This window comes from Gossypium hirsutum, chromosome A01 (assembly GCF_007990345.1).
Source record: "Gossypium hirsutum isolate 1008001.06 chromosome A01, Gossypium_hirsutum_v2.1, whole genome shotgun sequence".
Lineage (NCBI taxonomy): Eukaryota > Viridiplantae > Streptophyta > Magnoliopsida > Malvales > Malvaceae > Gossypium > Gossypium hirsutum.
Window position 1 is genome coordinate 60,836,091 of NC_053424.1, and position 144,179 is coordinate 60,980,269.

A 144,179-nucleotide genomic window follows, 5' to 3' on the forward strand; every position below is an offset into this window, starting at 1 on the left:
TTAGGCATTCATCGGGTGTACAAGATAGCTCATCGAGTACCCGGATAGTGTTGTCCAACCAAAATTCAGCTTGCTCGGCATCGTCGCTATCCGTAGCCTTAAATTCAGTAGCCCCATGTTTTCGGATTCTGTCAACTGGGGGCTTATTTGACCTTATTTGGTCAGTTACCAGAGGTATTGTAGGTGCGGGGGTGGTATTTGTCGGGAATGGAGGTTGTGGAACAGCCGTATTAGTTCGAATGTATTGGTTGAACCAATCATTCATCACGCTATAGAAAGCTTGTCTAGCTTCATCATTCGGATTACTAGCATTAGGTTGAGAGTCCGCCGGCGCTGTCCCTTGTGCGGGAGCGGGCGCTACACTCTCAAGATCATCAGCTACCGCTCGGTCGGGATCGGGATCCATTACTATAAATAAACACATTTGCGAATGTCAGAAATCACCCCACTATCAAATAATCACATAAAATGGCATGTATAGCTAGACCCAACGCATTACGGTAGTCCTAGAATCGACTAAACCGTAGCTATGATACCAATCAAATGTAACACCCCGAACCCGAGACCGTCGCCGGAGTCGAACCCGAGGTGTTAACAGACTTCAAACCACTTATTAAAATTTTTCCAGACAAGCTGCCAATCTGCGTACTAGTCACTTTAAAAATCATGTCTTGAGCTCTGGAACTCGAAATCCAGTTCCGTGAATTTTCCCTGAAACTAGACTCATATGCCCTTCTACATATTTTTTTCTAGAATTTTTGGTCAGGCCAATTAGTACAGTTTATTAGTCAAAGTCTCCCATGTTACTGGGGTCGACTACACTGACCTTTGCGCATTACAACCTCGATATCTCCCTGTACAGAGCTTCAATACTGATGCCGTTTGTTTCTATAGAAACTAGACTCAGAGAGGAATCCATACATATAAGGCATGATTTCTAATTATCTCTGGAAAATTTATGGTGAATTTTCAAAGTCGAAACAGGAGATCCAGAAACCGCTCTGGCCCTGTTTCACGAGAACTTTAATATCTCTTAATATACTGTTCATATGATTGTTTCGTTACTTTCATATGAAAATAGATTCATCAAGGTTCGATTACATAATTTATTCACTATTTAATTCCATTCCTACAAATTTTTGTGATTTTTCAAATCCACACCACTGCTGCTGTCAGCATCTGTTTTCAAGGTAAACTTTACCTATTTCGTGGTTACCATGGACCAACTAGGGTTTTGTCATACATAGGTCCACATATGATCATATTTAGCCATTCCAATGGCTGATCATTTGCCCAACACTTCCATTCCAAACCATAGTCACATCATGAAACCATATATACATACATAAACACAAATGGTCTAATGCCATACTCCACTTCTACAAGCCATTTTCGCATGGCTGTACACACATACATCACAAAAAGTGCTTAAAACAACAAGGGGTAGTCCTATACATGCCATATCCAGAGTTCAACTAAAAGAGTACCAAAAGAGCTTTGATAGTGTGGATGACTTCGACTTCGATGATCCCGAATCCGATAGCTAACGAACAAAATCTATAAAACAGAGAGCCAAAGCAACGGGGTAAGCATTTTAAAGCTTAGTAAGTTTCAAGTAATGAAATCGGCTTTGACTAAAGTATTACATTCACATAGCTAAATGAATCACTTTATTAATTCATATTCTCATAATCATACTTACTTCACACTTCATCAACATATACACACACAAGGTATCAACCTATCTAAAAGCCGAAAGTTCGTTAGTCGATTGAACGAATACTATTTAAAACGAATCAACTTCTTCGAAGCACATGCAAACATACCTTATCGTTTGGGTTTGTCGAGCGTATTAATTGAATTTATTACAGCACAAAACGCTCACATTCAAACCCAAGTTTCTTCGGAATTTAGCCGGATATAACCACAAGCTCAATTGCCTTCGGGTCTTAACCCGGGTATAGCAACTCGCACGAATGCCTTCGGGTCTTAGCCCGGATATATCAACTTGCACAATTGCCTTCGAGTCTTAGCCCGGATATATCAACTTGCACAAATGCCTTCGGGTCTTAGCCCGGATGTATTCAAATGCTTATGTACACATATATCAATAATCATAACACATCCATACCTTATTTTCGTTACTAAGGCTCAAACACAAAACATTTATTAAACCTTTCCAATTTCGGCTCAATAGCCACACACAAAGAGCATGATTTCGATTGACTTTATAACATAGTCTCTATGCACATTCGACTATCCGTCATATTATGACTAATCATTTCAATATAATTCAAGTAGGGTCATTACTCGAAGACTTACCTCGGATGTTGTCGAACGACTTCAATGGCTATTCAATTACTTTCTCCTTCCCTTTATCGGATTTAGTTCCCCTTTGCTCTTGAGCTTAAGTTCAACAAATTTTAAAATAGTCATTAATCGACTATTCAAGTATTACTTTCAGAATAATATATATATTGATTCGACTTTCACACACATAGATTATAGTAAGCTTTATAAAAATCAATAAATAATTCATTAGCAAATTTTCATTAATGTTTACAACAAAATCACATATTCACTACGAGCTGTTTTCCTGAGCAGTAGTCACTAAATTATTTATAACTGGAGCTACAAAACTCCAAATCACTTGTCGTTAATTTTCCCTGAATATAGACTCGTATATCTTCCATCCATAAAATTTTCAGAATTTTAGGCTTGGCCAATCAATACCAGATTTTTCTTAAAGTTTCCCCTGTTTCACTGTTTGACTAATCTGACCACTCTTCACTACGAATCAAATTTCTCATTTTACAGAATTCAAAATGTGTTGTATTTGATTTCATTTGAAACTAGACTCATTAAGGAGTTTAAGCATATAAATTTTATCTTATAATCATTTTTGTACAATTTATAATGATTTTCTAAAAACAGAACAGGGAATCTAGTAGTCATTTTGACTCAGCCCCACAATACTTCAAATATCTCAAGATCGGTAACTCTTTTGTTTTTATAGTTTCTTTTGTAAGAAAATAGACTCTTCAAGCTTTAATGACATAATTTACTCAGCTTCTAATTCAACTCCTACAAATTATGGCGATTTTCCAAAATCACCTTACTGCTGCTGTCCCCAAGCAGATTATTACCAAATCATATGCTAACATTTGCATTTCACCTTAGTAGCTAGCTTAGCAAACCTTAATTTAACATATAATTGTTCATAACACAATTAAAGCATCATCTCCATTCCATCAATTCAAAACACATACATTGCCCAATAGTATCCAAAATCATATTCGGCCTTAGTACACATCTTGTTAGCCGATTTTTCTCCATTTAGCAACTAATGCACATATGTGCTCATTTGTTAGACTCTACTTCACCTAACTACCATTTTCTTTTTCATCCAAATAACATGAACAACAACCATTTCTTGAACATTTTCTCTTCAACAATTCTTCATAAAACATAAAGACTATAACCCAATCTCATCCTTTAATAACTAAAACCGAATGCTCAAGACACCACACCATTTCAAATTTTGGTCATGGGTTAAGCAAGGAACTTGATGACTAACAAAAAAAAATGCTAAAAATCCAAGAATCATCCTTGAACTTACCTTGATTTAGCTAACCACCATAGCTGAATTTTTCAAAGCTTTTCTCTTCTAGGTACGGCAATGAGGAGCAAGGATGGAGAAACTTTTGTTTCTCCTCCCATTAACTAGTATTTTATTAACCTTATTCCTTATTTTATTTTTTTCTAAAATACCTCACTAAGCCAACATGTTCCCAACATGTTTCCACCCATAGCATGGCCAACCACTAGCTCAAATTTTGGGTAATTTGACATGCAAACCCATCATTTTCATAACATGCATTAATAGACCATTTTAAATTAGCCTATCATATTTTCACCATGTCTCATATCGATCCCTATTTAATAATTTCTCATGCAATTGGCAAAATTGGAGAATGAAACTTCCACATACTCATGTACATGCATAATAAGCATAGAATATGGAAATTAATTATTTTTATGACTCGGTTTTGTGGTCCCGAAACCACTTCCCGACTAGGGTCAATTTTGGGCTGTCACAGATTCGATGACAATTTGAAGAATATTAAGTTGTGATGAGAAAGAGATTTATCCTGTCTTATTACCATCGGGAATTATACCAAAGATTGCAAAACCTTACGCAAGGCCACCGAAGCGTGGAGGATTATTTCAAAGAAATGGAAATTGAAGTGATTCGTACAGAAGTGGAAGAGAACTGAGAGGAAACCATGGCTAGATTCCTAGCCGGGCTAAATCGAGAGATTGTTAACATGGTGGAGCTTCAGCACTATGTTGAGGTGACCGACATGGTTCATGTTGTAATTAAAGTAGAAAAAAACTCAAGAAGAAAAGCTTCATTCAGACCTATTCCAACCCTGCAAACAACTCAAAGTGGGGACAATGTACGAGAAAAAGAGACTTTCCTAACCGCTCGAAGGATCAAAACAATCTTGCGAAGTTTAACAAACCCATCGGTGAATCAAGCAAAGGCAAAGAAGTTGTCAATTCAAATCGTATGAGGGACATCAAGTGCTTTAAGTGCTTGGGACAATGGCACATCGCTAGTCAATGCCCTAACCGAAGTACAATGGTGTTGAGAGCCAATGACGAAATCGAGTCGGAAGACGAGTAAGAAGAGGGGTCCGACACCACTGCCAGTGAAGAGGAAGGAGAAGTTGAATATGCTGTCGAAGGTGAAATTCTAGTGATCAAATATAGCTTAAGTTTACAAAGTGCGGAGAACGAAAAACAACGCGAGAACATCTTCCATACAAGTTGCCTTGTGCAAGGCAAGGTGTGTAGCATTATTGTGGATGGCGAGAGTTGTACAAATGTTGTTAGTACATTAATGGTGGAGAAACTTGGCTTGGCCACAACGAAACACCCTTGTCTGTATAAGCTTCAGTGGCTTAATGATGGCGGGGAGTTAAAGGTGACAAAACAAGTGTTGGTGCCATTTTCCATCAAAAAATACAATGACGAAGTTCTTTGTGACGTGGTTCCCATGCATGCCGGGCACCTTTTGCTTGGCTATCCATGGCAATTTGATCGAAAAGTGGTGCATGATGGCTACACCAACCGATCCACCTTCAAGCATTTAGGCAAGAACATCACTTTAGCGCCTTTAACACTGAGACAAGTATACGAAGATCAAGTGAAACTACGTGACTCAATTGAAAATTTTAAAGAGAATAAAAAGAAAAAAAAAAGAGTGAAAAGGTGTACGAAAAATGAGTGAAAAGAAATGAGGGAAACAAGTTGTAAAAATGAGAGAAAAGAATAAAGATCAAGAAAACAAAAAGAGTGAAGAAAAAATGAGTGCAAAAATGAGTGTGTATGCAAAAGAGAGTGACATTCGAAAATCCTTCATGTTGAGGCAGCCCACACTTGTACTCATGTACAAGGAATCATATTTGAATACTAATGAATTAGATATTGCTCTACCTTCTTCTATTGTCTTTCTCTTGTAGGAATTTAAAGATGTATTCCCCGACGAAGTTTCGAGTGGCTTACCACCTATTAGGGGAATAGAACATTAAATTGACTTTATTCCTGGTGCATCCATACCGAACTAATCGGCTTCTCATAGTAATCTCGAGGAGACCAAGGAACTTCAAAAACAAGTTAATGAACTCCTTGAAAAGGGATTCATCCACGAAAGCCTTAGCTTATTCGCTGTTCTGATTTTATTAGTGCCGAAAAAGGATGGTACTTGGTGCATGTTCATTGACTATCGCGCCGTGAACAAAATCATGATTAAATATCATTACCCAATACCGCGCCTAGATGATATGCTCGATGAATTAAGTGGTGCTCAGTTGTTCTCCAAAATCGACCTCAAAAGCAATTACCATCAAATACGGATGCGTGAGGGAGATGAGTGGAAATAGCGTTTAAAACTAAACAGGGTTTGTACAAGTGGTTGGTAATGCCATTCGGTCTTACTAACGCTCCTAGTACCTTTATGCATTTAATGAACCATGTTCTTCGTGCTTATATTGGTAAATTTTGCGTGGTTTATTTTTATGACATTCTTTTTTACAGTAGATCCTTAGATGATCATTTGATGCATTTGCAAGTTGTTCTTGATGTATTGTGGAAGGAAACTTTATATGCAAATCTTATGAAATGCACATTTTGTTCTAACAAAGTCATTTTCTTAGGATTTGTTGTAAGCTCGCAAGGACTCGAAATCGATCAAGAAAAGGTGAAAGCCATACGAGAGTGGCCTAGACCAACCAGCATAAGCCAAGGATGAAGTTCCCATGGCTTGGCGACTTTCTACCGTCACTTCATTCTGAATTTTAGCACATTGGCCGCACTCTCACTAGCGTGATCAAAAAGAATTCGGCCTTATTTAGGAGCGAGGAGAAAGAAAAATCTTTTATTTCACTTAAAGACCATTTAACTAATGCCTTATTACTCGTATTACTTGATTTTGATAAAACGTTTGAAATTGAATGTGATGCCTCAGGTACCAGATTGGTGTTGTGTTGACCCAAGAAGGAAAGCCCTTGGTGTATTTTAGTGAAAATCTAAGTGGCGCACCATTGAATTACCCAACATACGATAAGGAAATGTATGCTTTGATCCTGGCATTGGAAACGTGGCAACACTATTTGTGGCCGAAAGAGTTTGTCATCTATTCGGACCATAAAACGCTCAGGCACATCAAGGGCCAACATAAGCTCAATAAAAGGCATGCAAAATGGGTAGAATTTCTTGAATCCTTCCCTTATGATATAAAAAAGGTAAGGAAAATATTGTGGACGATGCACTATCTTGTCGTTATACTTTGTTAAATCATTTGGACTCAAAATTGCTTGATTTTGCGTTTTTTAAAGATTTGTATATCTCTGATGCTGATTTTGGGGATGTGTATAAATTATGTGAACATGCTGCTGTCGATAAGTTTTTTAGGTTTGATGGCTTACTTTTTCGAGAAGGTAAGCTTTGTATCCCGCAAAGTTCCGTGTAAGAGATGCTCGTACTCGAGACACATAGTGGTGGCCTCATGGGCCATTTTGGCATTGCAAAGACCTTGGCCATGCTGCAAGAACATTTCTTTTGGCCACGGATGAAATGGTATGTCGAGAAAATATGTTCACGATACGTGGCTTGTAAGAAAGAAAAATCGAAGGTTAATCCACATGGGCTTTACACGCCTTTGCCCATTCTCGAGGGGCCTTGGGTTGATCTATCAATGGACTTTATTCTAGGTCTACCGCGAACTCGAACTGGGAAAGACTCCATTTTTTGTAATAGTAGATCGATTTTCAAAAATGTCTCATTTCATTGCGTGTTCGAAAACTGATGATGCTGTTAGTATTGCTAACCTCTTCTTTAAAGAAATTGTCAGGTTGCATGGAATTCCGAACACAATAGTGTCCGACCGTGATGCAAAATTTCTTAGCCATTTTTGAAGGACACTTTGGAGTAAGTTAGGCATGAAGCTCTTATTCTCCACGACATGTCATCCCCAAATGGATGGCCAAATCGAGGTGGTGAACCCCGTACTATCCGCCCTGTTACGGGCCATTATCCGTAAAAACCTCAAGTCATGGGAGGACTGTCTACACCACATAGAGTTTGCTTACAATCGATCTATTCACTCTGCTACTAAGTTCTCTCCATTTGAAATATTTTACAGTTTTAATCCTTTATCTCCTCTTGACTTGATTCCATTACCTAACAATCAAATTGTTAATGTAGATGTCAAGAGGAAAGCGGACTATGTAAGACAATTACATCAAAAAGTTAAAGCTAATATCAAGGTTAGGACGGAGCAAAGGGCAAAAACAAGTCATATTTGTACTTGGAGATTGGGTGTGGGTTCATATGCGAGAAGAAAGATTTCTGGATCAGCGAAAATCGAAGTTTTTACCGAGAGGAGATAAGCTGTTTCAAGTTTTGGAACGAATAAATGATAACTCCTATAAACTTGATCTCGAAGGTGAGTACCATGTAAGTGCTACCTTTAATGTAGCTGATGTCTCTCTATATGACGTAAGTGACAATTTGGGGGCAAATCGCCTCGAAGAAAGGGGGAATGATACAGCCACACCTCCCGAGTTGCCAGCTGCCAAAGTAGATCCTCTCGCATTGCCCCTAAGACGGATCACCCGAGCCAGAGAAAAGAGGTTCAAAGATGCGATTTCACTTTAGTTGATCGAGCTTGGGCCGAATCTATCACCAGCTTACTTGAGAGTTCGTGGACTAGCTCAACGAGTCATCCTTGTAATCTCTTCCTAGCTCGTCCAGCTCACAATCAGCTCAGTAAGCTCGGTTCCAGTTCAACAAGTTCACATCCAGCTCAACTTCAGCTCATGAGCTTGTTCTCAACTCAACTTTAGTTCTCGAGCTCGGACTCAGCTCACTTCCAGCTCACGAGCTCAAACTTAGCTCGACTATAGTTCACGAACTTAATCGTAGCTCATGAAGTTATTTATAACGTATTATAATAGTGTTGACTTTTACTTGAATAAGTTCATTAATTAGCTATCTTTAATTAACTATGTTTTAATTAAGTTCACATTAGGAATTAATTATGTTTTATGTTTATTAATATTACATGTTTTAATTATGTAATAACCTAATTAATGCTAGGGATATTTGTTCATATTTGTGTCGAAATTAAGGTGTTCATATGGGATTTAATGAATTTATTTTTTTATGTAGGTGCATTACTTGGGACGCACGGTGCATGGAAGAAGTAATTTTGGTGTGCTGTCCCTTTGAGTTCCCTATGTGACTATTCGGCCATGCCTCTCCAAATAATCAAGGTGGTCATTAAGTGCTCCTTAAAGCTTTCACACTTGCCCAAACTTGTGTTCACATTCCATGGACCATTCGGCTAGCTTGGTTCACATTTAATGGCTTTTCAATGGTTGGTGTTCACACCTAAAAAAGGCTAATGAGCTTTCCACATTAACTCCAACACTTTTGGCTAGGCATCACCAATTTATGGCTCACTTATTAGCCTTGGCCGAATCTAGCCTTAGCTCCAAGGGTCTTGTTCACACCTTGTTCATTCATCTTCCATTCCTTAGCCATGAAGGTGACTTTTTGGAAGAAGGTGTAGTCGAACATGGACAAACTCATTAGGTGATATTTTTCTATAATTTTCAAGAATATTTAAGGCTTATCTTACTTAGTTCATAAGTTTATCAATGTGCCTATTCGGCTGGACCTGTAAGGCCTATAAATTCAGCCATTTGCATTGTGTAAAAGACATTTGCCAAAAATATAGCCAAACCTTTGTTCTTGTGAGAATTTTCTTCTCTAAATCTCGTTTAAGATTTCGTTGGCTTATCTACCTAGTAGTGGCATCAACCGAGTTCTTTTTACAAAACTGAACTTATCACTAATTTTAGTGTGGCATTCAAAAACAAACTCAATACCGAGGTTCCTATCTGCCTAGATAGTGGTTCAAGGTCCAACTTCCTTTCAACCATCCCAACTTAAGAACCAATAAGTCTCGGGTCGATATTTGCTAGTATCGGTTCAACTTATTCTTAGGGCAACTATTTACCATATTTCTTCCCATTACCAAAACATTTCGACCAACCGTAAAACATTTCAACCAACCGTAATTTGTTTACTTGCCGAACCAAAACAAAACTACTATCTTTATTAAACCTATTCATATAGTAGAACGAACCACATTGAACCAAATATCCTAACTCTTCTCCTTCTTGAACCTAAACTTCTTAACTAATTTTGAACCTAACCTTAGACGTCCAAATCTTCCTAAACTGAAATTACTTTCTTCCTTCAACTTTCAACGACACTTCTTCGTAGACGATCGGGCATCTTAGAGACGACTCAAATCAAACCGAGGTGAGCGCGTATCACACGTCTGTGTCTCTGCCCATGTGGACAAAAATAGGCCATTTGCAAGGCCAATTCGCCACCCTTACTCATGTTCACCTAATCAACCAAAATGGTACCCTTTCATCAAACAATAGGCAGCCAAAAACATAATCAATATACACAATTCATACCATATCCATTTCAACCAAAATCAATACGCAAGTCAATGCCAATTACTTATTCAAATACTTATATCATCAAGCATTAAGTCACAGGCACATAACTTCTCAAGTTATCGACTTCAACCACACCATATAGATCATTTACCAAACTCAAAATATAACTATTTGAGAAATTATGAAACCATAACCAAATTTATACCAAAACATACCAAAATAAGCCATCACTCATGGATAAATATAAAAAACAAACATATGCATTTACAAGCCAACTCTCATGGCTATATTCACAGCCAAAGTAAAACAACTAGCCTATACATGCCATATACCATATATACACAACTCAAAAGTACCAACTTAAGTGTTTGATAGTGCGATGATGTTCCCGGCGACTCCCAGATCCGAGCTAGCTTTAATTCTCTATAAAAATAATAGACAAATAACACAAAGTAAACTTCACAGCGTAGTAAGTTCATAGGTGAATAACTCAATTCATCAAATAAATATAATCAACCAATTTAACCATAATATCACTATATACACATTAATTACAAACCTTTCTTGTAACACCCCTAACCCGTATTCATCGCCGGACTAGGGTTAAGCGGTATTACCGAACATATCGAAACACTTTGCATTCATTTCACAAACATCATAGCATCATAGTCAAACATCAAAATAAAGTCCCTTTCTTAAGTCAACGAGACCTTAAACATGCATTAGGAATAGGTCAGGACTAAATCGAACACCTTCAAAATTTTTAGAAATTAACAAAATCTCTCAACTCTATTGAGGTCACACGCCTGTGTAACCAGGTCGTTCCAAAATAGAGTTTACATACTGACTTTTCCCCATGGCCAACACGCCCATGTGCTATGGCCGTGTGGTTCTTAGTTAGCTATTGACTTAAGCCCACGGCCAACAGACATGCCCATGTGCTATGGCCGTGTGGCACAATGCAGGGTTGGTTAAAGCCAAATTGCCACCCCTTTTTGGGTCAACCTGCAAGCATGGAAACAAGCATATATGTACAATCCAATCAACCAATTTTTTTTATGCTTAAACACATATCACTCATACCATAATATTATCAACCATTTACATACTTATAAACCTTACCTATTTATAATGAACATAATGTAAGATTATATCAAATCATCATACAATCTCATTCCAAAAATTCACCACACTTACCATTTTCTTTATCCAACTAAGCATACTACAATTTCAAATTAACATCACATATCATAAACCATTATCAACTATGAGTTCAAACACAAATTAGCCAATTCACATGGCTAAATATATATACATTACAAAACATACTTCCACAACTACTAGCCTATACATGCCATACTTTAAATATATATACATTTTCAAAATACCAAAATGAGGTTCAATAGTGTGGCGACGATCCTTGACGATCCCTGAGCTTGGTAGCTTCGATATCTACAATACAAGTCAAACACACACACAAAGTAAGCTTTCAAAAGCTTAGTAAGCTCGTACTCAATGAAATTCACATATATAACATCATCTACCACTTAGGTATTATATATACCTGAATCTTCACGTACTTATTCACTTTCGTACTTACCTCTTGTTGAATGTTATAAGACTTTCCATAACTTATTCGTATTTTAGACTTCTGCACACTTAGTGCAATAAGATTAGCCAAAGCTAAATATTTCCGCACACTTAGTGCCATCTCAAATAATCGAGAATAATTCGAAATCAAACACTTTGTGCCAAAGCTAGTTTAAATCGCACACTTAGTGCCAAAACTTCCGATTCATCATCATATTATCCAATTCAATTATATACAACCCATGTATAATAAAGGCGTCAAAGCTTACTTAACATCATATTTTAAGTACGAACTTACCTCGTACTTGAAGGTGTCGACTCGAACGTTTATTCTATAATCTTCGATTTTCCTCGATCTAAATCTAAACTCCTCTTTTCTTAATCTATAAGTATTCAAAATTAATCCTTTTATTCACCAAATAATTCAATTCAATCCATAAACACATATTTAGGGCAATTTGCAAACTAGCCCTCACATTTTCACATTTCGACACTTTAGTCCCTATTTCACAAAATACACATAATTTGCATATACACAAGCTTAGTCGAATTCTCCTAGTACTCATACTAGTTCACACATTTCATTTATTTCACATTTTAGCCCCTCAAAATAATATTTTTACAAATTAGCCCAATTTACTCAATTTCATCAAAAATTCAAAGACAACATATGTCAACGCAAAACATACCTTCCATAATTCACCATTTAACAACACAAAACTCATGAATTCATCCATGGCATATTTCAAAATCATCACCAAAATCAGAAAGCATGGGCTTTCTAGTATACTAAACAATGATCACAAAAACATAGAAATTATCAAAAACCGAATCAAAACCATACCTTAATCACCAAAAATAGTAGCCGAACCCTAGCTTAGCTTTTCGCTTTTATTTTCTTTTCAATTTCGATTAATGAGCATGAAAATGAGCTTATTTTAAGCTTTGTTTTATTAATATTAACATAAAAATCTAAATGACCATTTTGCCCTTTCATTAAACCAATATAAGTTCACCTAACACATGCGTTTTTATGTCCATTCAAACTTCCAATGGTCAAATAATCACATAAGGACCTTTATTTTAGAAAGGCAACTCAAATAGGTACTTTAACATCTAGCACACAACTTTTACCTTTTATGCGATTAGGTCTTTTTTACAAATTAGGCACACAAACAATTAAATTTTCACACGAGACTTTCACATATGTCAATTCACTTATAATATGCACAAAAAATAATATTAAAATATTTCTGACTCGGATATGTGCTCCCAAAACCACTATTCCAACTAAGGTCAAAACTAGACTTTTACAATTCTCCCCTTTAGGGATTTTTGTCCCCGAAAATCTTACCGTTAAGCAGATTTGGATATTGTTATTTCATAGCATCTTCAGATTCCCACGTCGCCTCTTCAATACCGTGTCGATGGCACATCACTTTAACTAACAAAATCTTCTTATTACGTAACTCTTTAACCTCTCGAGCTAAGATTCAGATTGGCTTTTTCGGATTGGCTTTTCTTCGTAAGTCATATTAGACTGAATTTCAATCTCAGACAGAGGAATTACATGCAAAGGATCAGATCTGTACCGTCGAAGCATCGACACTTGAAACACATTACGTATCTTTTCTAACTCAGATTGTAGCCCCAAGCTATAAGCAACCGGCCCAACTCGCTCGATGATTTCATACGGTCCAATGAACCTTGGACTCAACTTGCCTTTTCTACCAAATCGAGTCACTTTCTTCCACGGAGACACTTTCAGAAACACTTTATCGCCGACCTCAAACTCAATGTCTTTTCTTTTCAAATCTGTATATGATTTTTGACGATCGGAAGTTGTTTTCAAACTATCTCGAATCACTTCCACTTTCTGTTTAGTTTCTTTTATCAAATCAACCCCATAAATTTTATTTTCACTAAGCTCTGACCAATATAAAGGTGTACGGCATTTGCGACCATATAAAGCTACGTATGGTGCCATTTCAATGCTCGACTGAAAACTGTTATTATAAGCAAATTCAATCAAAAGTAAATATTGTTCCCACGTACCTTCAAACTCAAGAATGCAACATCTCAACATATCCTCGAGTATCTGAATAATTCGTTTAGATTGACCATCTGTTTGCAGATGATAAGCAGTGCTAAAATGCAATTTGGCACCTAGAGCATCTTGCAACTTCTTCCAAAATCCTGACGTGAATCTCGGATCTTTGTCTGACACTATAGACAATGGCACACCATGCAATCTCACAATATCAGAAATGTATAATTTAGCTAATTTATCAAGCGAATAATAAGATTAAACTGGAATAAAATGAGCTGATTTCGTCAATCGATCAACTACAACCCAAATTTAGTCTTTCTTTCTTGAAGATAAGGGCAAACCTGACACAAAGTCCATAGTTACTCGATCCCATTTCCACTCCAGAATCATAATCGGTTGTAATAATCCAGATGGCACCTGATGTTCAGCTTTGACTTGCTGACAGATCAAACATTTAGAAACAAAATAAGAGATATCTCTTTTCATTTTGGACCACCAATAATGCTACTTCAGATCATTAAACATTTTTGTACTGCCCGGATGCACAGATAACAGACTACTGTGGGCTTCACTCAAAACCATTTGAATTAACTTTGGATTTCTCAGAACACAAATCCTATCTCGAAATCTCAAGCAATTATCTTTATCAACTCTAAATTCTGAATCTGTCTCTACATCACGCTGAGCTCGTTTAGCCGAAATCTCATTATCAATCTTCTGAGCTTCGATAATCTACTGTAAGAACAAAGGTCTTGCTTTTAATTCAGCTAAAACTGAACCATCATCAGACATAACCAAATGAGCATTCATTGCACTCAAAGCAAACAATATTTTTTGACTTAAGTTATCAGCAACAACATTTGCTTTTCTCGAATGCTAATCAATAACAAGTTCGTAGTCTTTTAATAATTCTAACCACCGTCTTTGTCGTAGATTCAAATCTATCTGAATCATCAAATACTTCAAGCTTTTATGATTAGAAAACACTTGACATTTCAGACCATACAGATAGTGGCGCTAGATCTTCAAGGCAAACACAATAGCAGCTAACTCGAGATCGTGAGTTGGATAATTCTTTTCATGTGGCTTCAATTGTCTCGAAGCATAAGCAACCACTTTTCCTTCTTGCATTAGAACACATCCCAAACCAATTAACAAAGCATCACTATAAATCACAAATTCTTTACCCGATTCAGGTTGTACCAAAACTGGAGCTTCAGTCAATAAAGTTTTCAACTAATCAAAGCTGTTCTGACACTATTCAGACCACTCAAACTTCACATCTTTCTGGAGCAATTTTGTTAAGGAGTCACAATCATCGAAAAACCTTTTACGAACCTTCTATAGTAACTAGCAAGTCCCAGAAAACTACGGCATTTAGAAACATTTCTTGGTGGTTTCTAATCCAAAATAGCTAAGATTTTACGCGGATCAACTCTGATACCAGAGGCTGATACAATATGACCCAGAAAACCCACTTCTCGCAACCAAAACTCATATTTACTGAACTTTGCATATAACTGTTTATCTCGCAAAGTCTGTAACACTATTCTAAGATGTTCGGCAGGTTTGGATTCGTCACGTGAATAAATCAATATGTCATCAATGAATACCACAACAAATTGATCTAAATACGGTCTAAAAGTTCAATTCATCAAATCCATAAAAATAGCAGGCGCATTAGTCAATTCGAAAGGCATAACTAAAAATTCATAGTGGTCGTACCTCGTTCTGAAAGTAGTCTTCGAAATATCTGAATCTTTCACTCATAGCTGATAGTAGCCCGATCTCAAATCTATTTTCGAAAACACAGTAGCTCCTTTCAACTGATCAAACAAATCATCAATTCAGGGCAAAGGATACTTGTTCTTGACAGTCAGTTTATTCAACTGACGATAATCTATACCCATTCTCATCATACCGTCTTTCTTTTTCACAAATACAACTGGAGCACCCCAAGGTGAGAAACTCGGTCTAACAAATCCTCGATCGGTCAATTCTTGCAACTGAGACTTTAATTCTTTTAACTCAGTTGGAGCCATTCTATACGGAGCTATCAAAATCGGATTAGTACTAGGTACCAATTTAATGCCAAATTCTACTCCTCTAACGGAAGGTAATCCCGAAAATTCTTCAGGAAACACTTCAGGGAACTCACGAACAACAGGTACAGATTCAGCTTTCTTTTCTGACACTTTCGAATCAATCACATAAGCAAAGTAGGCTTTACAACCCTTTCTCACAATACTCAAAGCTTTCATTAAAGATATTACAGCAGGCAATCCATTCAAATCACTAGATTCAATTCTGACTATTTCATCATTCTTGCATCTCAAATTAGTAATTTTCCTTTTACAGTTCACCACAGCATCATGTAAGGTTAACCAATCCATACCCAGAATTATATCAAACTCATCAAAAGGTAATAGCATCAGATCAGCCGGAAAACAATTTTCTTGAAACATTAACAAACAATTCTTGCAGACACTATCAACTAGAACACTTCTGCCTAGGGGGTTCGAAACTCTAATCACAAATTCAGTGGACTCTACAGGCAAAGTCTTACTATTCACTAAATCCATGCATATATATGAATGTGTTGATCCAGGATCTATCAAAGTAATCATAGAAGTATCATAGAGAGTAAATGTACCTGTAATCACATCTGGTGATGAAGCTTCCTCGCGAGCTCGAATAGCATACGCTCTAGCAGGTGCACGAGCCTCAGATCTAATAGTTGTGTCTTTTGTTCCTCTCTGACTACCACTTACATTTCCCAAATTTCTGGGAGGTCTACCACAAGAAACATTTTCACTCTGCTTTGGATTCTGAACATTATCTTTTTCAGCTAAATTTGGGCAATCTTTAATAGAATGGTTTCTTGAACCACAACTATAACAAGCTCGATTATTACTCTTGCCCCAGCATTCACCAAAATGCCGTCTTCCACATTGATCACAATCAGGCCTTTCATTCTTTGCATTATCAACACTAGGAATAGACGTGGCTGAAGATTTGTAATTCGATTGTGATCTAACACGATCTCTGTTCAAATGCCCCGCACTAACCTTTGAACGACTGCTATCAACTCTAAACTTTTTGGAGCCAGATTGAAATGATTTACCCGTTAATCTCTTTCGTATCTCTCTAGCTTCAAAATCAACCTTTCTTTTCTCTTTCCCAAGATCTTCCCCTTTACATGCTCATTCAACAAGCACCACGAATTTTTTGATTTCTAGAATACCAACTAGCAGACGAATATCCTCATTCAAACTGTCTTCAAATCTCTTGCACATTATTGCTTCCAAAGATACACATTCACGGGCATATTGACTCAACCTTACAAATTCCCGCTCGTATTTTGTGACAGACATACGACCTTGTTTAAACTCAAGAAACTTTTTGCGTTTCTGATCAATGAATCTTTGGCTGATATATTTCTTCCGAACTTTAGCTTGGAAGAACTCCCACGTAACTCGTTCACTCGAAACTACAGATGTCAAAGTTTTCCACCAATAATATGTCGTGTCTCTCAGCAATGAAACGGCACATTTTATACATTCTTCTGGATTCAATGACAACTCATCAAACACTCTTATTGTGTTCTCTAACCAGAATCTGACTTTTTCAGCACCGTCACTTGTTGTAGCTCGGAATTCTTCAGCTCTATATTTTCTAATCTTGTCAACTGGTGGTCTACTCAACTGTATTGGATTCACTCGTGATATAACAGGAGTTTGAGTAGAATCAACCGGGGGCAGAGGTTGTTGTACAGCCAGATTGGTTCTAATATACTAAGTGAACCAATCGTTCATCATCTGATAGAAGGCTTGCTTAGCCTCACCATCACAGCTACACGTAGCCAATCGAGAATCAGCTTGCACCGTCCTTTGCGCGGGAGCAGGCGCATTACTTTCAACATCGTCAGCTACAGCTCTATCGGGATCCATTGCTATACAAAAGCACATTTCCATGTCAAGATTCCTCACACTATCGTAGTTCCAGATATATGGCATGTATAGCTAGACTCACATACGCTATGGTAGTCTTAGAACTGACTAAACCATAGCTCTGATACCAACTAAATGTAACACCCCTAACCCGTATCCATCGCCGTACTAGGGTTAAGCGGTTTTACCGAACATATCGAAACACTTTGCATTCATTTCACAAACATCATAGCATCATAGTCAAACATCAAAATAAAGCCCCTTTCTTAGGTCAACGAGACCTTAAACATGAATTAGGAATAGGTTGGGACTAAACCAAACACATTCAAAATTTTTAGAACTTAGTAAAATCTCTAAAATCTGTTGAGGTCACACGTCTGTGTAACCAGGCCGTGCCAAAACAGAGTTTACATACTGACTTTTCCCCACGGCCAACAGACACGTCCGTGTGCTATGGTCGTGTGGTTCTTACCTAGCTACTAACTTAAGCCCACGGCCAACAGACACGCTCGTGTGCTATGGCCGTGTGGCACAATGCAAGTTTGGTTTAAGCCAATTTGCCACCCCTTTTTGGGTCAACCTGCAAGCATGGAAACAAGCATATATATGTACAATCCAATCAACCAATTTTTTTTTATGCTTAAACACATATCACTCATACCATAATATTATCAACCATTTACATACTTATAAACCTTACCTATTTATAATGAACATAATGTAAGATTATATCAAATCATCATACAATCTCATTCCAAAAATTCAACACACTTACCATTTTCTTTATCCAACTAAGCATACTACAATTTCAAATTAACATCACATATCATAAACCATTATCAACTATGAGTTCAAACACAAATTAGCCAATTCACATGGCTAAATATATATACATCACAAAACATACTTCCACAACTACTAGCCTGTACATGTCATACTATAAATATATATACAATTTCAAAAATACCAAAATTAGGTTCGATAGTGTGGCGACGATCCTTGACGATCCCTGAGCTTGGTAGCTTCGATATTTACAAAGCAATTCAAACACACACACAAAGTAAGCTTTCAAAAGCTTAGTAAGCTCGTACTCAAATCATCAACAGTATATGAAACATAAAATGACAACATATGAGTATTTGCACAATTTCAATCCATAAGACCCTATCAACTCAATGAAATTCACATATATAACATCATCTACCACTTAGGTATTATACATACTTGAATCTTCCCGTACTTATTCACTTTCGTACTTACCTCTTGTTGAATGTTATAAGACTTTCCATAACTTATTCTTATTTTAGACTTCTGCACACTTAGTGCAATAAGATTAGCCAAAGATAAACATTTCCGCACACTTAGTGCCATCTCAAATAACCGAGAATAATTCGAAATTGCACACTTAGTGCCTCAAGTAGCCAAAGCTAGTTTAAATCGCACACTTAGTGCCAAAACTTCCGATTCATCATCATATTATCCAATTTAATTATATACAACCCATGTATAATAAAGGCATCAAAGCTTCATATTTTAAGTACGAATGTACCTCGTGCTTGAAGGTGTCGACTCGAACGTTTATTCTATAATCTTCAATTTTCCTTGATCTAAATCCGAACTCCTCTTTTCTTGATCTATAAGTATTCAAAATTAATCCTTTTATTCACCAAATAATTCAATTCAATCCATAAATACATACTTTGGGTAATTTGCAAACTGGCCCTCATATTTTCACATTTCGACACTTTAGTCCCTATTTCACAAAATCACAAAATAAACATAATTTGCATATATACAAACTTAGCTAAATTCTCCTAGTACTAATACTACTTCACACATTTCATTTATTTCACATTTTAGCCCCTCAAAATAACATTTTTACAAATTAGCCCAATTTACTCAATTTCATCAAAAATTATTTTAATATTATTTTTGGTGTTTACAGCATGATAGCATGTATGTGTGAAAATTTCGTGAGCTAATTTTACTATTTGAATAGTCAATTTGAGAAAAAGGACTTAATCGCGTAAAATGCAAAAGTTGCATTCTATTTGTTAAAGGTGTTTAATTGCTATGATTTATTAAACCAAAGGTCCTTATGATGATATTAAACCACTTTATAGTTAATGGATGATAATGGCATGGCATTTGGTGTTATTATTAATGTTCATTAAGGTTAATTTTAGCATTTGATTAATAATGTTATTATTAATAAAACAAAAGAAAATTTGTTCATATTATCATCACTTTGAACCAAAAATAAGAGGAAAAAGAAAAAATATTAGGGCATCTGATATTCGACACTTGTACGGCTTGATTGGTAAGTGTTTTGAGCTCAATTTTTAATGATTTCTATGTTTTTGTGATTGTTGCTTCGTGTTCTTACCTTTAATTTTGAAACTGCTGAAGATTTTGAGAGTTTCCATTAATGATTTTATGTGTTCTTTGATGTTTGAGGATGAAATATGAAATTTGGATAATAGATTTTCATGTTTTATAAAATGATTTTTGATGAAAATGCATAATAGGGATTAAATTGAGAAATATGCAAATTGTGGTTGAAATGTGAAATAAATAAAAGTTTTGGCTGCTAGGGACCTATATGTAATTTGGCCAAGCATGGGTTAAGTTGAATTGTGTGAATTTTTAATATGTGTGAAATAGAGACTAAATTGATTAAATGTGAAAGTTTAGGGGCTAATGTGTAAAAATGTCCAAATGTGTATTTTTGGACTAAATTGAATGAGTAGGTTATGAAATGAGTTATTTTTGAATACATATAGATCAAGAAAGAAAGAATTTAGATTTAGATCGAGGGAAAAGCAAGGTTATCGAGTTATCGATCTGATTTGTCAATTTCAAGTACGAGGTAAGTTCGTATGTGGTAATTTCATTTTAAATGAATGTTAAATACTTTGATATTGCATAAAATGTGATTATGGGATTACAGATAATGTTTGAATTGTGAATGCGACTCTACGGATGTGTTTGATGATGAAATCGACAAGTGAAACTTCCCGGTTGAACCTTAGGAATACTTTAGAATGCTAGTGACATGTCATTAGGTTATTGAGTTGGCTTCGGGCCACGATATTGGCACTTGGGGTGCAAGTGATTCTTTTATTTGGCTACGGGCCATGGTATAGGTATTTCAGAGAGGAGTTACCTTGATTTGGCAATGGGCCATAGTATAGGTACTTTGGGATAAGTTACCTTGATTGGTTACGGGCCATGGTATAAGTACTTATCAATTGAGATCTTTATGTATCTAACTTTTATTCCAAATGGTTTAATGGGTAAACAAATGATGTGATTGAGAAAGAGGTTAGTACGAGGTGACACAGGTATGTACGGAACCAATTCGAGTATTAAATAAAGAATGTTCTGAAACCACTGTTGTGATTTAGCTAAAACCAGACTGTTACATGTTGGAAGGAAAAAAATCAAGTGCCTTTATTGATATTGTTAATAAATGTTCTTGCAGGGCCAATAGTTGGTCAAAGCGTATTCTTTCCTTCCAGGGGAAAAATTTTTTTATTAAATCTATTTTACAATCCTTGCCCACTAACGCTTTTTCAGTGTTCATGGAACCTAGAGGGATAATTGAGGAGATTCAATCTAAAATCAACAGCACGTGATAGAGAAGCAATGGAAAAGAGAGGGGTTGGTCTATGATGACTTGGGATCGGTTCTGTCACCCTAAAGGCATGGGTGGTATGGGTTTTTAAGACCTGCACATGTTCAACGTTGCTCTCTTTGGCCGGCAAGTGTGGTGCCTTATCCAATACAAGGAACCATTTGCTATAGGGTACTTAGTTCCAAGTATTTTCCTAATGGAAATGTCTTCCGTATAAAAAGGGTTGACAAACCCTGATTCACGTGGTCTAGCATTGCCCAAGCTGCGAAAGCTTTGGAAAATGGTTTTGTTTGGCTCGTTGGTGATGGGAAAAAGATCGATGTATAGCATGATAGGTGGGGTTTCGAGGGTTTGTGTGGGGACTCCATTAACCATGCGTTGTTGACCGATGGTGAAAAGGTGGTTAAAAACTTATGGCTTCAAAACAAACTGGTCTGGAATAAGGAGAGGGTATGCGAGCTTTTTGGTCAAACGATGGGAGACCAAATTTGTAATTTACCCATTTCTAAATGAGGATTTGAAGAGTGATTGACTTGGATCCATAATCTGCATGGCTGCTACACTGCTAAGTCGGCTTACTTATGGCTCATTCCTAAGAGTGTTGGCTTTGGCCCTCATAGGATTTTTTGGTGCTTGATTTGGAAGCTGAAGGTGCTACCAAAAATTAAGGTGTTTGGATGGAGAGTTGGTCACGAGATCTTTCCCACTTATAATAAAATTGCCCGCATTCTTTAAGAGTTTGTGGGGAAATGCCCTCAATGTGATACCAATGAGGAGACCCTTATCAATGCGCTGAAGGACTATCCTTCTACGAGGGATATTCTGATTTATAGAGGACTAGACAACCGGTTACTCAATGGCAACTACATAAGATGTATCGACTGGCTGGAAGATGCTTTCCGAATCATGGATGCGAAGGCTGCGGCTGATTTCCTTACTTTCCTTTAAAACTGTTGGAATAATAGAAACAACAGGATTTTTATGGACAAGAAAGATAATGCTCGGGAGGTGTGGGAATGTGCTATGACCCTTAGCGAAGACTTTAGAGTGCATAATCTTGTTAATTCTCCTATTATTCCAACGACTACTCCTTGCAAGACATAGACAAAGCCGCCAACTGGTGTTATTAAAATTAACTTTGATGCTATAGTTTCGAACAGTAGGATGGGTTATGGTGTTATTGCAAGAGACGAGGATGGTTTTATGATCTCTGGAAGTGGGGGGACAAAAGACTATTTGATGAGTGCTGAATGGTTAGAAATGGAGGCGTTTGAAGAAAGTTTGATGGTTGCCAAGTGGTTGAAGAAGCAGGAATCTAATTGTGCTAATTTGGTTAATAAAATTAATAATAGGAAAGATGATGTCACCATTTTGGGCAACCACATCAAAGCATTATGTATACAATTTGATAATTATGAGTCGGTCAAAGTCAATTGGACTTATAGGAGTTGTAACTTAGTGGCCGATTTTATTTGTCACTTTGTTATTCAATTGTAATTGGTGTTTTGACATGAATTATCTGACAGATATTCATGGCGTTATTATGGTGGACACAATAAATTGAGTTGGATCCTTTGTGATCCTCTTTCTTTCAAAAAAAACAAACTATTTCGGTCTCAGAAATATAAAAATTACTAAAAACAGGACAACATTACTTACCCAATTAAACCAAGAAAGCTTGTTTTCTCTTTCCTAGGGTTTCCATGTATTTTTGGGGAAGAAGATGATAATAATATTATGATATTTCTATTTAATTTATTTATCATCTATTAATTTTTCCACTTTCTAATTTAGTCCTTTTCTTTTTTCTAATTTTCCATGGATGATTCATCATAAATATCTACTAACTTTTTCTTAATGGTTTAATTACCATATAAGGACCTCAAGTTTTAAATTCCATAGCTATTTAATCCTTCTAGCTATTAGAATTCAACTTTTGCATTTTTATGCAATTTGATCCTTTCTATAATTGATCATGAAATCGGTAAAATTTTCTTATCAAAATTTTCATATAACATTCCTATCATAATGCAGACCATGCAATAATTTTAAAATAATTTTTCTTTCTGACTCAGATTTTTTGTCCCCAAACCACTGTTCCGATTTCATTGAAAATGGGCTGTTACATGAAGAATTCAAAGCCACTGCTGAAGATGATCTTGAGAGAGCATAATTCTAGTTAGAGAACACAATCAGGGTTTTCGACGAACTATCTTGTTCACCGGCTGAATGTGTTAAGTGTACGATACTTTTTTTGAAAGACTCAGCTTACCAGTGGTGGAACATGTTGATTTTAGTCGTGCCGGGAGAGCGTATAACCTAGGAATTCTTTCAAACTAAGTTCCGAAAGAAATATATTAGTCAGAGATTTCTGATCAGAAACGTAAAGAATTTCTTGAGCTCAAGCAGAGTCATATGTCTATGCCAGAGTATGAACGAGAGTTTGTCAGACTGGTTAAATATGCTCGAGGATGCAATCCAACTGAGACAGCCATTCGCAAAAGATTCGAGGAAGGGTTGAATGAAGATATAAAGCTTCTAGTCAGAATTCTTAAGCTAAAAGAATTTGTTGTCTTAGTTGATCGGGGACATAAAGCCGAGGAGCTTGGTAAAGAGAAAAGACATACTGATTTTGAAGCCAGAGACTCGAGAAAGAGGTCGACTAGGAAGTCATATCAGTCATCGTCAAAGAGACCAAAATATTATCACAACCATTCCACTGTTTCAGTGGGGTATTCCAATAGAGACAGATGTAATCGACGTTCAAGTCCAAAGCCTTAGGTTACATCTGTAACGAGTGTAGGTAGTGTTAGAGGTAACAGGCTCGAGTGCAAGTACTGTAAAAGACCACATTATGGTGAATGTAGATTGAAGAATGGAGCATGTTTCAGGTTGGTTCCTTCTAACACTATCTTAGAGATTGCACAGAGAAGTCCAAGAAAGAAAAGGTTCAGCTTATGAAACTAAGCAACACTACTGCAAGAGGTAGACCACCTTGTAATTCCAGAAATGTGAGTGGTAGTCGTGGTGTAACAAGAGATCCTACTGTGATATCTGAAGCACGAGCACTAGCTAGGGCTTTTACTATCCGCGCATGAGAGGAAGCTTCTGCACCAGATGTTATTACTGGTACTTTCTCTATTTTTGATATTGATGTTACTACTTTGATTGATCCGAGATCAACTCATTTGTATGTATACACGAATTTAGTATCTATTAAGAAATTACATGTTGAGTCCACTGAATTTATGGTTAAAGTGTTGAGCCCCCTAGGTCAATATGTATTAGTTGATAAAGTTTACAAGAATTGTCCGTTGATGACTCGATGTCACAGTTTTCCAGCTAATTTGATGCTATTGCCGTTTGATGAGTTTGATGTGATTTTGGGCATGGATTGGATGACTCTGCATGATGCTATTGTGAACTATAGATGAAAGTTTATTATATTGAAATGTCAGAATGGTAAGACACTTCGGATTTGAATCAGACAATTTGCATGGGTTGCCTATTGTTATTTCATCTATATCAGCACAGAGATATGTGAGAAAATATTGCGATGCTTACCTTGCATATGTACTGGGTTCTAAAGTGTCTGAGTTGAAGCTTGAATCAATGCTAGTGGTTTGTGAGTATCCTGATGTGTTTCCAAAGGAGTTACCTAGATTACCGCCGATCAGAGAGGATCGAGAGGCTACTATGGCGAGATTTCTTGTTGGCCTCAATTGAGAAATTACCAATGTGGTGGAATTGCAACATTACGATGAAATCGTTGACATGGTTCATATGGTGATCAAAGTGGAGAAGCAATTGAGGTGAAAAGGAGCCACCCAAATCTTTCCTAACTCCACTTCTACATCAAAGTGGGGACAATAAGTTAATAAGAAGGATGCCCCCTTTCGAACCAAGGAAGCCGTTGGAGCCACAAAGCCTAACAAGCCGAGTGGAGAATCAAGCAAAGGCAAAAATGAAGCTGTGCCTAACCGTACCCGAGACATCAAGTGCTTCAAATGCCTTGGGAGGGGCTACATCATTGGTCAATGTCCCAATCGAAGCGTGATGGTAGCAAGGGCTAATGGTGAGATTGAATTTGTAGAAGAAAAAGAAGATGAGCCCGAAGCATTCATCGAAAAGGAGGAAGAATTAAAGTATGCTGTGGAAGGGAAAATTCTTATTATTAAGCAGAGTTTGAACCTCCAAAGCATGGAAAATGAGCAGCAACGAGAAAACATTTTCTACACTCAATGCCATGTCCAAGGCAAGGTGTGTAGCGTGATAATTGATAAAGGTAGCTATAACACCCCTAACTCGTATCTATCGCCGAAATAGAGTCATAAGGCATTATAAAATAATACATAATTCCAAACAATTAAATACATAATTATATATATAATTATTCATATAATCAAGTCTCGAAAGTTAAATCAAATCATTTACATAAACTAATACAACTTTTAAATTTGGACATTGCATATCATATGTAAAAATAAATAGACGTACGTTCACAAGTAACAGTATAAAATATAATTTGCATCAACAATTTCAAATCTGCGGCATTAACATAGTAATCTATACATATCTCACATGATTTACAATTTATTACTATTAAAAGCAATTACTAGGTTATAAACCAACTCACTATATTTCTTGGTTTAATCGGTCAATATATGTATATCATTATACACGTTCTCAACTTACACCTAGTTAATAGATTTATTTAGCCACATACTAAGATGAATAGCACTCATAAATATGGACACCTTGCAAGCATTCAAGACACGTAGAAACTTACTCAATAAAACAAATCCAAATGTCAATTGCGCATGTCTTGTAACACCCCTATCCCGTAACCGTCGCCAGAATAGGTAAGGGGCATTACCGAACTTGTAACTCATGTCAGAACAGTAAAATTTTGAACTTTTTCTTGAAATAAAGATCGTTCATTTAAATAAGTACTAAGCACAGCCAGAGGTAAAATTTAAATTCACTAAGTAAACATTCAAAAGATGTCATTTTCGCATGGCTTATATACATTAACCAAAAATATTCTTCCGCCACTAGTCTATTCTATACATGCCATAAAATAATTCTAAACATAACAGTAACAAGCGGTGGATAGTGATAGTGTGACTAGTGGCTGACGATCCCCGAGCCTGTAGCTTCGCAATGAGATCTATAAAACAGAGGAAACAGAGTAAACGGAGTAAGCATTACAATGCTTAGTAAGTTTTAAGCAGTGTCAACAGATAACAATCAAATTATAACATAGTTGTTCGTATTTTTATTTCACTCTTCCTTCGGGCATACCATCCCTTTACCGAATATGCACATCTCATCATATACAATAGGCAGATAAACTTTCACATAAAAGTGAGCTCATGTGACATAGATATATCGTATGATTTCATATAACCTCTCACACTGATCCAATGTCACATAATCATAGGAATAGTCTCGTAGATTGCTCTCGTATGCATCACATAACTACCTTATGATTTAGTTCAAATCAAGCTCACATATAAACTTGGAGTACATACCTGTTTAACCTTTCGCATTGAATATATTTATAAGCAATTCTTATTACGAAGTCTTATAGCTTTAACCTCTACTCGGATTATCGGCGAGACCTTTAGCTCAGACGAAATCTCCACACGAAGTTATCGGGTCTTACCCGGACAAAATCTCCACAAGTAGTCATCGGGTCTTACTCGGACATACTCTCCACATGTAGTCATCGGGTCTTACCCGGACATAATCTCCACACGTAGTCATCGGGTCTCACCCGGAATATATTTCCAAGTTTCATGTACATTTAATCACATGTTACAACATTCACATCGACTGTCATATTTGTAATTCATTTGCCTCATCAAATATCTAAAAATACACACCTTTCACATTTGGTCGTTCGGCCACAATATACGCACATCGCCTACATATTTCACACTAGCCATTCGGCTTTACCACATATACATATCTCATATATATATTCCACATTGACCATTCAGCTTTACCACATATATGCATGTTCATATTCACCACATTGGCCATTCGGCCTTATCACACATATGCATGCTCACATTCATCACATTGGCCATTCGACCTTATCACATATATGCATGTTCACATTCATCACATAGGCCATTCGGCCTTATCACATATATGCATGTTCACATTCATCACATAGGCCATTCGGCCTTATCACATATATGCATGTTCATATTCACCACATTGGCCATTCGGCCTTATCACACATATGCATGCTCACATTCATCACATTGGCCATTCGGCCTTATCACATATATACACATTCACATTCATCACATAAAATCCTAAATCAAAATATAAATTTTCATGTATTCACATCACAATTATCCAAATATACTTCACATGCCACATATACTATCATGTATACACTTTGTCTTGGTCGAATCTACATCAATCATTTTCCAATGAATAATTCAATTTCACGCCATACTATCATTTCATATTCGAATACTCATAAACTTACAGTTTCACAAATTTTAATATCGAAGATCCGTCTAACACTCATATATCGTTTTACAATATCACGATTTAGAATTCACGTATGGGTTTAATCAATAGCTTATGAGCAACTAAAACAAGTTTTATCCATGTTTACAACAAAATCACATATTCACTACGAGCTGTTTTCCTGAGCAATAGTCACTAAATTATTTATAACTGGAGCTACAAAACTCAAAATCACTTGCCGTTAATTTTCCCTGAATATAGACTCGTATATCCTCCATCCATATAATTTCCAGAATTTTTGGTTTGGCCAATCAATACCAGATTTTTCTTAAAGTTTCCCCTATTTCACTGTTTGACTAATCTGACCAGTCTTCACTACGAATCGAATTTCTCATTGTACAGAATTAAAAATATGTTCTATTTGATTTCATGTGAAACTAGACTCATTAAGGAGTCTAAGCATATAAATTTTATCTTATAACGATTTTTTTACAAATTATAATGATTTTCTAAAAACAGAACAGGGGATTTCGGAGTCATTCTAACACTGTCTCACACAACTTTAAATATCTCTTTATAGGAAATTTATTTGCTTACACGGTCTCTTTTATAAGAAACTAGACTAATTAAGATTTGATTTTACATTTTATTCAGCCTATAATTCCACACCAACAATTTATAGTGATTTTCTAAAATCACGTTACTGCTGCTGTCCTAAGCAAATTATTACAATTTGCTCTTAAATTTCCAAGTCCAAACACTTATGAACTTACCATTTGAGTTTAAGACATATCATGGCCACATCATATCTTATTAAATCAACTCATTATGTCCTATTATGATTGAATTTACTCAACATTTAATCACTTAAAACTTACATCGGATATTTTGAATAGTTGCGGATAGACTACTCGATTGCTTTTTCTTTTCCTTTATCTGATTTTGACCCTCTTAGCTCTTGAGCTTGATTCAAACAAATAGAACTTATCAAATTAGCTATTCGATTAAATACAGGTATATTATACAATTAAGTGTGAATGATTTTATTAACTAGTTATTCAAGCATTATACATATGCTTTACTTATGCCCCATCGAACATAATACTAGCTTAATACCTTGCATATTAGAATTTCATAGACATCATTTAGTTTCACATAATACACATATTGTCCCAAATCGACACAAGAGTCAAACGCATCACTCAAAATGCCGAAATCCAATTAAGTCTACCATTATAGCATTATCATATTTATGTACTTGGTAAGTTGGGTTTGAACACGTTTGGCATTAGGTGTCCAACCAAATATTCCTTGAACACTAAACTCAATTTATAATCTTTCCTAATTAAAACATTTAACACCGACTAGACATGTTTACAAGCCTAAGCTGAACATTATTTTAGACATTCGAGAAATCATTTCTCAACTCAACTAAATTTTGTATATCACACTCAAATATTCACACTAGTTTATTTTAACATTATAGCTGAAACCCTCAATTGGCTAACACAACCTCTTAATTCAATATAAACACGCATACATATATATATACAACCTAAATCCCTTTCTTAACTCGTGATTCACTAACTTGGGAGTTATTTTCTAACAAATTTTAACTTACTCTAATACCGAATGCTACTCAAGCTTTAAGCTCATGTCCTTTCATTATTAAGCAAATGTTATAACATAACTAACATCCCTTTTTCAATTTGAACATCAACACATAAAGAAATTAAACACAAAGATTCATAGCCGAAACCTATACATAACATCATTCAAGGTTTAATCCCCTAAATTCATGCACAAAGCCGAACCTATTGAGAGATGTATATAAAACAATATCTAGTTAGTACATTCAAGCACCTACGGCATTCCCTTCAATTTAATACTAAGACAAACCAAAAGATTTATTCATGTAAATTCAAAAATTTCAAGTTCATCTCTTTCACATATAAATACCAAAAATTAAGTATTTACTAGCTTAAACTCTATTAAACCTTAAAACATCAATCTATCCCCTACCATTTTCCCCCATGGCCGAATGCTCAAGACACCATAAAACTAAAAATTTTGTCATGGGCTATGTAATGAACTTAATATCTAACTCAAAGTATGCTAAAAAAAATTCATAAGCTAACATGAATTTCTCACCTTATTTATGACTTAGAATCACCGAATGGTTGCTCCCTCTCTCCCTCTTAGAATCGGCCAAGAAGAAACAAGAATAAAGACTTGTTTCTTTCACCCCTTTTCCTTCTTTTCTTTACTTTATTTCTACCCTTTTATTTTATTCTTTCTCCCATAAAACACTAACACCAAATGTTTATAATAGGCTTTAACTTTTAACATGGCCGGCCACCATCTTGTTCTTTGGTTAATTTGACATGCAAGTACAATTATTCTGCAACATGCAGAAATAGGCCACTTTACAATTGCCTAGCACACTTCTAAATTTTCTCACATAAGTCCTATTTACTAAAATTCACCTACAATTAAACAAAATTCAAATATGAAATTTTCACACATGCATATATAATAAGCATCAAATATGACAGCTAATTATTTTTATGACTCGGTTTTGTGGTCCCGAAACCACTTCCCGACTCGGGTCACATTAGGGGTGTCACATGTCTTAACTTAATTCATAAATGAACACCTATTAAATTCATAATTTGTATTAACTCAATGACATTCATAAAGAACCATATGACCGAGTGTACATATCATCATGATGAATGTATGTATTATGACTACGCCCTTGATATAGACTCAATGTAAAACCAAACATTTATTTATAACCAAACCATCACATATACATACATGGTGCGCAATTACCCATATGCCAAAGCTACACTTAACATTAAAGCAATAAATACATACCAAATAGTTGACTAAATTAATCATGAACCACATGCATCATTTAACACTTAATAATCGAATCTATTTAACTAGTATACTTTCATCCATCACTAATTATCACTTTACATAATTTTATCAGAAACGGATTAAGTATACCTAAAAACATACTATCATAGCCGAACCTCATTACTATAAATTACTCACGTATACAAGACTTCTATTATCATTTTATCAACAATCAAGCTTATTAATATGTTTCATTTAAAGACATAACATGTGACAGCCCTAAATTGACCCTAGTCGGAAAGTGGTTTCAGGACCGCTAAACCGAGTCACCGAAGTATTTGAATATGATATTTATTGTCTAAAATATGTGAATATGAATGTGTGAAAGTTTTAAGCTTCGATTTAGTCGATTGCCTGTGAATTTAGTTAATAGGACTTATGTGTGACACTTTTGAAATGTGATAGGTTAATCTATAAGGATCTATTAATGCATGTTGTAAAAATAATGGATTTGCATGTCAAATTTCCATTTATGATAAGTAGTGGCTGGCCATGGTATGGGCTATTATTGATAATATGTATTTTTCTATTAACATTTTTAGTTTACAAAATAAAATAATGAATTAAGAATAATAAAACATGAGGTGAGTGGGAGGAGAAACCAAAGTTGTTTCATCCTTGCTCCTCCATTGCCGTGACTTGAGGGAGGAAGAAGAGAAGGTTTCGGTCACTTTAAGCCTAAGGGAGGTTAGTAAATTGTGTTAGATTTTTTTTAAATTTTAAGCTTGTTTCTAGTTAATTAGCTAATTTCTTACATAACCCATGTCAAAATTTTGAAATCTTGGTGATGGTTTGAGCATTCAGTTTTAGTTATTAAAGGATGAGATTGGGTTATAGTCTTTATGTTTTATGAAGAATTGTTGAAGAGAAGGGTTTAAGTTAGTCAAATTATAAATTTTAATGCTCATGAGTACAATGGCCAAACATAGATTTGTCTAATGAATTGAACAAATGTCGTGTGAGTGATTGAAATGAATGAGTTGGAGGTTGGATCATATTAAGATTTGGCTTTGTACATAAATATTAAGAGTTTGATATTGTTATGATTATTGGAAGGTAAATAAGGTTATACACAAGATAAATATTAAGATTTTGGTTGACTTGTGTTTAGAGAGGTTCGGCCAAGGACTTTATGTGCAAGTTCATTCGGTTTAAGTAGAGTAAATGTGACGGGTAGATATGATTAAGGGTAGTCTATTATTGATTCGTTTGACTGTATGAATTAATTTGTATATTGGTTCGGCTACTAAGCAAGGAAATAATTGTTGGTAACATAGTATCTATGCACTTATGTAGATATACATATATATGGTATTTTAAGTATAATTGTTCATTTGATAAGGTTGGCTAATAGTTCAAGTAAGGATTACTATATTCGATATGTACATGAATTGAGGCAATAGGTTCAGTAATTAGCTTAAGACATACGGGCAATATCATATGTCCGATCATAGTTAAACATTCGATAATTGTGATTCTTTGGCTACAATGTTTGAATATCACTATGGGGAGAATATATGATCGGTTGCCTAATATTTAGTTTGAAATGAATCTTAATAAATAGATATTTGTATATAGTAAAGTTGGATAAGTAATTGAATAAATTCATTTGTTTTATTAAGCTCAAGAGCAAAGGGGAACTAAGTCCAATAAAGGAAAGGAAAAAGTAATCGAATAGCCGTTGAAGTCATTCGACAACATTCGAGGTAAGTCTTTGAGTAATGGAACTTAGTTTATGATTTGATTAAGCCATGACATATAATCATAACAAATAAACGACGATATAATGATTCTACTTGAATTATATATCGAGGTAATTAGTTTATACTATGACTAGTAGCCGAATGTGTAAAGAGATCATGCTCTTTGTATGTGGCTATTGAGCCGAAAATGGAAATGGTTGATAAGTGTCTTGTGTTTGAGTTCTAGTAACAAAAATGAAAAATAGATGTGTTATGATTTATTGATATATGTGCATGATTATTCGGATGATATCCGGGCTAAGACCCGAAGGCACTTTGTGCTAGTGACTATATCCGGGTTAAGTCCCGAAGGCATTTGCGCTAGTGACGATATCCGGGCTAAGACCCGAAGGCATTTTGTGCTAGTGACTATATCCGGGCTAAGTCCCGAAGGCATTTGTGCGAGTTACTATATCCGGGCTAAGTCCCGAAGGCATTTGTGCGATTTGCTATATCCGGTTAAATCCCGAAGGTACTTGGGTTTGGAAATGAGCGATCTTGCTGTAATAATTTCAATTAATACGCTCATAAAACCCAAACAATAAGGTATGTTTCGTATATGCATCGGAAAGTTGATTTTCTTTTAAATAGTATTCGCTCAATTGATTAACAAACTTCCGGCCTTAGTTAGGTTTGATCCCTTGTGTATGAATATACTAGTTGAAGCGTGAAGTAAGTGTGATTTTGGGAATATGCGTATATGCAATTATTCATTTAGTCATATGAACGCTATACTTTAGTCGTAAATAATTTCATTACTTAAACTTACTAAGCATTAAAATGCTTATTTCGTTGCTTTGATTCTCTATTTTATAGATTTTGTTCGTCAGCTATCGGACTCGGGAGTGTCAAAGTCGAAGTCATCCACACTATCAAAGCCCTTTTGGTACTCTTTTAGTTGAAATTTGATAATGGCATGTATAGGACTGACCTTTGTTGTTAATCAAGTACCTTTTGGTAATGTATATATTCGGATAGCCATGCGAAAATGGTTTATACATATTTTGAGCATAGCATTATAATCATTTTGTATATTGTTCATTGAGTGGTATGGAAATGCTTGGTAATGATTAGCCATTGGAATGGTTAATCACAATCATTTTGGTGCTATGTATGACAAATGGCTAGTTGACTCATGGAAAACTATGAAATAGGTGAAATTTACCTTAAACTAGATGCTGACAGCAACAATGATGTGAGTTTGAAAAATCACTAAAAATAGTATAAATGTAATTAAATAATTAATAAATTATGTAATCGAATCTTGATGAGTCTATTTTCATATGAAAGAAACGGAACGACCATATGAGCCGTATTTTATGAGATGTTTAAGTTTTCGTGAAACAGGGCCAGAGCGATTTCTGGATTCCCTGTTCTGACTTTGGAAATTCACTATAAATTAACCAGAGATAATTAGAAGTCATGACTTATATTTAAAGATTCCTTTTTGAGTCTAGTTTCATTAGAAACAAATTTCATAAGCATTGAAGCCCTGTACAGGGATATATCTAAGTCGTAATGCATGAAGGTCAGAGTAGTCGAACCCTGAAACAGGGGAGACTTTAACTAATAAACTGTACTAATTGGCATGACCAAAAACTCTAGAAAAAAATTTGTAGATAGATATATGAGTCTAGTTTCAGGAAAAATTTACGGAATCAGTTTTCGAGTTTTGGAACTCGAGATATGATTTTTAAAGTGACTGTGATGCAGTTAGCCAGCTTGTCTGGAAATTTTAAAATGAACTGTGTAAGCAAATGAATTAAGTCCGTTAACACCCCGTGTTCGACTCCGGTAACGGTCTCGGGTACGGGGTGTTACATAACAAATTAAGGCTAAACATGGTAATCAACCTCACCTTTCTAATTCATATTAGAATGAGCACAACCAAGGTAATCAACCATACTTATGATCTATTTCTTCAAGCTGCAACTAAAATCATTAATCAACTTCTATGTACAATCACATAACACATGAGGTATTCATTCATAGCACATAGCAAAATAACCAAATAAACTTAAACCACAAATATGCCAAAACCAAAAATCTAGCATAAATTAAGCCATTTTCGCATGGCCTTATACATAACCAAAGTTCATTATTTCAAAACAAAATCCCGCCTATACATGCCATAATACGAGTTTGATTATTTAAATACTGAAGCTGTAGATAGTGTGATAGACTTTGCTGACGATCCCCGAGCTTGTAACTTGAATCCAAAATCTATAAAACAAAGAATCATATACACAAAGTAAGCTAACATAGCTTAGTAAGTTTAAAGCAAATAAACAATTCTAAGATATAATCGATTCATTTCAAGTTAAGCCGAATTGTATTAACGAAGCCAATCTTAACTTCAAACTTACAAGTGAAATAAATGATTACATTCTTATGCATAATACTACCATAGCCGAATGCTATCATAACCATATTAACCGAATGTAAAATCAACTTTCTAGGTTAAAATATCCCTATACAATCAAACACATGTATATACTTATTCGCATAAGCTCAAGAATTCAACTAATAATATCATGTACATTTACTACTAGTATGGCCGAACACATATATGATCACATATATACATATATATATCCAAAATTAATTCCATAATATTCATAACATTTGTTCATATCAAATATTCTTGTTTATTTCATATATATTTGTCCTTTGCATCACATAAAACTTATCAAATTTCAAGTCTCACACATACCTTATTAACAATAGCTAACAAGCTAAACCATACCTGGCTTTTTAACTCATTTACAATTCGGTCGCGATTTACCTTTGCTCAATGAACCATTCGGAATTGGATAGGACACTCAGATAATTACACAAATTGTACAATGCCAATGTCCCAGACATGGTCTTACATGTAGTCACATATCGATGCCACTGTCCCAGAGGGTCTTACTCATAAACACATATCAGAATCACATATCAATGCCATGGTCTTACTCGCACACATGTATCAGAATCCTATGTCATGACATATGTATCTTAACTATTCCTAAGGTTCATACGGGGCTTTCGGACATCGTAACTCAGTCGAAACCAATTCGGAGATATAGTAGCCAAGCTTGATCATATTCAGCTATAGCTTATATATGTTCATACAATTCATACCAGCATATAATATTAACATTTAGCTACAATTAAATACGTCTATTTATTTATAAACTTACCCTGGATGTTGTAAAAAGAGACGGGGCTACCAGTCGACAACTTTCGTTTTTCCCCGATCCAAATCTCATTTCTTTGGTTCTTGATCTAAATATATTCAAATTAAGCTCATTCAAACATATTTTCATCCAATTTATTCCAAAAACACATAAATGGGTAAATTACCATTTTACCCCTAACATTTACAATTTAGTCCCTATTGCACAAAACACAAAATACACAAAATTTCAAAGCACCCATGTTAAGTCGAATGGTACCCATACCTATACAAGTCCATATATTTCATTAATTTCACATTTTAGTCCCTCAAGTTATTATTTTTGTAATTAAGTCCTAATTACTCAAAAACATCAAAAACTCCAATAGAAAACATGTTAATCTAAAACATATCTTTCATATTTCATCATCAAACAACAAAAATCACAAGCTATCAACAATGGCACGACTCAAAATATTCATCAAAATCAAAAATTAAAGCATAGGTTTTGTAGTACTCGAAGCAAAGATCTCAAAAACGTAGAAATTATCAAAAACTGACTAAGAACGAACCTTGATTTTAGCTTGGAAGATGGTCGAACTAGGTTTCTTTTCTTTTCTTTCTTATTTAGTTTATGAACAAAGATAAAAAATGAATATCATAACTTTGGTTTTTAATTAATATAAGTTTATTAACTAATTTACATATTTAACCTTTATAATATAATATAAAACCATTATAAACCTGGCTATTACCGTCCACTATATATGTTAATGGTTTAATTGCAACATAAAACCTCCATATTAAAAGAACAATCACTATCCGGCCCTTTTTAGAATTAACCACCAAATTTTTATTTTACGCGATTAAGTCCTTTTATTCAATTGGACACCTAAACGACAAAATTAAATCACGAAAATTTCACAGATAACAATTCACACACAGTAAATAATTTTTAAATATTTTTTGACTCGAATTCATGGTCTCGAAACCACTATTCCGATTAGGGTCTAAATCAGGCTGTTACAGTAGCTGCACGAATGTTGCTAGCAGCATGTTGGTGGAAAAACTTAGTCTAGCAACCACCGAACATCCGTATCCGTACAAGTTGCAATGTCTTAATAATGGAGGAGAACTCAAAGTCACCAAGCAAGTCATTGTTGCCTTTTCCATTGGTAAGCATAGCGATGAAGTTGTGTGTGATGTGCTGTCGATGCATGCTGGTCATTTACTGTTGGGGAGGCCATGGCAGTTCGACCGTCGAGTCATACATGATGGTTACACTAATAGATACACCTTCAAACATCTTGGGAAAAATGTAACTTTGGCACCACTTACCCCTAAACAAGTATATGAAGATCAGCTTAAATTGAAAAACTCTATTGAAAAATTAAGAGCAAAAGATCAAGAGGGAAAAAGTGAGCAAGAAAAAGAAAATAAATTAGAATAGAATAAAGAAAAGAATGAGGAACGAGAGAGAAAAATAAAGAGAGTGAGTTAAAAACCCGATAAGAAAAAGAAGGAAAAGTAGAAAATGAGATTGGAAAATTGAGTGTCTATGCAAAACAAAGGGAAATTCTTAAATCCTTGTTATTGAAATAGCTCGTACTTGTGCTCATGTACAAGGAAATTTTATTTGGAACTAATGATCTCGATGACACACTCCCTTCTTCTATTGTGACTTTGTTACAGGAATTTGAATATGTGTTTCCGAAGGACATTCCAAGTGGTCTGCTGCCTATTCGAGGAATCAAACATCAAAGCGATTTCATGCCCGGAGCCACAATTCCAAACCGTCTAGCCTATCGAAGTAACCCCGAAGAAACTAAGGAATTACAAAGGCAAGTGACTGAATTGTTGAAAAAAAGGGGTACGTTCGAGAGAGCCTATGTCCATGCGTCGTGCCTGTGCTCTTGGTGCCTAAAAAGGATGGCTCTTGGCACATGTGTGTGGACTATCTAGAAATCAAAAAATCACCATTAAATATCGACATTCGATTTTGCATTTAGACGATATGTTGGATGAGTTAAGTGGAGCTCAACTTTTCTCTAGGATAGACCTCAATAGTGGCTATCATTAGATCTGAATGAGAGAAGGTGATGAGTGGAATAGCATTCAAAACCAAGCATGTTTTGTACGAGTGGTTGGTTATGCCTTTCGGCTTAACTAACACACCAAGTACTTTTATACGTTTAATGAATCATGTTCTTCGTTCTTTCATTGGTAAATTCTGTGTGGTTTATTTTGATGACATATTGATTTATAGTAAGCTTCTGGAAGATCATATTTATCATTTGAAATATGTTTTGGAAGTGTTGCGAAAGGAAACTGTAACACCCCAATCCCGTATCCATCGCCGGAATAGATAAAGGGGCATTACCAGTCTTGAAACTCATATCAGAACAGTAAATTTTTTTTTTGAACATTCCTTTAGATAAGTACTAAAGACAGTCAGGGATACAATTTAAACTTCTATAAGTACACATTCAAAAGATGCCATTTTCGCATGGCTTATAAACATTAACCAAAATATCCTCTCACTACTAGTCTATTCTATACATGCCATAAGATAATCCAAAACGTAGCAGTACCAAACAGTGGATAGTGATAGTGTGACTAGTTGCTGATGATCCCCGAGCCTGTAGCTTCCAAATGAGATCTATAAAACAGAGGAAACAAAGTACACGGAGTAAGCATTATAATGCTTAGTAAGTTTTAAGCAGTGTCAACAAATAACAATCAAATTATAACATAGTTGTTCGTATTTTTTATTTCACTCTTCCTTCGGGCATACCATCCCTTTACCGAATATGCACATCTCATCATATATAATAGGCAGATAAATTCTCACTTGATAGTGACCTCTTATGATCATAGGTACATTACATATTTTTTTTCCTGACTTTCCACATTGACCAAATGCACAATAATCATAGAACAGTCTTATTGCTTTACTCACATGTGCATCACATAACGACCTTGTGATTTAGTCTAAATCAAACTTAAATATAATCTCAAAATACATACCTGACCAACTTAACGCATTGAACGTATTTATTACCAATTGTTACTGTGAAGTTGTATAATCTTACGCTTTACTTGAATCTTCAGCAAAACCTTTAGTTCGGGGCTTACCTGGACAAAATCTCCACACGTAGTCATCGGGTCTTTAGAGCTCGGATATAGTATGAGCACGAAGCCTACGGACATTAATCAGTGATATTATTCTCGCATAAAGCCTGCGGGGTTTTAACCCGGATATAGTACTGACACGAATGCCCTTCGGGACTTATCACATTTATACACTTTAACATCCATCACGTTGGCCACTCGGCCCTATCACATATATACACTTTCACATTCATCACATTGGCCATTCGGCCTTATCACATATATACACTTTCACATTCATCACATCGGCCATTAGGCCTTATCACATATATACACTTTCACATTCATCACATCGGCCATTAGGCCTTATCACATATATACACTTTCACATTCATCACATCGGCTATTAGGCCTTATCACATATATACACTTTCACATTCATCACATCGGCCATTAGGCCTTATCACATATATACACTTTCACATTCATCACATCGGCTATTAGGCCTTATCACATATATACACTTTCACATTCATCACATCGGCCATTAGGCCTTATCACATATATACACTTTCACATTTATTCAAATATACTTCACATACCACATATACTATCATGTACAGACTTGGTCTTGGCCGAATCTACATCCATCACTTTCCAATGAATAATTCAATTTTACGCCATACTATCATTTCATATTCGAATACTCATAAACTTACAATATCACGATTTAGAATTCAAGTATGGGTTTAATCAATAGCTTATGAGCAACTAAAACAAGTTTTATCCATGTTTACAACAAAATCACATATTCACTACGAGCTGTTTTCCTGAGAAATGGTCACTAAATTATTTATAATCGGAGCTACAAGACTCCAAATCACTTTCCGTTAATTTTCCCTGAATATAGACTCATATATCTTTCATCCATAAATTTTTAAGAATTTTAGGTTTGGCCAATCAATACCAGATTTTTCTTAAAGTTTCCCCTGTTTCACTGTTTGACTAATCTGACCAGTCTTCACTACGAATCAAAATTCTCATTGTACAGAATTCAAAGTATGTTCTATTTGATTTCATTTGAAACTAGACTCATTAAGGAGTCTAAGCATATAAATTTTATCTTGTAACCATTTTTGTACAAATTATAGTGATTTTCTTAAAACAGAACAGGGGATTTCGGAGTCATTCTAACACCGTCTCACACAACCTTAAATATCTCTTTATAGGAAATTCCTTTGCTTACACGGTCTCTTTTATAAGAAACTAGACTAATTAAGATTTGATTGTATATTTTATTCATCCTATAATTCCACACCAAACATTTATAGTGATTTTCTAAAATCACGTTACTGCGGCTGTCCTGAGCAAATTATTACAATTTGCTCTTAAATTTCCAAGTCCAAACACTTAGGAACTTACCATTTGAGTTTAAGACATATCATGGGCACATCATATCTTATTAAATCAACTCATTATATCCTATTATAGTTGAATTTACTCAACATTTAGTCACTTAAAACTTACCTCGGAAGTGGTCGACGACTAGATATCCACGGCTATTCGTTTACTTTCTCTTTATCCAAAATTGCCCCTCTATGCTCTTGAGTTTAACTAACAAAATTTAAACTATTTTAATCACCTTGTTATATCATTAAAAACAACAAGGTAAATCTTCTCAATGAAACTCATACATAAGGCAACACCTCGATACATCTGCACACATTCGGTATTTCATAAAAACCATCCCAAATACATTTACCTAGGTATCACCATGTCGCCTTATATACATATACTAGTTATGTGGTCAATTTTACCGATGACCTATGCATATAACTAATTACACCTTTAATAATATTCACAAAGCCGATTATCTACATGACTACCTTAGCATATTATTAGTTAGCTTCTTATCCAAATTTGCCATAAAGAAAATTAACTCATATACCCTCAAGTGCATAAGCAATTGCATCCAAAGGACACTTTAAATGGATGTTATGAAAGTAACCGAATGCACATATATTTATACCAAGACATCATATACTTCAAAACCAACTATCAAGGCATAAAGCCGAACCTTCAAAATCAATTATCAATACACGTTCAAACATGCCCTCCTACAAATATACAAGTTCTCCCTTGGTTAAACTAAATCATGCTTTAAGGTTTAACACATTTAACCATTAGAGAGTTAATCAAATTAGCATTCAATTATTCTATACACCCACCATTAACCGAATCTCATTTAATCAAATTTATTTCTTGACAATTTCATCACATTCGGTCATTGGTAATTTAATCCTATAAAAAGTCAAATTTTACTTCAATTCACTAAGGTGAGGTTATTATAATTTAACCTCTATTTCCGAATGCCCCCTTCTCCATAAAACCATCAAAATTTCAAATTATAATAGGTTCATAACTCATTTAACCACTAATTCCATGCCAAGCATAAAAAGGCCATGGGTTTTACACCTAACTTACAAGACCATAAAACATAAAGGTTTAATGTTCATCTTTAACACAATTACCACACTTCAAACTAAATTTTCAGCTTCATATATCCCACACCAGATTTTTTTTTCCATGCTCAATTTCCATGGCCGAATGAAATTATGCCCTAATTCATGAACTTAAACAACATTGGCCAACTTTCCAAGCTCATTTGAGCCATCAAGCACATTTAGTTTGTTCATACTCAACTAGAATCAATTATCCTCCCAAAATCATCAAACATACAAAATATACCCCATTAAGCTCATGACCGATTGCTACATGCTTCATGAACACAAAAATTTTCACATGGGTCTTGTTGCAAGCTTCAAAACCAACCAAAATTCACAACTTTTCAAAGAAAATAACATGAACCTTACCTTATTTGAAGTCTTCTTTTGCCGAATGCCCTAAGCTCAAAGGTTTCTATTTTGTTTCTCAACTCACGGCAAGAAGAAGAAGAAATGGCCTTGTTATTTCCACCTCAAATGATGTGACCACGCCCCAAGCCCCATCAAGTCCTCGTCTTGATTCCCTCGAGCTTCCAAAGGGACCAATGAACCGAGCTAGGTCCAAGCGATTTCATGAAGTTGTTTCAGCTTTATTGTTCAAGTTTTGGAAGGAGAATCAGCTCGTTGAAGATGGGGAAGCTCGATCCAACTCCTTGAAGAAACCATGCACCTTAGTGCAAGCTAATTTCAACTCAATTCCAGCTCCCTTAGCTCAATTCGACTTTAATCAGCTCACTTGAGCTCAATTCCACCTATTTGAGCTCAATTTAGCTTCTTTCCAACTCGTTAATTTTATTATTTGAATAATTTGAGTGATAGTTTTATTTTAATTATTTTTACTACAGCTCATAACCGAATTTTCTAGCTCAATTCAGCTCATCAAGAATTTCAACTATCATTGAGCTAGCCGAATTTATTATTAATTATATTTTATTTATGTCTTTATTTTAATTTGTTAAATATGTCTTGATATTATTTAATTTAAGCTGAATGTACCTTGAATCTAATTTGTTTATATCTTTTGTAGGTACATCCACATGTGGGAACACAATTAATGAGGATTCATGAACATTTCTGGTTCAATGTATGTTCGGGTACATGCATGACTACCTACAACGAATGGTTGCCTTAAAGATGATGCATGAATGATTTAATACAATGAATGGAAGAATGCATGAATATTCACTTACATGCATCGGTTGCTGTCCATTGATCTCCTAAGTACCTATTCGACCAAAAGGCATCTATTGGAGTGTCCATGTGACAGCCCAAAATTGACCCTAGTCGGGAAGTGGTTTCGGGACCACTAAACCGAGTCATAAAAATAATTAACCGTCATAATTGATGCTCATTATATGTACATGTGCATGTGTGAAAATTTCGTGTTTGAATTTTGTTAATTGTAAGTGAATTTTATCAAATAGGACTTATGTGAGAAAATTTTGAAATGTGATAGGTCAAAGCATAAGGGCCTATTAGTGCATGTTGAAAAAGGGGGGACTTGCATGTCAATTTCCCCCCCTATTAGTAGTGGCCGGCCATGACAAGCATGGTAGACCAAGTGTGATGGGCAAGACATGTCATAGACATGTTGTGTTGGTGCATCATGGGTGAAAAAAAATAAAATAATGAGCATGGAAATTAAATAATGAAAGGGAATATGATGAAAACAAAAAAAAAAGTATGTGGTTGTTTCTCCCCCCCCCCATTTTGCCGAAACTAGAAAGAAAAACAAAAAAAAGGTGTTCATCCTTTGGTTCATCCTTGGCCAAAAATTTTAAGGAGGAAGGAAGAAGAAAGGTTGAAGAGGTTCGGCCATGCATGTAACTAGGCTAAGGTATGTTTGATGATGTTCCATGAGATGCATGCATGTTTTAGTTGTTAGCTTGAGTTCTACCTAGCCCATGGTCTAAATCTTGCTATGTGATGGAAATGACACTCGGCCATGGATGCATCATTCTTGGTTGATGTTTGATGTTGTGGTGATGAGGCATGAAGATGAGTTAAGTTTCGGCTAAGGTGGATTTGTGTTGATGTCATTTGCATGCTAAGTGTAAAGCTTTGTAATGATACATGTGATGGTGATTGATGACTCTTGGATTTTCTTTTTTGGCATTTTTGAGTTAGACATCAAGTTCTTTGTGTAACCCATGACCAAAATTGAATGGTATGGTGTCTTGATGCATTCGGCCATGGTAGAAAATAGATGTGAAATGGTAGTAAGGTGAAGTGCAAAATGTTAGTATTTGATTACTAGTGTATATATGCGTATTAGCCGAGTTTTGAACTTGAAACAAGATGATATTTATAATCAATACAAGTAACCATACTTGTAGGAAGTATTAAGCATATAATCGGCCCCAACATAGACATGCATATTCGGCCATAGGAAGAAGATTTGATGTTGCATGTATTCGGTTAGAGGCAAGCATATTGATGCTTTTGTCTTGGCTTAGCAAATTCGGCCAAGGGGGAAAATTAACTAAAATGTTGAGTTTGATTCATGATTCCGTACATATGTGACTTTAATGTCTAATGTATAAATATGGGCTAAGTGCCTTGTGTTCCTCTTTTCGATGCTCAAATGATTAAATCAATTTATTTGTTTAATTAAGCTCAAGAGCAAAGGGGAACTAAATCCGATAAAGGGAAGGAAAAAGTGGTTGAATAGCTATCGGAATCATTCGACAACATCCGAGGTAAGTTCTTGAGTAAAAGAGCTTAAATTATGATTTGATTAGATCATGTTTTAAGCAAATTAAAATCATGCTCTTTGTGTGTGGCTATTGAGCCGAAATTGCAAGAATGATAAGTGTCTTGTGTTTGAGTTTTGCTAACGAAAATGAAATACGAATGTGCTATGATTTATTGTTAAATGTGCATGGTTATTTGAATGATGTCCGGGCTAAGTCCCGAAGGCTTTGTGCTAAGTGACCATATCCGGACTAAGATCCGAAGGCATTTGTGCGAGATACTAATTCCGGGCTAAGCCCGAAGGCATTTGTGCGAGATACTAATTCCGGGCTAAGCCCGAAGGCATTTGTGCGAGTTACTAAATCCGGGTTAAGTCCCGAAGGCATTTGTGCGAGTTACTATAACCGGGCTATGTCCCGAAGGCATTTGAACGAGTAGCTATATCCGGTTAAATTCCGAAGGTACGTGATTTGGGAATGAATGATCTTGCTGTAAAAATTTCAGTTAATACGCTTGAAACATCCCAACATTGAGGTATGTTTCGTATGTGCTTTGAATTAGTTGAGCCCTTACAAATAAGTATTCGCTCAGTTGATAAATGAGCTACCGGCATTTGGTTAAGTTGATCTTTGTGTATGAATAAAAGGGTTGGTAATGTAAAGTAAGTATGATATTGAAAAATTGTGCATATGAAATTATCCGTTTAGCTACATGAATGCTATACTTTTGTTGTGCTGGAATCCCTTGCTCAAAACTTACTAAGCATAAATTGCTTACTCCGTCTCCTTGATTCTCTGTTTTATAGATTTTGGTTCTCCAGCTATCGGACTCGGGATTTTGAAGTCGAAGTCGCCCACACTATCAAAGCCCCCCTTTTTGGTACAATTTTGGTTGAACTTCGAAATGGCATGTATAGGACTACCCTTTTTGTTGGGGGTCATGGACCCTTTGGACTTGTATAATTTTGGATAGCCATGCGAAAATGGCTTATATATGTTTGAGTATAATGTTATAATCATTTGGTATGCATATGGTTATTGAGAGGTGTGGATATGCTTAACAAGGATTGGCCATGGGAATGGTTAATCACTATCATAAGTTGTGCTATTTATGCTAAAAGGGCTAGTTGATTCATGGAAACTATGAAATAGGTAAAGTCTACCTTAAAGGCAGATGCTGACAGCAGCAGTGATGTAGATTTGGAAAATCACTAAAAATAGTAGGAATGGAATTAAATAGTGAATAAATTATGTAAACGAACCTTTATGAATCTATTTTCATAGGAAAGTAACGAAATGATCATATGGACAGTATGTTAAGAGATATTCAGGTTCTCGTAAGACAGGGCCAGAACAGTTTCTGGATTCCCTGTTTCAACTTTTGAAATTCATTATAAATTAACCAGAGACAATTAGGAGTCATGCCATATATGTATAGATTCCTATTTGAGTCTAGTTTCTATAGAAACAAACGACATCAGTATTGAAGCCCTGTACAGGGAGATATCCAAGTCGTAATGCGCAAAGGTCAGTGTAGTCGATCCCTGTAACATGGGAGAATTTGACTAATAAACTGTACTAATTGGCCCAACCACAAATTCTAGAAAAAAATATGTAGATGGGCATATGAGTCTAGTTTCAGGGAAAATTTATGGAACTGGATTCCGAGTTTCTGAACTCAAGATATGAATTTTAAAGCGACTAGTACGCAGATTGGCAGTGTCTGGGAAATTTTTTTTAAGTGGTTTAAAGTCTGTTAACACCTCGTGTTCGACTCCGGTGACGGTCTCGGGTTCGGGGTGTTACATTTGATTGGTATCAGAGCTACGGTTTAGTCGATTCTAGGACTACCGTAATGCGTTGGGTCTAGCTATACATGCCATTTTATGTGATTATTTGATAGTGTGGTGATTTCTGACAATTGTAAATGTGTTTATTTATAGTAATGGATCCCGATCCCGACCGAGCGGTAGCTGATGATCTTGAGAGTGTAGCGCCTGCTCCCGCACAAGGGACAGCACCGGCGGACTCTCAACCTAATGCTAGTAACCCGAATGATGAAGCTAGACAAGCTTTCTATAGCGTGATGAATGATTGGTTCAACCAATACATTCGAACTAATACGGCTGTTCCACAACCTCCATTCCCGACAAATACCGCCCCCGCACCTACAATACCTCCGGTAACTGACCAAATAAGGTCAAATAAGCCCCCAGTTGACAGAATCCGAAAACATGGGGCTACTGAATTTAAAGCTACGGATAGCGACGATGCCGAGCAAGCTGAATTTTGGTTGGACAACACTATCCGGGTACTCGATGAGCTATCTTGTACACCCGATGAATGCCTAAAGTGTACTATCTCCTTGCTACGCGATTCTGCCTATTATTGGTGGAGTACTCTGACTTCTGTTGTGCCCCGAGAGCAAGTAACTTGGGAGTTTTTCCAAACTGAGTTTCGGAAAAAGTATATCAGTCATAGATTTGTTGATCAAAAACGGAAGGAATTTCTAGAGCTTAAGCAAGGTTCTATGTCGGTTACTGATTACGAGCGAAAATTTGTTAGACTCAGTAGATACGCTCGGGAATGTGTTTCGTCCGAGGCTATCATGTGTAAACGCTTCGAGGATGGGCTGAATGAAGATATAAAAATGTTCGTTGGCATTCTTGAAATACGAGAGTTCGTAGTACTTGTCGAGCGAACTTGTAAAGCCGAAGAGCTTAGAAAAGAAAAACAAAAAGTTGATGTGGGAACTGGGGAGTTTCGTAAAAGATCCTCGGGAAAGTCTCTTCAACAGGCATCGAAGAAATTTTGAGATGATGTGGGCCGGTCTAGAGGCACTTCGGGCCTTTTTAGACGAGATCGTGATCGACCCCCTGTGGGTACACGAGGCACCTCGGTCGCCAGTGTTGGGAATGAACGTCGAGATAGAACGGAATGTCGATATTGCGGTAAATGGCATTCGGGGAGTTGTAGATTCCCTGATCGCTCCTGTTACAAGTGCGGATCAGTTGACCACTTCATTAAAGATTGCCCGAGGTTGTCTGAACATAATGTAAATCAGAGTGGGAAACCGGGTGCTACCACTGCTCGAGGTAGACCATCTAGAAATACGGGCAATGCTAGCGGTGGTCAGAGAGGGTCTAGAGATGCTACGACCAGATCCGAGGCTCGCGCGCCTGTTAGAGCTTATGCTATACGTGCCCGCGAGGATGCTTCTTCGCCTGATGTTATTACCGGTACTTTTACTCTCTTTGATACTAATGTAATTGCTTTGATTGACCCCAGTTCTACTCATTCTTACATATGTGAAACCTTAGCATCTAGTAAGACTTTACCTATTGAGTCTACTGAGTTCGTAATTCGGGTGTCAAATCCCTTGGGTCGTTACGTGCTTGTCGACAAAGTGTGTAAGAAATGTCCCTTAGTAATTCGAGGATCCTGTTTTCCGGCAGACTTGATGCTTTTGCCGTTTGATGAATTTGATGTTATTCTTGGTTTGGATTGGTTGACCGCGCATGATGCAGTTGTGAACTGCAAAAGCAAGACTATTGATTTGAGGTGCGCAAATAACGAGATAATCTGAGTTGAGTCTACGGACTTACTGAGGTTCGGAGCTTTTTGGGGCTCGCCGGTTATTACCGACGATTTGTAAAAGGTTTCTCGATGATAGCCACACCAATGACGAAGCTACTTCAAAAGGATGTTAAGTTCGAATGGACAGAGAAATGCCAGAAAAGTTTCGATCAACTGAAAACTTATTTGACTGAAGCTCCAATTTTAGTGCAACCCGAATCAGGCAAAGAGTTTGTCATTTATAGTGACGAGGTCGAGAGGTAAAAGGCACGTGTGTTTTACATCAAAGAAAAAGCCTAGAAGAGTGTAAACACGAGCGTGTGCGACAAATATTTTTCTTTCTGAGTGAACCGTGAGTTTTTGTAAGTGAGGAAAATTTTACTTATGTCTAGAAGTTTTAATGAAAATATGGCAGAAAGACAACCCGTACGAAATGTGCCAGATTTAAATATGCAAGCAATGTTGCGCGAGTTTGAATGATTATTTGATCAAAAATTGGAACCAATTCAAGATCGTCTTGATCAAGTGGAAATGAGAGGCCGCCGAGGAAGGACTCCTCTAAGTCCACCTAGAAATCGAAATCGAAGACAATTTCAAGACAATGAAGTTTCTGAACCAAGTGGGGCCGAAAGTGATCAAGGTTCAAACGTTAGTGAACAAAGGAGAGGTCGACGGCATCATGGATCACGAGAACAAGAAAGGTATGATGACGATCTTAAAAGTATTAAACTAACTATTCCTCCTTTCCATGGATGTTCAGATCCGGAAGCTTATTTGGAATGGGAGAAGAAAATTGAGTTAGTGTTTGAGTGCCACAATTATTCCGAGGCAAAGAAGGTTAAATTGTCAGCCATTGAATTTTCAGATTATGCAATGATTTGGTGGGACCAATTTGTCACGAGTCGAAGGCGAAATGGCGAGCGTCCTATCACCACTTGGACCGAGATGAAAGCTGTGATGCGGCGAAGGTTTATTCCTTCATATATCATCGGGAGTTGTATCAAAAGCTCCAAAATCTCACCCAAGGAACCAAAAGTGTGGAGGATTATTACAAGGAGATGGAGATCGCTATGATTGGCGCTGATGTACAAGAAGATCGTGAGGCCACTATGGCGCGATTCTTGGCTGGACTTAATCGGGAAATAGCTAACATCGTTGAGTTGCAACACTACGTGGAAATCGTAGATATGGTGCACATGGCCATCAAAGTCGAGAAGCAAATCAAAAAGAAAGGTTCTGCTCGAGGCTATTCTTATTCCAATACATCTAAATGGAACCAAGGTTCGAGTAAGAGTGCTTCTACTAATCCGATAAAAGAGCCAACAACACCACCAAAAACACTTAAGCCAATTGCTGAATCTAGCAAAGGTAAGTCTGTGGATAATTTCCAAAATCGATCAAGAGATATAAAATGTTTTAGGTGTCTCGGAAGAGGACATGTGGCCAGCCAATGCCCAAATCGGAATGCCATGATTATGAGGCCAAATGGTGATATCGAATCGGAGGAGGAGATAGACAAAAATGAAGAAGAAGTTGAAATTCCTTCCGATAATGAAGAAGAAATAGCGCTTGCTGTTGAAGGTGAAATGCTTGTGGTAAAAAGAAATCTTAGTGTCCAAACTTCCGTGGATAAACTACAACGTGAGAATTTATTCCATACGCGTGGACTTGTCAAAGAAAGGGTTTGTAGTATCGTGATTGATGGTGGGAGTTGCACTAACGTCGCAAGCACATACATGGTGGACAAACTTGCTTTGCCAACTATCAAGCATCCAAGTCCTTATAAATTGCAATGGCTCAATGAAGGGGTCGAATTGAAGGTGACCAAGCAAGCTAAGATTTCTTTCTCTATTGGGAACTACCATGATGAAGTATTATGTGATGTTGTACCCATGCATGCGGGTCATATTTTACTCGGAAGGCCATGGCAATTTGACCGTCGAGTCAAACATGACGGTTTTGCTAATCAATATTCATTTCAACATAAGGGTAAAAATGTTACTTTGGTACCCTTGTCCCCGCAACAAGTCATGGAAGATCAACAACATCTTAAGCGATCCATGGAACAAGCAAAAGAAAAAGAGAGCATTGAAAAGGAAGATGAGAAAGAGAAAAAAATAGAAAAACAAAAAGAAACAAAAAAAATTATAAAAAAATGAGAGTGTTGAAAAAGAAAAAGAAATCACAAGAAAGGTGAGTGAGAAAAAGAAAAGAGAATTAAATAACCATTGTCTCCTTGTTACTCCATTTCAGGTTAATTCAAAGAAGGAGCTTCAATTACAATACAAGTCTGAAGGAAGAAGGTTTGCGATGATTGAAAAAGGTAAAATCGATCTTCAATTCCCAATTCCTAAAGGTGGACAAGGTATGAATTCTGATGTTATGCGATCATCTTTTCTTAAGTCGAATGTAAATGAAATTTTTTAGGACACCTTGAATGCTAAAAATCGCTTGAATCCTATTGTGGTTAATTGTTTGATTTTGTTTGATGATGATATATCCGTTTTGAGTAATGATAAGAAGATTTTTTTCTTTGGAAAATGTGATGAAGTCGTTGTTGAGAACAAAACCAAACGACAATTGCGAGTGTCAAACATGCGAAATCATGAGTCATATGAAACTTTTCATTTGCATGTTTGTGATGAAGATTTAAATTTCATGTCTCATTACTTGCATTCCATTTACTTGAACAATGACTTGTGGAAGAAAATTGAAAAGTTCGAATGCTTGAAAACATATTTGTTTTCGTCTCGACCATTTGATGAGTTATGGATATGGAAGGAGTTTTGTTCATGTGATTTTAAGAATGATGTTTTAAAACTGCCTTTTTACATGACTCATACTTGTCTTGATATGACTATGCATGATCCACATATTTGTTTTGATCGTTTCTTGATGATTAATGGTTGTCTATTTTCATTGATTCATTTGCCATCTTTAATGTCGAATATTGTAAGTTCTTTTGCAATGGCTTATGAACGACTAATTGTTCCATTCATTCAAGGAGGGTTGCATAAGACGGATTATTTTCTAGAGAATAAACAGCTCGACTTGAGGACAAGTCGTTTTGAAGAAGGGGGGATGATGTGACCACGCCCCAAGCCCCATCAAGTCCTCGTCTTGATTCCCTCGAGCTTCCAAAGGGACCAATGAACCGAGCTAGGTCTAAGCGATTTCATGAAGTTGTTTCAGCTTTATTGTTCAAGTTTTGGAAGGAGAATCAGCTCGTTGAAGATGGGGAAGCTCGATCCAACTCCTTGAAGAAACCATGCACCTTAGTGCAAGCTAATTTCAACTCAATTCCAGCTCCCTTAGCTCAATTCGACTTTAATCAGCTCACTTGAGCTCGATTCCACCTATTTGAGCTGAATTTAGCTTCTTTCCAGCTCGTTAATTTTATTATTTGAATAATTTGAGTGATAGTTTTATTTTAATTATTTTTACTACAGCTCATAACCGAATTTTCTAGCTCAATTCAGCTCATCAAGAATTTCAACTATCATTGAGCTAGCCGAATTTATTATTAATTATATTTTATTTATGTCTTTATTTTAATTTGTTAAATATGTCTTGATATTATTTAATTTAAGCTGAATGTACCTTGAATCTAATTTGTTTATATCTTTTGTAGGTACATCCACATGTGGGAACACAATTAATGAGGATTCATGAACATTTCTGGTTCAATGTATGTTCGGGTACATGCATGACTACCTACAACGAATGGTTGCCTTAAAGATGATGCATGAATGATTTAATACAATGAATGGAAGAATGCGTGAATATTCACTTAAATGCATCGGTTGCTGTCCATTGATCTCCTAAGTACCTATTCGACCAAAAGGCATCTATTGGAGTGTCCATTCACACCTTGGCCGAACCTAGACATGTCCATTGCTCTCCCATACATTCACCAAGCCTTCAAGTTCATTTCCTTAGCCATGAATCTGCCCATTGAAGTACCATTCAGCCGAATTTGGACATAGCCTTTAAAGATACATTTCTAGATTAGTTTAATTCAATTAAAGCCGAATTTACTTAGTCTATTTGGCTATCTAATGTAATCTATAAATAGTTCTTTTCTCTTTGTAAAAAGGTTAGACAATCCTGATTATTAAACTTGATTGTGAGGTTTCCTCCTATCCTATTTCGTACGAGTCTCGTTCTGACTTATCTAGCTCGCTAGTGGTGTCAACCCGACTCCTTGAACTTATCACCATCCTGGTGTGGCGTTCATCCACCTTTTTATACCTTTGGTTCCTACCTCTCTATAGGTAACGGGTCAAGGTCCATCTTCGACTTCCATTAAACCCACCTTAAGCAATATAAGTTCCGGGGCAATACTTTACATAGTATTGAATCGTTCTTCGCTTGAGTTCAATTTCCATTCCATTTTATCTATCTACTTAAACTTTATTTTCTTTGTTAAATCGAACCATCCATTCTCCAAACCAAGCCATTTTTGAACCCTTTTAATTACTTCCGCTTAAAACAACTCCATAAAGTTATCTCCATTCGACATCAACCAATACTTCTCGTCGACGATCGGGCAACTTAAGTGAACTCGACTCCATCAACCGAGCCGGATCACATCATCAAACATGTTTTATTCATTTATTTCATTAACTTTTATTATTTCTATTTTATGAAACCACTTTCTTTAATATAAACAAATATATTATTAACATTACTTACTAACATACAAAGCACAAAATGCCAAAATGTGTCATTCATGCCCATCCTTGCCGTCCACTACCAAGAAAAAGGAATGTTTGACATGCAAGTCCCTCATGCTTCAAACCATGCAATTTTTAGCCACTTCTAATTAACCTATGACATTTTCAAGATTTTTCACATAAGCCCCTTTTTATTTATTTTACATCCAAATGACAAAATTTAAAGCATGAAATTTTCACACATACTTATTCATAAATAATAAGCATAAAATATAACAATTAATTATTTTTGTGACTCGGTTTTGTGGTCCCGAAACCACTTTCCGACTAGGGTCAAATTAGGGGTGTCACAGAAACGGTGTTTGCTAATATTAAGAAGTGTTCATTTTGTACTAACAAACTTGTTTTCCTAGGATTCGTGGTTAGTTCAGAAGGTCTTGAAGTCGACCAAGAGAAAGTAAAGGCAATTCGAGAGTGGCCACGACCTACAAGCCTTAGTCAAGTAAGAAGTTTCCATGGCTTAGCTAGTTTCTATAGAAGGTTTGTTCCTAATTTTTAGTACTTTGGCTGCTCCTTTGACAGGAATTATCAAGAAAAACTCTAATTTTCAATGGAGTGAGGAAAAAGAGAAGTCCTTCACGTTTATTAAAGATTGTTTGACAAATGCTCCTTTATTATCCTTACCTGATTTTAACAAAACTTTTGAGATTGAATGTGATGCTTCAGGATTAAGCTAAAATGAACTCAAAAACATACCATGCAAGGAAGAATTCAAAACCAAAGCTTTTCTCCTCTTAAATGGAAATTTTCAATTCAAAACATAAGAAAAGAAAGAAGATGATAGCTTATTTTCCTTTTAATTAACTTAATCTTTTAACCTAATTATCAAATTACCATATTAACCTTTAAAATTCATTAAAATTTCATTAAAATCTATCCTTGCATATCCACTAACTCTTTAATTGGAATATTTACCATTTAGTCCATTAACATTCCTTTCCATAGCCATTTAGCCCTTTTAACTAATAGAATTCAACTTTTACACTTTTTATGATTTAGACCTTTTTACTTAATTAACTATTTAAACTTCAAAATTTCTTAACGAAACTTTAATGCGGCCTTAATATAATAGACATTTAATAAATAAAATAATAATAACCCATTCGTCTGAATTGTTGTCCCAAAACTATTTTTTCCGACACCACTAAAAACGGGCTATTACAATATATAACTTATTGTTATATATCATTGCGTATTATTATACTAGTTAAGATATGCTCTAAGTCCCTACACTTTTTGTACATTTGAAAGTTAACTCTTCTACTATATTATATAATGTTATATCATATCATATAATATATTTATAGTTTATATATATGCATTGATGATTAAACATTATAATATCATATAATTTTATATCTTTTACTATAATCTACGTTAGAATAATATATATGTATTAATATTTTTAGTAATAGTTATATATTATATCATTATTTTATGTATTAGTAATATACGAATTTAGTATATCGATTTAAGGTTAGGTTAGGTAACCGGTCTCCATTTCGGTAATAGTTATATAATATATTATTATATAATCACTAAAGTTTAATTTTATATTTTTTAATATTGTTAATTTTATATATTTATTATACATATATAAATATAGTATTAAAAATATTTTATATTAAGATAATATTTTTAAAATTTTATTTCACTTTTTAATTTAACATAAAAATTATTATCAATTACTTTTCCTATTAATAAAATTTTAGTATAAAATATACAATGCTTATGAATACATTTTTAAAAAATAAAGAATTATCATTTATTTTTATTTTATTTTTATTTTAAGTAATAACATAAAATTATATTAATTATTGAAGTCTATCATGGTTGTTTAGTTATGAATCCGAGTTTAGGGTCGGATTTATCTCAAGCTCGAGCTAGATCAATCTTTGACTTGGATCTATGACGGGCTCAGGCTTTCTTGGACTTGGATCATTACAAGCTCAGATCGACATGGGCAAACTTTCGAGCTCAAGTTTACTTTGCCAGCTCTAATGTTTAGTGATGACATTTAGATATTGCATATACTAGCTGATACATATATCAACTAAAATGCTTTAAATAATTATGTGTTTCCAAATAAGTCTTGGGCACGTTAGAAGTATGACAAACTAGCCAGTTCTATAAAATGAAAATTTCTTAAAAGAAAGAAGCAAGAAATGAATATGGTCACGTGTTAAAAAAGGCGGGTACTGAAGAAATCCAAGGCATAAGTTTCAGAAGTGGTTCAGTTACATGAAATTATGAATATAATGAGATATCTCAATCAATAATGTCATAACTAAGGATGATGGAGCTGACAAAAGGAAATTATTGTCAACAACGCTTCTATCATACCTTATGAAATGTATCTCGAACATGAAATTCAAACTCCCAAAAGGTTTAAAACCAAGTGGAGTACATGTAGCATAATAGTGAAAAAATAAAAGTTATAAAATCTAGAATTGACTTGTAAAATAAACTTTCACAAGATACTTGACTTTGATTATGAAAAATGATTAACTTTGTTTGAGTGCAATAATTTGACTCTAAATACAAGTTATTTATTTACATTTAGTACATTTGTATTAAGTTGATATAAATTATTTGATAATATTATAAAAACAAAAAAACAAAAATCCCTAAAGGATTAATGCTTGAAGCATAAAACTTTGAGTTTCTGAGAAAATCATTAAATATGAATATGAGTTTTTTCACGTATTTTTAAATATATTGTTGCTTTAGGTGCATTGAAGGGCATGACCACGGTCTTGCTAGCCAACATACTTGGACAAGCTCGGTATTTCACTCACATAGGGCGCACTCATTTGGCACCACCCTTCCTTGCAACCATTAACGAGAAAACAAGAACACCAGTTAATGCCACAGTCGTCATGACCCTCCTAAACTCCATCGTAGGATTCTTCACAAGTCTTGACGTGCTGGCAAACCTTCTTTCCCTGACAACACTGTTGATTTTCTCACTGGTTGCATTGGCGCTTTTGGTTAGACGTTACTATGTGGGAGGTGAGACAACAAGCTCCAACAGAAACAAGCTGATCCTGTTCTTGATGTTGATGATAGGATCCTCAATTGCTACTGCTGTATATTGGGCGATTGGGAAAAATGGATGGATCGGATATGCAGTGACTGTCCCCATTTGGTTCATAGCTACACTTGGGCTAAATCTGATGGTGAAGGAAGCAAAGAAACCTAAGTTGTGGGGAGTGCCATTAGTGCCTTGGATACCATCAGCTTCTTTTGCCACTAACGTTTTTATCATGGCTTCAGTTGATGGGGCATCATATGTGCGATTTGGAATCTGGTCATTGCTATTGCTGGTCTATTATGTTTTCATTGCACTACATGCTTCATATGATGCAGCTAAGGAGACTACTGATACAACTTCAGCAGCTACTGCTACATGCCTTGAGGATGGAGGAGCATCACAACTCCACTATTGAATCTTTTCTGGAGTAGATTATTATTATATATTGCTCTTATTTATTTTCGTTATTTGTAACTTCAAGGTTTAATTATATTAATGCAACATTATGTTTTTTAATTCGGCTTGTGCAAATTAATTTGTAAAATTAATATTAAAATTTTTAAGATTACCAACTCAAGCATTTCAGGAGGCAAGGCCAAACGTCCAGGCTGGTTTTCTCTACAAAAAGATAAAAAAGGCTGAAGGAAAGATGATCAAATAAGACTGGATAATATATATATATAATGAATTACGCACAAGTGAAACACCTGCAGCTCCCCTAATGCTTTGAAAACCCAACACTGGATAATATATATATATAAATTGCTTACAAGCTAAAACAACGAAGATGGCAATGGCACCAACAAAAAGACCTTTGGGTGAGAAAGCACACAGACCTAAAAAAAGGAAAGTTACAATTGATTGCCTTTTGATGCGTTTATATTTTCTAACCAAATTTTATGTCTCTATCTTAAGGAGAGAATTAAGAGATGTACTATTGAACCGCTGAGCAAGACCACGGATCACAAGAACAATAACATCCCTGATGTATCGCGAATGCACCATGAGGTCTACTTCGTTCTCGCTGTCCAACACAATCCTAAGTCGGCGTTGGTCATTACGGAAAACCTCCACCTGCCACAACTTGGATCCTTTAGATTTAAACAAAAATAAAGAATCGAGTCTTGATGAGCAATCTAGTCATTCATCACTAAAATATTTTCTTAATATGAGAGAAAAGGTCCTTGAAAAGAATTATCAATTCATTTGACCTATAATCTAATGCACCAACTAGAAGACAACAATGTGGATTGCATTGTCTAACGACATGAAATTAGCTCTGTCAAGAAACAAACTTACATGAAAAGGAGGAGCAAAGGTTCCACGTATTTCGGTAGCAGGAAAAGAAGTCTTTGAACCCGGCTTTACAACCTTAACTCGTTTTCTATTAATTTCCAGGATTCTTCTCTCAAGGCACCCTTCTCCTGGGACCTGCAACGTTAATAATGATAAAAGTAGATAATTATGTTTTTCTTTCTGAAATAGAATAACCATATAAAGAACGGAAGGGAGGATATGAAATAAGAACCTTCTTTGGGTTGCGATCCTTGTCACATAATACCTGCTCCAGAGATTGAAGCAGTAAGTCTCAGAAATCAAAAAAGTATAAACAAACTTGGCCACTTCATCTGTCAAAGTATCAAGTTACACAGTCTTATAATTTTTTTTCCTAGGATTAAGACTCAAATATATTTCTACTTAGGATGTCTCCACCATTGCTTTTGAAAACACTTTTTGATATCAAAAGCACTTCTACAACCATAATTATGCAGATAATATTTTTAAAGACAATTACTTTTAGAAAACACTTTTAAACTCGACATTTTTTTATTATTTAAAATCACCCTTTTAAGGCTCATTTATCATCCCTAATTTTTTTCATACTATTTATGTTGGGTATACAATTTTTTCTCTTTGAAATTTATTTGCTTATACATTCAAATTCAAATTAAATTTTACAAAAAATTTATATTAATTGTTTAAGAAAATATTTAAAATTTATATTTCATATATCAATATATTAATAATGAGTTATAATAAATTATTTTTATATTTTTATTGCAATTTAAGTTGATATATTTTATATATCATAATATTAACGAATTTGAGTATCATTTAAATACATATTCTTTTACTTGACAACATAATATCTCAAAATTTCTAATTTAAAAAGCACTTTTTGACAATGATAAACACTTAAATCTTAAACCAAACTTTTCAAAACTACTTTTCCACCACAGTTTTTAAAAACACTTTCCAAAAACAATGCTAAACTAGTCATTTGGCTCATTTATTTGGTTTTAATACTTAAAAGGAACTTCCTAAACTGACATAACATCTATTTGAAAAAAATAAAATAATAGTAACTGTTTGGATCTTCACAAAACTCATAGCAAGGAACGCCCTAACTATGCTTGTGACTTTTTAAGTCAAATGGGTGAAAGGCAGATCAGGTTCCTATATCTTCATACTCAATAGTAATTGTTGAAATTCCTTAAATTAAGCAGATTTTCTACATTAGTGCTAGGAATTTCCTTGTACTATTAGCCAAAATCAAATTATTAATTTTTAGGGATAGGATAATTTCTAGAGATTATTTCATTTTTTATTTTTCCTGTTATTCTTTAAAAGGCGGTATTCAGATTAGAAGTAATAAGAGAGAATCATTCTTCTTCCTAAAACTTGTTCATGGTATCAGAGCATCAAGAATCCATTTGATCCTGCTCTTTCTTCTCTTCTCTTGTTCTGTTTTTCTCTATTAGAAACCCTACTCCCATGGGTGACACCGAAAATTTCTCTGAGACTGAGATCTCACAAATAACTCAAAATCACAGTCAAGGAATCCCACAAGGTGACCTTAACTCTTCTCTTATAATCACAAATCATCGATTAGATGGAAAAAATTTCTTGCAATGGTCACAATCTGTCCTTATGGTTCTTCGTGGCCGAGGAAAAATTAGGTACATTAATGGACAAATTCCTCGACCAGCATCAACAGACTCTGGTTATGCAACTTGGGAGCTTAACAACTCAATGGTTATGGCTTGGCTTATAAATTCGATGGAAGGTCATATAAGCCGAACGTAACTTTTTTTCAAAACTGCCAAAGAAATGTGGGATGCAATCAAGGAGAATTACTCGGATCTTGGAAATACTTCCCAAGTATTCGAGATCAAATTAAAGTTGAAAGATATTCGACAAAGAACACTTGAAGTCACTCAATATTACAACAACCTAAAGATCTTATGGCAGGAGTTAGACATGTATTATGAAGTTGATTGGGGCAAGGGCTTGGAACACACCAAGTTCATGGATCATCTTAACAAAGAACGTCTCTATGAGTTCCTAGCAGGACTAAATCGTGATCTTGATGAGGTCCGAGGACGAATACTAGGTAGAACCACACTGCCAACCATAGGAGAAGATTTGTTGAAGGAAGGAAGAGAAACGGCGTCTTATTATGTTGGGAGACGCAAGAGAATTAAAACCATTGACCGTAGCTGGTCATCATCCTTCCGAGAACTCTGCTCTTATTTCAAGAGGCCCTCAATCTCAGAGGTTCAAAGATGGAATTGATTCTGGTTCAAAAAGGCCATGGCGTAGCCACTGTAATGGGGTTGGGCATACCAAGGAGAAATGCTTCAAACTCCATGGCTATCCTGAAGAAAAAAAACAGAAAGAAAACAAGGCAGCAATGATATCTACTACTGAAGAAGATGCTCAGAATGTTAGGTTAACCAAAACTCAACTTGAGGGTCTTCATAAACTACTCGGGACTCCTACAGCCAGTGGGTCACTAGCTATTCAAGGTACTGCTTTAAATACTACACACGAACCTATCACAACTTCCTGGATACTAGACTCCGGTGCACCCGACCACATGACAGGTAATCTAAGTTTGTTTCACACCTATTTACCTTGTCATGATCACTCTCGGATTCGCATAGCTGATCGATCTTACTCGCCGGTGGCTGGAATGAGGACAGTGAGACTTACTGAAAATTCGTCCCTTGATGTTACTTTCTTCAAAAACGAGCCATATTTTTCAGCCTCTCATCTTCAAGGGGAGATACTTAGTGAAGATGAGACCTTGAGCAATCTTCTCATTATACCTCAAGACTCTATCAGCCCTACCACCACTACAAAACCTGCTGAAAATCCTACAGCCACTGTTATTCCTGTTTTGGAACCTGTCAGCCCTACCACAACTACAAAACCTGCTAAAAATCCTACAGCCACTGTTATTCCTGTTTTGGAACCTGTTTTTCCTATCTCCACTGTTCAGCAACAAGAAACAAGGGTGATTAATCGTACTAATGAAGAAAAACAGCCCACTCATTCTGAAAAACAACAAGGAAAAACTCAGGGACTTCATGTATACTCTCAGAGACATCAGCTGCCTGAGACCGAAACAGCAGTGCCTATGCCATCTTTACCCGAGGACTGTCCTGAGGAAGAAGTTTCACCGCCTTCATCTTCCATCCATCTTCCAATTGCAGTAAGAAAGGGCACTAGGAGCTGCACTCAACATCCCATTTCTCGGTTTGTATCCTATGGAAACTTGTCTAAATCCTACAATGCCTTTGTTTCTAATGTTGACTCTGTAGAAACTCCAAAGAACATAGACAAGACTCCTATGGAACCCAACCTTAAATTAGGAACTGATAAGGATGGAGAAGAAGTAGACAGGGGGAGATATCAATGGAAGAAACATTTGGAAGCTGCCTACAGGATATTGAGACACTTAAAAGGGACTCCTGGTAAGGGGTTGCATTTCAAGAAAAATGTTCGAAGAAATTATGGGCAAGCTGGGTTTGATTCACATCTACACTCCAGCTTGAGGGGGAGTGCTGGAATTCCTTAAATTAAGCAGATTTTCTACATTAGTGCTAGGAATTTCCTTGTACTATTAGCCATAATCAAATTACTAATTTTTAGGGATAGGCTAATTTCTAGAGATTATTTCCTTTTTTATTTTTCCTGCTATTCTTTAAAAGGCTGTATTCAGATTAGAAGTAATAAGAGAGAATCATTCTTCTTCCTAAAACTTGTTCAGTAATAAAAATAGAAAGATGCATCAATACCACAACCTGAGTAGATTAAGGAAGAGAAAAAACTTATAAGGTGAAAAGAAATACCAATCACTTAAAACAAGGAATATAATCTCACCTCAAACTTTACAGATCCAATATCAAGCTTCTGTTTTACTTCTTTATAAACATCATGCTCTGCAATTTAAACAATCACCAAATAAAGAAAAAGGATAGACATAAAATACATGAAAAGTTGAAGAACAGTATGTACAACTGTTCAAAGCACCTTCACCCCACTCAAGTTGGAGCTTTGTTGTGGGACAGACAACATCAACATCTATTTACTAAGAACGGAAATAAGAAAGCCATCTAACACCAGGTGAGCCCATGCTCAGCCAAATAGAATGAGAAGAATTCATTTCCATGTAGAAATGCAATAGAAAACCTCAGAATATTATTGGTTGAAAAAAGAGCAGAAGGTCAGAATTACCGACTGCAATTGGCTCAGTTGATGCAGAAACAGGTTGTCCCTCAATGCCATCCTCCCTGACCGGAGTATAAATAGCAACCAACCTGTACCCCACATCATCAACATTTGCTTCATACATCCTCCCTGTTTCACCTGCAGGATCAGTATATCTTTCAGAACAAATATATAAAGGATTGAAGCCTGGACCCTAAGCTTTAAATCAAGTTAATAAATACGGTTCCTCATAATTTCATAAGAGAAGTTTAATATCTTAAGAATCTTAAAGCATTCAGCACATAGCCCCCCCCCCCCTCTCTATAACTCCCTAGAAGACAGAGCCAAAGCTACCTCTTTGAATCACAATAAGGGTACCCTAAGAGAAATTTAATATCTTAAGAATCTTAAAGCATTCAGCACATAGCCAGGCAGTATACTCGTTTTTTCCCCCTCTTCTATAACTCCCTAGAAGACAAAGCCAAAGCTACCTCTTTGAATCACAATCAGGGTACCCATCGGTCATTGTAACCTGATCAGTCAATCTTTCATAACCAATATGTCAGAAGATTGGAACCTGGACATTATGCTTTAAAGTTTTCAGTTAATAAATCATATTCCTCATAATCTCATAAAATAATTTTGGTATCTCAATAAAGGAATCTTAAAGCTGCAGAGCATTGCAGGCAGTAGATTTATCCTTTATTTCTCAACTCTGCAGCTTTCTACAAAACTAAGTAAGCGGTAACTCTTTGAACTGTGATTCGGGCACTTTAACCTGATCAGTCAATCTTTAGAGCAATATGTAAAAGGAACTAAGAAACTAGATTCTCAACTTTTGACCAGAAACAAGGGAAAAAGTATATAAGTGCATCCAAAGATTGGAATTTCAGTCAAACAGTTATGTCAATATCTAAAATCCTTAGCAGACCCATGGCTTTTGCATACCTGGTATGGAGATAAGATCAGGACTACCAACCATTGATCTAAGCCACTGAATTTTACTTTTTCCTTCTTTTCCTCCAAAATAAGTGCCACGTACAGCATATAAATTGGTATGAAAGCCCCTCCCTTCAATCTCTAGCTTATCAATTCTAGGAATCCCTGAAGAAAAAGAGAATTTCAGTATCAAATTAAGGAGCAGAAGGAAAGAACAAATCAATAAATTCTTAATGTAAAAAGTAACAGCGCTAGTAGTTCTTATATTTGATGCTATTTGATATTAACTTATCCCCGTAACTTCCTCCACCTTCCAATGAGGTAAGCACCCATTTTACACCTCAAAGTTTTGCAACATGAGTTTATCCAAACTAAAAACTGGAAGCCATATTTAACTTTACAGGAATCACGAACATCAACTTTTAGTTGTGGTGAGCAGCTCACATAGAAGTAATTACTCTCACACCCACAACAGAAATCTTTCTAATGACCATCTCATTCCAAACATGAAGTTAGACAACGAGTGAAAGAGCTTTAACCATACTAAATTTTTAAAGAGAAATTTTCCTTAGGAGAGAATAAAGTGAAGAATGTGATATGCAAATAACTTTTAGTTGTGGTGAGCAGCTCACATAGAAGTAATTACTCTGACACCCACAGCAGAAATCTTTCTACTGACCATCTCATTCCAAACATGAAGTTAGACAATGAGTGAAAGGGCTTTAACCATACTAAATTTTTAAAGAGAAATTTTCCTTAGGAGAGAATAAAGTGAAGAATGTGATATGCAAATAACCTGGCAATACAGGAGCAGTCTCAGCATAAACTGGCTCACTTGACCTTCCAAACACATCCGTCACAATACATTCACATTTTAGGCATCTACCAATGTCCTCGAAGCAAACTTTAAAAGAGCAGGAGCGTTGTGATGGTAAGGGCTCAAAGGATTTTCTATCTTCTGTTTCTGATGAAAAAAACCTGCAGAATACATTATGTTACACTAAAACAAATGAATAGCAATTGCAGAAATGAGAAAAACAAGAATTTATTTTTACGGCCTTTTCTTGTTCAATTCTTTTTAATTCTATAAAACTGATTCCCTTCATAATTCAGCTTCATGTTACAAAAGTTCCATAACAAAGATAGGATTAGGAACTTTAGTGATTGATTTAGAATCTCAACAAGATTATGTATGATGTGGAAATACCATTGGTAGCACACATCTTTTTTGTACTTGCTCCAAACGCATTGTTGGATTTCACTTTTTGAAATCACTTCAACTGCAGTTAGTACATCACCTTCTATTGCCTTCCCAGTAAGAGCAAGCATCTCTACCATTGGAAGCTCTAAAGGGCAAGAAATTTTGAAATTCAAATCAAAATAATGCTATTGAAATTGCAAAATAAATAAATAACAAATATTTGGTACTTAATATCGATTAGGATATTCAAGTGCTAGGAGGAGGGATGGAAGATTGGATAAAAATTCTATGCTCTCTAGTAGTACTCCCCTTTCATATACCAAAACAGTGCTAACATCCATTGGTTGCTGGTACGAAGTATAACTCAGTAAACAGGCTTGAAATCATAACTTGCATAATCGAAGCTGAAACATACAAGACAATAACAGCAGCAGAACTAGACCAGATGGGACAGAAGATACAGGTAGAAGAAATTTTCACAACAAACAAATAATGAAATTCTAAAAGTCTTCCCAATGAGATGGGAATTCCACATTCCAAATATTCATTGCCTTTGAAGAAATATTTGATTCAAATAATGCTTCCCTGCCCAAGAGACAAAGGCAAATACTTTGCTTACCAGGGAAAACAATTTCAGTTGGTTCAGACAGCTTAAGTTCTCCAACAACTGAATCTGATCGAAGTGGTGTGTACCTGAGAGAAGCATTTATCAGCTTAAAATGACAAGTACAGCTACAATTTAAGCAGTAAGATTGTTGGAGACTGTTGTAAATAAGATATTAGGATAAATCCTACAGATTAGATACTATTATGTACAAATTTTTAGGGATTTTATTTACTTCGATTTCTTTCCTTAAGTTGATTCTTTAACTTGCATAAATAGGACACCTATTATGTGAATAAACACAAGTTTTCTCTTCTCATAACTTTCTTCTTTCTACTTGGTTTCTACTTCTGTTACATGGTATCAAAGCACAATTTAACTGGAGCCGATTATCTAGATCGGAGCAAGATGGCTTGGATTTATTTATGAAGCATCGATAAAGAGGATCGCTTAACCGAAAAACAATCCTACCAATGATACCAAACAAGTGGCTAAGGGAAAATGCTCAATTATTTTTACGATTTCATAATGCTATTGAACTGATTTCTCTGATTAATCACTATAAATTTTTTAAGGAGCCAAAGGATTACTTGGATTTTTTGTATTTTGGGAAATAGAATATCTCTTATGAACGAGTTATGTCAAGCGTTCTACCGCTAGAGAAACAAGATAGTCTCTCGAAGCCTATTTTACGGAGTTTAAAAACGTGTATGATAGTCTCTCGAAGCCTATTTTACGGAGTTTAAAAAGGTGTATGAAGAGATTAAAGTTTTGTTGCTGTTTAGCCTAGATGTGAAAGTTCAACAAACTTGATGGAAAGTGTATATTTTCTTATTTGAAGCTCCAAAGGAAATTGAACCATCTTACAGAACTCGTTTGAGCATTACATACTCTAGTGGTATTGTGAGTCAGTTCATGTCTTCTCCAATAGTCAAACATTGGGTGACCTTCGAACAAATTCTTTGTTATTTAAAGGGAAGTCCAAGACAAGGTTTATTATATGAAAATCATGTAAACACTAATATTGAGTGCTTCTCGTATACAAATTGGGCAGAATCAGAATAAAAAATAGGATTCTAAAACAGGATATTGTGTGTTTGTTGGAGGAAACTTAATTTATTGGAAAAACAAGAAATAGAAAGTAGCATATCGGTGTAGAATCAAAATTCAAAGCTATGGCAAAATTTGTGTGTGAGATTGCATGGGTGTATCAATTGTGAATTTGGATTAAAAATTGTATTGCCAACAAAGTAGTGATGTGACAATCAAGATGCTATATATATATATATACACTCTAATCTAATATATCACGAGCGAACTAAGCATATTGAAGTTGAATGACACTTTTCAAGAAAAGATTCAAGAAAAGTTTATCTCTACAGGTTATGTTAAAGCTAGAGATCAACCAAGAGATGATACAATCCCAACTTATATATCTTGTCACTGGACAATTCACAAGCAAACTATATGTCTCAACAAGGTTGTTTCCTTGATTTTTACTTCTTCCCCGCAAATGTCTGAAGAAATTGACGAAAAAAATAAAAATTTGAAGGTTTTGAAATAATTTTCTTGTGTATTAACTCAAGTATTTACATGGGTATATATACACAATTATGTTGAACTACTTAAGAAATACAATCTCCACAATAAATAGAATAAATAAAATCCCAAGAAATTAGATCAACGTTGATTGACAAGACTATCAATAGTCAATGGTTAACACTCCCCCTTAAGTTGGTGCGTAGATATCACACATGCCCAACTTGTAGATCAAATTGTGAAAAGTTCTGTTGTTGAGTCCTTTGGTAAAGATATTGGCTAATTGCTGATCAGATGCCACATGAACTAAGTTCAGAATACTAGTAGTCAACTTCTTTTTAATGAAGTGTCTATCAATCTCAATATGCTTTGTTCAATCATGTTGGACTAGATTTTAAGCAATAATTACGGCAGTTTTGTTGTCACAATTCAAGGACAATTTTTTCCCTTCTAACAACCTTAATTCCTCTATCAATTTCTTCAACAACAAAAGCTCACAAACTCCCTGAGCCATTGCTCTATATTCTACCTCAGCACTCATACGAGCAACTATACTCAATTTACTTCTCCACGTGACACAATTACCTCCCACAAGTGTGCAATATCTGAATGTTGATCTTCGACCATCTAGTGACCCAGCCCAATTTGCATCCATAAAAGCTTCTACTTGAAGATGACCAAGTTTAGAGAAAAAAAGACAACTTGCATGAGGTTCTCAAGGATCATGCATAAACTAGCTTACCAGACTAACGAAATATGTTATGTCTAGTCTAGTGTGTGAGAGATAAATTAATCTCCCCACTAATCTCTAATATCTTTCCATGTCCTTAGATTTTCTAACTCTCGCTTTCAACTTGTGATTGTTCTCTACAAGTCATTATGCTGGTTTACACCCCATCACTCTTGGTTTTGTCAAGAGATCTAGACTGCATTTCCTTTAAGAGATGAAGATTCCATCCCTAATCTAGCAACCTCAATTCCTAAGAAATGCAATTTTCCCAAATCCTTAAATCTCAATTTCCTGAGCCAACTACCCTTTTAGCCATGTCATCCCTTCTTTGTCATCCCCTATCATTGGTTTACTAAATCTATCAAACCATCCTCTAGTGTCATGAGCCGCACAAAGACCCGCAACCAAGGCACACTCTGATATTCCCTCTTGTTCATTAGGGATCATTCAACCTGACAGGATTGACCCATTGCTTAGAAAAGACGCAAGGTCCTATTTGGATTCTAATTAAATTGTAAACATTGTATTTTACCAGGGTAATTATTGTAAATGCTAAAAGATAAACATGTATAGAATTTGAATCCATTAAAAATCTCTTATTGTAAAGGGAACTAATCTTAATCATTAATGTAATTTGATTTGTATCATTGAATCTGAAATAGCTTAGCTATAAATAGAGCTCTCTCTCCCTTCATTTATATTTATCCCATTCTTGAGTTAAAAATATATATTGAAGGCATTTACTCAAACACTTAGTGTGAGATTTTTCCTTTGGCTTTTTGTTTCTAATTGCTCTTTCGCATAAGTTTGCTTCCGCTTTGCTTCGGTGCCTTAGAGAATTTTTGTAAGAATTCTCATTTTTTGAGAATAAGCTGACTTAAACAGGATTTGAACCCAAGAAATCGCCTAAAGTCGAAAAGTTTGCCAGACTAAAGTTCTAACACCATAACACTAGAAAATTATTTCAAATCGTACAAAGATTTCTTCAATCTACAAACTTACCCTTGGGTGTTTACATTACCAAAACCAGGAGGAATCTTCGTATAAACCTCATCTTCCAAATCTCTATGCAAGAACACATTCTTTATATCAAATTGCTGCAAGTCTAAATCAAGGTTTGTCACACACAATAGCAGGATTCGAATAGTATTCATATTGGCATCAAGGGCAAGTGTCTTTTGACAGTTCACTCCATAAAGTCTGAGTGAAACCCTTAGTTATCAGTCTTACTTCAAACCTCTAAACCAATCCATCTGCCTTTGTTTTATTGTGAACACCCACTTGCATCCAACTAGTTTCTTTAATTGCGGAAGAGCAACAATTCCGAAGTCTCATTCTTTGCTAGAGCATTCATCTCTTCAATTATGTCACCCTTCCACCTTGGATCATTAAAAGCTTCCCGCCAATCCTATGGAATACACACAAAAGACATGGACAACGCAAGAGCTTTATAGAAATGAAACAATGACTCAAGAAATAAAGTTAGATTAGGATGTTTGGTATAGTAACTGACACCTTTCCTTTGAGCTATAGGCAAATCTAAATCATTAGGAGAACTAGGAATTATATATGATTTACCGAGAGAGGTAGATTCTTGGCATTGAGTAAGGTGCATGATGGTTTCTACCTTATTTCTTCGTGAGCCTTCAAATTCGACTCATTCAAGCGTTCCATAATCTCCCCCGAACAGGTTTTTCACTTGGAATAAAATCACCTAAAGCAACAATACTAGGCATAGTTGTAAACTCTTCTGTACCATGCTCCCCCTAAAAAGGTCACTCCTTGATGCTGAAGTAGGATTCATCTTCGCAAAATGTAACATCCATACTGACTATCTTTTAATCGGAGGATGATAAAATTTGTAGCCCTTTTGTGTAAGTATGCAACAAATACACACTTAAGGGCACGAGGATCTAATTTTCCAACATTTCGAGACTCAACAAAACAAAAACACCCAAACACCTTTAGAGGAATTGTGTAATCAAATATGCAACTACAAGAACATTTCCCTAGTAAGGCTTTGGGAGTCATTGTGACCATTAAGGACCGAGCTACTTCTAACAAGTGTCTATTCTTCCTTTCTACCACCCTATTTTGTGCACTAGTTATTGGACAAGTTGTTTGATGGATGATCCCATAAGACTGTAGTAAGAAACAAAGTTGAATTCCGTGCCATTATCAGTTCTCAAAAATTTCCCTTTCGTATCAAAATTAGTACTAATCATCTTGTGAAAAGATTGGAAACAAGAGAAAACATTACTTTTTGATTTAATTAAGTAATCTCATGTCATCCTAGTGCAACAATCAATAAAAGTGACAAACCAACGACTTTCATTTAATGAGCCAATTTTACTAGGTCCCTAAACATCAGAATGAATAGTCATAAAAGGAACACTACTATTATTTCGCAAAGAATAAGAATTTCAGGTATGTTTGGCACATTCAAATGCATCACAAACCAATGAACCAAACTGTATCTTTGAAAACAAGCTTGGATATAACTTTTCTAAAACATAAAAAGATGGATGCCTTAACCATCTATGCCATTATATTATTTCCCTTTTAACATCCTTATTTCCACCAAAAGGAGTTTTAACACTGATCCAAATCTAAATTCTCCTCCAACATGTAAAAGTCATCATGCATTTTACCACTGTCAATCCTCTTCCCCGTTTAAAGATTCTAAAAGACAACAATTAGGGAAAACCTCGTGTTTACAATTTATGGCTTTAGTGATGACACTAACTAATAGGATGTTGACAGGAAATCTAAGGACATGAAGCACAAAAGATAGTGAAATATTGGGAATACAATTGACAAAACTTGATCCGGTTTTTAGAGGATATTGAAATATAAGGACACTATCTTTGGTTGGACAAGGAGAATAGTTAAAAAGGTTTTTAAAGGATCTCATCATGTGTCTATTCGCTCCAGAATCAATAATCTATGACTTAGTATTAATGTAGGCATTAAGGGCTTTACCTGATATCACAAGATGAGACATTGCATTAGAGGAGCCAGGTTAAGACAGAAGACACTTTAGATGTTGAATTTCATCTATAGAAAATGTCTTGGTGGTAGTTGTCTCTTTGGATGATTGTGGTTTCAGAAAGATTGGCTTAACCACAAGTTGAAGTGGTTCGTTTTCCTCTCCTTCCTCTATGGGTCAACCATGTAGTTTCCAACAAGTTTCCTTGGTGTGTCTCGATTTACCACAATACTCACAATGCAGATGATCTTTATCTGAATCCTTGGCCTTAGGATGCTTTCGTGAACCTCTAGCAACCACTCCAACATTTTCAATAGGTGTTGTAGAGCATAGCACTCCCAACTCTCTTCTTGTTGCACATGAGCAATGGTTCTCCAAGTGAGGGAAATGGTATCTTACCCAATACTTGAACTCGTATTTGACCATAATCATTATTTAACCCAATGAGGAAATCATAAACCCACCCCTTGGCAATCATCTTTTTGAATTTGACTACATGTCCAATACAATCTGCCTAAAGATCTTGTTAGTAATCCAATTCCTGCCATAATCCACTTAAGTTTTGAAAAATATTGAGATTGTCATCTCACTTTGTTTGATGTCATGGACTTTATTTCGAATTTCAAAGACTTGAGCATCATTCCCAACCTTCAAGTATGTAAGAGTTGCTACCTCCCATATCTTAGTGGTGGTATCGAGCAATAGATAGGTTTTCGAGATATGAGGCTCCAGCATTGATAAGCCAAGAACAAACAAGAGAATTTTTTGGAGTCCCACTTAACAAAGGTAGAATCTTTTTCAACGGGTTTCTTGGTAGCTCCAATAATATATCCCTACAAGCATCTAGCTTTGATGAATGCCAAAAATGAACATGACCATGCGAGATTACTTTTTTCATCCAACTTTACGAGGCTAATTAGTAAAGAGGGATTATCCGTCTAAATGCTAAAACTTCAAAACCTAGCTTCCCAAAAAACTAGTCCCAACAACCAAAAAACAATAGAGGAAGGCCGGAACAATGCCTAAGAGCCCAGCAAAACTGACCGGAGCAATGACGACCTTAAGAGGTGTGTGTCACACGCCAGCGTGTGGATGAATACGCAAAAGCTAACGGTGGTGAGTGAGACCCACGCGCAAAGAGTTGGCCTACCAAAATCAAGGGTTTTGCCGACAATGAGGTTTCGATTCTTCCTAGGGACAATGAGAAAAAAAGAGAAGCATAGGGTGGAAAGTACCAAATTTGGGTTTCTAGGGTTTTGAAAAAAAAAGAAAAAAAATTGAGTTTCAAATCTGTAATTCTAGCTCTGATACCATAAAAAATTGACGAAAAATAACAAATTGAGGGTTTTGGAATAATTTTCTTATGTATTAACTAAAGTATTTACATGGGTATATATACAAGTATGTTGAACTACTTAAAGAAATACAATCTTCACAATAAATAGAATAAATTCCAATAATTTAGCCCAAGAATTCATATCAGCCTTGATTGACAAGGTTGTCAATAGTCAATGGTCAACAATGTCCTATGATGAACAAATGAAACTCATCGATAGGAATTCCAAACCTTAAACTCGTTAAGAAAGAGTCTTAAAGCTCTAAATATTGGAATAAATTCTAGCTTCTTTTTTTTTTATTTTTTGCTCCCAATCAACCTATTAAATAGACATTATATAAGTTTACTGAGTTGAATAAAATACTTATAAGCTAAGGAAATTAAAAAAAGAATCATCAAAAAAACTCTTAAACCCTAATACAACCCAATACCATAAAGATACTTTTAATTAAAGAAATCTCGTACAAATATAAAACTCAAATAAAATCTCCTAATACTTCTAATAAAATAATAACAAGAGATACCTTCACAAAAGCTTTGAATGGAGCTCAGGTTGATTGTATTTATAATAGGCTAAGCATGATTAATATCTATGCTCCAACTTGAGGGGGAGTGCTGTAAATAAGATATTAGTTAAGCTAAATCTTAGAGGTATTTTTTATATATTATGATGTGGAGATTTTTAGGGATTTTGCTTATTTTGATTTCTTTCCTTAAATTGACTCTTGTAACTTGTATAAATAAGATACCCTATTATGTGAATAAACAAAAGTTTTTTTTTTCTTATCATAATATTTATTTTGCTTTCTTCTCGATTTCTACGTCCGTTACAAAGATCAAAATTTTTAGGGTTAAATAGCAAAAAAAAAAGGAAATAACTTTTAAGCTAAATATGGCACGAGTTATTAAGTAAAACTATTTGGTGGTGACAACGTAACTAATATTTTTTTCAAAGAATATCCAACCTCCAAGTAACATGAGTATGATGCAATGCTTACCCAAACAACAGACGACTGTTGTAATCTGCATCAGTGACCTCATAAGTTTTATGGTTAGCCCCATTGATGAGAATGATTGTTCCATCACTTGTCTCTCTATACCAACTAAACAGACTTGATCCCTCGTAGCCACCAGAATATTCACCCTCCCCAGAATATATTCCTGAAGTCAGCTGCTTTACATGAACACTGGAAACTGCTGGAGGTGCTGCAATACCCAAAACCATTTGAGCTCAACAAAAAGTTTAGAACCATGAACATGAATCATCATGGATACTTGGGGTCGGGTCGGGTGGGGTGAGACCGGGAGGAGGGGGAGTAAAGACTAAGGTTGGCAAGTGAATATTATTCAGTATGGACAAAAATTATATATGTAACCAAAATGAATTACAGATATACCTGGGATAACTTCTGAGCTAGAAATTGCAACTAATGGCTTTCCAGATTGACCATCGACACGAGTGGGTAGCCATTGTAGTACTAAATAAGCACCCACATCTTCCAGTGATGGAGTATATGTGCTGCTAAAGTAGAAGGTATTAATAAATGTCCATTTTGCATGTGCAAAAGGAATTAGAAATCATGTACCCTATCACATCAAACTTAAACTTACAATGTCTGACCACACATAACAACATCTTCAGAAGAACTAGATATATCTATCAAATCCAACCCATTTGGCTTGGTCTTTGTTCTATGCCAAGTATACTTTCCAACACCTTCCTGTCCACCAAAATATGTTTTTTGTGGGACAATCTCCTGGTTCTGATGGCAATCAGGAATGACTAGGGCCAAACCTACTGGATCCGCTGATACAAGAAAATTTGGGCATGATAAGAGGAATAAGCATGGTACCAATGTGTCCAAATTTAGAAATTAACAAACAAAACTAAAAATGAGCAATACAACTCACCGGGAGAAATCTCATCAGATATTATGCTCCTAGGAGTCCCTTTGATTCCATCTTTGCGTATGGGAGTGTAAACAAGTTCAATACTTCTTCCCACATCATCAAGAGTTAAATCAAGAAACTCTGGAAAGATATGCAAGAATTTCAGCCTTGCATCTCCAAATGGTTATCTAGAAATTTTCAATTAACATTCAAAAACAAAACTCACCATCACTACTTAGTTTCTCCTTGATCCCATTGGCTTTCAGTCTAAACCATTCATGTAAACAATCTCCCCTCTCCCTGAATCAAGAACAAGAATTTTAATTCAACAAGGTCTGTGTACTACAAGTCAGACATAAATTAGCTCTCTCATCAAAGACGAAGGCATTTCACCAAGAGTCTCACCCTCCAATATATGAAGCAATGAAGCTCAAACGTTGTCCCTCCGTGATTGATCCAAGAAACTCCAGAGACTGACAAGTAGGGGGACCTGCATTTCAATTTTAATTTCCAAATTATACCTATTCAATTATTAATGATCAAAACTTGGTATAGGTAAAATAAAAAGTAAAAACTAAAAGAGAAGTCTTAGAAAGCTAACTCTATACCAGCTACTATAGGTCCAATTTGTTCAGAAAGAACAATGGGACCACGAGCCCAGTCATTTCTCACAGGCTCACATGAGACTGAAATAAAGAAACCAATATCATCAACGGTCGGCATATATGATGAGCTACTAGCACCCCTAATCTCACATTGCGAACCATCTGAACTAGTCTGCAGATATACATATTTTATTAATAAGTTACAGAAAACAAAATTCTATAATGCAACATCAAAGAAGTTTTCAAATAAATTTCCATGTATGTCAACTTTGAATACTAATTATGAACTTCATCTATAATAGCAATGTTTCATGAATACTGCATACAATTAAGAAGATAGTAGTTTACAGAAAGACAGTCAGATAATTACCTGGAACCAACGAAAAACGGAATCACCCTCTTCACCACCCCAGTAGTTTTTCTCAACACTCAAAATAGTTCCTTCAACAGCATCTCCAACTATCTGAAGAGCAAGCAATCTCGGGCTTCCTGGTCATCAAGAAGCACAACACAAGAGTGAAACCCAATCACTCCAAATTTAGCAACCAAGAATGCACCAAAGTCTCCTTTAGAAGAAGAACAAGACAAATAAAGGGCTTAGATGCCAGGAAAATAAAAATCCCTCCATTATTAAATTGCAAACAGAAAGTTACAAAAGGATATTAGACATAAAAAAACTGTAGACTCAGTGCAATCTATATTAGACATGTCACAATGCAGATATCAAATATGCATTTTCCATGCTTGCCGCCAAAAGATTATTCCAAGGAAAGCATATTTGATCATAACAGAACCACATGTTGTATAATACAAGTTTCTTCAAGCATCCTTTATAATATACAAGATCATTTTTGTTGCATAACAGTAAGCTTCCTAAAATTGTACGAAGTTAGATAGAATTAATTCAGAAGAAATCAATATATTAAGATGCTAACAACATTCAACCTGCTCATTTGAATCAATCAAATACAGTCTAGCCTTATCACCAGATGAAACACAAAGCCACCAAGTAGATAAAACTGGGTAAATGAGAGAATTTTACGTCCCTAAACATCAAACTTCTCCTAAGTTCCATTTTCTCCAATTCAACAATTATTCTCCATTCTCCAATAAAGGTAAATGCTATTTTTTTTTTAAAATCCACTACAAAAGTTCAATTAGTTAAAAGTTAACAAGTTAGAGGAAGAAAAGATGAATAAGAAATACTGAGATAAAAGATAAGATGTTACCAGGACGAATACGTTCCTGTCCCAAGCAGGTTCTTGGCTCACCTACAATCCCATCATCACGCACTGGAATACACTGAAAGGAGATAAATTTACCAATTGCATCTTTGGTTACACGATACTGAAGAAGCCCAGAAACCTCATGAATCAGAGTGCCCATGTCATTTTCAACCTACAGATTCCAATAACATATGTAGTAAGAGCAGAACTCATTTACAAAAGCTTAGCTTAGATGCTTTTAGCACCTTTATTTTTTTTCTTTAGATTTTGGTAGTTTTTTTTTTCTTATTATCAAAGCAGAGTCATACGATAATAGAGTTTCATTAAACTTAATACATTTAAAGCATCAAAACTTGACAAAGGGACTAACTCAACCATTTGCAAGTAAATGAAATCATATTAGAACCCTGGGTATAACTGAAATGTATACCTCATGAAGGTACCAATTGTAGATACTTTTTCCTTCTTGACCCCCTATATAGCCATATGATGCTGTCAGTATACCACCTTCACTATAATCACCCGTGATAGATAAGAAATTCAGGCTGGGGGGAAGAGCTGTACAGGTCAGGATACACACATGTACATCAATCACATAAGTGAATTGTTAAAAACTCAAACGAGGAGGGGGGAGAGTTGAGATAAAAAATCCCAAGTTACAAGTAAACCTTCCTGCATTCATTGTTCACTTTTCACTGGAATTCAACATAAAAATACAAAAATTAGAAAAAGAAATTACTTACTCTCCACTACTCTTTCCGTTATAACATATACTGATTCACCAGATTCACCATTAGGAGTCATCGGAGTATATTTTGCAACAATATAACAGCCAACTGCTCCTAATGGTATGCGGAATGCCTAAATAAAGGTCAAAGTCAACTCAGAGTTTGCATCAAGTATAAATGTGAGAGGACAAGGAACTACATGTGTGGATATTTTAGTAACAACCAACCTTAGCAACTTTGGAAGTGCTCATTGCTTCAAGCTCATTCTCACCATTGAGCGTTGACGAATTTGTCTTAAACCACTGTACTCTGCTTGAACCTTCAGTACCTCCCATGACAGCACCGGTCACAGTAATCTTACTGTTCTCCCTCAAATCGCCAATTATCTTAACATTTGTTACTTTTGGTGGCGCTGGAAATTTAAAAAATAATATCACAAAACAAAGGAAATTAGTAACACAAGAAAGCAGTCACACCAAGAATTAATTCTTATCTATAAGGATGATAAACGTTAAGGACTAAACTCTTGATATCATAGATGATATTTCTTGCTCCAAGGATTATATTCATAAAATGAAAAGCATAAGTTATAAGCAAACTGGGAACATAAAGAATAGTTTGCAATCAATATAAGAAGATAATAATACCTCACCATACAAATTAAAATGGCAAGAGGGTCTAAAGAGCTCTTCGTAAAAAAAATCAATTGAGCCCTCAATCACAAAAATATATATATATCAATTAGGGCATTCCATTAACGGAAACCGCCGTAGAATGAGTTCACTGTTAACAGACACTGATGTAGCTGACGGAAGTAATAAAAACTGACATGTGGCATGCCTTGAGGATACTTACGTGGCACGTCAACATGTTTTTAAAAAACCCTAAATAGTAACTAAATAGTGCATGTCTAGAAAAAACCCTGACAACTTAACATCCATGTTCATTTAATATGGACATCCATTTCCTAGATACATTCTGAAGATGGTTTAGAATATTATAAAATTATTAAAAATTATAAATAATTATAAAATTATTTAAAAAGGTAAAAATATTAAAAATTAAAAATTATTAAAAAATTGTCAAAATAGTCAATTACACATAATACGATCAAAATATCACACATTATGATGACTAAAATAAAATTTGATACAAATATATACATATACATGCACATATACATATATATTACACACACACATGTATATGTATATTAAAATTAGTGTTAATATTTTGTGCTACCATTTTTCTTAAAAATACCTCTTATTTTTAACATGCATATATGTATGTATATTCAAATTAGTGTAGATATTGTGGTTTCTATTATACATACATATATGTGTGTAATATATACATATATTTGTGCCAAATTTCATTTTAGTCCACAATATCATGTGATATTTTGGTCCTACTATATTTCATCGACTATTTTCAGTTTTTTACAATTTTTTAATAATTTTATAATTTTAAAATATTTTTAAAATTCTTTTGTTTTTTATGATTTTTTAAAATTTTAATTTTTTAGAATTATTATAATTTTTTACCATTTTTAATATTTAATGTTTTATTATTTTTTACCATTTATATATATAATGTTCTGAACCACTTCCAGAATTTGTTGTCCAAATTAAAATGAACTTGCACGTCAATTTGTCCAAGTTCATTCCGAACATGCATTTTTAATAATTCTTTTATATATCTTTTTTATTTTTTAAAATATATGCTAACGTAGCATGTCAAGTCAGCATACTTATCGACATGACATACCATGTAAGCTTCTCATTGCTTCCATTAGTCAGTCAGAATTCGTTAATAGTCAAACTGATAAAAACAGTTTCCACTAACAGGACTTAATTGATGTTTTGTCACTCAAAGCTCAATTGAGTGCACTTTTCCTTAGGAACTTAATTGATTTTTTTTTTTTTTTTTTACAAGGGTTTTTAGATCCTTTTGCCAATTAAAACAAATATATTTGTTTGGGGTAACATTCAACAAGCCTGATGATGCCATGGACGAGTGAACATTCTTAAAATATTGGAAAGGAGTAAGCAGTACAATTGTCTATTATAGTACTGATGATAGAGAAGTCAACCACAGGTTGCAGTGGGCTCTCTTTTTTTTCACAGATTCTGCAGAATAAATAGGATAAGCATTCTCTAAAAGCAAACTAAGAGTTACCCCATAAAATTAAATTAAATCAATTACCAAACTTTTCTAGTCATGTATCTACTACCAGTTTAACAACAAACAATGATAAAATATACATTACCGTGAAACATAAACATAAATGAGTATACCTTGCCTCACGGTACCAGAGACTATTGACACAGATTCCCCTTCCTGTCCTGAAAACAGTGAATATTACCACATTACCATCCAATTTACAAGTTGCTTGATGGTAAGAAAGTTCAAAAAGGGCAAATTGGATATACCCTCAAAGTTTATAGGTATATATACAAAAGCCAAGCGTCGCCCAACATCTTCTTTCGTCAAAGTATACTCAGGTGTACCACTTGTCACTATCAGAAAGTCTCTGTCAACAAATTCCAGTAAAAGGATGAATGAAGAACTAACATAAGGTAATGTGATGTAATGTAAGAAAACTGTGTGAAAACGATGGTGGGATTAAATCTCTAGATAAATTTCATGAAAATAATCCAATCATCATAATAGTTGAGTGATTAAGACAATATCTCCATATGGAAGAAAGTACAATCATGCATAAGTGTAAGAGAGCCCAAGTGAACAAAAATGTTGTAAGAAGGAAAAAATAAAAAAAAATTGTAAAAAATTGCAAAAGGAATTAGGTTAACTTCAAATTTAGCAAAACACAAGAGGAGAAAGGATTTGATCCACTTATGCTCCAAAGTACTCATTTTAAAAGTGTACTAACCCAGTCTCCTTATTCTCGCGTAACCACTCAAACTTGCTCGGACCCTCTCTTCCTCCAAAGTAATTGCCAACTCCCCTGATAACATTCCTTTCTATAGCATCCCCAACAATTTGGACATTATTAACGGATGGAGCAGCTGCAAACATATTTCAATTATTTTAAATTGGAATTAAAAATGAGAGAAAGCACAAAAGAAGATGAACGACAGGGAATAAGCTCCCCATAACATCTAATTAAGTACTCAACTTAGAATCCCTTTATTGAACTAGAAAAATGAAAAGAAGAGATAAGCAGATTCAACAGGAAATGCAAAACTAGTTCTACTCAAAGCTGCCAAGACTTCAAGGAGACATCTATATCTTTTGAAGAATGTTATAACAAAGTATAATTTGCAGCTTACATGATACAATGATATGAACAGTTAATAGAAATGCAAACAACTGCTATAGAAATCATATAGAACTAATATGGAAATAAGTAATCTGCCAGAGAAAAAACAAAAGCATATTTTTAAAAATGAGATACCACCAAAATTGAGTGACATATTTAAGAAACAAAATTAAATTATACCAATGCTAGAAGATGAGATATGCATAGACTTTTCCGACATACCTGCTTTTACAAAATCAGTATACTTATATTGAGGCTCCCCTTTGGCACCTTCTTCTGTTACTGGAGTATACATAAAGACCAAACTGGAGTCAATGTCATCTAAGGTCAATTGATACTCTTCATCCTCTGCTCCAGCAATTACCACCGGGCTGCTGTTCCATCTTTTCCTTAACCAGCTGAAAATGTGGAAAACAAAAAATTTATCCGTAAGGCTTTCATTTAAAAGAAACATGTAAGCAGTATGGGTATGTCGTAAAACCACTTTAAGAAGCATTCTTACCTAGCAACACCCTTCCCAGGAGTCCCACCACACCATGCAACCTTAGCGTGACCCTTGATTACATTACCTTCCACCAGTTCTCCATGTACTTCAAGGTTTACAACCTTTGGAATTCCATTCCCTTTACAAGGCAGAGAAGCAAGCTTTAGAGTGGAGAAGCTAAGAGAAGTTTGTACAAAGTGAAATAAACACGGTATGCATGTGCATATAAATTTAAAGATATGAACAGGTTCTGCTCCGAGCATGCACGTGCACTAAGACATATTGCAAAACAAGGAACCAAATTGAGGAAAATTCAATAACCACAGGACATGGTAAAAACCTCCTGCAACTGGAGAGGATATGGCAAAAATTGGAGGATACTCGGTTTCCCCTAAAACTGGAATGCATTCCACTTTCAATATTTTATTTATGTCTCCATGCTTCGGCCAGTAAACCTAGACAATCACATAATACCATATTGAACAAAAGAACAATAAAGAAAAGATGTCATTGCAAGGCATAAAATATAAGTATTAATCGACCAATATAAATTTAAAGCAGAAGTAACAATCTAGCATTAATCAATTACCTCACCATTGACATCAGGAATAGCAGTGAAATTCGAAAGTGTTCTCTCACCCAGAAACCATTTATACTTTAAGATTATATCAGAGTCAATGCTCAAGGTGCTCTCCTGAACAAAAACTATGTGACAGCGACAAGCATCCTCTTCAAAAGGTTTGTCAAGAGAGGCTTCTTTAAGCAGATAACCAGGAGGAAAATGATCCTTCCATTGCTCAAACAGGAAGCAAAATGTTGAGTCTGTTGAGAAAACCATACATTTTAATACTCAATTGCCACAGCAGTCCATGTGTTTTTTACATGCATTTACACCCGCCACCCAAGAGCAATGAGTCACATCGAGCAATCTTAAACTCAGTCCATGTACCACATACGATTTTAAGATATACTACCAAGGAAAAGTTGTTCATGTTAGGAGAACATACAAAAATTTCAAGGATTAACTACATTCTGTCTTTTCCCCTTTCCTATTACTGTTGTAACAACACAACAAGCATCAAAGAGCATGCTTTGACAAGAACATCTCCCTTTCCCTTTTTTACTGGCATGTGTACCTATAGCTGGAATCACACAAATGCACTGAAACTTCTCCCATAACTACTAAACACCATGTACTCAATGAATTATGTAAATAGTTAACCATACTAAAAATGACATGCAATCTCAAAACACTATTGAAACTATCTTATTAGAACCAATTTGCAATGCAAATGGTAAACGAGTTATCATAAAATACAAACCTGCAGCATGCTCTGGACGAGAAAACTCCCAACCATCCCTAATGCACAAAGCCGTATGTGTAGGATAACGCTTTGCAAGTGCTAGCTCCTCTCGGGAAAGATCTAAAAGAATGGCCCATATTAGTTCCAGAGAGACTAAAGCAAACTTAGCTACAGATTGTCAAAAGCAACGTTAACCTCTCACATAGAAAGAGTTTAATGCATAGAACAAAAGATGAAACATTAGAGTTCCTAAACCAATATATTGCCAACTGTAAAGTACCTCTATCATTAAATTTCTTCAAGGTCGGCCCAACAAGTAAAATGGAAGCTGCTTCCAAATGAGGCATCTTAAGTATAGGGTTCTCCTCCACTCGCAAATGCTGAACCACATCACAATAAGAAAACCCGTTATGATGTTGAGGAAATCTGGGATTCTTATTCCAATATTCTCAAGGTTTGATAGGCTAAATAGAAGAGATTTTATACACTTATTTAGAGGATTATGTACAGCTAAATTAGAATTCTTTCATGGTATTAGAACCATTAGACTTTGTTAGGTATTTAGTTCTGATTTGAATCTGATTTTAGTAGGATTTGACTGTGATTTTATTTACTAGAATTCACTTATTAGTTTAAATAAAACATCCTAATAAATTAGGGTACTTTGTTTTCATATTTTAGTTTCCTTAATAGAATATGAAACAAAGGTTTTGCATCTTATTTCCTAAATCGTAAACTTCTATTTAAGAGGAAAATTATTAATGAATAAAGGGAATTGAAAGCTCCAGTAATTAAGGTAGGAAACTTCCTCAGAGTTCGACGACCATAAGCAAAAGTAGGAACTGATATAAAGGCAAAGATCCACTCTTTGAATTTGATTTTTGTGTTACTAGTTTGGATACTCAATCCCAAACTCAGGACCATAAAAAGTTGGCATCAAAGCGAAGCCACAATGGACATTTCGAAGAACTATAGGTACAACTATTCGAAGAAATTTGGGATTCTTATTCCAAGATTCTCAGGATTTGACAAACCAATTTGAAGAACTATATGTACAACTATTTGATTTTGTATCTACAACAGACATCTTAGTTTTAAAAGGGAGATTTTTCTTACTTATTATAGTTTACTTTTATGTGTGCATAAGGCAGGAAAGTAACGCTGTAAAATTCCTCATAGTTTGTCTTGGAATTTTTTCATGATACATACCAACTTATATTACAAACTCATGGTACAAACCTCAAGAACAGGAAGATAGGGAAAACCCTTTAGAGTTGATATTCTATTTTTGCTGGCAGCTAAAACCTGTGTAGGAAATATGAACTAAACTTTATCAATATTATGCAATAAACAGCCAGAATTATATAACAAATAACCAATAATAAGCAAACAATCAAAATAGGATATAACCTGTAGTCGAGGTTGACTTGCCATTGCAAGGGATTTCAACTTGTTTTGAGCAACAGAGAGAAACTAGAGAAAGACAGGGAACAAGAAGGAAAATGTACAAAATTTAGAAGGCTAAAATAAATTTTAAATCTTAACATGATCTCAAAGATAAATATCAAGAGCTCACCTCCAAGTTCGGTAGCTGAGGTAAACTTATAAGTGAAGTGATTTGATTCCCAGCAAGATATAATTGCTACACAAGCAATAAACATGTTAGAACCTTGAAACATTGAGGACATTGACGTTTGCTCTCGTCATTCAAGAAAGACAAACCTGTAGGGCTTTGCAATTCGCAAGAGGTTCAAATCCTGGCCCTTTGAAATCATTAAAGCTCAAATCAAGAACCTGTAAAGAATTTACTCTCATCAATTCCCAAATTATTCAAAAAGATAAATATAATAAATTAGTTCTTAAACAAAGCAAGTAAAAGACAAAAATGTGTAATTCAAATTATCAAACCTTCACTCGTGTCAATATTTCAACTCCTTCCAATGTTGATAAGAGATTGTCTCTGAGATAAACAAACTGCCAAACAAAATAATTAGCAGAAGGAACAACAATATGAAATTCAACGGAACTTCTCCAGTAATATTCTAATCTCATCCCATAATACAGCCGATATGAACAATAAAATCAGACTGATTCCACTTCAGTTCCTAAGTTGCTCATCCCTGCCTCAAACTGAGTTCTAGTCTAGATAAACAATTTCAAGCACACATGCTTTATAGTTATACAAAGTTGAAGATATCAAAACTAGGTCAAACCTAACAAATAAGGCCTAAAAATAGAAAAACCCCATACAATGGAGCAACAGATATAAGCCATACACCAGCAACCTAAGTGCTAAATTTCGTGTTGGACCCTTAGTGTATGGATGTTCTATGATATTTTACAAAGGGAAAAAAAAAGGACATTGTTTGATATGGAGCAACTTCAAATGAAAAAAACATACAAAATTTCTAATAAAATTGGATAAATTTATATAAGGATGCCTGGCAAAAGAATTAGTTTACCTCTAGATTTGGTGACAAGTTCAACCCACCAGCATTAAGGTTGCGCACTCTATGGCCCCTAAGATCCAATCTCTGGTAATGCAGTGGAAAAACAAAACAACTTTATCAATTAGAAGCTTAGCCAGAAGACATATGGCGTTTTATGAGGATCACTAAAAAGCCATAGAGAATACAATATGCACACACAAAGATATATATATAGTGAGAGAGAGAGAGATGGGTAAAAGAGATGTACATCTATGTAGATAAATTTACAAAATCATCAAAAGAGAACTACAACTTTGATAACATATGAACTACTCGCAGATAGCCACTTGGAGAATAGGGATTAACAGCTCATCTTAAGCATGTCTAGGCTAAAGCTAGGGTATTCCTAGTATGTTCAATGGTTAGGCGTTCATTCACAAGGAAATCACCAGAAAATTGAAATCTCCAGTACATAGTTGATTCAAAGACAATTTTTTCTCACTACAATCATCCTTACAATGGTCACTTTAAAGAAATCCTATAAAACAGATAAGACAGCAAAGATCAATATAACAAGGATAATTTATATGTTTTCCAGAATGGAAACAAACTTTCAATATGGAAAATCCACTGTCAAGCGTTCAGGTAGAAATAAAGAGAAAAACCAATGCCACTAAAACATTTTAAGTTCTTTATTCATAAATCATAATCATATCACAAATGCAGCGGCAATGTAAATCAGATCCTAGAAAGCAGACTGCATAGGTCCAATCATACCTAAATTGCTGACAACGTCATTGTTAACATGCTGATGAAATACCATAAGACATTCAGTGATGTAACAGATATTCTTACCACATCATCACCAGCTTTGATCTCCACCTGAGGAAGAACAATGAAACGTGAATCTCTACTTTCTGGGGTCGCTGCTTTCTTCCGCCCAGATAAATTAGAACTCCTATCCAGGGATGATGACAAAGACCCAGATCTTAAACCACTGGATACTGTAGGTGACCGTGTGATTGGAGAAGAAACCTTTGAGATTGTCTTCTTACTGGAGCTACTGGCAGTGCCATCCAGTGATGAAGAACTAATCTTTTTCAAGGATGAAGAGGCTGACGACGACGGCTTTACAGTGGACTTTCTCAGAGTTTTTTGTATACTTGTATCAGACGCAGTTGATGTACTTAAACTTCGACCCACAGGTGACACTGGAACCGACTTCCTAGTCTCAGAAAGGTTTGCTCGGGGTGTTAGTTTTGTTGCCGATGAAGACAGTGAACTTCCTCTGAGTTCTGGTAGGGACCGCCTAACTGAATCAGTAGCCGACAGGGTGGAGGGTTTCTTGCCTGCGATAGAACTAGTATTGTTTTGCTGTCTTGCAGTAGAGGCTGATGACTTCTCAGACAAGCCTCCTGTGCTGTTCCTTCTTGTCACGGCAACAGAATTGGATGATCTCAATGAAGAAGATACAGTTGATCTAGCAAAACCTGAACTTAATTCAGATCCATTTCTAGTATCACTTCTCTTTCTGGTTGAATTAGCCGGTGCTGAGACTTTTGGCTTTGCTGCTTCACTAGATTTCCCAGGTTTAGCAACCTTAGTCACACTTTCTGCAGGACTTTCAGCGAAATGGTGATCCAAATTTAGGGGCTTTATCACCGGATCTTCACCAGGTTGTGCTTCGGGGTCCTCCATTTTAAGCTACAATACTAGTTCTAGCAAATCAGAAACAAAAGTGTCCTTCAGCCCCCTAAAAGTACTAATCAAAAACTCAAAACTGATACTTTCACAAACTGTTGCCCGTTTGAGAAAATACCAAATGACAAAAGCAGAAAGGAACTAAACGGAGCAGCGGAATATAAATTTGGGACTCCTTATCTGAGCCACTCTAACCAAAATAATCTTTAAATTGCGGTTGCCTCAAAAGCAAATCAAAAAAGAAAAACCCAAATTCCTCTTTATTTTTCGTTTCCATTGCAATATGAGAGGTGAGTGTGCCTAGTTTGGTGACCGACAATGGTTAAAAAGGAAACGAAAGCAAAAAAGTATTGACTTTAAACGTTAATAATGCACACTCACTGTAACCGATGCTTATGTAAGTTGCCTCTTTCCTTCCTTTAAAACCAAACCGAAATAATAATAATAAAAATTATACAAAACAAAAATGGGAGCTCTTTTTCCTTCCCACTTCCTTCACTTTTCTTATCTACCAAACGGATAACAATGCAACCAAAGTGGAAACATAATTACGCCAACCTTTTCAAAAGAAAGATTGTTCTAAGAAAATTACTTAAAAAGAACAAGGTTCGGCAGATAAGTAGGTATGAGAATTAGAGGTAGAGAAAGATAATGGTTGGATCTAGTAGACAATGCAGGTTGTTCAGCAAAAATTAAATGTTTTTACTCAGATCTAACGGGGAGAAGAGGGAAAAGAGGAAAGAAAGAACAGAAAAAGAAGTCTTACCTAAATGTACAGCAATGTAGATCCGGAGAAGAGTACTATTACAACTAGGGTTTTTATATTTTAGCAGAAAATAAGATATAAATTTGTTAAGATGGGGCAAAAAGCAAAGCAGGAAAAAGGTTGACGAAGATAAGATAAGCTGAGAGAAAAAGAAAAAGGAAAATGGAAGCTTAGTAGTTGAAAAGCAATGCAGAGAGGAAAGGGTGCTGCTTATGTGAGTGCGAGTGTTTGTTTTATTGTCTTCAAATTATTTCTGTTTGTAGTGATTAAAATGGCGGAAAATAGAAAACTTACTGTTTAAAAAAAATCTGGCGAGTCCACTCAGTCAGAACTCTAGACGTGACTCGAACCGTTTTCTTTCTGGATAATGTTTTCGAAAATAATTTTCATTTTTTCTAGAATGTTTGCTGGCGTACAAATTACAAATGAATGAAAATAATAGAAAATGAAGAGAGGAAAAATTTTTTTACTAGAAGTCACATTTAGAATGGACAAACATTAAAAAATACAATATTTACTCAAGTTCCTCTTACCCTCAACCCAAAACAACTTCTTTAATGAAACTAAATAAAATAAAACAATTTGTCACAACTTTTTGTGTAGCTAGTTTTATTTAGATTCTTTTTGTTGGTATTATTTACATTTTTTTTGCAACAAATTAAGGTTAAATTAGCATAAAATGTCACTTTTTTTTAATTACTCCATTGGGCCATTTTTTTATTTAGAGAAATAGGTTGTTCTCAGGAGAGAGAAAGGGAAAACGCATTCTCTCTGCACAAGTGGCAGGAAAGCGCACCTAACTCTCTCTTAAAAGCTCTAACCATTTTTAATTTTTTTAAGGTTAAGGTTTAGGGCCTGGTCTATATTCTAGGATTTAGGGTTTTTTGGAAGGGTTTAAGGTTTATAGTTGAAACCCTAAAGGTTTATATGTAGATTTGAGGGATCGGAGATGTGATAATGCGCCTCAGAACATATACATTCCATATGTCATGATGGGATAGGACTATCACTTCAGAAACCCATTGTGAGGAAATCTGGTTTCGGGGTAATAATGCTTGATACGATCAAGGGTCGAAGTCTAGGTGTAGGTTCCAGTTAACGGTTGTGATGCAGTCACGGGTTCGAGTATAACCGGGGGCCAGCTGACGGTCGTTTCACGGTTAAGAGTTTAAGTTTTTTGGATACCCGCAAACGATGCCTTATATATATACCATACCTAATATTGATACCATAATTATATGAAAAAACTCTAAAGACTTTCGGTGTAATCAACGTAAATTTTTTCTTTATTTCCAAGCGCCAATATCTTTGACTTTTCATTCTTATTCGAAGGCTGACACTGAGGTGGGCACAATAGGGCTCTCAGGTAGAGAGCGGATGTTCCGGCACAGTAGAGGTTAAACTCGGGTCAACTCAGTAACGGTTGTAGTAATTAATGACTTGTTTAATAAAGACAACCATCATCGCCCAGAAAGGAATGTCACATTTACTACACCGCAACAGCCACTCCCTGCTTGAAAGTCCTCTTGCGTCCACGACGGTACTGGCCTTCAAATAAGAATGAAGGTTAAATGTATTAATTGCCTAAAAATGGAGAAAACAATTATACCGATTATAGTGGAAAGCCCTAAAGTTTTCCTGTATGGTATTTATAAGGCATCATTTTTGGGTATCTGAAAAGATTGAGCTCATGGTCGCATAATGACTATCAATTGGTTCCCCGTTATACCTTGATCCATTATCGCATAACAACCGCCAATTGAGGCCTCTACGTAGACTTCTACCATTGACAGTAGAAAGCAAAACCACCCCGAACTTGACTTCTTTGGGATATGCTTCGGAGGTAATGGTCCCTAATCGACATGATATATAAAATGTGTATGGCTCAGAGCGATATCGCATCACCGACAACTTAAAAATACCTTGAACATTAAAGAAATATTTTTAGCGACTAGAATTGTTAGCACCTAAAAATGATTTATAGAGTAGAGGTTGAGAGTGTGTGATAGAAGATGTTTGAGGGACAATGAAGTTTGGTGTGTGAAACCCCTTTTATAGGTGCAGGAAAAGGTCTATTTGGAAAAACAAAAAAATCATTTCGTTGAAAACGTATTGCAGGAGTGAAGCACATATTTGAAATGTGGTTAAAGCGACTAAAAAATACGAAGCGTCAAACTTTTAATTTTGGGCAGAAGAAATTTTGTTAGAGAAAGCACGCCCAGTAGAGTGAGCCTTCCTATTGACATAGTAACCTCTAAGATCGCACACATCATCGGTACTGCTTATGACATGTGGAATTGAACTACCACAAAAAATATCCTTCAGAAATTGAGCAAGACCTAGTCATTGACATGGTTTTGTAGTTCCAACTATTTAATATATACATTACACTACTTCCACTATTCAGGTGTTTACTCCTTGCACTAACAAGTAGGCATTTCTCGACAGGTTACAAGCTTGTCCAACATCGATTCCATAAAATGCTAACAACTGGAGTACCATCAATGCATACAGTGCATCATACCTAACGAATATACTATTCTAATAGTGTATATAATCGTATGATGGGGGCCTACGATATGCGCATAAGACGTCAAACTTATCCAAATGCATCAATTTTGTACTGAAAGGGACGTGTCATTTGCCAATGACCTCAGTTGTAAAAGAAACATAATTCCCCCTAATCGCTCTATTTCTGAAGAGGGCGATAATGTATGCTGGAAAGATAGCGGGTGGTGGTACGTGGTGTGATGACGTCATGAAGGAGATCTAATGAAACACAATGAAGGTAAACACTATGTATGTAGTTTTCCACTCACGTCGAAACCTCGATTTTTTAGTCACGCACGCTACGCTCACCCAGGACATGTTGACGACATCCTATCGTATGAACCTAACAATAGGGACTTGGGATTGTTAGAGATTCCAAGCACTTCGGTTCCCATGCGCACATGTGATTGTCACATGTGGGAACGTAAGAATTGAGTACGCGCCTTACATCAATGATATTTACCGACTAGAAAGGATTTACAGTGTGTGGAGTCCTGAATTCCTGACTGTCCTAGATGAGATTATGTGGTCATCGTGCCCAGCGTGCCATACGAGTTGGCGCCAAACATGGAGTTGCATCACATCCCGAAAGATCTCCCGAATTCCACAATGATAAGAAACAACATGCATATTAGGGAGAGGGATAGTCAATAGATATTATGCGGGTATTGTAGAAGCTCAGGGCATATGAAGAAAACATGTTCTCTGTATAGAGATACATTAGGGCCTCAGCGTCAATAAGATTATTTTCTTCCAAATAATATTACAGATGCAGTGCTTCCTTTATTTAGGAAATTAAAACTTGTTATGCATTGTTAACTTACGCATGACTCACGTTACATAGAAACGAAGATAAATATAATGTTTGAATTAAATGGTTTATTTATTTACTTTTGTATATATTTACATCGCAATATTAAGAACAACAAAAATACATTACTCGTGTCGTCAGGGAGAATGTGTGCCACAAGATGATGGACAACGATCGCGTGGAGGATTTTTGCGTACAACCAGAGGTGCAATCAGATGTATATCCGGAGATGCAATCGGAGGTACACCTTGAAGTGTATCTAGATGTATGAGCCTGTAGACTTCTTTCTCAGCATCATCGTTGTTCGGACTCCCACCTACCAATTCCCCATGATCTTCGTCTTCGGGTTTGCCAGCGTCATCATTGTCTTCCGTGATCGATTGTTATGTGGTCCAAGCCTTTCATCATGTATCTAGCACTCTAGCGGGTGATGGTTATGCTAATACCCACCTTGGTAAAGCAGTGATGCGGGCGGTGTTTAGGTCACTATAGGCAATTAACCATAATGTGCCCCAAATCCTGTGTACGTCGACATTGCATTGGGCATCGAAATCAACATTGAGTGTTGCATAGGCATTTGTATCAGTGTCGAGTGCTACATCAGCATCGACATCATCATTGGTGATGGTGTATGCCCTGACATTTGGCCCGATATATGGGTCTGTTAGCATCTAGCCTGACATTGGGGTCGGCAGGGGGTGAAATATACGAGGGACATTAATGTAGGGAAATATGTACTTGCGGGAACAGAAAAGCCAACCACTTGCGGCAATGGTCTGTAGTGTGGCGGTGCTTATGAAAAAACATGGGATTAGTGTAATGAATTGAAATAAGTTGAGTGAATTAACTTATAACACCCTAAAGTAGGGCTTAAGAGTTTTTAGGGGTATTTTAAGGATTTTAGCTTTAGAGTGCTCAAAATTCTGCAAGCATGGTAATCGTAAATATTTTTGTCTATGGCATTTTGAAAATTAAATCAATTTTTGAAAAATATACTGACAAGGCTTTTAATTTTGAAATAAGGATTAATTTGTAAAAGGGTCAAAATTCTATGTGTTTATGAAACAGTTTTACCAAAATTTTAAAATACAACCTAAAATCATTCCCCACTTACAAATTTCATGTTAACTCTTCTCCTTTGCTAGTTTGTGCTGTCCCTTGCTCTCTTAACCTTTTATCTTTGATTTTCCTTATTAAATCTTCATCCTTATTATTCTTATCATCACCCAAGTCAATAATCTACATAATATTTCAAGAAAACACCCTAAAATCTCATTGATTTCATCATCTTCCTCACTTGTGGGTTTTCTCGAATTCATGTTAAAAGTTCAATTTTCTTCCATCGAAGGTAACTGTTCATCTTTCTATTAGTTTTAGATACTATATAGTCTTTAAAACCAAGTTTTTAACCATTAAATCCCATGTTTTGTTTAAAAGCTAAAAATTGTGTTGTTAATGATGGATTCCAAATTTTTGAGTAAAAACATAATTTCAAAATGTTATTCAATTAGTTTTGCATGATTAGAAGGTTTCTAAACTTAGTTTAAAGTTTTGTTAAGGATTTAATGAATATTCGTGAAAATTGCCATAAACATGTTGAAAATTTCGATACGATGAACCGAGTAGTTATGTGTAGTTTAAAGGTTGAGAATTAGTCATAGGTGATTAATTAGATAAATAGAATTTGTTTTAGGCAAAAAGATTAAGTATGGCCCAAGATATTTGGAAGTCAAGTTTGCAATGTCGAATGTTTCGATTACATGAGAACATAGCTTAGGCTTATATTTTTTACTGTTTGAGTTGAGTCCTTAACTAATTGATGATTGTGTTGTTGTATGGTTTATTGTATTGAAGCTTCGGATTCATCAGGGCCTTGTACGAGTTAAGGAAAAGCTAGTTTAAGCTTTCTGTATTTCAACAAAAGCATAATTGGTGAGTGTTTGGAATCGCTATTAGTAGACACGATTCAATGTGTTATTTGGGAATTTAGAAGTAGCCTAAATCTCTACTCTAATTTCGAGTTTAAGCTTTCTTGTACTCATGTTTAACTTGTGAAATATGTGTTTGTAAAGACCCGATAGTTAGGGTGTCGAAAAGTAAGGTTCGGGACTCCATTTCCGTAAAATGAACCCGTAAATAATTTTTATTAAATATTTACGATGTTAGTTAGTAGTGAATTAGATTTTGGTTAAGTAAATTTTTGTGATATTAGGTGTTGTTAAGGTACATGGATTAAATCGCGTAGGAGTTAAAAGTTGAATTATAAATTGAAATAAACTAAAAGGACTAAAATAGTAAATAAGCATTTTTTTAATGTGGTGGACGTCACTAATAATGTATGATGTATATATATTACTTAATATATATGTATGCTATAATAAATGGCATAAAATGTATGTAAATTTTATTATATAATAATATAATAGAAACATAATAAAAGAAATGGTAGGAAAGTGGAAAGAAAGAGGATTGCATGCAAATTAGAAAAAGAAAGAAAAGAAAAGAAGAAAAGAACACGCGGCTAGGAAATTAAGAGGTTCAAGCTCAAATTGGTTAGTACAATTTCGTCCCTTTTTTTGTAAATTTTATGTTCTTGGAATCCCGATACCTAGGGCTACCCAACCTATGTTGTAATTTTTAGAATTGTTCAAGATTTTAGATGTTGACATTGTTGAATAGTTTAAGTCTTAAGGATTAAATAGATAGATTTTTAAGTTAGAAATGGAAAATGACTAAATTATCAAATTAATTATTGATTTTGAGCAACGTGGACTAAATTGAGAAAAAATTGAGATTGAGGGGTCGATTTGGAAAAGAGGAAGCTAAATTTAGCTTAGAGTGAAATTAGTATAAAATTTTGAGTTTAAATGTGGAGGTTAAATTAGTCTCGATTTAGGGACTAAATTGAAGAACAAGCAAAATATAATGTGAAAATTAAAAATTTAATGTGAAATTGAATTGTGTAATATTAATGTATTTTAATTGTTTTATTCCGTAGCTAACGTCGTACTAGAATCCTCGAGTAAAATAGGGAAGGATAAAATCGACGTTGAATAGCTCAGAATTCATGGTTTGTGTTTCTATAATTCGAACTACGTTATAAATTATTGCATTTTTAATTGTTGCATATGGTAAGCACCTGAGGTGAGTACTTTTGTACTTTGAAATTGAATTGAATTCATAGTCGATTGAAATGGATTGATTTGGTATATTATGAATGTATTGAAAATATGAAGATTGAATTGAATATATGTTTATATGTTATAATATGTATATATGTGAAATTGAGACATTAGTTGTATTGAAAAGTGAAATGAAACCCTATTAACTATATCGACTTGAGTCAGATATAGATGGCATGCCATAGGATAGGAAGAGTTCGAGGATTTCTTCGACCTCAAGTCGATGAGGCATTGGGTGCCAATTTGTTTTGGTTTAAGCGATGAGACATTGGAGGTCAATTTATATGGCGTTGGGCACAATTATTACTTTGGATTTATCCCATGAGGTACTGGGTGCCAAATTGGTGTGTTGGTTGGATTTGTATATCCGTCTGAGTTCGAGTCATGTTAATAAGGGAAAATTTAATAATAATTTATGTGATTTATATTGAAATGGCAAGATGAGAAATGAATATGAGATGATAAATATTGAATTGGAAAAGATGAGAAATGTGATATAAAATGATAAAATGAGATGTGAAACTTGAAATGAATTCAAGTATTGATCAAGAGATGAATCATGCCACTGCACGAGTTGAAACATTCAAATGTTTTATGAAATGCCTTTGTTATATATATACTTGAACATGTGGAATTTAGATGACATAATAAAGAATGGGAAAAAAATTATATCATGGATTTGAAATATAAGTGCATAATATTTCTTGTTGCATTCTCACATTTTGATTACTTTTATTAAGTTAAATTGTTCAGATTATAGAAATACCACTAAGTTTTACTCAGGGTGCGGTTTTGTTTCTGTGCGTAGGCTAGGTACTTTCCAACTTATCGCTGATTCAGGATCCAATAATGAATCCCGAGCTCAAGTGTGGTGATGTTATATTTTGTAATGACATGTACCTAGGAAGCTTTTGGTTGATAGTGTGATGATATTTTGGATTTTAAGTGAATTGATGTTTATATGTATATATGTTGTAGTTGAAGTTAGGTTTTGGTATGTGTATTAAGTTTTAAAGCTTGATATCCTTAGTAGCTAGATGTTAGTTCAATATTGGCAAATTTGGTATAGATGAAAGTCTTGAATGGTTGATGCACTATTGAAATGTTTGAACATATAAAATGTGGTACCAATGAGGGTACATTGGTTAGGCATATTAGGTGATGGATTTGGTATATTTTGAGCATGTTTAATCGTGTTTTGAGTAGGTTAAATGATTGGTAATCGAGTTGCTTAGTGCCCAAGTAAGTAAGGAATGGTAAAATTGAGTTTTAAGGTACATTTAGGTGCGTACAGCCGTGTGCCACACATGGGCAACACACCCGGGTATGTGCGCTGGGTGTGTTGAAAAATAGTATAGGGGTGACATGGGCTAGGACATGGCAGTGCATCTTAAGTCAGTGAGTTACATGGGCTAGGACACGACCTTGTGTCCCAACTTCTAGAGTCACATGGCCTGGGGCATTCTACATGATCATGTGTCCCCTATTTTTAAGAATTTTTAAAAATGGTCTTAAACTTTTAAAATTGTTTCAAATTAGTCCCTGCATGTTTTTAAACTATTTTTAAGGTCTTATAGACTCGAAATAAGAGTTGTAAGAGTAATTTTTACTCTGAGTTGGAATGAATTAGCAAACCTAGATAGTCGGAGTATGGACCAATACTTTGATGCTAATAATTGGAATAGTCTTATATGTATTCGACTTCTAGCATTCAAGAAAGGAGAAATAGTGATAAGATTAGTAGCATTTCGGTGTGAGCGGTGTGGTTTTTGTGGGGTGATCCAAGTAAGTATTTTACGTTAATTCGTAAGTGTTTATTTATCCATTTATGCTATGGGAGAATAAAGGCAATGTGGTAGACCTTTTTGTTGGTATTTGCGATGATATTTTGACGTTTTCATAGCGTATTTATTCTTAGGATTTAGAGATTTGAATCATGATATGTGACTATTGCTCGAACTTATTTTCGATGTTTGAAACTATTATGATGGTCGTTTTGACGGTATTTGATAGGGTAAAGGATGCATGTTGAATAGACTTATATTGGAATGGTTGATATGCTTAAATATGCCGAGTTTTTGTAATCTGGAGCAGAGGTATCGATATTTATGTGTAAAAACAATACATTTGAGATATTTCAATGTGCAGGAAGTCAGAACCATACTTTGGTATCAGTACCATATCATGAGTATTGATACTCACGGTAAAATTACCGATACTTTTTTAGAGGTACCAATAATTTCTGGAGTTTTATTTTTAGGCGAAAAACAAAATGTTGTTTCGGTATTAATTTTTCAATCGGTATCGATACCGTGTAAGGAAAATATCGATACCCATGTGCCAATATCGATACCTACGCACTTGTATTGGAAATTTTGCCAAGTTGCTCTAATGCATGTTCAAGTGTTAGTAAATGATTAATTAAAGTATGTGTAGTAATTTGTAAAGATAATTAAGGATTTTTTTGACTTAAAACTTATGCAAATGTTAAAATACAGTATGTTCTATTAAGAAATGAGCCATTTGTATTTGTATAATGTGATACGGTGGTGTGAAATCCTAATATTTGAGCTCGGCGACCGGGTTGGGTATAGGGTGTTACATGACCTATATATTGTGTAGACACAAGTGATATTTCTCTTTTCGAGGCTGATGACGATCCCATCATATGACCGTGTCCCCTCCTATGCTGCTGCTGTGGCAGTTGTTATTGCCTCTTACGCTAAATTTGCCTTCTCCTCTCCTCTAGCAATAGTAGATACAACTTTCTGACGAGTCTGAACCATGGTAGGTACTCGACATTTACCCCCGTGTCCACAAAGAAAATTGGTTCGCGGACGGGTAAGGACTACATTCTACCTCCCAAGCCTTGATGTGCTCCCTGTGCCGCTATATCCAGTTGTCATCGTTCTTCCCCCGCATATCCACCATGTGTAGCTCCTTTAGGTCTTGTAGTGGTGGCGAAATTCGTTGCCTCCACCCGAACTGCTACAATAGTTGACCCAATTTGTGCATTTCCACCGTCGTGTACACTACTAACGAAACCTTAGCGTCCCAAATCTCCTGATTTTTCAACACTTCTGACAGGATGCAAGATTTGATGTCGGTGTCAGCGTACAACATCCATTCAAGCAGAAAAGAAAAATTGTAAATATTGTTATGTACAATTTTTTTTACTAGTCATTACGTAATTAATATAGGTTGAAAGAATAAGTAACTAAAGTTGTTTTCTGACCGTTGGTCTAACAGTAGCCTACAATCTTCCAGCTCCTCGGCTAGTCCCACGTAACTTGGCCCATGGTTCCACCTATACAAGCGATATGTTAGTCAAAACGTATAATGAATAAAAAAATTTACTATACAAACTACATATAATGAATAAAAAATGTCACCAAAGGGAACATGTATGGGTCGGTAACTCTAAGATGTAGAATCGGTAGTCACCACCAGACCTATGATTTCACCAGGTGTAGGCAACCACCAATCGACATTAGATTCTATACCGTGGCCCGATACATCTCCCAGTATAACATGGACAAGACGACCGATCCCTAACTTAGTTTTCCACATTCATTGATGTCCACTAGATGTAGTATCGACTTTATGTGCACCAAATTTCGAGATTTTGCGGGCGTTAAAATGCCCCCGACTAACCTCATGATGAATGCTCGGGTGTATTGTTCTATGACCTCCTCAGTTTAGTCGTTAGGGAGCTCGTCAAAATTATTCTCCAACCAGTTGATTGATATCCGACCACCTTTAAATTGTCACGAACCTTCCCCAATAGTGCTCTGCAGAGGTCCACTTTACCCAGAACGAGTGCTGATCCCTTAATGACTGGCCCATCCATTGGAAGACTGAGTTGTTGTGTTGCGTCCTTGATTGTGATTGTACACTCGCCGCATGGAAGGTGGAGAGTGTGTGTTTTGGGCCTCTATCTTTCCACTAAGACACTATTAGTGTAAGATCGAGTCTATAGCCCCCAGTCATGCGAGATGCATGCAAGAATCCAACATGTTGCAAGTAGCTACGAATTTCAAGGATCGGAGGCTTTCCCATATTATGAATGAAGCCCTCTGGAACACGGTCATCCACCTATTTACATAATAAAAAATTTTAAATTAAAAAAATAATTAAATTTAACATAATTGAAAATAACAAGATTTAAAATTTCGTCTTATCGTTATTGCTTGGGTGGTGGAAATTTGCTAGTTGTCAAAGTATAATAGAGAGGTGACAATTCGTGAAAAGTCGATTTGAAATGAGATAATTAAAAAATAATATTTTTAAATGAAAATATTGAAAAATTTAAAACGAGAGAGTTAATAGAATGATGTGAATGAGAAAAAAATTTGGGGGTATTTATAAGAAAACTAAAAATTTTACAATTGGGGGTTTTAATTTTTTTATCATTGGTGCGACAACATTCAAAAAGCCGTTGCTTTTTTCCATTGGGGGAAAGCGCTTCCAAAGGCCTAATTCAAAAAAAAAAGGGCATATAAGCTAATTTTTCCTAAATTAAGAGATCTTTGGCATCAAATTTTGTGTCCTCCCAAAAGAAAACTTATTCACAAAAAAAGAAAGTAGTATATGAGATCATGATTTCCTTTTCATATATACCTAGACCATGGATAATCACCATATTTATCTCTAATATGGTATAAACCACGATGTTTGGCAAACTTTTAAATATTTAATCTAACCATTCTAGTTGGAATGAAACCTTAATATGTTAAAAATGTGCAATTCACTTAATTGCATAGAGAACTAATTGTGCACTTATTTGTTCATTAAAAATAATACTTATTGTGCAATATGTTTTGTAATCAAACTGTCTTTTACTGGATTGTACTAACTTTTCTTAAAAAGTTTTTTAAGAGAGTTCTTTATTATAATTGTATGCAAGTGAGGCTACAATATTTGTGGGTGTGGTTAAGCTTAAATCACCTCTTATAGTGTGAAGATTATAATGAATTGTTCTCTGGGAAAGACCCTAAAAATATAGGATTTGATTCGAATTGTGTAAACAATCACCTTTTTTCATTGTTTATCATTTTCAATTTTAAATTGTTTCTTAAGTAGCAACTTAACAAACGACTAACAATACAACTTTAACACTTACATAAACAAATACATAGACTAGAAGAGAACAAGTTAGGTATCAACTTACTGAAATGGCACAATTGGCTAGCTCAGTGTAACACCCCACACCCATACCCTTCGCCGGGACGGAATACGAGGCATTACCTAACTTTAAACTCACGCTCGTAAACATTACTGAGTCACTAAAACTTTGCTCAAATTGAAACTTTTTCAATTTTACTTTAAACTTTTCATTATGGGCTTACAAGCCCCAAATCGACCGTTGAAAACTATTTGGGATCAGCCTGGGCCCTTAAACCATTTATAGAAAATTTGACATTTAAGTAGGGCACACGCCCATGTAGAAGGGAAACACGCCCGTGTGGCCATTTCAACATGGTCGTGTTGATGGCCCGTATGGCTCACATGGTCTAAGCAATACAGGGACATGCCCATGTCCTCCACTCATTGGAATTAATTCTAAATGCACACCTACTGGGGTTTTCACACAGCCTAGCACACACCCGTGTCCTTGGCCCGTGTGCTTCACACGACCAAGACACGCCTGTGTCCTAGCCCGTGTGTAAAAACATGGACATTCTGTTTCTGACATCAGCATCCCCAAAATGCCACATGGCCAAGGCACACGCCCGTGTGCTAGGTCGTGTCCATCACACGGTTAAGACACACAGCCGTGTCTCTACCCGTGTGTTTACTACCATGCATGCTGACTTGAAATCTTTACGTGCAGCAGACACGCAGCCGAACCACACGCCCATAAGGCAGACCATGTGTCACATACGTCCTAAACACACGCTCGTTTGTCTACCCGTGCGGACAATATAAGGCTATTTACCAAGTCTTTTTGCCACACTTACTTACACAACCTACACATTAACAACTAAAACCAATACAAGGCTATCTCATGCAACCAAATCAGCCACAATAAACAACATTCCATGTGTGCATTTTACTCATTTATAAAGATAACATCCTTGCATATAAATCAAAATGGGCATTAGCCATAATTCTAGGTTTAATACAAAATGAAGGGTTCCCAACCCAAGCCAACACATTTGGCCAGTTTTCAATGACACAAAAATAGCAAAGTCTAAGCCCTATACATGCCATATTCGGAAATATAAATCAAACTATATTGAAAGCTTCAATTGATAGTGTGATCGATATCTCTGACTTTTGTTGATCCTTGAGCTAGATAGGCGGCACTATAAGAAAATGGAAAAGAAGAGGGAGTAAGCATAAAGCTTAGTAAGTTGCACATAAGTAAATATACAACATATCTTTACCATTCATCAACAAGTATCATAATACACAAGTGGCATAAGTACAACTTACTCATCAATATTTATTACACCTCATATAGTATATATTGAGCTCACATTTCATACATACTATATAGGTACCTATACCACTCACAACACTGTTATACTTTCCTAGTTAACTTTAAATCATACTCTCATTGTTGAACCATATGGAATAGTATCAAATACTCATTTAACCTTAAATATGGGGTCAGACATTCACGCCATGTCCCAGACATGGTCTTACATTAGTTCTAGTATATCTGTGCCGATGCCATTTCCTAGACATGGTCTTACACTAACACATCTCGTAGCTGATGCATGTCCTAGACATGTCTTACACTAGCACTCGTCTCAACGCCGATACCATGTCCCAAAAATGGTCTTACACTGGCTTACACAAGTGACCCAAATGTCATGGTATGAATATCTGATTTTTATCCTGAGGTTCATTTGGGAATTCTATTATCTCTATTCTCATCATATTATCTCATTTCCAAAATCAAGCAATTTATGCTATAATAATTCAAATAAAATTCAAGACATACATAAGCAATGTAGTTGTATTATTTACATATAACTTACCTCGGATTACAAAATGTGGCAACTAGTCGATTTAGTCGATTTGCTTGGCTTTCCCTCGGTCTAGGTTCGGATTCGGTATTTCTTGATCTATAATAACAAAAATTCAAAAATTTAATCACTTTATCGATCTAGGTATTCAATAACCTATATTTGGGCAAAATGACCATTTTATCCCTAGACTTTTGCAAAATGACCATTTTACCCTTAGGTCTGAAAATCAATTTTTATTGAATTTCTTCACATCTTAAGCTTAGCCGAACCCTTTTTACTCTTATAACAACTCCAAATTCCCACTATTTCACATACTTAACATTTATTTTACAACTTATGCAATATAGTCCATTTAGGTGTTTTTATGTTAACATTTTTCACAAAAATTGTTCATAATACACCCAAGACTTATTTTGTTCCATAAAAACTCAGCAAACAGTACAAACCCTATCATGGCAAAACCCTTCACTCTTAATCATTTTGCAAAATAGTACCTTCATTTGAAAGCTCATGCTTTAAGGGTCTCAAAAGTCCAAAAATAGTCAACAAAGGGTTGGAAAATCACTTACTTGAGAAGGCTTAAAGTTTGCTGAAATTTTTAAGCTTTCAAACCCTTAACAATGGATGAAAAATCAGTGGAAATGAAGAGAGAATGAAAGAAAAAGATCGTAGCTAGGCTTAGGTATTATTTTATGACATAATATGACATCACTTACCTAACATATTGACCATTCACTCTTCCTTGTCTCATGGCAGACCAAGCTCTTTTAAAAGGGTCTAATTGCCTTTTAAAGACCCCCAAAATTTATTCTCTAACTATTTGGCACCTTTAGCTATCAAATTAAGACTTTTGCACTTTATGCGATTTAGTCTTTTTTCACAATTGAGTACACGAACGTCAAAATTAACTCACCAAACTTTCCATACACTAATATAAACATGCAATGACTCCAAAATAATAATAAAATAATTTATTTGATTCCAGATTTGTGGTCTCGAGACCACTATTTTGACTAGCCCCAAACTCGGGCTGTTACGTTTTTCCCCCTTAGAGATTTTCATCCCCAAAAATCTTACCGGGGAATAAGTTCGAGTACTGATCTCTCATAGTCTCCTCGGGTTCCCATGTGGCTTCGTTGACTCCATGTCTATGCCACAAAACCTTCACAAGTGCAATACTCTTATTTCTTAAATGTTTGATTTCCCAAGCCAATATCTTGACTGGCTTTTCGTCATAAGTCATATCTGAAAGAATCTCAACCTCTGTTGGCTTAATCACATGCGAAGGGTCTGATCTATATCGACGTAACATGAACACATGAAACACGTCATGAATCTTTTCCAATTCGGATGGTAAAGCCAATCGGTAGGCAACCGACACTACTTTTTCGATAACCTTATATGGTCTTATGAAACGAGGACTCAACTTGCCTCTTCTACCAAATCTGAGCACTTTCCTCCACGGAGAAACTTTCAAAAACACTCGATCACCCACTTGAAATTTGATCTCTTTACGCTTTAAATCTGCATAGGATTTCTGTCTATCTAAAACGGCCTTCAAGCAGTCATGAATCACTTTAACTTTCTCTTCAGTCTCTTTGATTAAATCGACTTTGTGAATCTGACTCTCTCTGAGTTCAGTCCAATATAAGGGAGTTCAACACTTTTGCCTATATAAAGCCTCATAAGGCGCCATTTTCAGACTTGTCTGATAACTGTTGTTGTAGACGAATTCAATCAATAGTAAGTATCTTTACCAAATTTCGTGAAACTCGAGAACGCAACACCGTAACATATCCTCTAAAATCTGAATCACTCTCTCCGACTGACCGTCGTTTTGCGGATGGAATGCCGTGCTAAAACTCAACTTTGTCCCTAATACCTCTTGTAACTTTTTCCAAAACCTCGAGGTAAATCTTAGGTCTTTATCTAAAATAATCAACAAAGGCATTCCATGTAGCCTCACAATCTAAGAAACATTCAAGTTAGCCAATCTTTCAAGGGAGTGGTCGGTACACACTGGTATAAAATGTGCTGACTTTGTTAACCTATCCACAATAACCTAGACAATATCCTCTTTCTTCGGGGTTACCGACAAACCCGTCACAAAATCTATATTGATCCTATCCCACTTCCACTCGGGGACTATGATAGGCTGAAGTAGACTCGAAGGTACTTGGTGTTCAGCCTTCACTTGCTGACACACAAGACACTTAGAAACAAACTCCGAAATATCCCTTTTCATCCTTGACCACCAGTACATTTTCTTCAGGTTGTTGTACATTTTTACGCTGCCCGGGTGGACAGACAAACACCCACTATGTACCACATCTAAAATTTTCTGAATCAACTCGTTGTTCTTGGGTACACAAACTCTATCTTTGAACATCAACCACCCATCGACACCAACATGAAACTCGGATTTATTTTCCGTCTTACACTGAGCCATTTTAGCTTGCAACTCCTTATTACTTTTCTGAGCTTCGTGGATCTCTTGCAGAAATGTCAGTCTAGCTCTCAACTCTGCTAGGATTGAACCATCGCTAGACATGGACAATTGAGTATTTATGGCTCTCAAAGCAAATAATGACTTTCTACTCAAGGGGTCGGCGACTACATTCGCCTTTCCCGGGTGATAGTCAATTATCAGCTCATAATCTTTTATTAGCTCTAGCCACCTTCGTTGCTGTAGATTCAATTCCTTCTACGTCATTAAATACTTGAGACTTTTGTGGTCAGTGAATACTCGACATTTCTCTCCATACAAATGGTGTTTCCAAATCTTCAATGCGAACACGATGTCGGCCAACTCTAGATCGTGCGTCGGGTAATTTTTCTCATGTGGCTTTAGCTGTCTTGAGGCATAGGCTATAACCTTGCCTTCTTGCATGAGCACACGGCCCAAATCATATGAGGAGGCATCGTTATAAATAAAAAATTCCTTACCCGACTTTGGTTGCACTAACACTGGGGCTTCGATCAACAAAGCCTTTAATTGCTCGAAACTCTGTTGGCACTTTTCTATCTGTTCGAACTTGACATCTTTTTGCAGTAGTCTTGTCATCGGGGTAGCTATCATAGAGAAACCTTGAACAAACCTTCTATAATATCTAGCCAAACCTAAAAAGCTTTAGACCTCTGTCACATTCTTCGGCGGTTTCCATTCAACAATAGCCGAGACTTTGCTTGGGTCAGCTCTAATCCCGTCACCCGACATAATGTGTCCTAGAAATCCATCCTCCTTAAGCCAGAATTCACTCTTACTGAACTTGGCCTACAATTGTTTGTCTCTCAGGGTTTGTAATACAGTCCTCAAATGTTTCATGTGCTCACTCTCATCACGCGAGTAAATAAGTATGTCATCGATAAATACCACCACGAATTTATCCAAATACGGCCGAAAAATGCGGTTCATCAAATCCATAAACACTGCCAGGGCATTAGTCAAACCAAAGGGCATGACGAGGAACTCATAATGCCCATATCTTGTCTGAAACGTAGTCTTCGGTACATCTTGTTTTTTCATCCTTGACTGGTAGTATCTTGACCTCAGGTCAACCTTGGAAAATATAGTGGCTCCCTTTAACTAATGAAATAGGTCATCGATCCTTGGCAAAGGATACTTGTTCTTCACTATTACCTTATTGAGCTGTCTATAGTCGATGCATAACCTTATCGACCCATTTTTCTTTTTCACAAAGAACACCAGAGCATCCCATGGAGAAAAGCTCAGTCTCGTAAAGCCCTTGTCCACTAACTCTTGTAGTTGAGCTTTCAACTCCTTTAACTCCGTATGAGCCATCCTATAAGGAGCAATCAAGATAGGTGCCGTGCCCAGTATCAACTCGATTCCAAACTCTACTGCCCTTACTAGAGGTAGTCTGGGTAATTCCTCTAGAAACACGTCTGTAAACTCAGAAACCATTGGTATCGATTCAATCTTCAACTCAGACACTTCAGTATTCAACACTAAGGCTAGGTAAGCTTCATATCCTTTTCCCAAATACTTCTTAGGAGTCAAAGACGATACTATTATTGGCAAAGTATCCGACCCATCTGGTCCAACCCGAAGGACAATTCCATCTTCACATTTCAATTCAATAAATTTTCTCTCGCAATCCACTACAACACTATGAGAAGTCAACCAATCCATCCCAACGATTACATCAAATTCAATAAACGGCAACAACATCAAGTTGGCCGGAAAACAATGACCTCTTATTGTCAAATGACAATTTCTACACGCTTGGTCTACTAACACATATCTACCCAAGGGATTGGACACTCTTATCACAAATTTAGTGGATTCTCATGTTCATTTAAGGTATCAATTGCACACAAATATAAGAGTGGGTAGACCTCGGGTCAATTAAAGCAACAACAGATATATCATGAATAGAAAAGGTACCCGTGATCACGTCTGGAGATTCTACCTTTTGTTGGGCACGTATAGTATAAGTCCTTGCAGACGCTCTGCCCTCGAACCTTACTGCAACATCTCTTGGCGCGCCTCTACCGCCAGTCCCACTTCCGGGGTTCTTCTGTGGTCTACCCTTCAAAGGAGCACTACTTGCCTTCACTTCTTGTTTTTTCTTTTTATCATCAAATTCAGGACAATCCTAGAGGAAGTGGTCTAGTGACCCACATTTGGCATCTACCACATTGCAAACATTCTGGTCTATTAGGTCGAGCACTGCCGACACTTGAGATAGAAGTGGTCTGGGCTCTAGAAACTGTGTTCTGCTGGTTCTTGTTTCTATTTGAAAACTCCACTGAAGCATTTGATCACGTAGTGAATTTCTTCGATCTCTTAGATGATGACTGATGTGACTTTCCCATCTATCTCTTCCTTGAATCTCACGACTCAAAAGCTACTTTCCTCCTCTCTTTTACCATCTCATTTGCCTTACATGCTCTCTCAATGAGCACCACAAATTCTCTTAGTTCTAGGATGCCAACAAATACTCGGATATCTTCATTAAGACCATCCTCGAATCTCTTACACATAGTGGCTTCTGAGGACACGTACTCCTGTGCGTATTTACTGAGTTTCACAAACTCTCGTTCATATTCTATCACTGTTCTATTGCCTTACTTTAACTCTAAAAATTCCTTCCTCTTTTGGTCTATAAATCTATGGCTAATATACTTTTTCCGGAATTATTCCTGGAAGAATTCCCAAGTGATCTTCTCTCTCAGTACAACGAGAGTATTCCACCACTGATAAGCTGAATCCCGTAAGAGTGACACTGAACACTTCATACACTCTGCAGGTGTGCACGACAATTCATCAAACACCCTGACTGTATCCTGTAACCAAAACTCTACTTTCTCTGAGTCGTCATCTAAGTTAGCTCGGAACTTCTCGGCCCCATGCTTCCTAATCTTGTCTACTGGAGGTTTCTCCCTCCTAATCAAGTCCGCACCTTTAGAAGCTACCGGGGCATACTGAGGAATCGGAGGGGGTAAGGTAGGTGGGGTGTTCTGATTCATACACGGTCCCCATTGAAAACTATTTGGGATCAGCCCGAGCCCTTAAACCATCTATAGAAAATTTGACATTTAAGCAGGGCACACACCCGAGTAGAAGGGAAACACGCCCGTGTGGCCATTTCAACATGGTCGTGTTGATGGCCCATATGGCTCAGAATATCTAAGCAAATACAGGGACACGTCCGTGTCCTCTACTCATGTAGAATTAATTCTAAATGCACACCTACAGGGGTTTTTACACGGCCTGACACATACCTGTGTGCTTCACACGGGCATGACACGCCCTTGTCCTGGCCCGTGTGTAAAAACATGGACATTCTGTTTCTGACGTCAGTATCCCCAAAATGCCACACGACCAAGGCACATGCCCGTATGCTAGGCCGTGTCCATCACACGGCTGAGACACATGACCGTGTCTCTGCTCGTGTGTTTACAATCATGCATACTGACTTGAAATTTTTATATGTAGGGGACACACGGCCGAACCACACACCCATAGGGCAGACCGTGTGTCACACACGGCCTAGACACACGCCCATGTGTCTACCCGTGTGGACAATATAAGGCTATTTACCAAGCATCTTTGCTACCGTTACTTATACATCCTACACATTAACAACCAAAACAAATACAAGGCTATCTCATGGAATCAAATCAGCCACAATAAACAACATTCCATATGTGTATTTTACTCATTTATAAAGATAACATCCTTGCATATAAATCAAAATGGGTATTAGCCATAATTCGAAGTTTTATACAAAATGAAGGGTTCCCAACCCAAGCCAACACATTTGGCCAGTTTTCAATGACACAATAATAACAAAGTCTAAGGCCTATACATGCCATATTCAGAAATATAAATCAAACTATACCGAAAGCTTCAATTGATAGTGTGATCGATATCTCTGACTTTCGTTGATCCTTGAGCTAGATAGGTGGCACTATAAGAAAATGGAAAAGGAGAGGGAGTAAGCATAAAGCTTAGTAAGTTGCACATAAGTAAATATACAACATATCTATACCATTCATCAACAAGTATCATAATACACAAGTGGCATAAGCACAACTTACTCATCAATATTTATTACACCTCATATAGTATATATTGAGCTCACATTTCATACATACTATATAGGTACCTATACCACTCACAACACTGTTATACTTTCCTAGTTAACTTTAAATCATACTCTCACCGTTGAACCATATGGAATATTATCGAATACTCATTTAACCTTAAATATGGGGTCAGACATTCACGCCATGTCCCAGACATGGTCTTACATTAGTTCTAGTATATCTGTGCCGATGCCATTTCCTAGACATGGTCTTACACTAACACATCTCGTGACTGATGCATGTCCCAAACATGTCTTACACTAGCACTTGTCTTAATGCCAATGCCATGTCCCAGACATGGTCTTACACTGGCTTACACAAGTGACCTAAATGTCATGGCATGAATATTCGATTTATTTCCTAAGGTTCATTCGAGAATTCTATTATATCTTTTCTCATCATATTATCTCATTTCCAAAATCAAACAATTCATGCTATAATAATTCAAATAAAATTCAAGACATACATAAGCAATGTAGTTGTATTATTTACATACAACTTACCTCGGATTACAAAATGTGGCAATGACCATTTTGCCCCTAGACTTTTACGAAATGACCATTTTACCCATTGGTCCGAAAATTGATTTTTATCGAATTTCTTCACTTCTTAAGCTTAGCCGAACCCTTTTTACTCTTATAGTAACTCCAAATGCCCACTATTTCTCATACTTAACATCTATTTTACAACTTATGCAATATAGTCCTTTTAGGTGTTTTCATGTTAACATCTTTCACAAAAATTGTTCATAATACACCCAAGACTTATTTTGTTCCATAAAGACTCAGCAAACATTACAAACCCTATCATGGAAAAACCCTAAACTCTTAATCATTTTGCAAAATAATACCCTCATTTGAAAGCTCTTGCTTCAAGGGTCTTAAAAGTACAAAAATATTCAATAAAGGATTGGAAAATCATTTACTTGTGAAGGCTTAAAGTTTGATGAAATTTTTAAGCTTTCAAACCCTTAACAATGGGTGAAGAATCGGTGGAAATGCAGAGAGAATGAAAAAAAAGATGGTAGCTAGGCTTAGGTATTGTTTTATGACATAATATGACATCACTTACCTAACATTTTGACCATTCACTCTTCCTTGTCTCATGGCCGGCCAAGCTCTTTTAAAAGGGTTTAATTTCTCTTTAAAGACCCCCAAAATTTATTCTCTAGCTATTTGACACCTTTAGCTATCAAATTAGGACTTTTGTACTTTATGCGATTTAGTCCTTTTTCCACAATTGAGCACACAAACTTCAAAATTAACTCACCAAACTTTCCATACACTAATATAAACATGCAATGACTCCAAAATAATAATAATATAATTTATTCAATTCCATATTTGTGGTCCTGAGACCACTATTATGACTAGCCCCAAACTCGGGCTGTTACACATAGAACCATGGGTTATCATAGGAGATTTCACCCAAATTTTAAAGGGAGATAGTCCCCAGACTCGCCGGTTACTAACAATTGAGTGTTCATAGCTCTCAAGACAAATAATGATTTCTTACTCAAAGCATTGGCGACCACATTCGCCTTCCGTGGGTGATAGTCGATTACCAATTTTATGAGCTCTGGACATCTCTGTTGCCGCAAATTGAAATATTTTTGAGTAATTAAATATTTAAGACTCTTGTGATCAGTGTATATCTGACACCTCTCACCATACAAGTGATGTCTCCAAATCTTCAGTGCAAACACAATGGCGGCTAGCTCTAGATCATGTGTCGGATAATTTTTCTCATGCGGCTTCAGTTGTCTCAAGGCATATGCTATCACCTTGCCTTCTTGCCTGAGCACACATCCTAATCCATTCAAGGATGTATCACTATACACTACGAATTCCTTTTCCAGTTCCACTTGCACTAAAATTGGGGCTTTAGTTAACAATGCCTTAAGTTTCTCGAAACTCTGTTGGCATATTTCTGTCCAATCGAACTTGACATCTTTCTGTAGCAACCTCGTCGTCGGAGTAGCAATCATAGAGAATCCTTTAATGAATCGTTTATAATAACCGCTAAGCCTAGAAAGCTTCTAATCTCCGATATATTCCTCGGCAGTTTCCATTCAACAATAGCCGAGATCTTACTCGGTTCAACTCTAATTCCATCACCCGACACGATGTGTCCTAAAATCTGACCTCTCGGAGCCAAAACTCACTTTTACTAAACTTGGCATTCAACTGCTTGTCTTTGAAAGTTTGTAAAACAGTTCTCAAATGCTCCGCGTGTTCACTCTCATCGCGAGAATAGATTAATATATCATCGATAAAAACAAAAATGAACTTATCCAAGTATGGTCGAAAAATATAGTTCATTAAGTCCATAAATACGGCGAGAGCATTTGTTAAGCCAAAGGGCATGGCAAGGAACTCATAATGACCATACCTTGTTTGAAATGCCATTTTCAGCACATCTTGCTCCTTAACTCATAGCTTGTAATAACCGGATCTCAAGTCTATCTTAGAAAACACTGTGGCTCCTTTTAATTGGCAAACAGATCATCGATTCTTGGCAAAGCATACTTGTTCTTCACAGTCACCTTATTGAGCTATCTGTAATCTTTACATAACCTCGTCGATCTGTCTTTCTTTTTCACAAAAAGTATTGAAGCACCCCACGGAGAATAGCTTGGTCTTGCAAAACCCTTATCCGTTAACTCTTGTAGCTGAGCCTTCAATTCTTTTATCTCCAACGGTGCTATCCTGTACTGGGCCATCGATATAGGCGCAATACCAATGACTAACTCGATACCAAATTTGACTTCCTTAGATGGAGGCAGTCCGGGCAACTATTCTGGAAACACATTCGAAAACTCATATACCACTGGCACTGACTCAATCTTTTCCTCAGACTCTTGGGTATTCAACAAAAATGCGAGATAAGACTCATACCTTTTTCTCATGTATTTCACAGCAGTCATAGAAGAAATTAGTACAGGTAAGCTATCCGGTTCACCTGATTCAACTCGAAGAATATCCCCATTTTCACATTTCAGTTCAATGAATTTCTTTCCACAATTCACTATAACGTCATGGGTAGACAATCAATCCATACCAAGAATAACTTCAAATTCATCAAATGACAATAACATGAGGTTAGCTAGAAAACAATGACCTCTAATCATCAAAGGACAGTTTCTACACACTTTGTCAACTAACACATGCTTGCCTAACAGGTTTGACGCTTTTACCACAAATTTTGTAGACTTGGCAGACATATTCAGGCTAGACACCAGTTTTAGACAAGCATACGAATGGGTAGACCCCGGATCAATCAAAGCAACAACAGAAATATCATGGAGAGAAAAGGTACTCGTAATCACATCCAGTGAAGATGCCTCTTCGTGAGCGAGAATGGCATAAGTCCTTGCAGACGCTCTGCCGTTAGACCTCATGGAGAAATCTCTAGGTGAACTTCTGCTATTAGCCCCTCTTCCCGGGTTCTTCTGTGGTCTACCTCTCGAGGAAGCATTACTCGTTGTCGCATCTTGATTTTCACATTTCTCCTCTATTTCAGGACAGTTTTGGATGAAATGGTCTAACACATTTGAAATAGCCTCTTTCATTTCCTCGGCACTCATCAAAATGGTGTCTACTGCACTGTGAACATTCTGGTCTGTTCGGTCAAGCATTACTAACACTCACGATTGAAGTGGTTTGAGCCTTAGACGCCGTGTATGCTTATTCTTATTTCTACTCGTGAATCCCACTAAAGCATTCGACTGAGTATTGAACTCTCTCTATCTCTTGGACGAGGTCTGAAATGATTTTCCCATTTGTCTTTTCTTTGAGTCACGAGACTCGTTATTAGCTTTTCTCTGATCCTTGACCAATTCTTCTTCCTTGCAAGCTCTCTCAACAAGCACCACAAACTCCCTTAACTCTAAGATGCCAACTAACAGTCGAATGTCTTCATTCAATTCGTCCTCAAATCTCTTGCATGTGATGGCTTCGGTAGATACGCACTCCCTAGCTTATTTGCTGAGCCTTATGAACTCATGTTCATACTCTGTTACTTTCATTTGGCCTTGCTTCAATTCTAGAAATTCCTTCCTCTTTTGATCTATAAACCTATAAATAATATACTTCTTTCAGAATTCCTCTTAGAAGAACTCCCATGTAATCCTTTCCCTTGGTATAACAGATACGAGGGTGTTCCACCACTGGTAGGCTGAGTCTCCCAGGAGTGACACAACACATTTCATGCACTCCTCAGGTGTGAAAGACAACTCATCGAATACCCTAATGGTATTTTCTAGCCAGAACTCCACCCTCTTTGGGTCATCATCTATATTCGCTCTAAATTTCTCGACCCCTTGCTTCCTAATTCTGTCAACCGGAGGTTTCTCCCTTCTTAACATCTCTACCTCTTGGGGTGCTATGGGGTTAGGTTGAGGGATTGAAGGGGGTGGGGGAGGTGGAGTGTTCGGAATTGCAGGAATAAACTCTCAATACCAGACATTTATCATATGGAGGTAGGCTTCTCTTGCCCTCCACCTTGACTCATTGTCACGGGCCCGCTTTCTACTGGTGCAGTCCCTTCAGCGGGAGCCGGCTTATTACTCTTTACATCGTCTGCCATTGTTCCGTCAGAATCCATTCACTATATGAAAACACAATTTAAATTCATGAAGAGTCGTCTCCCTATCACAATGTATTTATAGCATATATAGCTAGACTCATACTCATGCTCGGTTAGTTCGAGAATCGACTAAACCATAACTCTGATACCACTAAAGGTAACACCCCTTACACATATCCGACGCCGAAACAGAGTATGAGGCACTATCTATCTCAACATATGCAAACATACGTTTCCTAGTTATGAAATTTCGCTCCAATTTAAAACTTTTCACAATACCTTAATGTCCCTACTATGGGCCTACGAGGCAACAAACACACTTTGAAAATGATTCGGGACTAATCTCTACACTCTAGAAAACTTTGTAAATTTTCAAGCAAACAGGGGCACACGTCCATGGAGAAGGGCGACACACCCGTGTTGTAATACCCCCTACCAGTATTCATTGCCGGAATAGGGTATGAGGTATTACCGGAGTTTACGAGTTAATTTTTTTTTCAATATAACCCCTTTTATAAATATCTAACCTTCCCTAAAATTTTAAACCAAAAATAATCCACATAAACCAACCCAATTCAACATATTTTCAAGATAGGTTATCACATATATATTCACTCATATTTATAAGATAACATCATCGCATACCAAAACCAAGATTTGTTAGTCGTACCATTGGCTGACCTTACATTCTTTTCGCAGAATCATTTACTTTATTAGCTTATACATGCCATTGATTTCCAAAATAATGTTTTTTTATATACCGAAATCTTGAGGTTGATAGTGTGATGTGTCTCCGACCAAATCCGACCTCCGAGCTCTTAACATTACAAAACAGGGGAAAAGGAAACAGGGTAAGCACTTTGTGCTTAGTAAGCTCATGTTACAAGAATTATACTTACCTAATATTTTCAATACAATACAATAAACATTCATATATCCATTCAATGCATTATTAACCTAACATGCACAAACTCCACATTCAAGTTAGTACAATAATTTTCATGTACCAATAATATATACTATGATTGATGAGCTCATCAATACCATGATTTCCATTTCCTTGTTATTTTTCCATATTTATCCCATTGAATTTCTCAGAATTTCGATGGATTTTCAGAGGTACACTTTTAGTGTACATTCCCGGGTCCGTCAATTCATATTCATGTGTGCACATTTCCATTTTAGAGAGCACACCCCCGTGAACCTCATCCTTACAGTGGGATTACCAATCCAGGCTAAATCCCCCGAATATAAACTCATAGAGTATTGTCGGGATTACCAGTCTAGGCTAAATCCCCTGCAACGACAATTACTCTAATGAGCTTGGATCTAAATTACCAGTCCAGGCTAAATTCAGACCCTAATTCGGATTACCCGTCCCGGCTAAATCCATTTTCGACATATTCTTCGTGAGGGCTATATTAGGATAGGATCACCCATCCGGGCTAGATCCTTTTTACTGTCAATTCCTTTTCAGAGATCCATCGAAATTTCCTTTCGTTCAACTGGAATTTCTTCCCCTTTTTATCAAATATATCAATGTTTCATAAATTTTCATACAATGAACTTTCAAATCATATTCACATCAATAACATACATTTCAAGCATTTAAGAATATAATTCAAGTTACATGAACTTACCTTGATACTTGTTCGTGTACAAATATCTACTAATCTTGAACTTTTTCCTTTCCTCGATCTAGCTTCGTATTTGAATCTTCTAGATCTAAATAAATAAATTTAATTATCAATTTAATACATTTCATGTTCATATGCAACAATTTCTATAATTTTATTATTATTTATAATTTATTCAAAGCTATATATTTGAGTCATAGTCACTAAATTATTTATAACTCGAGCTACAGAACTCCAAATTAAGATCTGTTAGTTTTCCCTGAAACTAAACGCATATATATTCTTACCATAAAATTTTTAGAATTTTTGGTTTAGCAAATAACTACCGTTTATTCTTTAAAATCACCCATGTTCTGCTGTCTGACAGTTCTGACCCTTCTTCACTAAAAATTAATTATCTCTTCATAAAGAATTCGAATGATGTTCCTGTTTGTTTCTCTTGAAAATAGACTCATTCAGGATTCTAAATATATAAATTTAAGCCCCTAATTATTTTTATTAAATATTTTATGATTTTTCAAAGTCAGAATAGGGGAACTCGAATTCATTCTGAACTTGTCTCACAAAATTTATTATATCTCAAAATTACAAATCCATTGCTTACACCGTTTATTCTATGAGACACTAGACTCAATAAGATTTAATTACATATTTTTTTCATCTTCTAATTATATTTCTAAAATTTATGGTGATTTTTCAAAGTTAGTCTACTGCTGCTGTCCAAAACTGTTTTAGTGCTAGCTGTTTATTAGCACTTTTAATAAATATCAATTTCGTCCCTACTCAATTAGCCTCTCAATTGAGCTGATTTTTCTCAATTAACACATTATACCATCACTTTAAACTACTTTATAACTTTAGGAATCAGAATTTCAGCAATAGACTTTAATTCCAAATATTTCCACAATTAGGTCCTAAAAATCAATTTCTATTGAACTTACCTAATAAAATCATCTCATAAAAAAATTAAAGTTTCAATTTCATTCTATTTCATCATAAACTTACAGAACTCAACCATGGTGACTTTCAATTTCATCCATGAAATCAAAACTAATGAATTTAATAGTAGGACCTAGTTGTAAAAGTCTTAGAAACACAAAAATTACAAGAAAAAGGCAATGATTAACTCACTTGGTGCAAAAATTATGGAATACCAGCTTAGAGAACCCTGCTATGGCATTTTTAGCTGCTGGAATTGAAGAGAAATGAAGAGAAATCTAGATATTTCCTATTTAGTCCTAGCTTTATTTAGTTAATTTTGCAATATTCTAATTTTGCCCTTAATTTATCATTTTTCCTGCTGATTTCATGCCCTTGCCGTCCAGCCCAAATAAATTTTGGGTCTAATTGCCTTTAAAATCCTCTATCATTAGACACTTAAGCTATTTAATCATCCCATCCACTTTTACACCCTTTACAATTTAGTCATTTTTATTTAATTAACTATCCAAACATTAAAATTTCCTAACGAAATTTTAATACCACATTACTAACATTTCATAAATATTTATAAAATTATTTTCGACTTGGTTTTAAAAGATAGAGGTCCCGATACCTTATTTTACCCAATTTCTTCAATAATTTCTTTTTCTAACTAACCACTAAATCGGTAAATTTTTTTATCAATATTTTCATACGATTTTCCTATCATATCAATTTTCATGCAAAAATATTAAAATAAATTTCTCTTTAAATCGGATTTGTGGTTACGAAACCACTGTTCCGATAACCTTGAATTTAGGCCATTACAACTCTCCCCCCTTTAAGGATTTTCGTCCTCGAAAATTTTACTAGTAAAGAGATTAGGGTATTGTTCCCTGATTGCCTCCCTCGGTTCCCATGTTGCTTCCTCAATCCCATGCTTTTGCCACAATGCTTTCATCAAATTTATGTTTTTATTTCTAAGCTCTTTTGTCTCCCGTGCTAATATCTTGACCGGTTCTTCACTATAAGTCATATCCGGTTGAATCTCCACTTCTGTTGGAGAAATAACATGTGAAGGATCTGATCGATATCGTCGTAACATAGATACATAAAAAAAATTATGGATTCTATCAAGTTCTAGTGGTAATGCCAATCGATAAATCTTTCTATGATTTCATATTGCCCGATAAATCTTGGACTCAATTTACCCTTTCGATCGAATTGGAGGACTTCTTCCAAGGAGACACTTTCAGGAATACCTTGTCACCGACTTGAAATTCAATCTCTTTTCGTTTAAGGTCGGCATATGATTTTTGATGATCGAAAGCTACTTTTAGACTATCCTGAATAACCTTTACTTTTTCTTCTACTTCCCGGATCAAATCAACCCCATGTATCTTCTTTTCACTAAGCTCTGTCCAATATAACGGTGTTCTACATTTTCTACAATACAAAGCTTCATACGGAGCCGTTTTAATACTAGACTGATAACTGTTATTGTAAGCAAATTCAATCAAAGGTAGATACCTCTTCCAATTACCTTCAAACTCTAGTATACAACAGCGAAGCATATCTTCCAATACTTGAATTTCACGCTCAGATTGACCATCTGTCTTAGGATGAAATGCAGTACTGAAATACAACTGAGTACCCAAGGCTTCTTGCAATTTGTCCCAGAAACGAGACGTAAATCGGGGATCTCTGTCTGATATAATGGAGACAGGTACTCCATGTAGCCTGACAATCCCAGATATATATAGTTCAGCTAATTTATCTAAAGAATAATCCATACGCACCGGAATAAAGTGCGCTGACTTTGTCAATCGATCAACAATTACCCAAATAACATATTTTTTCCTCGGAGACAACGGTAACCCCGATACAAAATCCATAGTGATTCTTTCCCATTTCCATTCCAGTATAGTAATTGGCTGAAGTAACCCCGAAGGTACCTGATGTTCAGCTTTAACTTGCTGACATATTAAACACCTTGATACAAACTCAGAGTTATCACGTTTCATTCCCGACCACCAGTACATCTTTTTCAGATCATTATACATTTTATTACTCTCCGGATATACAGACATAGTACTGCTGTGAGCCTCACGTAAAATCTTCTGTATGAGCTTTGAATTCTGAGGTACACATACCCTACCTCTGAATAATAAACAACTATCAGAACCAATCTAAAATTCAGAATCATTACCTGACTCACACTGTTCCCGTTTAACCTGTAACTTCTCATCATTCTTCTGAGCTTCACATATTTGCTGTAAAAATGTTGGTTTAGCTCTCAATTCAGCTATGATTGAACCATCATCAGTCAATGATAACTGGGTATACATAGCTCGTAAAGCAAACAGAGATTTCCAGCTCAAAGCATTAACTACAACATTAGCCTTACTCGGATGGTAATCAATAATCAAATCATAGTCCTTTATCAGTTCAAGCCACTTGCGCTGTCTCAAATTCAAATCTTTCGGTGTCATCAAATATTTCAAGCTTTTATGATTAGTAAAATATGACATTTCTCATCGTACAAGTAATGCCGCCATATCTTCAACGTAAATACAATAGCAACTAATTCAAGATCATGTACTGGGTAATTTCTTTCATGTGGTTTAAGTTGTCTTGAAGCATAGGCTATTACTTTACCTTCTTGCATCAAGACACAACCTAAACCATTTAATGAGGCATCACTGTAAATAACAAATTTCTTGCCTAGTTCAGGCTGCATTAATACAGGTGCTTTCGTTAGTAGATATTTCAATCGGTTAAAACTCCGCTGACATTCATCAGTCCAGTCAAACTTTACATCTTTCTACAATAATCGAGTCATTGGAGAAGCTATCATAGAGAATCCCTGTACAAATCTCCGATAATAACCAACTAAACCCAAGAAACTTTTAACTTCAGATACATTCTTCGGTGGATTCCAATTGACAATAGCTGAGATTTTACTTGGATCTACCATGATGCCTTCGGCAGATACAATATGTCCTAGAAAACCCACTTCTCGAAGCCAAAATTCACATTTACTGAATTTAGCATATAACTTCTTCTCTCGCAGAATTTGCAACACAATTCTCAAATGTTCTACATGTTCTTCTTCATCCCGAGAATAAACCAAAATATCATCAATGAATACTACCGCAAATCTGTCTAAGTATGGTCTGAATATCCGGTTCATTAAATCCATAAATACTGCAGGTGCATTAGTGAGCCCAAACGGCATAACTAGAACTCATAATGCCCGTACCTAGTTCTAAAGGCTGTTTTTGGCACATCTGACTCCTTTACTCGTAGCTGATTATAACCCGATCGAAGATCAATCTTTGAAAACACAGTAGCACCTTTCAGTTGATCAAATAAATCATCAATCCGGGGTAACGGGTACTTATTCTTTATGGTTACTTTGTTAAGCTGCCGGTAGTCGATACACAATCTCAAAGACCCGTCTTTCTTTTTCACAAATTGAACCGGAGCACCCGAAGGTGAATGACTCGGTCAGATAAAACCCCTGTCAACAAGCTCTTACAACTGTGTCTTTAACTCCTTTAATTCTGTAGGAGCCATCCGGTACGGAGCTGTGGAGATCGGAGTAGTTCCCGGAATCAAATCTATAGAAAATTCCACTTCTCTTTCTGGTGGAAACCCTAGTAATTCCTCTAGAAACACATCAGAAAATTCACATACTATTGGCACTGCCTGTATCTTTGACTCAGATACCTTGGTGTCGAGTACATAAGCCAAGTAAGCATCATACCCTTTTTTGACTTACCTCTGTGCTGCCATTACTGAAATCACATCAGATAACCCCTCTGTCTAATCAGATTTAACCCAGTGCAACTCACCATTCTGACATTTTAGCACAATATATTTTTGTCTACAATTCACTACTGCATCATGCTGGGTTAACCAATCCATGCCCAATATCACGTCAAATTCATCAAATGGCAGTAACATCAAATCAGCCGGGAAACAATAACCTCTTACCATCAGTGGACAATTTTTACAAATTTTATCCACTAACACAGACTGGCCCAGGGGGTTCGAGACTTTAACCACAAATTCAGTAGGTTCAACAGATAAATTTTTAACAATTGCAAGTTTAACATATATATATGAATGCGTAGATCTAGGATCAATCAATGCAGTAATATCAGTATCAAGTAAAGAAAATGTACCAGTAATAACATCGGGTGTTGAGGCATCTTCTCTGGCACAGATGGCATATGTCCTAGCAGGTACTCGTGCCTCAGGCCTATCTACGGTATCTTTTGTAGCTCCTCGACTACCACTGATATTACCGGATGGTCGAGGTGGTCTACCTCTCGAAACAGGATTATTCGGCTTTGATATTTGTTTAGCTTCTTTTTCACCCCTTTCTGGACAATCTCGGAGGAAATGGTCAAAAGAACCACATCGATAACAAGCCCCTCTCTTTAATCGACATTCACCAAAATGAACTTTATTATAGTACTGGCATCTAGGCTTAGGAGTTCCAACACTGCCAACACTGGTCACTGATGGAGTGGAAAGTCTTGGATTAGTGCATTGAGAACCTCGCTCTCTGCTCGAATACTAGTGGCTGAGGTAGAACGATCCTGATACTTCTTCATTTCTTTGAACCAGAAAACTGGGATTTTCCCATCGGTCTTTTACTAAAAATTTGAGCTTCCCACTTAGCCTGTTTCTTTTCTTTGCTCAATTCTTCTGCTTTTTAAGCTCTCTCTGCCAATGTTACAAACTCTCGAATTTCAAGAATTCCAATCAGTAGCTTAATGTCTTTATTCAACCCTTCTTCGAATCGTTTGCACATTTCGGCTTCTAATTGTACCCATTTCTGAGCATATTTACTCAATCGAACAAATTCTCTTTCATACTCAGATACTGATCTGTTACCCTGTTTCAGCTCAAGAAATTCTTTTCTCTTCTAATCGAGAAACCTTTGGCTGATATATTTCTTTCTGAACTCGGTTTGAAAGAATTCCCATGTAATTTCTTCTTTCGGAACAACTGAAGCTTTAGTATTCCACCAATGGTAAGCTCTGTTTTTTAGCAGTGAGACGGCACATTTCAGACATTCTTCTGGTGTACAAGATAATTCCTCCAAAACCCGAGTAGTGTTTTCTAACCAGAGTTCAGCCCGTTCGGAATCATTATCAACTGTTGCTTGAAATTCTTCGGCCCCATATTTTTGAATTTTATCTACTGGAGCTTTCCCTTTTTTTGACAGATTCAGTATCTGTACCCTGTGGGATCTCGGGAACCGGTGAAGGAGCAAGAGGGGGAGCTTGAACTTGCTGCACTACAGGGTTAGTTCTTAAGTATTGACTAAACCATTCATTCATCATTTGAAAGAATGTTGTTTTTGCCTCCTCCCCTCGACCCTCTGTCTCGGGCCTTCTACTGCTAGTTTCTTCTCCTTGTACTGAAGCCGGAGTATGACTCCCAACTTCCACAGATTGAGCTCGGTCGGTAGACATTTACTATAAGAAAAACACATTTAAATGGTCAGGAGATATCACACTATCAATAATAATTTAAATGTTATGTATAGCTAATCCCGTATTTACTATGTCGGTCCAAGAACCGGCTAAACCGTAGCTCTAATACCAACAAATGTAATACCCCCTACCAATATTCATTGCCGAAATAGGGTATGAGGTATTACCGGAGTTTACGAGTTAAATTTTTTTTTCAATATAACCCCTTTTATAAATATCCAACCTTCCCTGAAATTTTAAACCAAAAATAATCCACATCAACCAACCCAATTTAACATATTTTCAAGATAGGTTATTGCATATAAATTTACGCATATTTATAAGATAACATCATCGCATACCAAAACCAAGATTTGTTAGCCTTACCATTGGCTGACCTTACATTCATTTCACAGAATCATTTACTTTATTAGCTTATACATGCCATTGATTTCCAAAACAAAGTTTTTTTATATACCAAAATCCTGAGGTTGATAGTGTGATGTGTCTTCGACCAAATCCGACCTCCGAGCTCTTAACACTACAAAACAGGGGAAAATGAAATAGGGTAAGCACTTTGTGCTTAGTAAGCTCATGTAACAAGAATTATACTTACCTAATATTTTCAATACAATACAATAAACATTCATATATTCATTCAATGCATTATTACCCTAACATGCACAAACTCAACATTCAAGTTAGTACAATAATTTCCATGTACCAATAATATATACTATGATTGATGAGCTCATCAATACCATGATTTCCATTTCCTTGTTATTTTTCCATATTTATCCCGTTGAATTTCTCAGAATTTCGATGGAGTTTTAGAGGTACACTTTTAATGTACATTCCCGGGTCCGTCAATTCATATTCATGTGCGCACATTTCCATTTCAGAGAGCACACTCCCGCGAACCTTATCCTTACAGCGGGATTACCAGTCCAGGCTAAATCCCCTACAACGACAATTACTCTAATGAGCTTGGATATGAATTACCAGTCCAGGCTAAATTCAGACCCTAATTCGGATTACCCGTCTGGGCTAAATCCATTTTCCACATATTCTTCGGGAGGGCTATATCAAGATAGGATCACCCGTCCGGGCTAGATCCTTTTTACCGTCAATTCCTTTTTAGAGATCCATCGAAATTTCCTTTCATTCAACCGGGATTTCTTCTCCTTTTTATCAAATATATCAATGTTTCATAAATTTTCATACAATGAACTTTCAAATCATATTCACATCAATAACATACATTTCAAGCATTTAAGAATATAATTCAAGTTACATGAACTTACCTTGATACTTGTTCGTGTACAAAAATCTACTAATCCTGAACTTTTTCCTTTCCTCGATCTAGCTTCGTATTTGAATCTTCTGGATCTAAATAAATATATTTAATTATCAATTTAATACATTTCATGTTCATATGCAACAATTTCTATAATTTCATTATTATTATTTATAATTTATTCAAAGCTGTCTTTTTGAGTCATAGTCACTAAATTATTTATAACTTGAGCTACAGAACTCCAAATTAAGATCCGTTAATTTTCCATGAAACTATACTCATATATATTCTTACTATAAAATTTTCAGAATTTTTGGTTTAGCAAATAAGTACAGTTTTTTCTTTAAAATCCCCCCTTTTCTGCTGTTTGACAATTATGACCCTTCTTCACTAAAAATTAATTATCTCTTCATACAGAATTCGGATGATGTTTCTGTTTATTTGTCTTGAAAATAGACTCATTCAAGATTCTAGACATATAAATTTAAGTCCCTAATTATTTTTATTAAATTTTTTATGATTTTTCAAAGTTATAACAGGGGAACTCGAATTCATTCTGAATTTGTCTCACAAAATTTATTATATCTAAAAATTTACAAATCCATTGCTTACACCGTTTATTCTATGAGAAACTAGACTCAATAATATTTTGTTCATATTCTAATTATGTTTCTAAAATTTATGGTGATTTTTCAAAGTTAGTCTACTGCTGCTGTCTAAAACTGTTTTAGTGCAAGCTGTTTATTACCATTTTTCCCTTAAACTTTTAATAAATAACAATTTCGTCCCTACTCAATTAGCCTCTCAATTGAGCTAATTTTTCTCAATTAACACATTATTCTATCACTTTAAACTACTTTATAACCTTTAGGAATCAGACTTTCAGCAATAGACTTTAATTCCAAATATTTTCACAATTAGGTCCTAAAAATCAATTTCTATTGAACTTACCTAATAAAATCATCTCATAAACAAATTAAAGCTTCAATTTCAATCTATTTTATCATAAACTTACAGAAATCAACCATGGTGACTTTCAATTTCATCCATGAAATCAAAAATTAATGAATTTAATAGTAGGACCTAGTTGTAAAAGTCTTAGAAACACAAAAATTACAAGAAAAAGGCAATGATTAACTCACTTGGTGCAAAAATTATGGAATACCAGCTTAGAGAACCCTCCTATGGCGTTTTTAGCTGCTGGAATTGAAGAGAAATGAAGAGAAATCTAGATATTTCCTATTTAGTCCTAGCTTTATTTAGTTAATTTTGCAATATTTCAATTTTGCCCTTAATTTATCATTTTTCTTGCTGATTTCATGCCCTTGCCGTCCAGCCCAAATAAATTTTGGGTCTAATTGCCTTTTAAATCCTCTCTCATTAGATACTTAAGCTATTTAATCATCCTATCCACTTTTACATCTTTTACAGTTTAGTCCTTTTCATTTAATTAACTATCCAAACATTAAAATTTCCTAACGAAATTTTAATACCACATTACTAACATTTCATAAATATTTATAAATTTATTTTTGACTCGGTTTTACGAGATAGAGGTCCCGATACCTTATTTTACCCAATTTCTTCAATAATTTTTTTTTCTAACTAACCACTAAATCGGTAAAATTTTTCTATCAATATTTTCATACGATTTTCCTATCATATCAATTTTCATGCAAAAATATTGAAATAAATTTCTCTTTAAATTGGATTTGTGGTTACGAAACCACTGTTTCGATAAACTTGAATTTAGGCCATTACACGTGTGTCTTCTTAACATGGCCATGTTGAAGGCTTGTGTGGCTCACAGGGCTTGAACATATCGGGACATGCCCGTATCCCTAGCTCGTGTGAATTTATTTCTCGATTTGAACCTACAGGGTTTTCACACGGCTTGGCATACGCCCGTGTCCATGACCTATGTCCCCTACACGGCCATGACACGCCCGTGTCTCAGCTCGTGTACAAAAACCTTGATATTCTATTTCTGACGTCAGCAACCCTTTAAGGGCATACGGCCATGGTACACACCCGTGTACTAGGCCGTGTCCTCCACACGGTTGAGACACACGTCCGTGTCTCCGCCCGTGTGGTTGCTACTAGGCATTTTGTTTTGCCAACTTTAAGTGCAGGGGACACGCGGCCCTACCGCACACCCATGAGGCAAGCAGTGTGTCACACACGGTCTAGACACACGCCCGTGTGTCTGCCAGTGTAGACAATGACAAGGCTATTTGCCAAGCCTTTTTGCTACCCTTACTTGCACCAACTTACACAACATCAAACGTAACCAATCCAAGCACAAACATACATAATCAAAAGAACCACAACCATGAGAATTTTTATCAAATGCATTTAATAATAATCAATATTAGCCAACATTAATGGCCTATACAAAATAAATGTCACATCCATATGAGCCAACACTTGTGGCTAAACTAACATGACACTAAACAAAAGGTCAAGTCCCTATACATGCCACACTCAAAACATTTAAACTAGCTATATCAAAAGCTTCAGATGTTAATTTAATCGATGTCTTCGATGTCCCTTGATTCCTGATGCTAACTTGGCGGCACTATACGAAAATGGAAAAGAGAGGGAGTAAGTATAAAGCTTAGTAAGTTGCATATAAATAAGTAGAATTGTAATGATCTTAAATTTACGGGTACCGTAAATCGTGTTTCTGGCTTACTACTTTAGAAAATCGGGTTCGTAAATATTTATTAGAAATATTTACGAAGCTAGTTGAGTGATTAATTAGATTTTAGTTAAGTGAATTAGCTTGAATTAAGGTTAATTTATTGTAGGACTAGATTGAATATAGTGTAAAAGTTTAATTATAGACTAAAGAAAAGTGAAAGGACTAAATTAGCAATTAAACATAGGTGCCAAATGTATGGTACAAATTAAATACAGGTGTAAAAAGTATAATACATACATTTGTAATATATGTAGGTATTTACTTATTATTTAAGTAAACAATAATTATTACTAAAATATAATATAATAATATAAAACATAAATAAATAAAATAAATAAAAGAAAACAAAAGAAAAAGAACAAAGGAAAGAAACAGAAAGTGGGGAATGAAAATTGGGAGAAAAAGAAAGGAGAAAAGAAAAAGGAAAAATTAGGGTTTTGAAGCTTGAATTTTAATTTGGTAAGTCAATTAAGTCCTTTTCTTTATAATTTTGATGTTTTTGGAGTCCTAGAGACAAATATTACTTGATGTAAGTGGAAATTTTGAAAGTTAGATGATTTTTAGACATGAGTTATGTTGAACAAATTGTTGAATTAGGGATTTAATTGAATAAATTTCAAGTTAGATTTGATTAAGGGATTAAATTATAGAGGAAGCTATAAGTTTTATGTTTGAGGGACTAAATTGAAAGAATTTTGAGATTAGGGTTTTAACATGGATATCTAATGTTTAAGGTGAATAAGATAGGAAATTGAATGGTAATGAAGTATGAATTGAGTAATAAAAGTAAAAGTGTTAATTAGGATTAAATTGAAAATTGAGGTTTGAATTGAATAGAAATTTAATTATTTATTGTGAATTGTTATTGTATTAATAGTATAAATTGTTTAATTTTCGTAGCTAACAAAGTGCCGGAGACATCGACAAAGAAAGGAAAAGAGAAAGTTGGCGGGGAGTAATCCGAAAAATTTACGGTTTGTATTTCTATAAACCAAACTTATAATTATTTTTGCATTTATTATATATATATAGTAAGTGGTATATAGGTAAGTATTGTTATTATTGTATTGAATTGATTTGAGTTGTGAATATCTAAACTGAAATGTATATTGATTGTTATTTGAAAATTAAAGTGAAATGAATACCCTATTAACAGTGTCGGGGTAGGTTGGATATAATTGGCATGCCATAGGATTGGAAGTGTACAGGGATACTTCAACCATGGGTCGATGAGACATTAATAGTGATGTACTGTTACTTCGACTTTGTGTTGATGAGGCACTTCGTGTCTGTTACTTCGGTTTAATTCGATAAGGTACTATGTACCGTACTGCTACTGTTTACTTCGACAAAGCTGATGAGGCACAATGTGCCGTATTGGTGTGATTGGTTGGATCCATGTATCCGCCAAAGTTAAATTTATGTTAATAGGGGAAAGTTATCATATTGGGCAACCGAACGACTGTGCTACTGTACTGGAAATTGACTGTTACTGATTGATATATAATTGAACTGAATGTTTCACTGAGAAAGAACTTTGAATATAATTAGTGCTATTAGATTTGAAATTAGTATCTCAAATGCATTTAGTATTAATAATTGTTTAAGTGTTGGTTTATAGAAATACCACTAAGTGTATACTCAGCGTACGGTTTGTTTCCATACACAGGTTAGGTACGAAAGCAACTAACAACTCAGCATCCAAGCCAAGCCCAAACTCAAATACTTGGTGATGTATCTTATTTTGAGAAATGGCATGTACCTAGGTTGTCTTTTGGAAGTCATTTTGAATGTGAATGCTAATAGTGTAAGAATGATAATGGTTAATTCATATATGCAAGATTGATATTTATCACATAGTCTTTTATATAGTTTAATTTGAATCGATTCAATTAGTACCGAAGTACACTGTTTGGAAGTTTTATGTTAAACACTTACTAATACACTCGAGTTAGATCGTAACATTGATGATTTTAAGGTGAAATGGATGTATTTAATTATGTTTTGGATTGGTTGAAAGATTAAATTTTAAGTTGCTTGTTATTAAAGTTTGCAGGGCTGGTAAACTTGGACTATAAGGTTCATTTTGAGTCCACACGACCTGGCACACGGGCGTGTGATCAGACCGTGTGAGACACACAGCCCTTACACTGGCATATGAGCAGACCGTGTGTCTACTGCATCTAAAATTTGGAAAACAGAATGCTCAGGTAAGGCCACACGGGCAGAGACACGGGTGTATGTCTCAGCCGTGTGTAGTACACGGCCACAGTACACAGGCATGTGCCTGGCTGTGTGAAAACTACGCTAGGTTCAAATTGAAAATAAATCCACACGGGCTAAGCACATGGGTGTGTGTCTTGGCCGTGCAAAACTAGTTTGTTCATGAGTAACAAGTCAGAGAAGTACATGGGTAGAGGACAAGGGCATGTCCTAGCCGTGTGAGTCAGACAGGGTAACAACACGGGCATTTCTCTAAACCACACGGGTGTGTGGTACTGTTCATTAAAAGAAATTTTAGAAGTCTTACGAAAAAGTTTATAAGCTTCTGATTGGGCTTCGGTTTGTTCTTAACATATTCTATTGGCCTAGAATGTACATAAAAAGGGGTCAATAAGATATATTACTAAACTATACAATGTTTAATTTTATTTGATTCGTGTTATAAACTGTAGTGACCGGTAATGCTCTGTAATCCTATTCCGATGTTGGAAAAGGGTTAGGGGGTGTTAAAAGCAACATCAACCATGCATATTTAAACACATAGCATATTATAAATCAACACAACATCTTTGAATGAACAAAGGTAAATATCACTACATGTTTATATATCACAAGTATAAGCCAAAGTTTACAAAATCATCCCAAAATCATCCCAAAATCATATTCATAGCTAGAACTTACTCATGTTATTCTTACAATTAAGGCATCATAACTAGACTCATATCTCATGAGTTTCGAATAAGAACTTGTACTACTCACAACATGATTATATCAATCCATAGCTTTATCATAAGCTTTAAAATAACCCGTGAAACCATTTGGAATACTAAAGGATATCCGGTAAGCCTCACATAAGAGGGTAACTTATCGATGCCATGCCCCTGACATGGTTTTACATTGGCTCATATGTAACACCCCGAATTTGGGCCTAGAAGTATTGGGCCTTGAGTGGGGGTCCGTAAGGAGGTTGTAAATAGGTATTTAATTGTGCAATGAAATGAAACAATTAAATGTTTGCTTTAGTGGTTAATGGCTTTGAGAAGTGTTGGAGAAATCTTGGGTTTAAACTTGGGCTTTAGCAAAAATTTTGGTATTAAGTGAAAAATAAAACTTGGATGCTTGGATGAGGGCCTTTTAAATTATTGTGGTAAATAAATGACACAAGGAAGCATGTAGTCTAGTGGTTGTGGCGTCATTAAGGTTGTATAGGAGCCTGGGTTCAAGCCTTGGCTCTTGCAATTTATTTTGGTTTTTTTTAGGGAACCTGGACTTTGGCCTTTAGACCTTATAATTAATTGGGGATAAAATATGACACAAAAAGCCTTGTGGCTTAGTGGCAAGTAGCGTGTGGAGCATCTGAGGGAGGCATGGGTTCGAATCCCATGGCAAGAAAGGAGCATTTATTTTGCTAACAGGGGGCGGCAAGAGTTGGTGTTGAATTTAAACTCTAATGATGGAGGGATCCCACATCAGGAAGCTAACATAAGAGGGGATGTGAAGCTGGCTTTAAATAGAGAGAACCATGAGGAGAGTAGAGGTACCTTTCTTGGCTGATCCCTTTTGCTGTATGGCGTGCTCGTTTGGGTTGGGCGTCGACTAAGAGTGCTCGGAGCGTGGATTAACTCTAGTCTCCTATCAGGTGTGTATTTCTCACTACTCTAGCTATAGGATGGCTACTTCGGGCCGCGATGGGCCGAAAGGGGTCATGTGGGCCCAATGGGCCTACGGGCCCAATTGGATAAGTTGTTTGATTGTGTAGTAAATATTGGACTGGGCTAGGTGAATCTCATATCTATGGCTAGATTTGGGCTAAAAGGGCCACACGAGCGTGTGGGCCCATTTGGGCCGAGAATAGGCTTTAGGCCCATTCGTATTGTGATCCCTATTTAGAATACTTTAGTCTACCAAATTACCAAAGTACCCCCGATTTACAGAATTACTGTTCTACCCTCGATTTATAGAATTACCATTTTACCATCGATTTATAGAATTACCGTTTTACCCTCGATTTACAGAATTGCCGTTTTACCCTTGATTTATAAAATTACTGTTTTACCCTTGATTTACAGAATTACTATTTTACCCTCGATTTACAAAATTACTAAAATACCCTTGGTTTACAAAATTACCAAAATACCCTCGATCAGTAAAATTACAAAAATATCCTAGTCTGTAAAATTGCTAAAATACCCCTGGTTTGTAAAATTACCGAAATACCCTCAATTTGTAAAATTACCAAAATACCCCTAGTTTGTAAAATTACCAAAATACCACTGGTTTGTGAAATTACTGAAATACCTTCAATTTGTAAAATTACCAAAATACCCCTGATTTACAAAGTTACAGAAATACCCTTGAGTTTCTAAAAATTATGGAAATACCATTGGTTTACAAAATTACTGAAATACCCTTGGTTTGTAGATTTGCCAAAACACCATTGTAGGATGAAATGACTAAAATACCCCTATTAGGTAAAAAGACCGTAAAGCCCCTGTAGGGTAAAGAGACCGTAAAGCCCTTGTAGGGTAAAGTGACCGTAATACCCCTGTATGGTAAAATGACGAATATGCCCTTATGTTCCGTATGACTGATGTGCTTAGGATTTACATATATTGATATTGAATTAGTTAAGTTTGAGTGACAGGTGGTGGTTATCGTAGGCGATTGATTTTGGAAACGTTTCAACTTCAACCCGTAATAGGTGTGTACTAACCCTCGTAATAGCTTAGATTAATATTTGCTGAGAAGCCGAAATGCTAAAATACCGTTATTTCGGGAACTTGTAATTTTGCGTTTGGGTAGATGCGATAAATACGATAAGATTGGTGTTTGGATCGATGGAACAGGTAAGAACTCAATTTTGTGCACGATGGTAAGTTGGGCCTTAATGGGCTGAAATTGGGCCCAGTGGGCTTTCGGGCCCATTTGGGTAGAATTGATAGAAAATGGAATTTGGAAAAGTTGCACGTTAACACGGTCAGTATTGTTTTAAAATTTGGGTTAAGTAGGCTAAATCAGCATTCGTAGGGCCCATTAGGGGTTTTGGGCCCAAAAGCCCGAATTTGATAAAGTGGGTTAAAGATCATTGTTTAAACACTCAGAAATATTGATAATTGTAATGAACATGGAAAACCCTGATATTTGGTAAAATTACGAAAATACCCTTATAATGTGAAAAATGACTGTTTTGCCTTTATGGGCAAGTTACTGACTTGGACTGTGTGGTTGACGGATTGATTGTAAATATATGTTAGTGTTAGTGATATGAATGACTTGACTGTGATTGTTTATTCAAATATGGGCATGACATTCTGCATACATGACATGTTGCATTGGGTTGGGTTTTTATATGGATGGAGGAAGTGCAAAAGGGCTTATGCCCCAATTTATTGAAAAAGGCTTATGCCCCAGTTTACCGAAAAGAGCTTATGCGCCAGTTTACCGAAAATGACTTATGTCCCAGTTTACCGGAAAGGGATTATGCCCTAGTTTATTGAAAAGGGCTTTGCCCCAGTTTACAGAAAAGGGCTTTGCCCCAGTTATTAAAGAGGCTAGGCCTCCAGATATATGATAAAATAGCTACGCTGCAAGTGGTGTGTTGGATGGGTGGGTTGAGTTATTCCCCACATGGTGTGTTGGTTGGTACAAGTGGAGAGTAGCGGATGGTGGGTTGAGTAGTCTCCCCAAATGGGCTTGCATACATTCATTGGTATTTCATGTGGTATTGAAATGTGCTTACATACATTCATTGATATTTCATGTGTTATTGAAATGGGCCTATGGGCCATACCGTTTACAATAAAGGCTTCGGCCCAGTGATATGATTTATGAAAAGGCTTCGGCCTAGTGATTTGATTTATGAAAAGGCTTCGGCCCAGTAACCGTTAAACGAAAGGCTTCGGCCCAGTATATGTCGAGACTGAATAGGGCTTTGGCCCAGATTGTACTGATACTGTGTTTTCACTGCTTGTTTGTTATTGGGATTACACACTGAGTTTTTGTAAACTCACCCCGTTTCTAACTGTGCAGGTAATCCCTGAGCTTAGATGGTTTGGAGCTGCGAGGGACTCGGAGATGGCCACACTACTGTTTTGTTTCTTTTAAATGCAATAAGTAGCCGATTTATTTCTTTATAAGTTTTATCTTATTAATATTATTGTTTGGTTTTGGGATGTAATAAGGCCATTTTAATTATTTTTCTGGGATTATTTTATTTTTAATAACTTTAATCTGTTTGTTAATAAATTGGCTAGACTTAGGACGTGTTTTCAAAATGATAATTGTTTTCAAAATAACACCATGCCACGATTATCCGATTTATCAAAGATTTCAACTTAAATAAATTACAACTCGATTTAACCAAGTGTGACAATGGTTGTGGGCATGTCTAGGATTGGATCCATTAGAAGAGCTTGGTACTTAAGCAGTCTTCATGGCTTACCTCCTCTGTTACGGATTCCTACCTGGTGCCCAGCTCCCATTCACTTTGTGTGCTTAACAAAAGTCGGTTTTTAAAGCACTAAAATGAAACATGGATTTTTAACTTCAATGTGGCACATCAGATTCAGCCATAACGTCTGGGCCTGGTTTAGGGTGTTACATCATATGTCGAGGCCGATGCCATGTCTCAGACATGGTCTTACACTAGCTCTTGTCTTAATGCCAATGCCATACCCCAGACATGGTCTTACACTAGCGCACCTATCAATGCCAATGCCATGACCCAAACATGGTCCTACACTACCTCGCATATCAACACCGATGCCATGTCCTAGACATGGTCTTACTTTGGCTTTCATAATGTAGCCGATGCCATGTCCCAGACATGGTCTTACACTGGCGCACATATCACCCAATTGTCATGGCATGGATATCCAATCTATTTCTAGGTTCAACTGGGAATTTACCACATTAATTTAATCATGCATTATTCATAAGCATATTCAACCATATTATGAAAAATCAATCATTCCATATAATAACGATAAAGTTTCCTTACTTACATACAACTTACCTCGGTGTACAAAAAGTGGACGACTAGTTGGATTTAGTCTACTAGCTTGGCCATCCCCCGGTCTAGGTCTAGATTTCGTATTTCTTGATCTAAAATGATAAAAATTCACTAATTTAATCATCATGTTAATCAATGCATTTCATAATTCATATTTTAAAAAATCACCATTTTTCCCCTAGACTTTCACGAAATTATGATTTTACCCCTAGGCTTGTAAATCGATTTTCATCAAATTTTCACATTAACCAAGCCTATCCGAAACGACTTTAAGCATATATTATCTCACAATTTCAATTATTTCACACATTTGCAACCTATTTTATAAACTTCACAAAATGGTCTTCTTAGGTCTTTTCATGAAAACCACTTCACAAAAGTTGTTTATTTAACAACCATAACTCATTTTCTTCTATAAAATTTCAGCAAACAACATGAATACTCTCATGGAAAAACCCTAAACTCTGAACCATTTTGCAAAATAGTCCCCCCATTCATTAGCTTATGCTACAGGGGTCCCAAAAATACAAAAATCATCAAGAAAGACCATCAAAATCACTTACTTGCAAGAGTAAAGAGTGGTTGAAATTTTGAAGTTCTAAAACTCATAAAATGGCTGATAATTTTGGTGGTGAAGAGAAGAAATGAAAAAAAGATGATAGCTAGTTTTTAGGTTTATTATTATTTTATCAATTTAGTCACCTAACATTTGACAATCCCTTAAATTAAGGCTCCATGTCCAGTCACTAATATATTATTGGTCTATTTACTTAATAAGGACCTCTACTTTAATGTTCCATAGCTATTTGACACCTTTAGCTAGTAGAACAAAACTTTCGTACTTTATACGATTTAGTCATTTTTCGCAATTAAGCATGCAATCGCTAAAATTATTTCACCAAAATTTTCAAGCATTCATATAATCATGCTATAACACATAAAATATTATTAAAATTAATTTCTCCAGCCTTAGATTAGTGGTTCCAAAACCACTATTTCGACTAGGCCCAAAATAGGGTTGTTACAGACCGTGTGAGTGGGCCGTGTGAAAAACTGTTGACCATATTTACAGTACCACACGGACGTGTGGCTAGCCCGTGTAACAAACTGGGACCGTGTTTAACCAAACCTCCAATTCATCAAGAGCACATGGTTGTGTCACATGCCCGTGTGTGACACATGGTCGTGTGTTTGCCCCGTATCTGCCAATAGGTACCTTAACATGCAAGTTACAAAACCAATTGTTTACATATGACATAAGTATGTAATTAAATAATCTTTAGACCTATTCAAAATGCACAACAACATGCCAAAATATATGATTTTCCTACTTCTAACCAATATGCCTTAAGACACTATCACAAACATCAATCAATACTAAAGTTCAACTCCATTCATGCCAAGATAGAAAGTGACCATACATGTACCCTGTACACAAACAAAATACAACTTTAAATCATCTAAAATTGACCAAAAATACCAAATCTATAACCTATAATAGACCATATTACCATATCCAACAAAATCTTACCTATTCAAACATTCCATATCATCTAAACATGCCAAACATCCATATAAATCTATCACTTTACCCATGCTTTATAATCTTCTTCAAATTACTATATCAAGCCATAATCAACCGTACCAAAATGCCACCAAACACATATGCTTATACATCACCATTTACACTTTGTTTCCACAAAACATTTATATACAATTCAACCCCTATTTACATGTCACATAACTAAAATAAATGATTAAAAGTCTACCAAGATAGAGGTTACATAGTGTGATCTTCGACTTGATTTGATCACCGAGTTCCTCAAAATGCTAACTACATAAAACAAAAAATGAAACAGAGTAAGCTTCTAATAAGCTTAGTAAGTTCATAGATTGAAAACAATGTAACTTACCTTATTTTCCACATTTACATAACAAAATAGTTAACTAAACTTTTTACCATGTTACCATAATTCATATCAATAGGTGAGTTCATCACATTCATATCATATAACCTTACATACTATACAATTTTATGCAACACCATATCAAGTCATCATATCATTGAACATAAACAGATTTTCAAATAATTTATCTATGTTTTACCACATTATACCCTTTTACCATTCATCATATCTATTAATAACAACATTTTAGCCTGATGAGCTATAATGAATAGATACGAATAAGCAGGTAACCACCCAAAACACACCTGATTGCTTAAATGAGCCATACCATCCATAAACACACCTGGGCACTAAGTGCCAAGCCTGTAGGTTACACAACCTCCCTAGAAACACACTTGATCACTATAAAGATAACTCGATAATCCGCAACAAATACTGGATCCGATACGATCAGTGAATAAACAGTACATCATCATTTCATCTCATGTCAATCCCGTATAGCGTGCAAAATAACCCTATTGGCATGTTAATTGTATCCTATCCTGTGTTTATCTAGGCTCAATACACATAACAATAAAACAGTTTTCAATTCAGTCATTTTTCACACCTTAGAAACAATTTGTAATGTTTTAATATACATTTAAACATTATAAGATAAACAATTTAATATAAACAATACAAAAATACTCATAAATATACCATATAAACTTACTAGGGACAAATAACAAAAACATAAATGTCAAGGCCTAATATGCAATTTTTCCTTTTCTTTAATTATCTATCGATTCTTAACCTATATAGTAATTTATTTCCAATTATCAGTTCCAAACACTTTAATCATCTCATTTCATGTATCTGACTTCTTTTATTCATTTTCAAAAATTTCCTAAAGTTTTATTCTTTATTCAGTTTTGTCCCTAAAATCGAAACAAGCATATTTTACATATTTAAACCCTAAAATTTTTAATCTAAATTTAAAATCATCATTAAACAGCTCCCAAGCATCTATATTTATAAGAATTTCATGACAATTTCAACATATTTTCATTTTAGTCCCTAAGCTCAAAACCAACAAAATTCACTTTACAAAATAGTTCTATTTCATATCAAAGATTCAAATCCTACCATTTAACATCAATAACCTCAAAAATCATCAATAGTAACTTTTGAAAACTTCGACTGTTTTACAATTCAATACTCGAGTTAGCTAAATTAAGCTACAACGATATCAAAAACACATAATTTATGAAATACGTACTTTGAATTCACTTACATGCAACGACTTTAGCTTGGTTTAATGCGCCTAAGTTAAAAAATGGCAGTTTTAGGTGGGAAGAAAAAGAAATGGAGAAGGTGACTTAGGATTTTTATGTTTTAACTGTTATTATTATTACTTTTAACATTATTTTACATACAATTTAATAAAAAACACACCCAATAACCGTCCACTATGACAAATATGACGTAATTACCAATTTAAACCATCCAATTTTACTTTTAAACTCATTTAGCACATATAAATTAATAGTGATTAACTCTTATAGTTTTTACGATTTAGTCTTTGTGCTCTAATTAGCTAGCCGATCAATAAAATTACCGAATAAAAAATAATTATAACACTATAAATGAATTGTAAATATCAATCAATAGTATTTACTAACTCGCCCATCAAAAAATGGGGTGCCAAAACCATCGTTTCTGTTATCACTGGAAACGTGCTATCACAACTCTCTCACTTTATGAAATTTCTTCCTCGAATTTTTACCTGAGAATAAATTTGGGTATTGAGATTTCATTGGTGTAGCAGAATAAACTAGTTTTCACATTTAAAGAGCTTGAATACAAGCATTTTCATTATGTTTTAGTTAAGTTTTCATTATTTTATTTACATTCAATAAAATGTGCAAATTGAATCTTTTATTGACCTTAAGAGCTAAATTAGGCCTAAGGATGAGCTAACGCACTTTGTAAGTGTGCAGTACACCATTAAAAGGTGCACTAAGGGGATACTGGTCGCTATGTCGCAACACAGATGACTCGATGTTGCAACATAGGGAGCAGAATAGAGAAAACTTAAGAGTACCTTCAATGTCTCGACACAGATTGACGGGTCACGACATAACCTTGAAGATAGCTATAGAGAAGTACACTGATTGCTTTGTTGAGACACAGGTCCTGGTGTGTCGCGACATCGACTCTGTAACAGAAACTACACATGAAGCAAGGGCATTTTGGTTGCACAATCAAACTTTAAGCTCCGGAACATAAACTAATCTAGGGTTAAGGATGACGGCCACCTTAAGGCTATAAATAGTCTCATTTGTCACTTGTTATGGACATTAGTCCTTTAGCTTAGATTCACTCTTGTGAATTTGGTTTAGCTTTGTTTCTTTCTTAGGGTTTTAGATTTATTTAAATTGTTTTTTTCGATTTCAAGATATCTGAAATGTGGAAGCATTCAAACTCTGTGGATTTGTGCTTAATTTCAATACAACTAGGCTCTTTTATTTACTCTATCTTGTCGATATAATTAGCATTCTTGCTCTTTGCATTGATTATATATTGTTTATGGAAGCCATGAGGAACTAATCCCTCTATGGGGGATTAGCGAGTGGAGGTATGATCTATTAACTATTTTGTAGGGTTACTCAATGGGTCAGCTATTTAGGAAAGGTATAAAGTGAAACAAACCCTAGGCTTGACAACCCCTGGAAGTCATCAAGGTGGGAATTAACCCAAAATTGATATTGTCCATCCGTGAACACCTTAACCCCAAACTAGTTTGAATTGTAAGATCAGAAGGTAAGTAGTTTTTGCTGACTTGTTATGTTAGTGGAAGATCAGAAGATCTTACTAGGGTAGCAACTAGTTGCTTGACGAGGAACCCGAAACGACAGTTGATGAAGATTATCAAAGCAAGCTAATCACACATAATCAGATTTGATTTATTCTCCCTTTTTAATCTCTTGAATTTTATCTTTTTATGCTTTTTGTTTTATTACTATTATTATAAAACCCTAAAATCCTTTATTTCATATTTTCGTATTATAGCTGATTTAAAAGTATTAATTAGATCTTTTAATATTTAGGTTAGAATTGACCTGGCACCGTCTTGTCTTTCTATATTTTATTACAATATTCACACATTAGACGTTAGTACGTCCGAAAGTGGTTAAGTTGGGGCCATTGCTGGGGAGGCAACATTACTAGGTTAATTTTAATTTTTACATGTAAAATAATAATTAGGAAATTTCTCATTTATAGATACGATTCACACATAAGTTACTAACAATATGCAGGTCTTGGGGACATTATTTGATGTACATTGGCTAAGGTCTAGCATTTCCCGACCTGTTATCCATAGTTCACATTTTGAATTAAATCTTGCTCTACTAACATGGATCTCTTATAGTGTCAGATTCCCAATCATGTCAATGAAGATCCCATAGCATTCTTGCAAAAATTTGACCTTATATGCAACACTATTTGTAACACCCCTAATCTGTATCATTGCCGAAATAGGGTTACGAAGCATTACTAAAATAAATAGATCAAATACAAACATTTCATATTATTTAACATTCATGTCAGATATTATTCATAAAGTCCCTTATATGAGCCTTCAAGGCCCAAAACATACATTAGAAACAAGTTAGGATTAAACTGGGTACTCAGTGAATTTTTTGCGAAATTTCAAAATTTTTCCTATGTGCAGGGTACACACACCTGTGTGGTCAGGCCATGTGGGCATTCGAAATGGGGCACATGGCCGTGTCCCAGCTCGTGTCTATACCTGTGTAACTCTCTGACTTGGGTTACACGGCCAAGTCATACGCCCGTGTGTAGGTGCAAGGATCACACGGCCAAGCCACATACCCGTGTGCCAGGCCATGTGATCAATTCTGAGCATTTTGTTTTGAAATTTTAAAGATGCAGGGGACATACGCCAAAACACACACCCATGTACTAGGCCGTGTGTCATACACGGCTGAGACACATGCCTGTGTCTCTGCCCATATGGAAAAAATAAGACCATTTCCAAGCCTTATTTCTCACCCAAACTTGTCTTCCACCTACATTAACACTTAAACACATTCCTAATCCAATATAAAACATTTGAATCAAGCCATAACCAAGTCTTATGCATATCATATCATCTTATATAATCAAGTATCCATGCTTAACAATTTTATCACTTACATATATATATTCAAATCCATACCAACTATACTAACTCAACCATGTTACAATTTGCCTATTAGTTAACCGTCAATCAATTATACCGGAACACATATCAACCATGATAATGCCATATACTTATATATATCAAAATGTGTCAAACATAAGCCATTCAAATGGCTAATCCCAACAAAACATTTACATGCCATCAATGGCCAAATTAACCTATACATGCCATTATACCAAAGTTGATTTAATAAATATACCGAAAAGGGGGATTGATAGTGTGATGTGGTTCCGACCAACTTCTAACCTTAACGAGCTTTCGGGTTACTATAAAACAGAGGAGATAAAACATAGTAAGCATTTAATGCTTAGTAAGTTCGTATAACAGGAATTTAACTTGCCACTTATTTCACTTTTAAGTTAAGCTAATTAAACATGCTTAAACCAATTTGGCCAATTACCTAAACACATATCCTCATCAAGCATGTTAGTCATGTAATTCACATAAATACCAAGAAACATGAATGAGCTCATCAATATTCAATTTCCACATTCATGTATTTATCACTTCAAGTATCTGTGAACATGTACATATCATATCTTTGTACTTCAAATATTCCTTATAGTAATTCATCCTGAATTCATTTCATCTTATATCAGAACTTTACTAATTGAATCATTTAAAATATCGATGGATACAAGGGTAGTACACATGAAGTGTACGAATCTGAAATCTGTCAATTTATATTCGGGGGTACTCATTAGAACACATAATCAAGAAGCCCTCTTTCAAGCCATATAATAGGAAGCTCTTGAGAGTCATTAATGGGAAGCTTATTCGGGCTGTATAACGGGAAGCTCATAAGAGCCATAATCAGGAAGCTAATGCGAGCCAATAACGGGTACCTCTTAAGAGCCATTAATCGGGAAGCTCCGGATAGCCATATATCGAGAAGCTCAAGCGAGCCATACAGGTAGCTCTAGAGATCCATTAATCAGGAAGCTCAAAAAGAGCCTATAATTGGGAAGCTCATGAAGAGCCATATAACAGGACGCTCATAAGAGCTACGGTGTGCCCACAACACATGCAGGATCACGATAGATTGGTATGATTTGAAGAGCTACTAATGGGAAGCTCGCAAGAACCATATAACGGGAAGCTCGAGAGGGCTAATAACGGGACGCTTTTTCGAGCTATGGTGTGTCCGCAACATATGCAGGACCACAATCAATGTAGGAACCCTGTATCCATCGAATCTCATTTATTCAAACGAGACTTTTTACTTGTCAGATATGTGATTAATTTCATACATGGAAATTTACACAAATCATACATACAATTCAATTCAAATATATAAATATACAATTTAGTTACACGAACTTACCTTGACAAGTGTTCGTTGATCTGTTGTCTACTAATCTGACACTTTCTCTTTTCCTCGATCTAATTGGGTATTTTTTATTTCAGGATATTTACGAGTAAATTTAACTCAATTTAATACAATTCATATTCAATTCAATCGAATTCATATTTTAGGAAAAATTACCATTTTGCCCCTATACTTTTAATTAATTCTGATTTTATCCCTAAGCTTGGAAAATAAAATTCATGCAATTTAATCCTTATTCCAAGCCTAGCCAATTTTTACATAGCACAATAGTAGCCCATATATTTCATAAAATTCAAAAATTTTTTCATGAATTTTATAACTTTTCAATTTAGTCCCTAAATCATAATTTCAGCAAAATTCCCTTTACAAAAGTTGTTTATCTATCAACAACCTTTGACTTTCAACCTTATATTTCATAATTCATGCATATTCATCCATGCCAAAACTTTAATACTTTGTTAACTTTGCAAATTAATCCCTGAGATAGCTAAATTAAGCTATTTCGGTCTCGCAAACATAAATATTACTAAAAATGGGACAAGATTACTAACCCAATTAAGCCAAGTAAGCTTGCTTGAGGTCTCTTCTCTTAGTTAGGGTTTCCATGTTTTTAATTTTGGGAAAGATGATATAAATGATGATATTTTCTTTTCTTTTATTATTTATCATCTTCATTTTTCATCTTTCCAATTTTGTCCTTTTCTATATTTAATTTTCAATGGATGAATCATCATACTTATCTACTAACTCCTCTTGATGGTTTATTTGCCATATAAGGACCTCAAATTTTGAATTCCATAGCTATTTGATACTTATAGCTACTAGAACTCAACTTTAACATTTTATACAGTTTGGTCCTTTCCATCTAATTAAACATGTAATCGGTAAACATTTTCTTAACGAAATTTTCATACGTCATTCCTATCATAATGCAGACCATGCAATAACATTAAAATAATTTTCCTTTCAGACTAGGATTTGTGGTCCCGAAACCACTATTTTGATTTCACTGAAAACGAGCTGTTACACTATTAGTTACACAAGAATTCTATCCGAGACTATCAAATTGTTATTGATTCTATTTATGTTAGAGGGAAAGGCAATAATGTGGCTAGAGACACTTCCTCTAGACACTATCACGACGTGAACCAACTTCGTGTAGTTATTCCTTTGCCGGGTGTTACCTATGACTAAGGTACTAAGCAGTTACATGCAGTTATTTTACTTCTAGTAGAGTATCACTGAAACTTGGGGACAAGCATGGGAAAGGTTCAAGGCAATCCTTAGATCTATATTAGGTAGAGGAATACATTTGACAATTCAAATACAACATTTTTACTATGGGTTGGATAGTCAAAATAGACGAAAATTTGATATCATAATGGGAGGAAGTATTTGGATGAAAGCCGGGGAGGAAGTTATGGAAATATTGGAAAGATACAGCATCAATGAATCAACTTGAGAAGAATGTCCTAAAATACAAAATCAAGAATTGGAATCTGTAGGACATAAGGAGAAAGAATGTAACCAATTGGAGTCAGTACGAAAAAATCAATGAGTTACGGAACAGAAGAAGGAAGGGACAGTGCGGAACAAGAGAACCATCATATGGCAACTCAATTGGACTAGTGGAGACAGAATAAGGAACAACCAAAGCAAATTATCCCAAACTCAGTGAAAATGGTGCCATCTATTGTCAAACCTCTAGAATTAGAACTAAAGCCATTGCCTAACCATTTAAATTATGGCTATCTAAGGAGACAAAATACTTTACCAATAATTATTACCGCAAGTTTAGACGCAAAACATGAAGAGGCCTTATTAAGTGCCTTGAAAATGCATAAAAAAGTGATAGGATGGATAATTGCTGGTGTTAAAGGAATCAATCCTGCGTTTTGTCAGCACAAGATCATATTAAAAGAAGGAAAAAGACCTGTAGTAGATGCTCAGCGTAGACTTAATCCAATTTGTAAGATACAAGACCAATTCTCTTGATAATTTCATACTGCCCAATAAACAACAGACCAAGTTTCCCTTTTTCACCAAATCATAACACCTTTTTCCACGGGGAGACTTTTAGAAACACTTTATCGTCGGTCTAAAATTCAATATCTTTTCTTTTCATATCTATATACGATTTTTAACGATCAGAGGAAACTTTCAAACAACAATGGATAATACAAACTTAACCTTCAATTTCTTGTATCAAATCTCTCCTGACTAATTTTCTTTTGCTCAATTATGACTAGTATAATAGAGTTCTACATTTTCATCTGTATAAGGCTTCAAATGGTGTCATTTTATTACTAGATTAATAATAATTATTATAGGCTAACTCGACCAACGATAAATATTTTTCCCAGCTGCTTTCAAATTCGATAACACAACATTATAACATGTCTTCTAGAATCTAAATTACTCACTCTGTGTAACCCCTCAAACCGGGCCTAGATGTTACGGCCCAATCTAAGCGATTACATGGGCCATAAGTATGGCGAAAACTTGAGTTGAAGTAAATTAGTTTAATCTTTGAAAAACAAGTATTAGTAATTCTATGAAATACGATGTTTTTAATGTAAATTTGAAACAAACCTTGTTTAATATTTGTATAACAATTTGATGATCTTCAAATACAAATTTGATAATTTGAGTTTGTAGAAAATGATTTTATTAAGAAAAATACCAAATTATTTAGTCCATAATAAAGAATCCATGCAATTTGTCCAATGTTCAAAGTTTAAAAATATCATGCCACAGTTCAAAAGTCTATCACAAAATAAAATCCCAAAAAGGAAATCATAATGTCCATAAAAGTCCAAAATATAAGAATAATCCATAATAGTAAGAGAAACATTTCCGAGAGCATCACCGACGACCGAATCCAAGTCTTAACCACAAGGATTATCTGAAAACACATAATAATATGGGTGAGCTTTAAAAGGCCTAGTGTGAGATCAACACAAGTATATTCACATACATACCAAAATATATTAATAACATCATATCAAACATCCAAATATTTAAAAATTATAACACTGATATTTATGCATGGACATATCGATGTATATTTTAAAATGATGCACATTCTATAAAATTTCCTACCCATCACCGCTACACACCAATATCGAGTTCCCCAGAACTCGTCCATCTGAATCACCATTTGTGGACAAACGACCACTAATTTGCAGATAAATTGCCACTGATAACACTTTGTGGACAAGCCACCACTGATATGCAGATATGCTGCCATTTATAACACTTTGTGGACTAGCCACTACTAATACCCAAATATACTGCCACTTACTTCCACCTTTCACAAAATCCTACCCCATGGATGTGACATGGCAATTTCACTTTTAAACACAAGTGAATCACTTTAAACACTTAGGTATGTGGACATGCTTACATAATCACAATTCACTAATCATCACTTTAACATGTTTAATCATCCTTGTCACATTAGATCATAGGTCTCAATATTCACATACTCATATATATCACATACTTGAATCACCAAATATAGCACATAAGCCATGCAACACATGCCATGAGAATGAGATCTACACATACATCATTATTTATAACAATAATCATATCCTATCACAAATCTTATGCATTTCACAAAATGTATTTTGGATAGAGTCACTTACTTGGGTCCTTTATAATGAGTTTTTCAACTCCTCTTTGAATACTTAGCGCATGTTTGGTTCGACAGAATGGCCATTCCATTCCATCCGTATTCTACACACTACAGTAATACATTTGTTTAGCTAAAATTTGACTGTCGAATTGATATTCCGTGCGGGCTCTGTTATACGTAAACACTGCATATCTATTCAAAGGGTCGGGCTCTGAATGCCTATTCAATGCCTCTCGTAATAGCTTTTTTTTTCCAGACGAAAATCTTCTCCCACCTTTGCTTATCATTCTGGTAACAATAGCAAGAGATCTTCTTGGGTTTTGCATAAAATGCATAGAAGGCTCTCTGTTTTTGGATTTTGTGAGTGGCAAATTTGCATCTGGTGAAAAATATGGAAAATCAATATCGAAGGCAGAGCTTTCCAAATAAATGTGCACGTCTCCCACCCTGCATCCTAGCGATTGCAGGAACAACGAGGCTCCGATCAATTATCAATAATTGCTGTTAGTCTTCTTCCCTTCGCCATCATCTTTGGTTTTTTTTAATAAATAAAATCTCTGAAATATTGGATCTGAATTTCTATCCTGCAAAGCTTTCAGTAAGTTTCCCTTATCTACCTCTACTTTGATCTTTTTTTTCATGTAAATCAAAACCCCATTTTGTTTATCTACCTTAAAATTCATTTCTACTTTCCTAAGCTGCAAACAAGAAGTTGAACTTTGATGATCAAGATCTTTCCTTTTCCAATAGTTTATGTTTTGGCTTTATTGAATTGAATACCCAAAGTCATGATATTTTGTCGAGAATCTGTTGAATTGCCTATATAGGTATGCTTTATTTACATAAATCTGAAGATTTTCAGCTAGATTTCTATTATCATGAATAATTATCCATTTGGGTCAAATAGTTCTAAGTCCTTCAATACCTATGTAACACCTCTAACCCATATCCGTCGTCAGAATAGGGTTACAGAGCATTACTAAAATTTACAAAACAATTACAGATAATTTATTTCATTTACTATTCATATCTGAAAATAATCATACTATCCCTTGAATGAACCCTCGAGGCCCAATTAAGGATTAGAAACAAGTCGAGACTAAATCAGGATATCAGAGAATTTTTTGCAAAATTTCAAAAATTTTCTTATATATAGAGGTCACACGCCTGTGTGAGTAGGCCATGTGGGAATTCGATGTGAGACACACAGCAGTGTCCTAGCCCGTGTCCTTACCCATGTAACTCTCTAACTTGTGGCATACAGCCTACCACACGCCCATGTGCTAGGTCGTGCGGTTAATTTAATTTTTTAAAAATTAGGCGCAAGATTTACACGGCCAAGACACACGCCCGTATTCTAGGCCATGTGTCATACACGGCCGAGACACACACCCGTGTGCCTAATTCTAAGCATTCTGTTTTTCAATTTTAAGATGCAGGGGACACATGACTAAACCACATGCCCATGTGCTAGGCCGTGTGTTACACACGGTCAAGACACACGCCCGTATGTCTACCTGTGTGGACAAAATAAAGCCATTTCCTAGCTTTATTTCTCAACCAAATTTTTGCCATTAACCTACAACAACAATTGTACATATATACCAACCAATTCCAAGCATTAAACCAAAACATCATTAACATTCATATATAAAAACTTACCTTTTAGTAAAAACATATATTTTACCCTAATTCAATCTAACCATACCATATATATATTAAGCATGATATAACCTTATAATAATACACCAAAACATACCATCACTAGCCATTTCAATGGCTAGATTACAAACATTCATTTACATGCCAAACATTGGCAAAGTTAGTTTATACATGCCATTATATCAAAATAAGTTTACTATTAATACCAAAACGAACTGGTGGATAGTGTGATGATGCTCCAACCAATCTCCAACCTTTACAAGCTTCCGAGCACTATAAAAAAGAGGAAATAAATCCTAGTAAGCTTTTAATGCTTAGTAAGTTCGTTTAATAGAAATTTACTTACCAATCATATTCATTTAAAGTACGCATACAAACATGCATCCGAAATTATTTGGCCATTTGCCTAACACATAACTTCAACAAACATGTTAGTTACTTATTTCATGTAAATATCAACAATAAGGATGAGCCTATCAAATATAAATATCTAGTCTCATGTAATTCATATATATACGAGTATTGATTCATCTTGATTTCATATGTTCTCATGTTAGAATTTCACCCGTTGAATCATTGAGCACTTAAACTGTAATAGCCCGATTTAGACCTTATTCAGAATGGTGGTTTCAGGACCACGAATACGAGTCAAAAAAAATATTTTAAAATTATTTTCTATGTTTATTATGTGTGAATTTATATTTGTGAAATTTTCGTGTTTTAATTTTATTGTTTGAGTGGTCGATTTAATAAAAAAGGCTTAATCGCGTAAAATGAAAATTTGGTGGTTAATTGTGAAAGGGAAAAATAGTTGTTTCTCTTTTAATATGGAGGTTTTAAGTTGCAATTAGAACATAATATTATGTGATGGACGGTTTTGGACAACCATTATAAAGATTATATATTAAATTACAAAGGTTAATTTAGTACAACATGTAATAATATATGAATTAATAAAACATAAAAATTAAACCAAGTGTTCATATTTTCTTTCTATGACTGAAACCTAAAATAAAAGAAAATAAATAAAGTTTTCTTATATTCGGCCATTGCTAAGCTCAATCAAGGTATGTAACTAGCTCAGTTTTTTATAATTTTTACGTTTTTGAAATCGTTGCAGTGTAATGTACAAAGCCCATGCTTGAATTTCTGATTTTGATGAATATTTTGAGTCATGCCATTGATGAATATTTGATTTTTGTGATGTTAGTTGATGAAATATGAAAATATGTTTTGGATTGATATGTTTTCTATTGGAATTTTTGATGATTTTGAGTAATTAGGACTAAATTGAAAAAATAATAAATTGAGAGACTAAAACGTGAAATAAATGAAATATACAGATTTGTATGAACATAAGGAAGATTTGGCCTAACCATGATATATTGAAATTTTGCATATTTTGTGTTTTGTGAAATTTGGACTAAATTGTAAAAAGTGTAAAATGATAAGGGTAAAATGGTAATTTATCCATTTATGTTTTTTTTGGACTAAATTGAGTATTTGAATATGTTTAGATCAAGAACTAAAGAAATCAGATTTGGATCGAGGGAAAACTAACGTTGTCGATTAGCCGTCCTGTCCCGATTTTCATCGTCCGAGGTAAGTTTATAAGAAAATAAATGCTGTTAATTTTGAATATATATAAGTTTTAAATGTTGAATCAAATTTTATGATTATATATACATAATGACCGAATGTGTATATGCTTGGGAATTAAGTTTACGAGTTTGATTCGATCGAGTTACAACGTCCGAAAGCCCCGTACGAACCTTAGGAATAGCTAGGATACGTATGTCATGACATAGGATTTTTGATATGTGTTCTTGTGTAAGACCAAGTCTGGGACATTGGCATCGATATATGTGGTTACGAGTAAGACCATGTCTGGGACATCGGCATCATATTTGATTTGTGTAAGACCCTGTTTGGGACAGTGGCATCGATATGAGATAGCATGTAAGACCACGTCTAGGACGTTGACTTTGTTTGATATATGTGATCATTTGAGTATCCTATTCAATTCCGAATGGTTCAACGGGCAATGATAAGTTGTTAAAGAAGGTGTAAAATGAGCTAAAACGATCAGGTATGAGTTAGTTGATTACCTATTCGAAAATAAGGTAAGTTGGCCATTTGATATATGATGCAAATTATATAAGTTATTAATGTGAACATTTGTGCACTTGCAAAGTATATTCGGCTATATGTTATGTATAACCATGTGATGTTATATTTTTATTCATGAGTATATGTATACGTGTGTAAATACATTTGGTTATATAATGATGTTATGTCTTTGAAATTGAATGATACTTGGAATATGTATATATGTACAATCGGTTAAGATAAGGTTATTTGTGAAAGCATATGTTAATTATGAAATGTTAAACTTGAAATTAAATGTGACTATGATAGTATAACTTGGTTTGGTTAAAATAAGTTGATAATGTCATTGAGTTGTTATTTGCTTATGATTTACTAAGCTTTAATAGCTTACTGTGTGTTATGTTTGTTTCTGTTTTATAGATTTCAAGATCTAGTTACGAGCTCAGGGATCGTCAGCAAAGTCCATCACACTATCTACTATTTTTGGTATTTGATAAGTTTAAATTTCAACCTACGACATCTATAGGATAGTTAATATGTTTCATTTTGGAGTTGTGCATATATTAAGCCATGCGAAAATGGCTAATATGATATGTGAGTATATGAAATTTTAGACAAGTAAATAAGTGTTTTATACATGGAAAATGGTTGATGATTTTGGATGTGGTTTGTTTGATTCGGCCATGGAATATACATAAGTATGAAATATGTTTGTTACATTATTCATGATTAAAATGATTCAATTTTGACTGGTATTTGGTAGGAATGGTTTAACTTGG

At 35.4% G+C, this 144,179-nt stretch overlaps 1 protein-coding gene and 1 long non-coding RNA gene across 7 annotated transcripts; both read right to left on the minus strand.

Moving 5' to 3' along the window:
• Positions 1-55,896: 55,896 nt before the first annotated feature.
• Positions 55,897-84,759, minus strand: LOC107926440 (187-kDa microtubule-associated protein AIR9). Of its 6 annotated transcripts, none has more exons than XM_016857305.2 (38): positions 84,497-84,759; positions 82,885-83,747; positions 82,063-82,134; positions 81,509-81,574; positions 81,323-81,394; positions 81,177-81,242; positions 81,011-81,073; positions 80,840-80,905; positions 79,881-79,980; positions 79,619-79,720; positions 78,886-79,118; positions 78,637-78,751; positions 78,315-78,435; positions 78,035-78,210; positions 77,423-77,558; positions 76,962-77,062; positions 76,827-76,874; positions 74,757-74,941; positions 74,545-74,662; positions 74,232-74,359; positions 73,805-73,973; positions 72,946-73,064; positions 72,579-72,747; positions 72,376-72,460; positions 72,197-72,270; positions 71,992-72,111; positions 71,692-71,887; positions 71,478-71,599; positions 71,079-71,286; positions 63,502-63,575; positions 62,889-63,027; positions 62,478-62,659; positions 61,691-61,846; positions 60,770-60,901; positions 60,416-60,474; positions 56,775-56,807; positions 56,546-56,677; positions 55,897-56,320 (listed from the first exon to the last, which is right to left on the minus strand). In XM_016857305.2, exons 2-38 carry the CDS (start codon positions 83,725-83,727, stop codon positions 56,144-56,146), a joined length of 5,157 nt encoding a protein of 1,718 aa, XP_016712794.1. In that variant the 5' UTR covers positions 83,728-83,747; positions 84,497-84,759; the 3' UTR covers positions 55,897-56,143. The 6 variants fall into 6 exon arrangements, 5 of the variants coding, with proteins under 5 accessions (XP_016712794.1, XP_016712781.1, XP_016712787.1 ...); XM_016857292.2 differs by having other exon boundaries at positions 71,478-71,602; positions 84,497-84,758; XM_016857298.2 differs by having other exon boundaries at positions 71,478-71,602; positions 82,885-83,733; positions 84,497-84,750.
• LOC121227908 (uncharacterized) lies at positions 59,267-60,409 on the minus strand. Its single transcript, XR_005925442.1, has 2 exons — positions 59,506-60,409; positions 59,267-59,436 (listed from the first exon to the last, which is right to left on the minus strand). It is a non-coding gene; the product is annotated as an uncharacterized lncRNA (long non-coding RNA).
• Positions 84,760-144,179: the final 59,420 nt, after the last annotated feature.

What these genes read in the sequence shown, in the direction of transcription:
- LOC107926440 (XM_016857292.2), bottom strand. Translation starts at nt 83,727, where the DNA reads ATGGAGGACCCCGAAGCACAACCTGGTGAAGATCCGGTGATAAAGCCC. An exon ending in AACGGAAAGAGTAGTGGAGA is followed by an intron (nt 74,360 to 74,544) that starts GTAAGTAATTTC and finishes TGACCTGTACAG; the next exon opens with CTCTTCCCCCCAGCCTGAAT. An exon ending in GTTATGTGTGGTCAGACATT is followed by an intron (nt 71,603 to 71,691) that starts GTAAGTTTAAGT and finishes CTTCTACTTTAG; the next exon opens with CAGCACATATACTCCATCAC.